The sequence below is a fragment of the Pongo pygmaeus genome, chromosome 14, assembly GCF_028885625.2.
Source record: "Pongo pygmaeus isolate AG05252 chromosome 14, NHGRI_mPonPyg2-v2.0_pri, whole genome shotgun sequence".
Lineage (NCBI taxonomy): Eukaryota > Metazoa > Chordata > Mammalia > Primates > Hominidae > Pongo > Pongo pygmaeus.
This window is the reverse complement of record NC_072387.2, coordinates 100,943,379-101,087,557: the sequence shown is the minus strand read 5'-3', so window position 1 is coordinate 101,087,557 and position 144,179 is coordinate 100,943,379. Positions and strand designations below refer to the sequence as shown.

The following is a 144,179-nucleotide window of genomic DNA, read 5'->3' as shown; positions in this document are numbered from 1 at the left end:
GATGCAGCCATGACCTGCCCCCTGGAAGATGACTGTTTACACCCAAGAACAATTCCTGGAATGTAACAGGAAACTGCACATGACCATATATCTAAGCTGGGTATTTCTCTGGCTTCCTGTTAGAGAAATGACGGATTTTCACTCCCCTCCAGGCACAGAAGAAAATCACTCTGAAAACCATACAGAAGAAAATATGTATTTAAAACAAATGTGACTTCCCAATATCTGATTCTTAATAGAATAATCTCCAGATAGCTACTGAAACAGTAGGAGTTGGAAATCTAAACAAAAGCTTCAGAAAAATCAAGAGAAGTCTAGAGTTTCAGTATAATGCAAAATTATTCTGAAATTCAGTAGTAGTACTAAACAATCTCTCAATCTTTAGGCCCACAGAAATTTACAGAAGTTTGCAAATTTGAGTCAAGACATTTTTCTTTGTTACTTCTTCTCTATTTGCATAATATGCCTATGTTTTAGTCTACTGTTTTCATGCTGATGATTGAAAAATCACAATTATTCTATTAGTACCCTGTATGCATATGTAATGTTAAGTATTGGGTTAAAACTAAAATGGTTAGGCAAACGTCAACATATTTTCATTTTAGTTAATTGTGTCCTTGAGGCAAGTGGGTGATGAGGCATTTTTTTCAATTTTCTCTTAGAATGAACCCTAGTGCTGGGTGCACACAAATTCAGTTTGCTTATAAAAAGGAATGCTTATAAAAACCCAGCGTAATAAAAGATTTTTTAGAGGCTCCATTTTCTTTATATTTTGATATTTAGGTTCTCAGCCTGTAAGCATTTGCTAATTTTTTGAGCAGGGTTCACAGTTTATGTAGAGATATAATTACTTTCTAAAACTTACGTGTCCATATAAGAAAAATCCTGACTTAGTGTTTATTTAATGGATTTAAAGGTTTAAAAACATTGGGACCCCTTTCCAATATAATAAAATAATAATAAATTTTGAAAGAAGAAATGAATATTTGTCAAGCTGAGGAAGATAAAGCCACCTAGGATTACAATGTACACTTTAGCAGTGGAGTCATAGTTTTACATAAGGCTGAGAGTTAATTCATGGACCATGAAAAAGTAAGGTTGGAAAAAAAACAGAGAAAACACTATGAGAAAACCTCAAGAATGAGAGGGTTTATAACGTTCTTTTATGTGATATTTCAAAGTTATTAAAAAAGTTATAAGGAAATATTATGAACAACTTTAAGCCAATGGACTCAACAAAACAGATAAAGTGAGTAAGTTCCTAGAAAGGTAAAAATTACCAAAGTTCACTCAAAAATAAATTGATACACAAGTAGCCCTGCCTTCACTATAGAATTGAACTTTTAGTTACCAGCCTTTCTGTAAATATAGTTCCAGGACCATAGAGCTTCACTGGTAAATCCTTCAAAACATTTAGAGAGGAAATGCCATCTACACACAGGCTCTTTCAGAACATTGAAGATAACTGAAGAGAAGAAACACTATCTTTAGCTTTTTAGGCAGTTATGCAAACATCTTGTAGCACCCTTTCTTCAGACGGCCTGGACCATAAAAATATTCATGGAGAATTGTCTCCCAAAATATATTAGTAATGGAGACTTGGAAATTAAAATTAAAAAAATTATATTTATAATCGCAATACAAGTTGTTTATGTTTAAAGATAAATCTGAAAAAGGTGTGCAAGATCTGTACACTGAAAACTACAAAACATTATTGAGATTATTTTAAAATATTTAATAAATGAAGACATATGCCATATTAATGGATTGGAAAACTCAAGTATTATTAATATATCAGTTCTCCCTAAATTGTTCTATAGATTCAACATTTTCCCAGTTGAAGTCCTGGAGGCTTTTTTGTAGAAGTTGTCAACCTGATTCTTAAATTTATAGGAAAATGTAGGAACCAAACTCTTCGAAAAAGAACCAAGTTGGATGGCTGAAATTACCTGTCTTCAAGACTTAAAAATGATAGTAATCAAGACAGTGTAGTATTGGAGTAAAGATAGACAAATTGAATCATAATACAGAATAGCATCCAGAAATACACTCACACATATTATCAACTGATTCTTGAAAAAGTTTAGAAAGGATAGTCTTTTCAAAAATTAATACTGAAACAAATGGATATTCCATAGGTAAAAAATAAGAAAGTTAAGTTTAATCTTACCTCATACAATTTCAAAATTTGACTCAAGATTTATCATTTACCTAAATATAAGTTCTAAAACTATAAAACTTTTAGAAGGAAGCACAGGAGGAAATTATCGTACTCTTGATGGAGAGAGTTTTTAGCTGTGATATCAAAGCACGATTCATAAAACAAAAATGTGATAAATTGGACTTCACCAAGATTAAGATCTTCTCCACTTCAAAAAACATGGTAAAAGAATGAAAAGATAAGCCTCAAACTGGAAGAAAATATTTGCAAATCGTATATCTAATAAAGATATGGATCCAGAATATTTAATGAACTCTCAAAATTCAGTTGGAAAACAAACAAAAAAGCCCCGATTTTATGGGCAAGAGATTTGAACAGACACTTCACTAAAGAAGGCATATGGCTCTGTACAATATGAGGAAACAGCTAGAAGACATCTTTTATGAGCCAGGAAGACGGCCCTCACCAGACACTGAATCTGCTTGGAAATTGGACTTTCCGGTCTCCTAAACTGTGACTTACTAGAGACATTGTATACCAGTTGTCAGAAAGAAGGTCCAAAGTTACGGGAGAATGATCATGGCCTGAGTGGAGTGCTGAGGGAAGAGGGTTGGAACCCGTCAGGGAACTCGCAGGAGGAAGCTGAGGTGCAGAAAAACAAAGCAGCAAGAGTCTGGCAAAGATTAATCCCTGAGGAAATTGGAGTCCCATGGAAAGGGTAGATGGGGGTGTATGTTTATTCCCACATCCCAGCGGTAAACTGCTGACTGCTGAATTGTCAGAGAACCCCTCTGTCCCTGTGAGACCAGGCACTGCTGTGAGTGTCAGTTTGTGAACTTCTGGAAAGCAGAGCACAGGGAAGCCATCTTGCACAAGTTTGCTGGCTCTTCCTTCAAATACAAGGTGAGGTGACGAGTGCCATATTGCTGTGTAAACATTGTGGACCACTATCCTGCCAAGGAAATCTCAGCTCGGGTTTCTCTGCATCACTAGATCCCCCACAAACATTTCTCAGAACCCACTCTGACAGTGGCAGCCACAAGGGGCTGGCAGAACCCTGGGGAGCTGTGGAATCCCCGGAGATCTAGCTTTCAGCATGGGCTTCTCCTAGGGGAAGGGGAATTGCAGTCCACTGAAAGACCTCCTGAAACAAAGGAAACCAGATTGTTTGCTCTTCCCTGCATGAGAGCCCTCCTGCTTGTGACCAAACAGTGACTGGACCCCTCCCAGTGGAGACATGGGTGTGGTGCTAATCTCTAAAGCGGGGAAGGATTGTTCTGCCTCAGCAGCAAGCAGCACCATTGGCCAGGAATTAACATGGAGAGGAAGTCTTCTCCTGCTTCCCCTGTCCACTGTTATGGACACAACTGTGACCTCTCCTACTGGGAGCTGGCATGGATGGACTTGGAATAAGTCCTTCCAGTGCCATGCAGGGTGATGTATCCCCACTGAAAGTGAGCCCACTGGCCCAGGTTTGCACAAAGGGAAGGATTCATCTCTCCCTTTCTATGCAGAATGGCAGTGTTCCTGCAGTGGCATGCAGACCAGCTGAGGGCTGTCTGTTCGGGGCTGAGGAAAGAGGTTCCACCCTGAAGCCATTTTGGTGGTAGTTGTGGGACGGGCATTTTTCACAGACCTCAGTTGCACTGTGGCCTGGAAGTAAAAGACAGTACTTATGTGAACTGAAGATTGCAAGTCCTGGGATGGGGTCTGATAGGGAAGTGGATCATGTTTCTGCCTGGCAGGATGAGAAACTGATGCAGCCCCCCTTGCACACCCCCTACAAAGATGTCAGAGCATCCCACCAGGAGGTATCCCCACAACCCCTGTCAAGACAAGTGATTTCATTCATTATTGGGGTATCTGAGGAAGAGTCAGCGCTTACTTGTAAGTGCCACGTACTGGGCTGGAAACTGAAATGCACAACCAAATGAAAAACCTGCTGACACAAGGGCATAGTGCTAAGGAACTAGATAAGCTTGCTGGGACATCCGCAGCCCTGTAGAAGACAGTTAGTTGGCTTATACACTCCATACATTGTTACAACAACCAGAATTTGAGAAAACCACTTATACAAAATCATCTGCAACCAAGGAACTCATAGGGAGCCTTGGTCCCCTGAAAGTGCCCAGTCTTGAAGCCAAATGATGACACACAACATACATTACAGTTATACCCTCAAGGGAGAGGATAATACAAATTTAAAAATCCAACCCAAATGAAAGCAAATTCAAATATAAGAAGTGACAGCTTCTTCAAATAAGAAGGAATCATTGTAAAAACTCTAGCAGTACAAAAAGACAGTGTGTCCTGTGAACTTTGAAAGGAGAGAGGGTGAGAGAGGAGTCAGGGTTGAAAAATTACCTCTGGGGTACATGTTTAATATTTGGGTGATGGGTGCACTAGAAGCTCAATCTCCACTATTAAGCATGTACTATCCATGTAACAAACAAGCACATGTATCCCTGAATCTAAAATTTAAAAAAATAAGACAGAGTGTTTAGACACCCCAAAGAATCACACTAGATCTCTAGCAATGGATCTTAAGCAAAATGAAAACTCTGAAATGACAGATAAATAATTCAAAATATGGATTATAAGGAAGCTCAGTGGTATCCAAGACAAAGTTGAAAATCAAAACAAAGAAATTATGAAAACAGGATAGGAATGAAAAATTTACTAAAGAGATAGATATATAAAAAACAGGACTTCTGGAAATGAAAAATTTATTGAAGGAATTATAAAATATAGTAGAAAATTTAACAACAGAGTAGACCAAGTGTAGGAAAGAATTTTAGAGTTTGAAGACCCATTATTTGAATTAACCCAGTCAGACAAAAATAAAAAGAAATGAATTTTAAAAATGAACAAAGCCTTCAAGAAATATGGGATTATGTAAAGTGACCAAAACTATAACATAAGCATTCCTAGAGAGAAGAAGTAAAACAGAGAAAATTTGGAAGATGTATTTGACAGAATGATTCAAGAAAACTTCCCAGTTCTAGATAGATAATTAGATATCCAGATACAGGAACTTCAAAGAGCATTTGGAATAACCTCTGCAAGACAAGGCTCATCAAAGCATATATTCATGAGGCTATCCAAAATTGACATGAAGGAATACATCCTAAAAGCAGCTGGAGAGAAGCATCAAATCACCTATAAAGGAAATCCCATTAGACTGACAGTTGACTTCTCAGCAGAAACCTTACAAGCCAGAAAGGACTGGGGTCCTATTGTCAGCCTCCTTGAAGAAAACAATGCCAGCCAAGAATTTCATATCCTGCTAAACTAAGCTTCATCAATGAGGGAGAAATGAACTCTTTCTCAGATAAGCAAATGCTAAGGGAATTTATTACCAATACACTGGCTCTCCAAGAAATGCTCAAATGAATTCTAAACATAAAAATGAAGGGAAAGGATGTACTCAGAATTATAAAAGCACACATAAGTACAAAGGTCACATCCTACAAAGAAATTACACAATCAAGATTACAAAGCAACTAGGTAACCACATTATGACAGGAACAAAACCTCACATATCAATATTAGCCTTGAACATAAATGGCCGAAATACCCCAGTTAATAGGTATAGACTGGAAAACTGGATAAAACAAAACAAAACAAGATTCAACCATTTGCTGCCGACAAGAGACCCACCTAACAGGTAAATACATACACAGACTCAAAATAAAGGGGTGAAAAAGATATACCAGACAAACATAAAACAAAAACAAGCAGGAGTAGCTATACTTATATCACATTGAACAGACCTTAAATCAACAAAAGTTAAAAAGATAAGATTATTATATAATGATAAAAGGTTCAATTCAACATGAAGATATAACTATTATAAATTTATATGTACCCAACAGCAGTCCACCCAGATTCATAAAACAAATCCTCCTAGACCTAAGTAAAGAGATAGAGAGCAGTACAATAATACTGAAGCCTTCAAAACACCACTGAGAGCACTAGGCAGATCGCTGAGGCAGAAAATCAACAAAGAAACTCTGGACTAAAACTGGTTGCCAGACCAAAAGGACCTAATAGACATTTACAGAATATTCCACCCAACAATTGCAGAGTATACATTTTTCTCATCTGGGCATGGAACATTCTTGAAAATAAACCATATGTTTGGCCATAAAGCAAATCTCAATAAGTTTTTAAAAAACCTGAAATCATGTTGCATATCTTTTTAGACTACAGTGGAATAAAATTAGAAATCAATACCACCAGAAACTCTGAAAGCTATAGAAACACTTGGAGACCAAACAACTTGCTCCCGAATGATCTTCAGGTAAATGATGAAATTAAAGCAGAAATCAAAAAAATTTTTGAAATGAATAAAAATAGAGACACAACATAGCAAAATCTCTAAGATATAGCAAAAACAGTGCTAAGAGGAAAGTTTATAGCAAAATACCTATATAAAAAAGATAGAAAAAATTTAAGTTAACAACCTAATGTCATACTTCAAGGAGTTAGACAAAGAAGAAAAGAAATAAAAAAGATCAGAGCAGGACTGATATTGAGACAAAAAAATACAAAGGATCAATGAAATAAAAAGTTGTTTCTTTGAAAAGATAACAAAATCAATAGACTGCTAGCTAGACTAACCAAGAAAAAGACAGAAGATTCAAATAATATTCAACATTGTACTGGAAATCCTAACCAGAGCAACCGGGCAAGGGAAAGAAATAAAAAAACAAAAACAAAAACAAAAACAAAACAAAAAACATTCACATTGGAAAAGAGGAAGTCAAATTATCTCTGTTCACTGATGTCATGATCTTATACCTGGAAAACACTAAAGACCCCTCCAAATGACTCCTAGACTTGATAAATGACTTCGGTCAAGTTTCAGGTTACAAACTTAATGTACAAAAATCAGTAGCATTTCTATACACCAATAACGTTCAATCTCAGCAGCAAATCAAGAACTCAGTCTCATTTATAGTAGCCACAAAAAATTAAATAAAATACTTTGGAGTACAGCTAACCAAAGAGGTAAAAGATCTCTACAAGGAGAATTGCAGAACACCAATAAAAAAATAGTAGATAACACAAATGGAAAAACATCTCATGCTCATGGATTGAAAGAATCAATGTCATTAAAATGGTCACATATTCTAAAGCAATGTAAGACTCAGTGCAATTCCTATCAAATTACCAATATCACTTTCCACAGAATTAGAAAAAAAAATCCTAAAATTCATATGGAGCCAAAAAAGAGCCCAGATAGTCAAAACAATCCTAAGCAAAAATAACAAAGGTGGAGGCATCACATTACCTGATTTCAAATTATGCTACAAGACTATTGTAACCAAAACAGCACAGCACTGACACAAAAGTAGACATATAGGTAAGTGGAACAAAATAGAGAACCTACAATAAAATGGTCTTTGACAAAGCCAAAAAAAAAAAAAACAACACAATGGGGAAAGGACACCCTGTGAAAATTGGCATATGCAGAAGAATAAAACTGGATCCATATTTCTCACCATATACAAAAATTAACTCAAAATGGATTAAAGACTTAAGTGTAAGACATGAAACTATAAAAACCCTGAAAGAAATCCTAAGAAAAGTTCTTAAGACGTTGGACTAAGCAAAAAATTTAAGACTAAGACCTCAAAAGCAAATGCAACAAAACCAAAAATAGAAAAGTGGGAGTGAACTAAACTAAAAGGCTTCTGCAGAGCAAAAGAGGTAATCAACAGAGTAAACAGACAACCTACAGAATGGGAGAAAATATTTTCAAACTGTGCATTGAACAAAGGACTTATATCCAAGGTTGACAAGAAACTCAAACAACTCAACAAGAAAAAACGTGATCCCATGAAAAAGTGGGCAAAGGACATGAACAGATAAGCACATTACTAGATGCTCAACATCATTATTCGTTAGGAAAATAAAATATAAATATACAATGTACTACTTCTGCAAACCCATTATAATACCTAAAATTAAAAGGAATGACCTTATCAAGTGTTGGTAAAAAGATGGAGAAACTGCAAATGTTCCACATTGCTTATGGGATGTAAAATGGTGAAACCACTTTGGAAAACCATTTTGGCAGTTTCTTAAACAGTTATAGATATATCTGTATATAACCAAGCCATTTAAATTCTAGATATTTCTGTAAGAAAAATGCAAGCCTCAATGACTTGTACATTAATGTTCATAGTAGTCTTATTTGTAACAGTCAAAGCCAGGAAACAACTCCAATGTCCATCAACCAGTGAATGTATAAACAACTGTGGTTTACACTATAAAATACTACTCAGCACTAAAAAGGAATACATGCCTCAATGCAGACAAATCTCAAATAATTATGCTGTCCAGCAAATACTGGATAAATACAAAAGGTATCTCAAAGAAGCAAATGTTCAATTTTGAAAAGTGTGATAATAAAAACCAGGAGTTGTTGGGGGAGCAAATCAGATGTTACTTTGCTGTCTCTGCGAATGGCATCAGTCTTTATTCATTTGCTGAAGTAAAATACGTGGACATCCTCTTACGTTTATTTTATCCCTTGCTCTTTCATCCAATTAGTTATAGTTGCTTTTCTCTCCTATATTAGATATTTTCGAAATGTATCTTATTTCTGTCTTGTTTTCTCTGATTCATCATCCACTACTTTGGTCAGCTCCTAATTATTTCCTACCTGCAAGTACTTTGTAACCATTCACTCTACTTCCAGTCTTCTACAATCAATCTTCATGCAACAAAGGGAAGCAGTTACCTGAGGACAGGGTACCAAGCACCTACAACAAGCAGGAAAGAGAAAGTTCTAGCTATAGGGGGCCAGGTGACAAGAGCTGTAGTCTTTGATAGAGACCATGGTTCAGCACAGCCATTGCTGAACCATGGCCTGGAGGGAAATGGGGACAAAAACACTGACTTCACCTTCCTCTCTCTCTTCAGTCTCCTGTGGTTGTCTTTTATTGGACAAACCAAAACTGGAAGCCAGGGAGACCGGTTGATGCAGTCTACAAAGGTCAGCCTTCCAGGGCACAAAGCAGGGTGGAAAAGAAAATGGATTTGGAGAGGCAAATAGAGACTATATCAGTTCATCCTTCTAAAATATAACCCTGACCATATCATTCCCCTTATGAAAATAGCCTTGTGCATGTTTTGGGGCAGGAGCAGATCTTTGACCCTTCCTTCAAACTTGAAGGGTAATACTTTGTTGTTATCATTAATATTTATTTGTAAGAAAAATTATGTGCTGAGTTAAATTAATGATAACTATAATTTATTAAGTGACTACTATGTGACAGGCACACTCTTAAATATTTTATATATATTGTCTCATTTAATCCTCTCAATATCTCTGTGAAAGAGTTGTTATTTTCATTATTTTACTGTTAAGGAAGCTTGTCTGGCTTTACCATGGTGTTGGATTACATACGCATAGTCAGTAATCTTACATGAATTCAGTAATACTTGTAAGGAGGAAGATGTGATAAGCAAAATGACAAATTAAATAATACAGATGATTCCACTCGCCTTTCCACTATCAACACTGAGTGAAAAACTAGAGTTTATTTATTTTTTAAACATACACTAACTAGCTTATCTGGTACTCAATGGAAGAAACAAAGCAGGAAAAAAATTGGCAATTATGATTTATTAAGAGATAGTGAGTTGTTTTCCAATGTGGCTCAATTTGTGTACCTTATTTTCATCTTATTCACTGACTTTGAAACCTAACCCTTTGATAAGCTGGCTCCACTGTTAAGAATTAGAGCCTAGATTAAAACCCAGGCTGATTAGCAAAGTCTGTCTGATGATCAACCCTGTGCTCCTCAGCACTGTTGTATATAGCCTGGATAAATAAAAGGATAAAAGCAGTCAACTTTTTTTTTGTTTCTCCTTGCAGAATTGGGAGCTCATTATTATTTCCCTTTCCCTCAGTTTGATGTTACTTAATATTTCCGAATGCCTGCAACTTGAAAGGCAATGGAAATTTTATATATCCTGCCATTGTCTTTTATTAGCATGATTTTTATGAAAGGGTACACTTATAAAATAGTATTCATATTTTAGAGTATAGGATATGTCAAATTTCTATTGGATATAAAAAGTTTATTTCTATAACATACAATATGTCAGAAAAATGCTAGTGTTTTCAAGACTGGTAGCAGTTGTTTTTTTCTTTCTGTTGGTTTTCTTTGTCTAAATACTGTGCAGAAATATTTAGTACTCATAATCTAACACTGTTAGAGATTCAAATACGTCAATTTTTTAAAGCAGAAGATACTTTTTTTAAAAAGAAACTATTAATGAATACTACACTCTAGTTGGAATAATCATATATTTCTCTTTGAGTCCATATTCCTCCTTTCAAAATACCTTTCTAATTCATAAGGCACATCAACTTTATTGCTATTTATTTTTAAACTTTATCTTCTGTATTAAAGATTCATGTATTTTTTAATTTGAATTTTGAAGGTGCCTAGTATGTCCCTGCAAATAAGATACTCAGCAATGACTGCTGAATGAATGAATTTTCTAGATGACAGCTACCAAGATTTATTCTGAATTTTCATTAATTTCATTTATAGTTGACCTCAAACATCTGCAATATTTATATATAAGAAATGATATAAAATTCTGATAGAGTTATCATTATATTTTTATACTTTGAAATAAAATGTGTTTATTTTAAGCAAAAAGCAACAATAAGAGCAACAACAAGAAAACTATCAATGGCAGAAAGCAAAAAGTAGCAGTAAGTGTTCTGTTGCGTGCACATAGAATTTTTTTCAAAGTTTTTGAGTCAACAGTTTAAAGTTAGCTTATTTGAAATAAAAATTGGGATTTCTAGATTTTCTTAAAATCTGAAGATAAGCCAACACTTTCTCTATTCCCAATGCAGCCTTTTAGACCTGGCCCTTGGCACCCTCGGGTTCACCACTGGCCCCACCCCTCATGCAGTGCATGCATCTTCACTTGTAACTGGCTCCAGTCATCATTTTTACCAGTTGCCTTGAGACTGAGAGCACATGAGAAGAATAGTCAGATTGAATGGTTTTAAGGAAATCGGTTTTTGGATTATCAAGTTCTGGTATTCTTTCCTAAATTAGTCTGATGGAGAACCTGCCTTAGTTCATGACAACCCTTCTTCCACTATAGAAAACAAGGTGTGTCGTCTCCCATCCCAAATCTATTTGTGGAGTAGGGCTTTGGGGCATACAATTTATTTTATACAAGCCTCTTGTAATGATTAATCAGAGCACCACAGAACTCGGGAGCTGCTTGTCCTTCCTGTATTCCATTTTTGGGTTCTTGGAGAAGCCAGGCATAAGAAAGGAGGTCCCTATTTGATGCTTTAAATTCAGATAAATTCTTTAATAAGGTTATGAGAACAATGTTTATTTTACTCATTTGCTAACTAATTAAACTTATTTTGAACAAACATATGATTCTATTGAGGGAAAGTCTCTCTATTCATACAACTAAAGAGTATAAGAGACATTGAACCAATAAAAACCTACTTATTTATTTAGTTTTTAAAATTTAATTGTAAAGAGTTATCTTTTGTCAATCTTAATTTTCTTCTTATTTCAGATTGCTATCCAGGTATGATTTAGCAATATACACCTTTCTCTTTTATAAATAAACAGGAAAAAAAATTATTATAACGTCCAATGAAATTAATGGCTTTTGCTATAACTTTGATACTCAATTATTATTTTTAATTGTTCCTCAAATCTGCACACCAGAGGACCACTACACTGTGTATTATCCTTCTCAGTCTATATATAACTTAAAATTTTAGCTACACACCTTGGATTGCATTATTACAAACTAAGTATCCGTCTTGGTCAGTGTTTTTTATTTATATAATTCCCTGAAACTCCTATTATATATATTTGAATTGAAAATGGTGTTGTGACTTTTTGTTTTTGTAAGAATATAAGTCTAATTTTGTTGATTCATTTGACAGTGAGGATGGTTCTATCAATTAGATATGATAGGTATTTTCTGTAAATCATGTGAGCTAAATCTGCAGGTCTAAGTTATGATGAAAATATATTTTAAAAGTATAATAATATAAAACTTTTACTTAAAACATTGTATGTTCAATTAACATTATATTTGCAAAATTAACAATATTTTTATTTTCTCAACTCTTCTGAGTCTTTTGGGCTAAACTAAATATTTCCAGGTGAAAGAACAACAGAACTATTTAATAATCATTTGATAAGTGTTGGCAAAGACTTTTTTATTTCGTTCCTAGAAATTGAGTAAGGGAATGATAGGACACAAATAAAATTCTATTTTTTTTTTGAGACAGTCTTGCTCTGTCGCCCACGCTGGAGTGCCGCACGGCAAGATCTCGGCTCTCTACAATCTCCGCCTCCTGGATTCAATCGATTCTCCTTCTGCAGCCTCTCTAATAGCTGGAATTACAGGCGCCCGCTACCACACCCAGCTAATTTTTGTATTTTTAGTGGAGACGGGGTTTCGCCATGTTGGCCAGGCTGGTCTCCACCGTGTGATCCGCCCGCCTCGGCCTCCCAAAATGCTGGGATTACAGGCTTGAGCCACCGCGCCCGGCTCACAAAATTCTTTTACGCTTTAGGTGGTTTCCAATTCTTTGCTTTCAACAAGTTTGGAAGAGAACTTAATAAAGTAGACAGCTGATAGCATATAAAAAAGTAACTTTTAAAGATAGATGGTTATGTGATTTTGACAGATAGCTCATAAAAGTTTTAAAAATTTAGTGACACTACAATAACAAAACTTGTTTATATAAGGTTTCTCAGAGCTTACATTAATTAAAATGAAAAATTGCAACAGAATTGATACTGACCCCTTTATCAGTCTGGCCAGATGAAATATGGAATAATTGAAAAAAGGAAACCTAATCCCATCTATGTCATGCAAGAGATGCATTCACAGTAAAATTTTGTTTTATGTTCATTACGATTTGTATGGTATTTATGTTGTTTTAATCAATTGTTTATAAAATATAGAATATATTAAAATTTATATACATGTATTAGTTATAGAAAAGCCTGATGCATAATCATTAAAATACTTTGTGATTTTTAATTTTCAAGCAAAATACACTACATACAAATAAAGTTCAACGGAGAAAAGGCATGGAAATACAACTTAAAGGAAAAGAAGAAAATGTTTAAAATTTCTAAATGTTAAAGATGAGCTTTTCTTTATAATGGTGATGGTAAATAACATCATTAAAGTGTTTAGCTTCCACTTGATAAATTTAAAACCATGATTTAACTGCTTTGTTAAAAATGTTTTATTTATGGCCAGGCGCGATGGCTCACGCCTGTAATCCCAGCACTTTGGGAGGCCGAGGCCGGCAGATCACGGGGTCAGGAGATCGAGACCATCCTGGCTAAAACGGTGAAACCCCGTCTCTACTAAAAATACAAAAAATTAGGTGGGCGTGGTGGTGGGCGCCTGTAGTCTCAGCTACTCGGGAGGCTGAGGCAGAAGAATGGCGTGAACCTCGGAGGCGGAGCTTGCAGTGAGCCGAGATCTAGCCACTGCACTCAGCCTGGGAGGCAGAGCAAGACTCGGGACTCAAAAAAGAAAAAAAAGTTTTATTTACAATATGCTGAAAAACAAATGCATTGCAATTATTTAAACGCATAATGAAAAATTTTAGATGACTTAAAAATATGTGAGGGACGCATAGTTTTTCCGAAATTACTTTAGGGGCTATATGAGCAAAACGTTTGTTCCTGTAGCGTTTGAATTTGTAACTTCTGCTCTAAGGTAGGTTTTTGTGCATAATAGAAAACGTCTTCGCTTGAGGGAAACGGTTCCAGAATATTTAAATTAATCTTAAGTAACTGGGACTAAATATTTAAAAGAGCCTCTGTAGTCAGAATGCACACTGCTTAGTGAGAAAGAGAAAAACTCTCTAAGAGAGGGGTGTCCAATCTTTGGGCTTCCCTGGGCGACTTTGGAAAAATAATTGTCTTGGGCCACACATAAAATACACCAACACTAACGATAGCTGATGAGCTTTAAAAAATCTCAAAAAAAAACCCTCATAACTTTTTGAGAAAGTTTATGAATTTGTTTTGAGCTACATGCAAAGACATCTTGGGCCACATGTGGCCAATGGGCCGGAGGTTGGACAGGCTTGCTATAAGAGATGAAGTGGATTTCAACACACAAGGTGCACGTGTTTCACAGCTAAATGAACATTAAATTCATACCAAAGAATGGAAAGAAATTAAAAGTTCTCATTGTGTACATTGAAGTTTAAGATGCTACAAACCTTAGAGAGCTATCAACAGGTTTACTGTTGTGTAGGATAAATAACCTTGTCTTACATAAATGAATTTCTTATCATTGTCTTCTGTTGAGTGAATTTTAGTACTTAAAAAAGATTTTGGATGAGAGAGTTAGCTGATTTAACTTTTTGTGTTTATATTTATAGGTTAGTGTAACTATTTAGTTCTATAAGGATAAAAAATGATAAATGTCATAAATAGAAAATAATTTTTGAATATTCAATTGACACAAACAATTTTAATGGATTAAATAACAGACCTTTAATGGTATTGGTGTCTTCCTTGATTTTAATTTTTGCTTTTGACACCAGAAAGGAAAAACAAAGAATAGTCTTTGCTTTCTCGCTTTCAACTAAACGTGATTTTAGCAAAAGGTATGGAGGGAAAATAAGTCATCCCAAAATGAAGAGGATATTAAAGAAGTAAGGAAGTGATATAAGTTTTTCTCTTTTTTGATAATGCTGTCTTCACATACACCAACTCCAGTACAACAATAGTAACAAACTGAAAAAATGATGATGAAATGTACAATGTTCGTGCATTAAGTTAAACCCACAATGAATAAAGGGACTATGCATCACAGCAATATTATCCCTAGTGATTAGCAAATTTTCTCAAAAAATCCAGTGCACTCCACAATGCAGCTCCTTCTTTCTCCTTACATTCATGACAAAAGGACACGTCAGTGGCACTGAAAATCACAGGGCACCTTTGCTAGCTGAGATGGAGGAAAGTCAGAGCTGTAGAAAGTTGTCCACAGCAATAATAATCTCCAGTCCATAAAATGACACAAATTTTGCCCCTTTGGCATATTTTGTGAATGGGGCCTGGCTTCCTGTGAGCTGGCAACATGCTCCAGACTGGGGTTCTACCAGTGGTATAGAAGCTTACCTGTCTCTGTTGCTCAACTATAGTCACTTTACAGATAAATAAATGGAGGCTTAAAAATGTAAGTAAATTACCCAGAGTACATGATTTGTAGGTGGTTGAAACTGGAATTTTACATGTCTGACTCTCTGTTCTTTATAAAAATTTTAAAAATAGATTTATAGATTTGGAGAGAGTACAAGTGCAGATTTCTTTTTCTTTTTATTTTTTGAGATGGAGTCTTGCTCTGTCACCCAGGCTGGAGTGCAGTGGTGCACTCTCAGCTCACTGCAGCCTCTGCCTCCTGGGTTCAAGTGATTCTCCTGCCTCAGCCTCCTTAGTAGCTGGGATTACAGACTCCCACCACCACACCTGGCTAATTTTGTTGTTGTTGTTGTTGTTGTTTTAGTAGAGACGGGATTTCACCATGTTGGTCAGGCTAGTCTCAAACTCCTGATCTCAGGTAATCCACCTGCCTGGGCCTCCCAAAGTGCTGGGATTACAGATGTGAGCCACCGTGCCCGCCCCAGTGCAGATTTCTTATTTCTTATATGCATGTATTGCATAGTGGTGAAGTCTGGGCTTTTAGGGTAACTGCCACCGGAATACCGAACATCGTACCCAATAGGTAATTTTTCCACCCTCACCCTGCTCCCACCCTCCCACCCTCCTCCCCTTGGTAGTCTCCAGTGTCTAGTGTTCCACTCTGCCTGTCCATATGTACTCATTGTTTAGCTCCCACTTATAAGTCAGAACATGTATTTGACTTTTTGTTTCTGTGTTATTTTGCTTTGGGTAACGGCCTCCAATTTCTTCCATGTTGCTGCAGAAGAGGTGATTTCTTTCTTTTTTATGACTAAGTAGTATTCCATGGTATAATTAGACCACATTTTCTTTATCTAACCCTCTGTTGATGGACTCTTAGGTTGATTCCATATCTTTGTTATTGTGAATAGTGCTGTGGTAAACATACAAGTGCAGATATCTTTTGATATAATGATATTTTTTTCCTTTGGGTAGCTATCCTATAGTGGGATTGCTGGGTGGAATAGTAGTTCTATTTTCAGCTCTTTGAGAAATCCCATGCTGTTTTCAATAAAGGTTGTACCAAGGTTCCTTCCCACCAACAGTGTAAAAGCATTCCCTTCTAAGTTTGTATTCTGAACTGCTCTATTATACTATCTTTTATTAAATTTCAACCTCTCAGAAATGCACAGATCTTATTTATAAGTTTTATCCAGTTCCACCTTCTGGCTCACCTGTGTCTTGCTTGTTTTGAGAGTTATCCTCCAGCCTGAGGCTCTGCAATTCCTCCTGTCCATCTGGGTACTTAGAGGTATCCTTCAACAATGTCTACCTAAGGCCAAAATAATAAAAACAAAAGAAAACAAAGACCACAAAGACCAAAAATGAAAACCCAAAACAAACAAAAAATGTTTTAAGGCATACATAAAATTGCGATTGATCATTTTATATTTTTATTACATGTGAGAATCTTAAAATCACTTAAAAGATATATCTGTGTTAATATTCAACATACATTAAGTGTAAATTACCTTGGGCTCAGTTCTGTGATCCACACTTAGGAAATACTAGTTCATGTAGCCAAGGGAATACAATTCTCCTTGGGACTATATGATGTGGGGGAATTAATTCTGATTTCTTCTGCCACAAGCAAAGTAAGTTTCCGGAAACTTGCTTTACTCCTGAAATCCATGACATATTCAGAAGTATTTAGGGGCCTTGCAAATTCCCTGCACAATTTTCTAAAACAGAGAAAATCATAAAATCTCTAAGTAACCACAATATCTGTTTATTGTTGTGGCTGTTTCACACTGACCTTAAGGAGTCAGGCTCCCTTATGGTGCTTACTTTAATTAAAATTATTATATTAAGAAAGGAAAAGAAAATCAGTCTCTTAGATATTATCACACAAAAGGCAAAATTGTTAGAACTCAATAATTTGGTTGAAAATTTTAATAACTAATGAAAAATTTTAAAGAAAATTAAAAGTTAAATACACAGTGATACACGTTGTGTTTTTAGATACACCCGTGTCTGCATTATGTGTCTGAGATTTTAAGTCTATACTAGACAAAGATTTTTTAAACTTGTTCCATATAATGCTCTCAATTTTTGAAGATAATAAGATTGAAAGTTCATGCTTCTATATCATATTGTACTTTGACAATTAGAAAGACTAATAATCAGAATCCAATTTTTGTGTGTTTCTTAATTGATACCTTTCCACATAAACTCTACTAATTTCTTTAGAATTTCCCTTCTTGTCTAGATATTAATCATATTTGATTACATAGAAAATCCCCATTATATTATGGTTTATAAATGCATGGACTCAGAAAATGCCACATTTTCTAAAATGTATTTTTTTTAAAAGCATGATCTAATATATTAGCATGTTAGTCAGGGTTCTTCAGAGAAACAGAATCAATGTGTTGTTTATTAATTTATTTATTATTAGGTACTGGTCCATGCAATTGTGGAGGCTGATTTGTCCCAAGATCTGCAATCCAAAGGCCTGACAACTAGGAGAGTTGACGGTGAAAGTTCCAGTCTGAGTCCAAAGTCAAGTGATCTCTGATGTCCCAGCTCGAAGACTGTCAGGCAGGGAGAGTGAATTCTTTCCTGCTCAGCCTTTTCTTCCATCCAGGCCTTCGGCGGATTGGAGGAGCCCATCCACACTGGAGAGGACAATCTGTCTTACCGAGTCTACTGATTCAAATGTTAACCTTAACCCTGAAACATGGGGGTTTTTAAATCAAATATCTGGGCACCCTGTAGCCCAGTTGAATCGGTACATAACATTAACCATCACAATTACTTCTGTGTGAATTTCAGCAATGTGCCTATGGTCACTGCATACAATTTGTGCAGGCTGTGTACTTCACAAATTTAGGAAACATTATTCATCAAATTATTCATCCAAAGGTCTTAAAGGTGCAGGCATTCTCCCCACTAATTTATGTAAAATTAATGTTTAGGCTAGATAGAGGATTGCCTTTACCTATCAAACTGTTATAAAAGGATCTCTAAGTTATGATTTAAAAACGGCTCGGTGGCTCACGTTTGTAATCCTAGCACTTTGGGAGGCCAAGGCAGGCAGATCACTTGAGGTCAGGACTTTAAGACCAGCTTGGACAATATGGTGAAACCCCCATCTCTACTAAAAATACAAAAATCAGCCGGGCGTGGTGGCACGTACCTGTAGTCCCAGCTACTTGGGAGGCTAAGGTGGAAGAATCTCTTGAACCTGGGAGAGCAAGGTTGCAGTGAGACATGATTATGCCATTGCACTCCAGCCTGGGTGACAGAGAAAGACTCCATCTCAAAAAACAAACAAACAAAAAACCCTGCTCCTACACAGTTAATAAGATAATTAGGTAATTATCTTTACAATAAAATAAAATTCCCTTTTCCTTTAAGGCATATTGGAGATTGAGTTGCCTCTGTTCTTCATTTACTCATTCCTAGCTTAGTGATGAGTTTTTGAAATGAAATTGTATTCTTAATTAAGTATACAATGTTGCAATCTCAAAAAATATATGGTAACTTGTAACTTACAATATTAAAATGCTTCTAAAGGGCAACAACTTAAATATTTCCAAATAGAAAATGAAGAGAAAGAAGGCAAAATTAACTAAAATAATTTTACAGTTATTTTTTCAAGTCATGAAAAAATCAGTTATGCAACTGATTATTATCAGTTTGCATAAACTATGGCAACAATGAGAAAAATCTAGTTTAATCAGTTTTGAAAATTAGAGTCTCTCTCGTTTTTTTGTTTTGTTTTGTTTTTACAATAAACTTTTTTCTCAAACTTGTTTGCCATGTTAAAATAACTGTTGATTTGGAGTTCATTTTGTCGTGAAAATCATTGCACCGAGAGGAAACAGTGTCTGGCTTGTCAGAGTATAAATAATGCAGTAATCTGGAACTGCCCCCCACCCCTTTCTGTCTAAGATGAAAGTTGTTGAATAGAAATAAAATCAACGACTTTGAATTTAGACTAATGGCTTCAGAAATCTTTGCAAAATGACCTCTTTTAGTGATCCAAAGGGTCTTATGAATTTTCATGGGAATAATATCTAGCAAGTAATTCCTAAATTTGATAACAAATTATCTTACGATTTAGTTCCATTCTCAACTACTATCACTTTTGTTGAAAGATGACCCTAAAATTAACCTAAAAATAATCTGTCCTTCATCTCAGTGATGTGTATGTGTACCCTCACCTCATGCTCAAGATTTTTATTTCTCTCTGGACTTCCTTATTTTCTCAAACTAACAAACTATCCTTGTTGTCATTCTGACTTAAGAGGTTTGCTTTATGCCTTTTTCTCATCTTCTCCAAATCCAGTAAGGAGAAACTCACAGTTATTTTTGCCTGTCATTGATACCTCATTTTAATTCCCACTGTTATCATCTTGGTACTAGAACTCATTACTTCACAGCAAGACGATTTTAATAATTTCTCGGCTGATCTTTCTTGATCGTGTTTCTGGCCTCTCCAATATTTTCTGTATGCCACTGCTTGCTTTATTCAGTTCATCTTTCTACTCAAAATCCATCCAGAATTCCTCATAATTAATAGAATAGCTTTCAGATTCCTTTCGATTTTCTTTAAGATTTTCCACACTCAGACTCCAATCTACTAATCTAACATATGATTTGGCTCTGTGTCCCCACCCAAATCGCATCTTGAATTGTAATTCCCGCAGGTCAAGGGAGGGAGGTGGTTGGATTTGGGGGACAATTTCTCCCAAGCTGTTCTAGTGATAGTGAGCAAGTCTCAGGAGATCTGGTTGCTTGATAAGTGTGGGGCTCTTCCCTCTTCATGCTCTCTCTTCTTTCTCACCTGCTGCCATGTAACATGTGCCTGCTTCCCCTTCTGCCATGACTGTAAGTTTCCTAAGACCTCCCCAGAAATGTGGAACTGTGAGTCAATTAAACCACTTTTCTTTATAAATTACCCAGTCTTGGGTATTTCTGTATAGTAGTGTGAAAACGGGTTAATACAGTAACATCATTGATTGGCTCACTTAGAAGACATTTTTAAGAGTTACTCTGTGCCAGGGGCTGTGCTGGGAACTTGATGCATGAAGTTAAGGCGTATGATTATTGGTCTTGACAAGCTCACAATGCTTCTCAGCAAGAGGACCTTAGAGGCTGGTAATGCTTTCCACTACCCCCTCCCCAATTTCAAGTGCTATTTTTTCATTTAATAACTAGTTCATTTCTCATTTTTTTTCCATGAAACCTTCTTTAACTATCCCAGTCCATTTTGATTGCTTTCTCCTCTGAACTTTTATCTTATTACATTTACTTATAATAATCTAGATCACTTGTTCTTAACTGGGGTGGACTTTGCTCCCCAGGAGATGTTTAGCAATTTCTGGAGACATTTTTAATAGTCAGAACTGAGAAGGGGTGTGCTATTGGCATATAACAAATAGAGGCCAAGGATACTGCAAAACGTTAGGAAATATGGGGACAGCACCCCATAACAAAGAATTATCTGGCCCCAAGTGTCAATCAATAGTGCCAGTTAAGAAACCCTGATCTAGGTAGTTGTTATCTATATATAAGCCTTATTTCCAGTTATGCTGTAAACTTATTGAAGTAGAAACCATTTATTTTTCCAAATATTTTTCTTTCTTTTTAAAAACATAGTGTAGGCTGGGTGCAGTGGTTCACGCCTATAATCCCAGCACTTTGGGAGACCAAAGCGGGAAGATTGGTTGAGCCCTAGAGTTCGAGACCTGCCTGGGCAACATAAGGAGACCGCATCTCTACAAAAACTTAAAACATTAGCTAGACATGGTGGCATGTAGTCCCAGCTACTCGGGAGGCTGAGGTCGGGGGATTGATTGATTGAGCCTGGGAGGTCAAGGCTGCAGTGAGCCGTGTTTCTACCACTGCACTCCATCCAGCCTGGGTGACAGAGTGAGACCCTGTCTCAAAAAACATGGTGTAGTGGGTTGAATGGTGGCCCCCCTCCACAAAAGATATGTCCACATCAAATCCCTGGAACATGTGAATGTTACTATATTTTGAGAAAGGGTCTTTGTAGATGTAATTAAGTTAAGGGTCTTAAAAATGAAGATATCCTGGATTATTTAGACAGGCACCAAATTGAATGATAGACAATAAATAGAAGCACAATAAATGATCCTTATAAGACATACAAAGAGGAGATGCATAGACAGGAGAGACACACAGAGAGAGGAGGAAATGTGAAGATAGAAGCAGAGATTGCAGCCATGCAGCCACAGCCCAACACAGAGGTGAGGAGAAAAGAGAGACAGAGATGGAAATGATGTGGCTACAAGCCAAGGAAGACAAGGATTGCCAGAAGCCACCAGAAGCTGCAAGAAACAAGGAAGAAGTATTCTCCCCCAGAGCCTCCAGAGAGACTGCAGTGTGCCAAAACTTTGCTTTTGAACTTCTGGCCTTCAGAACTGTGAGAGAGTAAATTTCTGCTATTTTAAGCCACCAGGTTTTCAGTAATTTGTTATGACAGCCTCAGGAAACAAATACACCTAGTAGGTACAATGCATTATTTACCCATAGTGGGTGGTTAATGAATATTTCATATTTATAATGAAAACCATCTTTCTTCTTTGTAGAAGTTCAATTATGCCTTCTTACAAAAATTAATCTAATTAATATTCTTGTACTTCAATATAACTTTCCTCAGTTAAACTTCTAGATATATCAGCACAGGCATACCACCTACCCACATGAGAAGCCACACAATACAAATATCAGATGCCAATGCAAATCCGTTTGTGTAAGTAGTCATTAATTTATTGAAAATATACTCTATGTAGATGTACTCTAATGAAAACTTAACCTACCCTGCTAAACCTATTAGCTATAAAATATAATGTTATACTTTAGAAGCTGGTTGTGTTTAATGTAGCTTGTAGCAACATCAGCTTTAATCTCTAGATGGCACTATGTTATAAGGAATCAACCCAAAATCTGATATTACAATTTTCATATAACTCTTCTTGGAAATGAAGAAAATTGTCCTGCTAAGAATCTTCTGAGGAATTATATACCATACACTGAAAGTCCCATTTTACTAAATATGGATAGGCTTCTAATTTATACATTACTGTGGGATAAGGAAAGATAATAGGGGAATTGAGTTCTTAAAACATGCTAGTCAACAGTAAAAAATATATCATAAAAGTTGTTCACTTACACTTTTGGATTATTTTGTGTACATTTTGGTGGAAAATTATATATAAACAACAGAGCCAGCGCTAGGGTTCTTACATGAGAATGTCCATATAACCTAACACTTTATCTTTGATAGTTATAGGTGAAGATTAATGAACTACTTTTCACTTTAGCTTAAAATATAAACAAGATAACACATTTGCTTTTTTAACTCGTTATTGAAATTCCAACTTTGATCTCAGTAGAAAGAGAAAAAGCTACTTGTATCATCTTTTTCCTAATTCTCTTTTTTACATTCCTGACCTCTCCTCTGAAGAATATATTTTGCCTTGAGTCTCCAGTGACTTCTAGGGATTTAAAAAATTCTTTTAACTTCCTGAAGCCTTTAGTAATGAGATTTTTCTCTATTTGCATATGTGGTAAACTCAACGAGGCAATCAATAATCTCTTATCTTGGGCTTCTTCACTTTCATAGCATTTTGAACCACTCCTAAAGTACACCTTTTCATTTATTGTTTTGTATTTTAATTATCTGCTAATAGGTCTCACCATCTCTACAAAATTATACATTCCTGGGGAGATGGCATCCTGACTACCTTTATCCACATGCTATGTGCTTAGTAACTTCCTATTGAATTAAATGGATTTAGTAGCATACAACATTATCCTATTCAAAGTGAAAAAAAAAAAAGCTTATTTGTAAGTTGACCTTCAAAAACCCCCAAAACATCACAGCATCTTTTATTGAAGTATAAAATGAAGGTTTCAAGTAAAATTACATATACTTTTCTTGGTCAGATCAATGATTTATGGATTAATTTTTAGGTAAAATTTGAGTACCTTCAAAACCAGTGTGTTTGAATTTTTGTACTCTCTATGTACAAATAGAAAAATAATCTCTATCATCACCCCTACCAATCCCATTCCCTTAACCTTTGCTCTTCCTTCAGATCTCAACTTACCTGCCAATTCTTGCAGGAACAATTCTTTCATCTTCAGAGAGATGCCACATTTCTGTGTTCCTAAGTCACACCACCCTTCCCCTATTATAGCACAATATTAGACTTACATTGCTTATTTCTTTGTCTATGTCTTTTACTAGTTCAAAAGAACAGGAACCATGTGTATTTTATTTATTCTTATAAGCCCAGGAGCTAGCACAAAGCCTGCTGCATCTTAATCCACACCTGTGGATGAGGGTAGATGGAATGATTTCAGGATGAAAGGAAAACATTTACATTTTTACTTTACAAATATGTTGGGATATTTATGAAGTGTCAAGCACTTGTGTATTCTAGACTCAAACAATAGAGCAGTGAGCAAGGCAGAAACTTCCCCTGCCTCCATGGAGCTTCCATTTTAGTGGGGCAAAGACAGGCAAGTCAACAAATAAATACATAAGTAAGCAAGTGAATACAAAATAAAGAATTGGTAAAAAAAAAGCTACAAATATTAATAAACAAATAAGTATGTAACATATATAACTTAGGTAAGTACATGTGATAAAGAATGATGGAGGCCAGGCGTGGCAGCTCATGCCTGTTGTTCCAGCACTTTGGGAGGCTGAGGCGGGAGGATTGCCTGAACCCAAGAGTTTGAGACCAGCTCATGATAATTTGAAATAAAAGATGATGGTACTTAATTATAGCACATTGAATTAAAAATATGCAGGGACGCTAGTAATACTTAGTAATAAGAAAGAAGGAAAAAAGAAAGAGGGGGCCAGGCAGGGTGGCTCATGCCTGTAATATCAGCACTTTGGGAGGCTGAGGCAAAAGGATCTTCTCAGCTCAGGAGTTTGAAACCAGGCTGGGCAACATAGCAAGACCTCATCTCTACAAAACATTAAAAAAAGAAAAAAAAAAGCCAGGTCTGGTAGTGCATTCCTATAATCCCAGCTACTCTGGAGGCTGAAGTGGAAGGATCACTTGAGCCCAGGAGTTGGAGGGTGCTTTGAGCTAGGATTGTGCTATTGCACTCCAGCCTGGGTAACAGCATGAGATCCTACCAAAAATAAATAAATAAATAAATAAATAAATAAATAAATAAATAAAAGTGACGAAGGCCTTTCCAAGGAGATACAATTGAGGCAGAATCTGAATGAAGTGGATGAGGGGAAGGGTATCTGTGTGTGTGTTTGTGGAAAGGCAGTTAATGTGAGGGGCATGGAAGCAGAAGATTGCTTGGTGTTTTCCAGGAACAGGCGTGAGGCTGGAGTGCATGAACAAGAGCAGCAGAGTGTGGTTGGAGATATGGCTGGAGAGGAACCTGGTGTCAGATAATGAAGAACCTTGTAAAACCTGACAATAACTTTGGATTTCACTGGCTATGGGAGGTCCTTGTACTGAGGTGGTGGTGATGGCGGTAGCGGGCATAGTCAGATTTGGTTTATATTTGAGTTGGAGCTGTCAGAATTTGCTGATAAATGTGGAGTATGAGGGAAAGGGAGGCATTAAAGATAACTCCAGGTTTTTGGTAAAGGCAACTGGAAAAATGGAGCTGCTGTTTATTGAGACAGATAAGAAGTAGAAGTTTTAAATTTCTGAAGCAGACATAGGGACAGGGAGGCTTTTGCTTTTAAGGTAGGAGCTATATCAGTGTGTGTGTATGCTAAAGGAAGTGATCCTCAAGTGTGGGAATGATTAAAGGTGCAGAAAAGAGAGGATAATTCCAGGAGTGCTCCTTTATTTGGTGAGAAGAGCTGTGAACCTATACAGGTGAAGTGGTTGCCCCAGGTAGTTCACCCCATGTGTAAGGAGGAACTGTAAGGGTATAAAAGTCAGATGCAGAAAAACTGATAGATTTGAAGCTGGGAGTACATCAAAGCTCTTTTTGACGCCTTCTATGTTAATTGATGAATCAATAAATATGTAATGTTTCTGAATTATTGCAGGAGGCTATGAAGAAACCTCGAGTAGCCTGGCAGCCTAAGGGTAGGTTCTGAAGTCAGAGAGATTTAGGAATTGATCCACAGGTCCTCCACTTAGTGGCTGTGCAGTTTTGGAAAAAGTAATATCTCCGAGTCTCATTTAGAAAAAGAAAAAAAAAAAAAGGCCACCATTTATGAGCCAGTTGACCATCTGAGAACCAGGAATTTGTGTTAAAGCTTTACATTAATTATTTCATTTCATCTTTATGACATATATATAAACCAAGTATTATTTATCTCCATATCTTGATGATGTGAGAAACCAAATTTGAGAAGGCTATAAGGATCTTGATTAGGACCACATATCAGATGAGTGGCAGAGGCAGAATGCCTCTGTGGAGGCAGACCCCAGATCTCATGCTCTTAAATACTAAATTAAATTACTCATTAATAAACATCATGGAAATACCAGCCTTTGAATGAAATATCTGAAAATGTCTAAGACAGCTTTGGGTCTCATCCATCATATGCCAGTGCTAGGCAAAATTCTGAGATGGCCCTCAATGTTCTCTGCCCTCTGGTGCATATAGCCTGTATAGCCCCTGGATTTGTGAATATGAAGATTTCAGTCTCTAATTATATTATGTTCTATGGCACAGTGGACCCTTAAAAAGGAAGATTGGCCAGGTGTGGTGGCTCATGCCTATAATCCTAGTACTTCAGGAGGCTGAGTAGGCGGATTCCTTGAGCCCAGGAGTTTGAGACCAGCCTGGACAACATGGGAAGATCCTGTCTCTACAAAAAAAATTAAAAATTAGCTGGGTGCAGTGGCACATGCCTGTGGCCCCAGCTACTTGTGAGGCTGAGGCAGGAGGATCACTTGAGCCCAGGAATTTAAGGCGGTGGTGAACTATGATCCCATCACTGCATACCAGCCCGATTGACAAAAATGTGTGTGGCCTCAAGGACCACACAATGGCCCTGGGTGGCCTCTAAGAGCTAGAAAACCCTCGGCTGACAACCATCAAGGAAACGTGGACATCAATCTCACCGCCACAAGTAGCTGAATTCTTCCATTACCCTGAATAGCTTAGAAGTGGAATTTTCCCCAAAGCTTCCAGATAACAACTCCATTTGGCCAACATCTCAATTTCAGTCTTGTAAGAACCTGAATAGAGAACTCAGTCACAGACTTCTGACCCACAGAACTGTGAGCTAATAAATGGCCATGGCTTCAAGTCACTACAATTGTGGTAATTTACCATGCAGCAAGAGAAGCATAATACAATATCTCAAAGATTATTGTGATGATCAAGTACCCAGTATTCCTACTTACTTATCAAAAGGAGGTAGGAGACCAGCAGCACTTGTTTTACGGTCAGAATTCTGCTGACCAAAACAGGATCTGGTCTAGACAGGATGAAATGAAGAAACTGTCAGGAACCAGCAGATGATGAAAAAAGAGATCCCAAGGTGCTCATTGCTCATTAGCATAAGACACTCCCATCAGCACCATGACAGTTTACAAGTGTCATGGCAATGACCTGGAGTTACCGCCCCTTTTCATGGCAACAACCTTGGCGTTACCACCCCTTTTCTAGAAAGTTCTAAATAATCCACTCCTCAATTTGTATTGACCTACCCCTTAATTTGCATGCAATTGAAAGTGGATTTACCTGACTATAAATGCGGTTACCAAGAGCCCATATGTGGCCAACTCTGGGCACACTGCCTCTGAGTTAGCCCTGCTCTACAAGGGGCAGTACCATTCAGTGAAACAGTGCTCTCTAACACCACTGGCTTGCCCTTGAATTAGTTCCAGGGTAAAGCCAAAAACCCTCCCTGGCTAAGCCCCAATTTGGGCTTACCCATCCTGCAACAAAACCATAGTAATTTTCTTGAGAAAGCATTCATTTTCAGTCAGATTTCATTCACTTGAGAATGGAGATCTAAAATAGCAGAAAAGCCTCAAAAGAGCAACTGGTTATGGGAAGCTGAACAGATCTGGAAGAAAGCCCAGATGTGAAAAACACAGGAGGAGGTGGTGTGTTGGAAACCCACACATGAGCCATGGGGAAATAGGAGTGGCTATTAAGGATCCTCAGAAAGTTCACACTCCAGAGGTTCTTGCTGTGGAACCTAAGGCTGAAACTAAAGGGTGGTTCTTACAGTGGAGGAAAGGTATTTAGGGTGGATAGAGCCAAAGCAAACTTGTGTGGTTTGCTTTGTGAGCAAACCATTTCACACTGGCTTTGCCCTTAATATATGTTTTTTCTAATTAGACTCTAATATTTAGTCTCCTAGGTTCAAAGCAATGCCATTATTTGTGTTGTTGTTGTTGTTGTTGTTTTTGAGATGGAGTCTTGCTCTGTTGCCCAGGCTGGAGTGCAGTGGCGCGATCTTGGCTCACTGCAAGCTTGCCCTCCCGGGTTCATGCCATTCTAGTGCCTCAGCTTCCTGAGTAGCTGGGACTACAGACACCCGCCACCACGCCCGGCTATTTTTTTTTTTTTTTAATTTTTAGTAGAGACGGGGTTTCACCGTGTTAGCCAGGATGGTCTCAATCTCCTAACCTCGTAATCCACCCTCCTCAGCCTCCCAGAGTGCTGGGATTACAGGTGTGAGCCACTGCGCCAGAGCAATGCCATTATTTTTAAGTCAGTCCTTCTACAAGTCATTGAGTCTGATGAATGATGCCTTCAAATATTTCTTACATTGCCATTTCTTCTGCTTGCTCCTTACATTAAAACTTCGTCTTCTGGTAACTGGTTTGCTGTTGCAAACACTTCCTTGGCCATTACCCAGGCCATTTCTGTGCATCAGAATGGTCTTACCCAAACCTTTCACTCCTCATGGCATTTCCTTGCTCGTACCTTCTCTGCTCAGGACTCTATCTTGCCTAGAACTTTGAGTCCTTGGGTCTGTCTCGATTCATGTATGAGGAAACTGAAGTCAATGCAGTGCACTTGTTAGAGCAGCAAACAGGGCCAAAGGAAGGCCTAGAACAAGATCTCCTGATTTAGCTCAGTGTTTTTCTCCATTACACTATTCATAGTTCTCACAATGGCTTCAAGGATTTTCTCATTTATTTCCAGCCTTACCCCTCCACCTTTGCTGTCTTTACTCCTCATTGTGAATCATCCACTCCAGACAGCTCCATTTCCCATCTGTCCTGTGAATGTGTCAGACTTACCTTATTCCACCCAGTGGATGCCCTCTTTTCTCCTTTGCCTTTCTAATGATGGTGTTTATGCTTGCCTGTCACTCTACCAACACAGATTTCTTCTTTCTCTGAATTCTGCCAGCATTCACTGTTAGTATCACTCATTAAAACATGAAGTTTACAAACCACCTTATTTGGTTGTAAATGTTTCATGGGTGCCTGTCTTATTTTCCAAGAAGATTATACATTCCCAGACGATATCCATGGTTTCCCTTTTATTTGTAGCCAGCTCTATGCCTTGTACAGCATAAATAAATAACATATTGAACTAAATTAGTCTTAGTGTTCTGCACTGTTTACAGATTAAATCATGAACATTTACTGAGGGCCTATTAGGTATTAGTCAGGGGATAAATCTCTCCTCAAAAGGAGCCCACACTCTAATGGGGAATTTAGGCAAGTGAATTGCTCCAAAGTTGTATGATAAATACATTGTGTGGAGAGTTTTGAGGTTATGCTACTCCAAATACCAATCCAATTATTACAGAAAAGCGAGATGTCATGGCTGGTCTTGCTCTTGGCATGGCTTTTCTCCAGATGAGACTGATGATTCATGCAGGGATTTTATCCATGCTACATGTTACATTAGTTCCATGCTCTAGACAGTTGAACACACTCAGAGAACTAAAATATATTGCAGCAAAGCCACATTTTAAGGACTTTGCTGTAGCATGGATTCAATTATTCTGGGTAAATAACCTATCTGATTAGATGCCATATTGTATTTTCATTTGAAAAGTTCTCTGATCCAGATCCAGTTAATTAAAAATTGATTTTCAACCTGATCTTTTTCATTTTAAACAAATATACCCTTACCACATTGTGAACAATTTACAGTTTGGAATGTTGGCCCTTCAGAAACATGTTGAACTTAATTATAATAAATTATGTTGCTTTGACACTGGCTACAAATGACAACAAATCTTTTTCACATAATACTGTCTAAAAAAGCAAAATAAATAAATAAATGAGAAAGACTGAAAAGTCCAGTTGACAAACTGCAACCGGTCTGCACTAGGATGCTTTAGTACATCATTCAGTATCACTGAAATGTAAAGGAGTTTTGTTAGGATTTAAAAAACTGAGGACTTGGATTCCTACCCGGTTGCAGTAACACAGGGTAGCATTGTTAGTTCTGATTCAAGTGCAACTGATCAAAAGGTTATTGAATATTCCTTGTCTCTCTGCCAACTCTGAATGTCTTCTCCCTGACTAGAATATTTGGATCCTGTTGTTCATTAATGCTTATCTTACATTCCACTCACTATCATGATCTACCTTTCTCAGTAATTAGCTAATTATATTTTGAGATAATTAGTTTAATGAAAGTGTGGGAAGTATGCAGTAAGAATCTAAGTGATACTGTCATGACCTCTGCAAGTAGATTAAGCAAAAAGTAAGGGACACAAAATATACAAAAATAAGGAACACTTACAATATTATGCATGTTCAAACGATGGTATGTACTTTAGTGAAATATCTCAGATAAGCTCTAGTCTCCTTTTTGTTTCTACTCTACGACTCCTTGAGAGTATATAATGGTCCATTGCATGTTAGAGATATGAGATTACTGTTTCAAGCCATTAGGGCAGCTTTTTGGCTCTATAGTGGTAATTTGTGTGTTTTGTTTATGGATTTCTCAAATACAAATAAAGAAATGCAGGAATTTAGGAAAATGAAGTGAAATAAGATGAGTAAAGTAGCTTTCTTAGTAGAGGCAACATAGCCACAATTGTATAATTTCTCTATTTTTTAAAAAAGAGCATATTAAAAAAAGAGCAAGTTGAAAGTAAAACTAAATGCTTATTTATTACCTTGTGATCTATTTATTTGTAGCTATGTATGTGTGCATTTATGTATGTATGTCCTTGAATATGGCACTTTGCAGTTTGCTATGGAAGAAAAAAAGAATATTAGACACGATTTCCATCTGTAAGGAGGTTATTCCTCCTTAATGGCAGTTATGAGAATGTGCCGCTCAGTTCTCCAACTCTGGGGGTATTGAGTATGACTGACTGTGTTAGTCCATTCTCCTACTGCTATGAAGAAATACCCGAGACTAGGTAATATATAAAGGAAAGATGTTTAATTGACTCACAGTTCCACATTCCTGGGGAGGCCTCAGGAAACTTACAATCATGGTGGAAAGCAAAGGAAAAGCAGGCATCTTCTTCGCAGGGCAGCAGGACAGAGTGAATGCAAACAGGGGAAATGCCAGATGCTTATAAAACCATCTCACTATCACGAGAACAGCATGGAGGATACTGCCTCCATGATCCTATTATCTCCATCTAGTCCCACCCTTGACACATGGGGATTATGGGGATTACAACTTGAGGTAAGATTTGGGTGGGGACACAAAGCCAAACCAAATTACTGACCAAGGACCTCTGCTGTTGTGCTTTGAAGGCCATCACTGCCACATTTGCACTGTGCATAAGGAAAATGATACACTTATCACAGCCTTCCAAGCTACAGTTAAATTCTCTACATTTCCTAGTGACTGTTCTCAGCCGATAACTGAGTACAGCTGAGATACTAAAACAGCTTATTCCCAGAAGACATGAGACTCCTAAGATAGCCCAATTTGGATTAAGGACTCTCCATGTATATTACCAGACCTTCCTCTGACTGCATCGCAGTCTAGGATGATTCCACCCAAGCTTCCTTCCCACTCTTCTTCCTTCGGGATCAGACTTGCACTGTATGTGAATAGTTCTTCCAGCCTCCCCTGGCTTGCTCCTTATTTTCCTGAGCAGGCACATTTTCCCCAACAAAAATCCTCACATGCTTAATCTTGTCTTGACATTTTATCTTGGAGGACACAGACTAACATGCTAGATGAAGAAATCAAATATTACTCAGGAAAAAATTAAAAACAACATTATCAGTAAGTATAAAACAAGAGGAAATGGACAACACAGTGGAAGAGGTCACAAAATGACATAAAGTACTTGATTCAGATAGGTAAAAAGGGGCTGATATAGAAATTATAATGCATAACATATTTTGGGCATGGTAGGCATCCTAACTGAATGGAATACCGAAGAACTGAGGATATGTTGGAAAGGTTTATTGAAATCAGATTATGGAGGAACTTGAATATCATGCTGAAGAATTTGGTCTTTTTTCTCTACATTTCTTTTGAAAATGTGGCAGCAGTGGAGCTCCAAGGATTTGAGAATGCTGGACACCAGCTGGCATTTTCTTTCTCAGACTATCAGTATAGAGGCAGAACTAATGTCTAGTGGAGTTCAGCAGCCCAGGAAGAAAGCTGTGAAAAGGAATTTTAACACTGGACTGGGATTTGCGATCCTAACCCCTTTGTAGTTTCCCAGTGAGCTAAAAACATAACTACACATGCGTGCAACAGATTGCTTTTGAGAATCAGATTTCATTTCTGCACAAGAACAAGCAAAGGAGCTTCTTTTACTTCTTTCTTCTAGAAATGGGGTAACAATGAGCAGTTATGGGCTAGAGTTGAAAGGTTTTGTTTGGCAATCCAAAATAGGGTTTGTTTGGCAACGAATGTACTTAAAAAATCCAGAAATTTAACATTAAAATATAATTTTATGACCATTCTTGAATAATGAGTTTATGCAAACAGATTTTTATTCTTGCATGGTCACAAAACTAGATTTGAGTAGCAATCCCTCTGTTTAGATAGGGTAAGCGTTCTTCGGTGCACCAGAATCCCCACTCAACCCTATCATCTAACATCTCTTTCATGTTGTAAATCTATAGTCCTGTCCAGTGTTTGTAATTTTTGAGTGTATGACCCCAATCTAAACCTACACTTAAACTTTAGCTTTTTAGATCCTCCCACATTAGTGTTGAAACCTCATACCAGCTCAGTCACATGGGCAGGGTGTTTTTCTTTTGGGCAATTACTTTGTGTCTGTGAGTTAAAACAGCTGAAATGCATTGGATGCCAGGGAAATTTGCTGTGAGATTTTCTTGTTGACCAAGACACAGAAGGCTAACATTTTCTACCAAGCTCCAAGAGGAATGAATTGATGATCATGGCAACTGAGCTTCCATGCAATGATTGTTGAGAACAATGGTTGGGGAGTCTCGCTCCAAGGAATAACCTGAGTATTTTCTTCCTCTACAGGTGCTGAGGAACATCAAGCATTACTTGAAAACAAGTGCTCTCAAACTATTTAATATGTGATCACGTTATATGTCTATGTTATGTGAGAGCGTGCATAATCATCCTCTAAAGGTTCAAAAACTTTTATTTAAAGACCACAGGAGCCACCTACTCTGTGTCTCAAACCACGAGGTTCATATTTGATTTCTCTAATCATGGCACCTACCTTACAGATCCATAGATTGGAAATCAGCAAACTTTTTCTATGAAGTAGCAGATAATAAACACTTCCAGTTTTGTGGGCCATACAATCTTTGTCACAACTATTCAACTTGGCCCTTGTAGTGTGAAAGCAGTCATAGACATTATGTAAATGAAGGAGCGTGGTTGTATTCCAATAAAACTTTATTTACAAAAACAGGCCGTGGATAGGATTTGGCCTGCAAATATAGTTTGCCAACACTGCCACAGAGCATAAGGAAAATGATACACTTATCACAGCCTTCCAAGCTACAGTTAAATTCTCCAAGAATTTAGGAAGTGTAAAAACTCCAACCACCACTCCATGTATTCCAGGTCCCTTCCCACTCTGGTCAAAATGTAAGCTTCTCCATATTTCTACAATCTGCTTTCCAGAAAACTCTCATTTTTTTCTTCCTAACTTGCTCCTGAACTCTCCAAGAATTTTGTCCTTCCTAAGCCTCTGTAGTTTCTTGGCCTTACCAAAAGCCTGGTTCTCCCCCTGAGCACACCACCTCCATAGCCTGTGTAAGTGAATGGATAATCCGGAACCTGGACTTTCAGGTCATTGACACTCTCATGCTGAAATAATTGAGCTCTGGCGACTCCTGACAACCTCCTCTAACATTTCCATTGCCTATATTATTTCCACATTTCTATCTGCAGTCCTGACAAGAATTTCAACTTGTTTATCCTACTGCATGACTGATATCCTTTTAGAGACCTAACAAAGAACCCAAACTTAGTATTTCCAGAACAGAATTTATTATCGCTGCCCCTAAATCTGCTCCATCTTTGTCTTCTCACCTCTGAAAATGACTTCACTTGACCCTCATTGCCTTAGTCCCAAGCTTATCTTGTTCTCTTTTTCTTATTCCCCACCTCCAAGTCATGAAAACATATTCCAGCTCTCACCTTGTCATTGTCGCTCTTTAGACTACTCTAGCTTCGTCTCTTCCCTGGATCACTGGAATGATTACCAGCAACCTGATATCCCTGAGGCCTACTGTTCACAGTCTACACAAAGCAGCCAGAATTGACTTTGAAAGCACGAAGTAGATCACTCCTCCATTTTAATCTTCTGACATGAAAAAAAAAAAGGAGCAAACTCCATGTATTTTTCTATTAGGCTGTACACAATATGGCCTGTGTCACTTGGATGTCATTCTTGTTTATTTTATTTTATTTATTTATTTATTTTTTTGAGACGGAGTCTTGCTGGTCTCCCAGGCTGGAGTGCAATGGTGCAATCTCGGCTCACTGCAACCTCTGCTTCCTGGGTTCAAGCGATTCTTCTGCCTCAGCGTCCCGAGTAGCTGGGATTACAGGCACCCGCCACCACGTTCGGCCAATTTTTGTATTTTTAGTAGTGATGGGGTTTCACCATGTCAGCTAGGCTGTTCTCGATCTCTTGACCTCAAGTGATCCCCTGCCTCGCCTCCCAAAGTGCTGGGATTACAGGCGTGAGCCACCGAGCCTGGCCGCATGTTATTCTTAATCACTCTTCTCCGTGTTTGCTCCCCCTCGTGCCGTGGGCCTTCTCTCCATTCTAAGCTCATTCCCATCTTAGTGCATATGCACTTTTGCTCTGTCATCTTTCCAAATTGTTTTTCCCTTCATGTTTCAAAGAAGAATATTTCTTGTCATTCAGATTTTAACTTAAATGGAGTCTCCCAGAGATCCTGACCTCTCAATAGAAAGTAGGCACCCTGTCCTTCTGTATCCCTTCACCATGGTTTAATTTTCTCTGTGGTATTCATCACGCTCTTCACCATTTTATCTATGTTTCTTTTATGGCTCCTCCGGTAGAATGTGAGCTTCAAAGGAACAATAATTGTCTGCTTATTCAATTACGTTGGGTCCTTAGTCATCACCCCTTCTAGTTTTCTCTCCTTGGTTTTGGTTGTAAATTATCTTGATGATCATTTCAGCAACTTTCCTGCCAATTGTTCCGGCCTCTTTTCTTTTCATCACATCATTCTGCCAAGTCGTCATCCCTGGATAATCTAACTTCTACCCACTCTGTGCCACTAGTCTGCCTGATAAGACTTGCTGTAGAAAATTACATAACCAAGATTGGTACCATTATAAATTTACAGTCATTACTTCCCCTGGGCTCTCATTGTTTCCTTGCATTCTTAATATATTTCCCAATTGGCTCATGCTGGTGTGCATCACAACAGTTATTTTAAATCTCCACCCTTTCACTCTCACCAAATGACTTCACCCCGATTCCATATAAACAAAGTCCCAAGAGAGGTGCTTTTACACCTTCCACTACCAAACCTACAAATCTTCCTTTCTTCCTTCCCTCCTGTCATACTGGCAGAGGTGGTTCTTTCTTGGATGTAGCTGCACTCTTATTTTTGCTTTGGACACTATCCTTTCCCCTCTTTCAGGATCTTGCCCTATTAGTTATTTTCTGCTCTGTATCGGACACTTCCCCCTCTTACTGGCCCTTCCTCACTCATTGTTCTTGATAGGTTGAATTCATTTTCAGTTCCTGGCCTCCATCAACCTTACTCTCTTTCTCGCTCTTTCCTTTTTCTCTCTCTTTTGGGATTTCTAGCAGCTTCCTCTGCTTGCATCATTCCATCTTCTGTTCCTCAGCGCCCCTTCCCCTCATATCATATGGCTGATTCCCTTTCCTGCAGATTTTAGCTTAGATGTCAATTCTTCAAAGTGGTCTTTTCTTTCTGCAGACTATATCAGGGCCCTTATTATTTCTTCTATCACATTTTTATTTTCCTTTTTAAACCCCCATCATAGTTGTAATTATTTGTTTAATATCTGTTTTCCTTGAGCAGGGAATGAATGCTCCATGAGAGAAAGGACCGTGAGTATCTTGTTTGCCACCTGATATTTGTACCTGACACAGCACTGGTATTCACGCAGTGGCTATTTGTTAGATGAATGAATGAAAGAATAGAAGAAAAAGGAAGGGGAGGAGAAAGAATGACAAAAGAAAAGGAAGAACAACCAAAAGAAAAGCACACCCAAAAGCCTGAAGCTGATAAGACTATCTATTTCATACTTACTTTCACTAGAGTCACCCTGTGGCTCCCAATAGATGGGAGGCCCTGGCCCTTCCTATCAGGTAGGTGGTCCAGTCTCACTTCATTACCCATATGGGTGATAAGCATTCTAAGCTAGCTCCAAGCTCCTCCAGCCTGATGTGCTTAATACTCCATCTCCTAGTATTGTTGCCCAATGAGTCTGATGTGTACTCAGACCTCCTTGAGGGTGGATTTGGTGTGGGGACAGGGAGGAGAATGTTGTGCTCCTCTTAGTGGTCATGACCCCTAACAAGGAAGTTTTGGGTGGAGGGGAGAGATAAGAGTTTGTAGGGGTAGACTGGGCTAATAGGAGGATATTGCAATGATGAAAAATGAGGTGATAAGGATCTATGTTGGAGCAATGAGAACTCTGGCTTTATACTGCTAATCATGTGTATACTACTGAATATTAACACACAGCTTAAAAATCACTAAAAACAGAAGACTAATTCAAACAGTTGTGTTCTTGTGTGCTTCCGCCTAGGGAGATTAGGCTAAGAAATTAACAAAATAAAAATAAAAAGCTAATTTGAACATGTCAAATTGGGTTAGTGAATAACAAGAACCTTGTTTTAAACAAAGGAGGACATATTCAAAATATCAGATTACTGTTTTAATTAGTAAGTAGGGTTAAAAGAAAAAAAGAGAGAGAAGAAACAAAAAAATCCCTTTAGAATTCAATTATAGAATCCTCTTAGATAAATGCTATGTGAATTTGATTTTCCTTTTATAATCTTTACCGTGTCACATAAAGAGTAGCAGATGACATAAGCAGATGGACTTGTGTTATCTGCTACTGCTTAAAACCTTCTCTAACATTTTTTTGGCCATATTCATAAACATAGGGTATGGTAGAACTAACTTACATCTGTTTAAAATCCTTGGTAACTTCTGTTAAAATTTATTTTAGTAAGTTATAACATGGCAAGGCTTTTCTTTTTTTATTATGGACAATATTCTATCCATTTTAGAAGTAAAGTCTGAGGTATATTTCAATACTTCTAGATAAGTATAAGTTTGAAAAAAAGGACATGTGCCTTTACTTGAGCTTTCATATGGGTGAGCATTCCTAAGGAAACCATTGATTTTGGATGGCAGTTTCAATTCATGGAGGAAAGGGGAGAAGGCTTGTTTTAATTCATAATTTCTATAGCTTTTCACAATTTTCAAAGCATTTTAGTACCATCAATTTCATTCTTTACCTAGGCGTGGCGTTTTGATAAGTAGTATGTTTTCCAAATGAGCAGAAAATGAACCACTCTCTGTTTACATTACCTTCATTAACTTTATCTGAGAAAAGAATGCAACAATCACCACTCCTTACTTGGTAATAATTTGCCTGATTATAGTTAAAGCAACCACAGGGAATTCCTTGAGCATTGTACCCAGGAAATGTCACACAGAGTCTTAAGGAATCTTAAATAATTAACCTTAATGAAAGGAATAGGTTAATACTTATGTAGTTATTGTTCAGGTTATGACCAAATTCAAATCTAATGAAATTTGTGTTTACTCCAGTTAATTTTTAAAGAAAATTATTTCTTAAAACAGGACCTCTAATAAATGTAGTTAGCTGTAGAACTAAACAGCAGTAAGAAATATACTTTCTGAAATAATAGTCATAACTTTCAAGTTCTGATTATATGACTAGTTTTTTTTTATTTTAGAACAAATCTGATGACTTTCTAAAATTGTCTTAAAAAGCAAGATTTAAAAACTAGAAGCTGAAAGCCTCAAAGAAGCTCCAGGTCAGATGTAGTTAAACACAGAAAATGTGTTAGTGAAGTATACATTCATTTGCAGGCAAATACTCTTAAAAGAGTTTCTTTAACAGGAATCATTGAGGAAGGACAATTCCTTCAGTTATGTCTGGATTGTTGCAGCAGGTCACTGATTTCAGACGAACTTTATGGAGTCCTAGAGTCCCATAGAATTCCCTGAGAGACTCTCAGTGGGTAGCAGGGAGATGAGAGGGGGTGGGCTACTTGGAAGATATCCTAAAGCATGTAGTTGAAACACAAATCCAAGAAAGTAACCACGTAAACCACAATGACTCCGTACTTTTTTTTTTTTCTGGCAGATACCTAGTCAGAACAGAAAGAAATAAAATAATGATAATAAGAATAACATCATGAATAATTTTTGTGGAGAGCTTACTAGGTCCCAGGTACTAGAATAAATATCTTACATATATTAATACATGTAATTTTCACCTCATCCTCACTAGGTGGCTAATATTATTATTATCCTCATTTATGTTTGAGGAAACTGAGGCAGAAAGTAATGAAATATCTTGTTCAAAATTTATCCAGGCAGCAGGTGGTAGAGTCCAGATTGAGGCTGACTCTAAGCTTCCCCAAACTTCCCCCTTCTAAAGAGCAGCTCTGCCTTTATATTTGATTTATTGAGGTTTCATCTAAGATGTTTTATTTATTTATTTATTTTTTACTTTTATTATACTTTAAGTTTTAGGGTACATGTGCACAACGTGCAGGTTTGTTACATATGTATTCATGTGCCATGTTGGTGTGCTGCACCCATTAACTCATCATTTACATTAGGTATATCTCCTACTGCTATCCCTCCCCCCTCCCCCCACCCCACAACAGGCCCCAGGGGTGTGATGTTCCCCTTCCTGTGTCCCCTCATTGTTCAGTTCCCACCTATGAGTGAGAACATGCGGTGTCTGGTTTTTTGTCTTTGCGATAGTTTGCTGAGAATGATGGTTTCCAGCTTCATCCATGTCCCTACAAAGGGCATGAATTCATCATATTTTATGGCTGCATAGTATTCCATAGTGTATATGTGCCACATTTTCTTACTTCAGTCTATCATTGTTGGACATTTGGGTTGGTTCCAAGTCTTTGCTATTGTGAATAGTGCCACAATAAACATACATGTGCATGTGTCTTTATAGCAGCATGATTTATACTCCTTTGGGTATATACCCAGTAATGGGATGGCTGGGTCAAATGGTATTTCTAGTTCTAGATCTCTGAGAAATCGCCACACTGACTTCAAGCTACCAATGACTTTCTTCACAGAATTGGAAAAAACTACTTTAAAGTTCATATGGAACCAAAAAAGAGCCCACATGGCCAAGCCAATCCTAAGCCAAAAGAACAAAGCTGGAGGCATCACCCTACCTGACTTCAAACTATACTACAAGCCTACAGTAACCAAAACAGCTGGTACTGGTACCAAAACAGAGATATAGACCAGTGGAACAGAACAGAGCCCTCAGAAATAATGCCACACATCTACAACTATCTGATCTTTGGCAAACCTGACAAAAACAAGAAATAGGGAATGGATTCCCTATTTAATAAATGGTACTGGGAAAACTGGCCAGCCATATGTAGAAAGCTGAAACTGGACCCCTTCCTTAAACCTTATACAAAAATCAAATTCACGATGGATTAAAGATTTAAATGTTAGACCTAAAACCATAAAAACCCTGGAAGAAAACCTAGGCAATACCATTCAGGATATAGGCATGGGCAAGGACTTCATGTCTAAAACACCAAAAGCAATGGCAACAAAAGCCAAAATTGACAAATGGGATCTAATTAAACTAAAGAGCTTCTGCACAGCAAAAGAAACTACCATCAGAGTGAACAGGCAACCTACACAATGGGAGAAAATTTTTGCAATCTACTCATCTGACAAAGGGCTAATATCCAGAATCTACAAAGAACTCAAACAAATTTACAAGAAAAAAACAAACAACCCCATCAAAAAGTGGGTGAAGGATATGAACAGACACTTCTCAAAAGAAGACATTTATGTAGCCAAAAGACACATGAAAAAATGCTCATTATCACTGGCCATCAGAGAGATGCAAATCAAAACCACAATGAGATACCATCTCACACCAGTTAGAATGGCGATCATTAAAAAGTCAGGAAACAACAGGTGCCGGAGAGGATGTGGAGAAATAGGAACACTTTTACACTGTTGGTGGGACTGTAAATTAGATGTTTTATTTGTTAATTTGCTATTAAACACAACTAATAACCACCATACAAGATAAACAAAATAATTATTTCTAATTAAGGATGTTAAAATGATGAGCTACATCAAATAGCAATCAGATAGATCAGCTACTATTTTCTGAGCATTTGGGCAGTTATTTCTATTTGAATTCCACCCAAGAATCCCAGTATAGTCTCAATGTGTTTTTGAGGTTATTTTGGTGTAACATATTGGCATTAGAATATTTATAACATGCTTTTCTCCTTGATTCTTAATCGTCCTAAAAATCCTCCTTGTACAATTCAACAATTTGCTAACAAAATTTGCTAATCTGTTCATTTTCAAGACAATGCAAAATAATTATTCAATTTATAAATGCATTAAAATGATGTGAAGTCAGTTTTATATGACTAGGAACTAACAGCAGGGGAGTCTTAGCTAGTAGCAAACATAGATCCTGAAGTTTATACCTGTTTTGCCATTACTGTACTCAACAGCTACAGATGCTTAGAATCAGGTCGTAGAGAAAAGTCCAAGTTGATAGGTCAAATGAAAAATGATACTTTAAAAGATTAAAAGTCAAGAATTCCCAACCAAGAACAGAAAAAATTGGTTGAGATATGAATAGCAGTTCTTTTGTGTGTATCAGATACTTTTGGTTTCTAGTACCTGAGGATAGAAGAGTGTGATACCCACAGACATACCTACTTATATTCCACACCAATGTGTTTACTTCCAGCTCTTAATGATGGGGCTGAAGGCCTACAATTCAACAGGGCCATTCGATTCATAATGTCACCCAGGGAATACATTAATGCCAACCACTATTTCTCAGAAAAGAAACCTTCTCATTCTGAATTCCTGTGAAGCACTTTCCTTCTTTGTTGGCCACACAGTCTGAAATATTTAGCTCACAATGGAAAAAGATAAAAACTTCAACTCTATCCATTTTTTTTCGGGCTAAAGAGAAATAAACCTTAATGCCTCTCAAGCTTGTGATAGGTGACCTGTGTTGTCTGACAGGAAAATGAAAAGCCCCCTATTTTTATATTTGGCTTAGTAAGGTACTTGAGGTAGTATGCTCAGTAGCCAAAACTGACTGGTGATTTCCTTTCTAGATGACCCATTAAAATTGGCTGAAGATAATGAATTCATCCATCACTTATGACTAAGTGTACTGTCCCCTGCATGCACTCAGCATAATAGCATTTCAAAATGAAGGGTATTAAAATCATCAGATAAATCTAACATTACTGAGGAAAGTCATTTCAAAATTATCACCCTGAGGTCATCATTATGCACATTGATGCCGGTTTCCAACTGGTTGAGGCCCAAAATTGGAGACGGGAACAGGGCAAGGAGCAGTTTCTTGTGAGTGACATCACTATTTTTTAGCTACTAGGTTTCTCAGCCTTTTTCAGGAAGAAAGTGACTGAGATAGAGAGAGATAAGAATGTTTTTCAGTTCCAGGTTTGTAGAAAATTTTTCTGCATTTTACATAACTGAACCTTTATTTATTTTATTAATATGAAGCCATATGAAGTCGTAATATTTCCAGAGAATAGGATGAAAATGTGATGAAAGGCACACAGCTTTGACACAGCTCCAGGAGAAGCTGTCTCCAGCATAAGAGTGAGGGCTAACTCAGCTTCAATCTGGACTCTACCACTTGCTGCCTGGATAAACTTTGAACAAGGTATTTAATTACTTTCTGCCTCAGTTTCCTCAAACATAAATGGGGATAATAATAATATTAGCCACCTAACGAGGATGAGGTGAAAATCACATGTATTAATATATGTAAGATATTTATCATAGTAACTTGGACCTAGTAAGCCCTCCACAAAGGTTATCATGATATTATTCTTATCATTGTTTTATTTCTTTCTGTTCTGACTAGGTATCTGAAAAAAAGTACTGAGTAACTGTGGTTTTTGTGGTAACTTTCTTGGATTTGTGTTTCAACTAAATTCTTTACAATATCTTCCAAGCCAGCTTGCATTTTCTCTTATTAATTGGATTTCATAACACTCATGATCAGAAACTACTCTTGTTTAATCCAACTTACCTATTACTTTGGGAAACATGGGATACTGAGAGCATAATATTGCACTTAGTTTGTTGGTGGGGGGTGGTAGAGCAAGGAGTCTGGAATGATAAGAACCCTCTGGAATATGAATGGTCTGATGTTCTTTCATTGTGGAAGGTGTTAAAAAGACAGGATAGGAGTGTCAATCTATCTCAACCAAAACCTTCTATCGTTCATTATGGGTGACTGTTGTTATGGTAAAGGAACATAGTGGAGCAGAATGGATGTTGGAGAAGATATTACAACCAATTTACCTATAAAGCAAAATATGCCAAATTCCCCTAATCTACTTTCTCCTTATTACCCTGGGACCCTATAGGAGCTAAAGTAGGAGCCTCCTTCCCACTAAACCTGTAGGGAACATTCTCATTTTTTTCTTTTTATCAGATTAAGAGACTATAACCAACTACTGTGTACAGGGCAAACTTGCTGATGAAAAGTTTCACATATTTGTGGCCCATCTTTATTAAGAAATATCTATTTAGCTAATTAACTCTTTGTTTAGATCCTAGGACTACAAATATAAGTAAGATATAATCCTTGCCTTCAGGGATCTCACAGTCCAACAGAGGAAAACCCTAAGATAGAATGACTCTAACAAGTAATAAATCATTTAAGCATAAAAATTGTTCTAGAAACTGAGAGGAGGAAGAAGCTGGTTGACCAAGTAATCAGTTGCTGCTGACCAATTTTTATAGCATCAGTGAAAATTCATTCATTTAAATGAAGCTCATTCAAAGAGACAGATGGTCTCAGAAATTAAAATATCCCTAGATGCTTTCCTGAGTTAAGATATTTTGATAGAACTGAATAAAAAGAAGACTTCTTTAGACTTTAATGTTTTCTGTGTTACAGCACTGAAAGAGGTGATTCTTATTCAGCAAGGACTTCTTCTAGGCATTCTTGGTCTCTATGTTTGCATTTTGATTCTATTAATATTTATAGAACAGCCACAGGGTGCTCAGCGCAGTCACCAGTTATATAATTTCATTGAGTTTCACTCTTAAAAAGCAATGTTGGAGCATCCAACAGGGATAAATATTTAGTGGTGAAACTATGTATCAGAAGAAATCATTTAAATTCATTACTCACCATGCCCCTGAGCTATAACTCTATAGTATTGGAGGCAAAACTAAGAATAAACCCCCGAATGCCATAACGTGGGTTTAGAATTCAAGACAATGAATGTAGCTATGTAAATTCTATATTTCACAAATAAGATTATTATTCCTTACCACTGTAAACTGAAATGTAAAAGATAAGGGAAGAGTGAGATTACATGTCTTAACCTGATGGTTAATTGAATTATAAGCTGCGAGTTTTGTGGGCCATTTCTACTAAACTACATACATTGGAATATTTTTAAATATAGTAAACTTTTGGTTGCAAGGTAATACATAAAGGTCAAACAGAAATTAGATTGTATTTAATATATGTATCTATTCATCTTTTCTTGTAGATACTTTTAGATTTATACCTCCTCACTTTACCATTTATCACTCTTCCCGCCAGCATTATTACTTGGATGGGTTCAGAGTTCCCAACTTAAAAATTCATTCTCAATTGTATGACTAATCTTTTTAACAATTCTTATTATTTTGGTAAAATATATATATAACATAAAAATTACTATTTTAACCACTTTTAAGTATACAATTTGGTGGCATTAAGTACATTTACAATGTTGTGCAAACATCATCATTATCTAGTTCCAGGAAACTCCGTGTCCATTCAGCAGTCACTCCTTCCCTCCCTCCTTCCCCTAGATCGTGGAAACCACTAATATGCTTTCTGTATCTACGTATTTGTCTATTCTGGATTGTGTGGCTAATTGAGATGACTAGTGCTGATCTGGGAACAAACATTTTAGTACCTGGGATGCTGACCTCATTCTTATTCTGAGAAATGCTTTCAAAATTTTACTTCTTTTCAACTTTGGAATGCACATTCCAACACTTACCATTACTTGCCCCGCTGTAGGATACTGACTTTTAACTCTGTTTTGCCTTTGGGCTCACATTCTGTTTATATTAGACACCCAAGTTGTTAAGAATGCCATCTGTGAATGGCATGTAAATGTAAATGGCATGAGTGTAAATGACATAGGTGAATGAATGTAAATGGCAATAGGATAGTAGAATGAGTAATTAATTCAGAGCTACTACTTGGGGTTTACTCTCCAAAATGATCTTAAAATTCAACACATGTTTATTGAGTCCTTCCTAAGTGCAAAGTGCTGTGAGTGTGTGAAGGTAAAATTTCTGGGGACTATGGATGGATGCACAACACTCAATCCCTCCAACGATAGAAAAGAAAAAAAGGACCATCTCTCAGGCCTCACCACCAAAGGAGGCCCAGCACCTTACTGAACTTTGGGATATTAGGACAGTATGTCTCAGTTGGCCATTCTACTTGATCCTTTATATCAGCTATTCTGCAAATCCATATCCTTTGAATAGCTTGAATCAATGGGCATCTCTGAAAGTTGTCCAAAATGCTTTGACTCATGACAGTCCACATAAGTGGCAATTTTGCCTATTATAGTCTCTGGGAAAGGGAGGCCATCTGAATCACTTATGCAGATGCTTATGGTCTGTTTTATGATGAAATTGACTGCTGTGAAGCTGCTGATCCAGCCTGCACTGCCCTGGGTGACAACACTAATAGCTGGATCCTTCAGTGTATCAGAACTCATAACACATTGACCATCATAGACTGGGCACAAATTAAAAGACTTTATACTTTGAATGCAGAGCTACCACTGCGTGAAAGATTTGTGACTTTCCCCAAAAGTTGAAGGGGAGGTCACTTTGCATGGGCTATGACCTCTGCTTACTCCTGGGAGTCTATCAGGCATATGGCTCCTTTGGGGGCCATAAAGGTGGCCTGATTGCTGTTGATACTTGCCAGGGTATGGAGTTGTTGCCGTCTGATCAGCTGACTCTGGTCACAACATTGTGGCCCTTGAACTAATCGAACGAGTCATGTTTTGGCTTTTCAGACAATTTTTAGTCTGACAGTTGTGAGCCTTCTAACACAAAAGCCACAGGCAGTGGACTGATAGTCAAAATATTCGATAGCCTTTCATACTCTGTGCTTTTCACAGGCATCTGGTATTTGGCGCACTGCAATGACCCCCTCAAAAGTTGACTCAGAAACATTTTGACTCTACCTCTCTCACTTTCTTCTGATCCATACACCTTTGTGAAGCAGTTTGCTCATTGAATGCACTATTCTCAGAAAGAGATTATTGCCTTTAGGCTACTTCTTGGGTTATGATCAAGGCAAAAAGCACTGGATTGGGAAGTTATACAGACCTAATTTGAAAAATTTGGGATTCTGTTCCAACCGTGCCTGGGCACGATTCTTCTTTCTTTTTCCTTAATGACATCCACATTTTAGTGTGGTTTATGCCTTCATGGGATGGCAGCCTGACCTAGGAGATTCAAACTTTATTTAGTTCAGCCACATGGATTCTATTCTTTCATTGACGTGATCCGAGATCATATGGCTAATGACCACTTGGCTAAGTACATTAGTCATGAATTCCCACAAAATGGCCCACATAAGACAAAACGGAGAATATAATGGGTCTTTGAAAGATTTAGTAAAATGCCTTTATCATTCCTGTGGCTGGCTCTTCATGATGAGTCGTCTGGATGCAACTAGGAGGAGATAAGAAAAAAATGTAAAGCTATAGCTACTGGACTAGGACATGCTTTTTTGCAGGGAGGTGAAATGTGAGCAATGACCTGGAGGGAAACACTGTAGACCCTGAGAAGTACAAGAGAATGAGGGACATTAGTGATCACTGACTTTCAGAATCAACACTGGAACTTTTTTCACAACGGAAAATACTCTGATAAGGCTCTCTGAAAGTTTTGTAAACACCTCGAAATAGTTAACTAACTGTTGGTCTGTCATCTTCTGCCACATGATTTTGACTATGATTTGATTTCTACTCCCTAAAACTTTACCTGGGAGTCTGTTGGAAACATCAGGGAGGGCCAAGCTCCTGCACTTCTCATGCAAAATACCCCGTCAGTACCTCAGAATATTGTTTCTAATCCCATTCCTGCAGCCATTGTAGTGACATGGAAAAACAGGCAGGTTGGACTGATACTCCGAGGCAGTCTCTTCAGAAACAAGGAGTAGATTTAATTATTTGAACTGAACTGGAAATCTAAGCCCTGCCAGTTACCTAAGAAATTGTGTTGGAAGAACTGCCTCCTGTTTCCTTAATTGATACAGGTCCCAGTTAGGAGGCACTGACATTTAATTTGGTCCCAGCCTGTGTTCAGATTAAGTACTGTGGCTGATGAAGTGGTGTACTCAAGAGAAAATTTACCAAAAGACAAGACAGTATAGAAATGAAGAGGAAATATCATTGGGAGACAGTTCTCCATGGATTTCTTCCTTTTCTGCACATCTTGTGAGCAGAGGGACTAACTCACCTTTGTTCAGGGCTCTCTTTTAAGGGATTTTTGTGTGGCAAACAGCCTCAGAAGTCGGAGCTATGTTCACCAAGGACGTGTTACTGTATGTTATAAAACACTGGGATTTCCTAAGCTCAGGGTATCTCTGCTGTAATGCCATTGACTCCACATGCAGGTGTCACCAGACCTTTTTTACATTGTCTTATGGGAATTGGAATGTAGGGGTCAGCACAAGAAAATTGGCACTCTGACCAATGCTCTTTCTGCAAGTAATAAACTGTGCTTTGTTTCTGACCCAGGAGTCTCTTATCTTCTGCCAGCATCCATGGAACTGGCAGAAGCTTGCTCAACTTGCTAGCTTAAAAGCAGATTAAAAATTTTAGACTCTTTACTGTTTCTTAAGAAGCCTGCCCTGATATAGGGTCTAAGCTGTGATGTGGATGATGCTGTTTGTGAAAATAAAATTTCCAAAGGTTGAAGCCATGGGCCACTAGCCAGAATTGCTAATGAAAATATAGATCATTCTAATATGCTTTGGAAAATCAGAGAAATGAACTTGAGGTTTGATGATTGGTTTTACTTAGAAAGTATGAATTTTTGGTGGGCTAATCAACTGCCTTTCTATTTTAGCTAAATTGACTAAATAATATGATCCCATATTAACCATATTCCTTAACCAAAGAGCCAAAACACTAAATGCTTCTTGGTTATAGCAACTAAGCATAAATAACTGCTAATTCCTGCGTACTTGAATGAGTAACTAGAACACAACTCTCATAATATAAACCAAGATAGAAAGAAACCTAGTTTTGCAAACTGGGTTATAGTTTTGAAGTTAAAGGAAGGCAGGGATCAGGTCCCCCATTTTCAGAAAGAGGCACCCTTGTGACAGTGTAAACTGATTTGAGAAACAATGCTGAACGCCCATGGTGAGTACTGAAGGACACTGGGTTAAAGTCACAAAGACGATTCACAGCACAAATGGGGAGTTTCAGGTTGGCAGAAAGAAAACCCTTTGAGATGCATAATGGAGAGAGTGACAAAACTAAGCCCCACAGAATGTGGAAAGTTGGATGGCTTAAACGTATCTTTTCAAACTCATCTTAGCAAGGAATGGATTACTATATTGCTAAACCTGAAGGTGTGGTATATTGGAGCTAGGAGGTGGTGTGCATTCTGCAATCAGTGGGTTGAAAATGTTGGGAAAATCAGGGAACGGGAAAGGAGTCAAGGAGCTGCTGCCTTCTGGAAACTTAGTATCTATGAGAATAGTACACACTGAAGGAGCTGAGGGAGTGGAGAATGGAAAACAGAAGACTGTGCTCCAGGAACTGGGAAAGATTGCCTGAAGAGGAACTAGGATAGTGCCAAAGCATACTTTCTTTGACCTCATAATTATTTTCTTGGAGCTTCTAGCATGCTTAGTTAGGAGACTCCTCTCCGCATGCAAAGACAGAATGTTTATTGTTATTATTGGTGCCATTATTATTACATGAATATGTATGATTATGTCACACTAAAATATGTCTTTGGACCAAAAAGTAATGAAATTTTGTCATTTTATTACTTTATCAAGTTGAAAGTCACATGAATTCATTTTATTTCTATTTAGCTCTGAAGAATAAATTTGAATTCTTTCCTTCAGTGGCAATATTGCTTTTAGTAATTTCTATCAAAAGATGACAGATGAAATAATTTTGGAAAGATGGGTAGGACTAAATATATGGTTTTATTAATGGGGTCTACAGTATACATTTGCATCATGAAAATATGAATATGTATAAAACATACTTGTAAATTCTGATTTCCTAAATTACACCAGCCTTGGGGAGGGATAGGAAGATAAAACTTGGGTAACCTTCAGAGTGGCATTACTCAAGTCTCAAGTCAGATCTTGAAGTTTGTAACTATATTTATTTTAGATTGCAAACTTTATTATGTTTCCTATTTTATAGGTAGGAAAAAAAGCAGATTACTTAGGGAAATATAACAGATACTGAACCAAGCTCCGACTGAGTGTTGGTTAGAGAAAAGCAGGGATCAGGAATCCTATTAGCAGATGAGGGCTTTCACGGATCTTGGTTCCCTTTCACCTCTATTTCTCCATTATTTGCATCTTATACATACTTTGTGTGTCCAATAAAAATACATCTCAAATGCAATGTGACATTCCCCAAGTGAGGATCATCCCTTTCCATTTTGAAGTAGAATGGCTTTGTTATTGCAAGAATGACCTCCTTCCTTTCGTTGTGTTCCTCCTGTGATAATAATGCCAAGACACAATTATGGTTATTCAGCAAACAGATTTAGTTCTGGTTTCTGCTACAAACTAACACAGAAAAAAAAAACCCAGAAAACTGGCTCAGTCATTCAAGGTCAAGGTTAAAGAATTCTTTTTTCTAGTTTTGATTTAATTTGGATGCCACTGCCATGTGGTCACAAAGATCCTTTGCTTGGCCAAACTTCAGTCAGGCTTCTGAAATTTCTCCTCAGCCCATCTCTTACTTCCTTATAACATCCTGGTTTAGCAAGGCAGTTTAGCTCAATATCTGCTCACACCAGATATCTGATCGGATTCTTCATCCTTCACCATCCCCCAGGTGGCATCTCGTTACCGTGGCCGGCATTCAGCAAGAATCCTGTTAGGTTGGTTTAGCCAGAATCCCCCTTACCTCTGATGTTTCCTCTTAGTAATTTTCCATCCTTTGACCCCCTACTTTGCTCCTTGGATGTAAATTGCCACCTGTCCATGCTGTATTTGGAGTTGAGCCTGATCTCCCACTACGAGACTATTGCAGTGGTCTCTATACCTATTGCAATTGTCCTGAATAAAGTCTTTCATACTGTGCTTTAACAAACATCATTAAACAATTGTTTCTTGGAGACAGAGTCTCGCTTTGTCGCCCAGGCTATAGTGCAGTGGCACGATCTCGGTTCACTGCAAGCTCTGTCTCCCGGGTTCACGCCATTCTCCTGCCTCAGCCTCCCGAGTAGCTGGGACTACAAGCGCCCACCACCACGCCTGGCTAATTTTTTGTATTTTTAGTAGAGACGGGGTTTCACTGAGTTAGCCAGGAAGGTCTCGATCTCCTGACCTCATGATCCGCCCGCCTCAGTCTCCCAAAGTGCTGGGATTACAGGCGTGAGCCACTGCGCCCGGCCTAAATAACTGTTTCTTTAACAATGGTGTCACTTTTTTTTTTTTTTTTTTTGAGACAGGGTCTCACTCTGTTACCCAGGCTGGAGTTTGGTGGCTTGATCATGGCTTACTGAAGCCTCAACCTCCCCAGGCCCAGGTGATCCTCCCACCTCATCCTCCCAAGTAGCTGGGACCACAGGTGCACACGACCACACCCAGCTAATTTATGTATTTTTTTGTAGAGATGGGGTTTTGCCGTATTGCCCAGGTTGGTCTCGAACTGCTAGGCTCAAGTGATCCTCCCCTCTTGGCCTCCCAAAGCATTAGGATTACAGGTGTAAGCCATCGTGCCCTGCCTACGTTTAATAAACAATCTTGCCATGCCACTCACGTGGCAGTGCAGGGAAAACATCTTGGGTGTCTGGAACAGGGTAAGTAAACACCACAGTGAGGCAGAATCGGTGGCCACCACCTGGTGTGAACCTGGATAGTGAGAGTTAAGGCCTCTCTGTACAGTAGCATCTTCCCAAGTCAGAAAGGGCCACAGATTTGACATCACAGCTTTCTCTCCCTGAATTCGGAACACTGTTTTCTCCTTAAGAACCTCACAGGAAGGCATAAATACACTTCTAGGGTAATATCTAACAAGAGAGAATAAAATAACAATCTCAAGGCTGCCTTTAAGGGGCAATAGTGAAGTTATTCCCATACTGAGGGGAAACATTTTTATCCCCAGCTCACTTATTGCCTTATTTGCTGGGGTTGATTCCTTTGTATTCCTTAAGAATTATTAGCGAATATTTTAATGAGGGTCACTGGGAGATGGGATGTGATCATTAAACAGGGAAAAGACGAGCTTCACACACAAGCTTTAGTCTACTTTTCAGTTTTGCCCAAAGTTGGATAGGGTCTTGGTTCCTCCCCACCTTCATGTTTCCACTATTCACATCTCATGCACACTTTGTACATCCAACAATAATACACCTCAAATGCAATGCTGTTTCCTGAGCCTCTTAAGGAGCTTATTTTTATCATGCCATGAACTTTCTGCTTTCCATGAAAGTAGTTCTTTTAGTTAGCACCTTGAATATTCCTTTTTCTAAGTTCTTGCTCTCAAATGAAGAACCGCTTTGAACACTACAAAAAATCTAAGTAGAGAAGAGGACTGGGAGAAAAACAGACAGTGGCCATCTGTTGCTCTGGCTATCCTTATGCAAATTGGGAAAGCTGTTTCTTTTCTTTTTTTAAAAGACATGTTTAATTTTGAAATTATATAAATGTTTAAAGTAGCTAAAAAGCCCAATATTAAACTAATAATTTATCTCAAGGTTTATGAAACATGATTGACTTTACTCACCTTCTAGGACATAAACATACCTTCTAGCACATAAACATCTGAATAAATATTATCAACATCAGATTACAAAATGGGAAGCTTTATTCTTGCTCAATTGGTAGTATCATTTTCTAAAACTTTTTAGAAATAAACTTTGGCAATTGGCTTCAAAACTAAATTAAAATTAGACCAAACATTATTTTTACCATATAATCGTATTTTTTCTTTTCCCCAACTTTTCATCAGACTTGAAGCCATGTATATCCTAGCTGTTTTCAAAATTCAAATCTGTTATCAACACAATTTGTTATATTTTATTTTTCAAGACATTTTCTTTTAGTTTCAGAAAAGATCCCTGATTCTATAGAAGTAACAATGAAAAATGTCTAAAGTCACCAATGAAAACCAATACTATAAAAAGTATTATAAAGGGTCAACAATTTTTGGGTGTATGGCATATGGCAGGTTTGTTTGAAAAAGTCACTTTTCTAAATGTTATACCCCATATTTTGTCTGTTTTCAAAACCAATGTGATTGAGGAAATCAGCTTTGAGTGTCATAATAACTTCCTGAGTTTTCGTTCGTTCGTTTCCTTATGGTCGCGAGATCGCTTATTGCTTACATTTAACCATTTATTTATTCTTCTATAAAGATGCCAATGCCAGAATTTCAGCAGAGAAGCAGTCAGTAGATGTAAGAGGTTCTTTTCTGAAAGAAATAGATTCATGCTTCTTGTCTAGCATTTATGCAGTTATTCTGATAATGAATTTCTAGGTCAATTTTGTAAGTGGAAGGTATACAACTCTCACAACCATAATAGGCATTTGGAATCTGTAGTAAGAAGCACTAGACAATTTGAAAGAAGCACTAGACAATTTGAAACCAAAGTCAGAAACAGGAACTCTTAATGAAATTCATAACGAATATTCAATATATAATATGAAAGATAGCTAACTGCGGAAATCATACACTAAAGAAAAAATAATAAAATTCACCCATACTAAGAAGGCATTTGTAAACACTTTAATAACACCAAGTTGTTGTTTTAATATTTAAACCTCATCAAGATAATTACAGCAATTGAATTCAGTGGGTCCAAATGCCAGTCCATGGATAAACTGCATCAGAATTACCTGGGGAGTTTTAAAATTGTTTCCACTTTAGAAACTTTTGATATAGTCCCTAGGGCCTTAATTTAAAACTATTGAAACAAAATTGCAAAGATCAAGGTATCTTTAATTTAAAAAATATCTCAGGTGATTCCGATACAGTTTAGCTATGGACAGGACTACATTCGAGAACTCCAGGTGCAAAGGAGAGTATCCTTAGCAGTTGTCTCAGAGAAACTGCAGAGTAGAATAACCTTTATCGATCAGAGATGAACAACCCATGATTCCTGCTTTAAAAAAGCTCTGTTAGGGGAGAGGAGTTGGAGGTTGCCAAGAATGGGTTCTTTGCAGACGCTGAAGAGAGAGAAACCTGAAGAATTCTGAAGAATCTAGATGGACTTGGAAAAATGTGGAGGCTTTTACTGAGTAATATAGGATGTTAAGTTCAGCAGGTGATGGAAGATACAGGCAAGACACTATGTGTACGAAGGGATAGGTCTATAAGAGAACATGTAATGATCTCTTAAAATGTTTGCTGGGCCTCTCTCCCTAGAGTTAAATTTCCCTGCAGGGGATCTTTGGCAGATGTCCTTTGAGCTGAGAGCAGAAGGGCAAAGGGCATGACCCTTGCCCTCTAGCTGGTCCCTGTATTCTCTTATGCAGCTGTTAGAGATGCTTATCAGCCTTCAAAGGTTGCCCGCAGGGAATCCCTGCTGGTGCCTACTGGCACGTAGAAGTCCTTTTCTTTAGGGAGTCTCTCTCAAGCTAGAGGCAAATCTAACCAACACATGTTTAACCTAGGACAGTATATAAAACCCTTTTGTATGCACCATTTCATCTAATCTTCACAAAGATCCTGCAAGACAAGCGTTATTTCTCAACATTTTTTTTTCTTAGGGGATTAAGTCACTTGCTTAAGAACATAAACAGCTAATAAGCTGTGCAGCAGGAACTCAAACCTATGTCTTGGACTCAGAATCCTGTGATCTTTGCTCTACATTTATAAAGCCTCTCTGCTTCTGGGTAAACTGATGAAATTGAGATTCTGGGTTTATAAGGCTGAAAGCCACACCTGCACTAGTCATACTTCCACCCTGAGATGTTAAGTTTCCTTGGAGTGTTCTTCAAAACGACTATGTGGATCTCAGTGAAATCACAACAAATATTTGTTAAAAAATAAACGGATATATTTTATACTTTGAGAGTCTTTGCAAAGTGTATCGAAGTTAATATTCCTTAAAAGTTTAATTCAGAGGAATTTTATTTCTTCTAGGTCTGAAAATTATGCTCCCATGCCTTTAATTAACAGAGGACAATGCCTTAAAAAGAAGGCTTTCCCAACGCAGAGAGCAACATACTAACAGATTGAAATAAGGTAAGCTACTGGTATAAGGGTGTAATGTTGACATGAGAAGGGAAAATACAAAATAGTGGGTATCAAGACCTGTGTGAATAGAAGGGGAACTAGAAGACAGGCTTACAAAAGTGATGATGAGGATATTTCTTTTTTATAATGATGTCTAGGCTTTCCCCAGTCTACACCTGCTATTTTTGTAGTTTCTTTATGAAATACTTTGAGCTATTTAGCAAATTATAGATCATTCATACTCTTTCACTTAGTCCCCTGACTTCTATTGCCAACCTAGCAACTGTTGTTTTCCTCAGTAGAAATAGATATAAAAATAAAGCATCAGACCAAATGTGCTTAAATGCAGTGATCAAATTCTCTTAGAGAGTGGTTTTAAAATCTGGATGCCGCTGAGCCCATTCCTTAAGCAAAAACATGGAAGCCCAATGAGTAAAACAAAAGCAGAGCTGATGTCATAGAAATGGGGTCAGGGGGACAAACCTCTATTTCATCACACCCTTTGGGGCAACCTTTCAACTCCTCTGGCAAGGGAGATCCACTTCTGGGATTTGAAACGAGGTGAATTATCCTGTTTTGTTTTTGTTTTACAATGGGACCTAGAATCTATTCTTTGCATGTCTTTTCTGGCTCCACTAAAAAGTAGAGTTCAGGACAGTCAGGAATCTGGGTGGCACATAAGCTAAGTCCCATGAAAATGGGAAGTGGGGAAACTGACATATATCTAGTAATATTTCAATGGCAACAAAGTACTATTTTTCTTTGAAAATTTTCACAGTGAATATAATCTCATGAAAGAATAAATGTTCTGTCATTTTCGGAATTTAAAGAGTGGGATGAATAACTTTTAAAAATACTGAAAAGTGCATTATATCTCTTTGACTTGTGGTTTAGCTCCACCATCCATCATAATTGTAGGCGATAGGAAGAGAATCTTGATCATCAATCTACCCTCCTGCTCTTGTCAGCGTTGCTGTCCTCAGATAAACATAATTTGTTTCTACTATTTTTATTTTCTGAAAAGATTTGAATAAATGGAAACATACAAGCTTTTATTTTAGGCATTGTCTTTTGTAGAACTGAGTGGCTTTGGAGCTTGTTTAAAGCTTGGACAACCAAAAATAGAGAAAGGAAATTGTATGTACATTTAATGTTATATAGTAAACTTTAGGTCAGCTTGCTTTCTGCTGGGCTAGAGGATATTAGATCTTTCGTGTTTTTGTAAATCACAGGATGAGATATTTATGAAGCTCTTATGAAAATTACATAATTTTCAAAGTGCTGTTTCTATTAAGGATATGTGTCGTTTTTTCACTGAGTAATGTTTCACAGGCAGCATTCTTCTGCCTATGTGCAATAGCTAGAAATCTTGAAGAAAGGAGATTCGGCTGAACTTGGACCTGCCATTGTTGAGTACTTCTCACTTATAAATTAGATTTACCGTCATATGAGATACAAATTCTTTTTGTGTTCAATCAAATTCTTCATTCACTTTATGGCATTTCTCTAGTCTTGGCCTTTTAGGCATCCAAGTTTTTCAGAACTTTAGTCCAATTAAACATCTCTGAAAATATTCATAGGTATACACCGACTATCTCTGAATCCCAGAGAAAATTAGGAGATGCTCGGCTTATTCTCTTTCTGTAATTATCTCTTTAGAAATAAGAAGTCTTCTAAATTTATCTCCATTCTATATTGACTTGAAAGTCCATTACATACACAAGAAAACTTAGAGGTATAAATATACAATGTGAAATATCTGTTTTCTGAGTTTTTTCTTTTCTTTAAAGTAACTTATTTAGAGATTTTGGGGTACAGAAGACTAAGGAAGACAGCACAGATTCAGTAGCAAAAAATTCCTGTGTATCAGAGCATTTCTTTGAGGAAATATCGTGGAGAGGATGTATGGAAATTTTAGTTGACTACCTAAGAAAGAGCTACCATGTTTTTATACACATGGACTCAAAATAAGTTTGGCCACCAATTTTAATTCTCCACATAATCCTTTGGCATTAGGTGGCCAGTCAGATGATCTTGTTGCTAACACTCTCCTTTTTGGTCCTTACAATAGAGACGGTAATTCCTAAAATGGCTACGTAAAGAGGGTGTCATGAAAATAACCTTAAAAATGGGTGCAAAAGTTGAAAAAAAAAAAACTGAATCCAGATTATGAGCTCATTCCACAAGAATGAATCAAACAGGGATGATATTCTTTTCTAAATGCAGATGAGTGTTGGAACAGCATGCACATTCTTACAGGCTCAGACAACCTGAAATTCCATTTCTTTGAGCCCCTCAAAGTTTTGGCTTTTCAGAAAAAGACTAAAGAGAGGAAACGACTCAGCATCATTGAAAAAAGGAATAGATCAAACTTGAACTCAAAAGTTCTATTTTCAGTTGAGGAAGTCTTGTCGCTAAAGCATGGATCTGTTCGCAACTTGAACACACTGAACAAGCCCCACTTCTTTTGCAACCTCTAGTCTTACAACAGAATATGTGTAGATGTGTACCCCTTTATAATGATTTTGTTTTGCATGCAATCAAATGGTTATGAAGTTTTTGTACAAGAATTTCCGTTTGAGGCTAAACTTTATTCCTGAAGTGTCATATATAGTTCCTCTTAAAATATTTATTGCTATTACTTTTGATTCCTTAATGTGAGGTTTGGTAGAGCAGTAACTGCCATCTCTTACCGTGTTGTTATCTCAGTTGCCAACTATACTTTTCTATTTTTTAGAGCACTTTTAGATTCCCAGCAAAATTGAGCAGAAAGTGCAGAGTTCACATTTACTCCCTGCCCCTGCCAATGCACAGCCTCCCCCACCATCAAGGACCCTCACCAGATGGTACATTTGTTACAATCGATGAACATACATTTATATTTCTTTATCACCCAAAGTCTATAATCTCCATTAGGGTTCACTCTTGGTGTTGTACGTTCTATGGGTTTTGACAAATGCATAATGCCATATAGTAACCATTAAAGTATCATACAGTATCACCTTAAATATTCTCTGTGCTTCACCTATGGACATATGTGTCTCTCCTTCTCCCTCCTCCCAGCCCCTGCCAACTACTGCTCATCTTACTGTCTTCATACTTTTGCCTTTTCCAGAATGCCATGTAGCTGAAATTATACAGTAGCTAGCCTTTTCAGAACAATTATACTTTTGGAAAACCGAAAGTATTTAGTTGCAAATCATAGGATTCATTTCTAAATCCATGGCTATTTTTAAGATGAAAAAATTAGTAACAATTGTAAATATAGTTATTTTAATATAAGATATAAATATATGTGTGTTTCATATAAAATAAAAATATATATGTATTCTTTGCATGATCACTGCATCCAATGTCAGGGGCCATTTTCAGATCCTGAAAGAGGCAAACTATTGTCTTGACTGTATTCATATGTAGTTTCCAAGTCTCCTTCTTTTGTATTCTTAGATAAGATACCTGCTGAGAAAAAAAGACAACTAAGGCTAAAATACTTGAAAAAGAGAGATTCGCTTTTTTCACTTTAAGATTCAGTTTTTCTATTTTCATCTACTTTTCCATCAAGAAAGGAAATCCTGATTTCTACCAGGGTCATAACTTCTTAACATATTTCCTGCCTGACTAGAATTTAGAAGACCTGAAATTTTCAAAATGGATTGCTGGAGGCTTAATTTTTAATTACTATTTTAGGTTAGCCGTCTTGTTCCTCTAAACTAAACCCCGAGTAGTTTGTGTTTATGATTACCCTGGCAGCTGTGAAACAAGGTGACAAGGAGGTCTTGTTTTTGTTTTGTCAGAAGTAACTGTTATGGACCTTGTTAGGCTATAGCGATTTCGTCCCTCTACATGGATGGTGTTAAAGTCTCCTCATAAAGTGAAGTTTTAAAATCTCATAGTAAAAAAATCAATTTTCCTTTGAACTGCCAACCAAGTTTCCATGTCACAATTTGTAAACGTCATTATGGTGTAGTGAAAACTGCTTGAGAAGTCCTAGAGAACTGTGGAAAGAAACACTTATGTGTGAGTTTTGCTAGCTGTCAATTCTTAAATATGGAAACCTAAGACAAGAAAGTGATAATATTTAGAGAAGAAGAGGGATACTGAAGGAACAAAAGAGTGTGTTAAGCTTTGTTCCATGTGTTAATAATGTTAATGCTTTTTAATTGTTATTAAAAATTTGGTAGTTGGCTCTTCTTTTTATCAATGAAATGTCAATTAATTTTGAGAATAATTTTCAACCCCACGTGAGATAAAAAAAGTCACAAAACCGAGAAACATTATTACCTGAAGAAGAAGTGGTTTAGGAAACTTGTCAATCACAGTCATGACTAGGGAACCACTTTGGTCACCGCTTCCGATCCTAACTAGCTGTTATTTGGAGAAGAACAGTTGGTGGCACCCAAGCTAGATGTCATATTCATGATAATTGCTTGCGGTGGGGATGAAGGAGATGGATTTAAGATATATCTCCATGGAGTACGTTTTATTTTAAGAAATCAACTTTAAAAATTACTTGTAAAATATTCTAGTAATCAGCTGAACCTAAAATGTAGATGTTCTTTAATAGAAATAATATTATTGATAAAATTTGCATAAAACAAAGAGTGTTAAACTCTGTTGAAAAGTAAAGCAGATTTCTAATCTAAAATAAACCACCTTTGTTATATGATATGCTGATAGGCGGATTGGTTGATTGAAAGTTATAGAAGAATTAGATAGGACATTAAACACATTAAAAACGTATGTCTGGACAAATGATAATTTGTCAGATTATGGTCAAAAGTTAAGCATGCAGACGTGCAGTCTAATAAAACTTAATTTTCAAATCAATTTTCAACAGATGTGAGTGCTCTCAAAATTCTCAATGTATGAGATACCTTTACAAGAATCATTACTTACTACAAATCCTGGCATAGTTCTGTTTCTTTAAAATGCAGCAGGGTGAAAACATGTTATCTTAACAGCTGCCTCCTGAACTCCTTTCTGGGCAGTACTGTTTTGTTTATGCAACATTCACTAGGACAGGGAGACCCTGAGGGAATGGGTATTGGCAGGAATGAAAGTAAAGAAGGAACAGTTCTGCTTCTGTGAGTCAGGTGGAGAAGAGAGGGTAGGACCAGAGAAGTAGTGTTGGAAGTGAGGTGGGTGTCAGAGATGCCAGAAAGGTTAAAGGCTGGAGTGCTACATGGCATAAATCTGTCAGTGAAAATTTCTTGGGGGAATATGCTGGAACCTCCTTGGGACCCCCAAATCTCCAGTAGAAGTTTTGTTATAGTTAATAGGCTTGATTTCGTTGTAGCTTTTGGGAGATGGGTTAGAAGAGGGACCTTTGCTCCATATTTGGGATGACCCCAGGATGAACATATAAAAATAGGCATGAGACACAGGGCAGGGGTAAAAAATTCAACCTGAGGAAGAAAATCATATCATCAGAGATTATGAGAATTTAAGGCATACCTCCACCTTCTCCATTCCCAGGAATTTGAATATAATTAGGGAACATTTTGAATTTCCACAATCCATGCAATTGGGTGTTTGAATTAATCTTATTTAGATTTTAAGTAGTGAGGAGACCAGGTGTCATGATTACACAATAAAATGTGATTCCTTCCATGGTGTTTGAAACTTCAGAAGAGGTCTTTTGTCCATGTTTTTAGTGGATTTTATTTTTCATATTAACATGTAGAAGTTCTTTATATATATGAACACTAATCCTTGGGCAGTTATGCATGTAGCTAATATTTTTCTACTCTATGGCTCTTACTTTATTGCTTTTATAGTATCTTTTGATGAGCAAAAGTTTGAAGTTTTAATGAACTGTTTATTAATATTTTTCTTTATAGTTGGAACTTTCAGGGTCTTAAGAAATCTTTCCCAATTCTGAAGTCATGAAGATAAACGGTCTTTAACAACTAAGTTTTAGTGAATACATTTAAAGTTAATGTCTATGTATGATACAAAGTATGGAGACAATTTTACTTTGTTTTACTTTTTTGCCATAGAAGCGATAATAATGAATATCTTTGTCATTAAGCTGCTTTATCTTAAAGCAAATAGTCTTAATGTTTTGCCATTAAGTGTGGCATTTGTTTTAATGCTATTTTTATACATGTTCTTTTTCAGGTTAGGAAATTTCTTTCTTGTCATTTTCTTGCTAGTCTCCTTGCTTGGATTTTTTATGAGTGATGCTGAATTTCACCACCCCCCTTTTTTTGTATCCATTGAGGTAATAACATAATTTTCCTTTTTTATTCTTTTAGAGTAGTAACTAATTTTAATACTTTATTATTATTAATTCAATCCTACGTTTCTGAAATAATTCCAGCTGGGTCATGACATATATACACTTTTAAACAATGCTGTGCTCAACTTGTTGAATTTATGCTCATAAGTAAGATTGATAAGTAATGTTTTCCTTGTTTTTCCTTGGTATCACAGCTTGAGTGTTCCATCTCAAGCTTGAGAACTACATTCAAAATGTATTGAGGAGACTATCGCTTTCTTCTATTCTCTGAAAACTTGTGTAGGATTGGAATTACCTGCTACAAAGCCATTTGGACCTGGTGTTCTCTTTTGGAGAAGATTTTAAACTGCTGATTTAATTTCTTTAATGGCTCTAAGACTATTAAACTTTTACTTGCTCTTTGAGTAAAGTTAGGAATTTGTGTTTTTAAAGGACTTATCTATTTTGTCGACATTTTCAAGATATTTGACATTACTGTTGAGCCTAAAAACTTGTCACCTTTTTAAATCTCTGTAGCATGTGTTGTAATGTCTCTTTTTTATTACAAATATTTTTTATTTTGTGTCTTCTATTTGTCTTTCAGTTGATCTAGCCAGAAGTCTTTCTGTATTATTAATCTGTCCAAAGGCTTAATTTTTGGCTTTGTCGATTCTCTCTATTATATGTTTTTGCTTCTCATTGTTATGATTTTATTTTAAATATTTCTTTCCTCTTATTTCCTTTGTTTTTGATTTTCTGTTCTTTTTCTAAATTTCTGGGTTGCACACTAAACTTATTAATGTTGAGCATTTCTACTTCTCTAATGTAGGTATTTCATGATATATATTTTACTCTATGTATCAATATAGCTATGTCAAGTATTTTTTGTTGTGTTGTGTGTGTGTATATTTCTTTCATTTTTTGTGTCTTTTTTTTCCTTTTACTTTTTTCTCCTCAACTTGTTTAGCAGCTATGTGTTCCACGTCTATTCTTCTAGAAGTATCAAAACATTTACCTTCATCCTGAAAATTACAAGAACCTTAAAATGCTTTAACTTTGATCATACTTCCTTTCTAATTTACATACAGTGGTACCTGATATTTTAATTCTGCTAATCTTTAAAGACAGAAATTAAATGCTACTACTTTATTCAATCATTGCTGAGATTTAATAAAAAAATTAATGATATCTCTGCTTATGATCCCTTCTCATACTCAGACCTTCTCCCTGGTATTATCTTTATTCTGCCTAAAATACATCCTCAGACTTTCCATTACTAAGGATTTGGTATGACAAAATGATTTTTAGTTTGTTTCTTTCTCAGTTTTTGTTACAGAAATTCAGTTTTACTTCATTTACTCAAAAGAAGAAAGTAGTAGTTTAAAAGACAGGCTGTGGGACTGAGGGAGGGAGAAAAGAGAATTCATCTTAAAAGGTAGTGAGTTTCTGTTTGGGATGATGAAAAAGTTGTGGAAATTGATAGGGGTCGTGGTTGTACAATGTTGTGAATGCACTTAATGTCACTGAATTGTGTACTTGAAAATAATTAGAATGGTTTTATGTTATTGTGTTTACACACAGACTCGCACACACACACATACACGCACACACACACGTGTGCACACACAGGTTCTGTGTGTGCATGTATAAATGTACCTGTATTCAAGTCGCCCATCTCTTGCTAACAGTGATTTTCAGGCAAGTAAATTAACCCTGCTCTGCCTTTCTTATCTGTCAAATGGAACTGTACATGAGGTAGAGTGCCTACCTCAGGGTTTTTATGAGCACTAAATGAGGTGGTATATGTAAAATGATTAAAACAAGGCTGGTTTATATTCACTATTTAGTAAGCATTAGCTATTATTATTGTTCCTTGTTCCTTATATGCAGAGATCGCTATGCAGTGATAACAAAGACAACACAGGCCTAGGGAGGCCATGGAATTCACTCCAAGCTTAAACACAAGCTGAAAAACGTCTATGCTGCTTCCCCTGAAATCACGGCTGCATACCCAATGATCTTACACAATTCAGACTTATTTCCACTCACCTTTTTCTGGAATATGAACATGTGACTTTAATTTCATCATTTAAAAACCAAGTTTCGCCAGGCGCGGCGCCTGTAGTCCCAGCTACTCAGGAGGCTGAGGCAGGAGAATGGCGTGAACCCGGGAGGCGGAGCTTGCAGTGAGCCGAGATCGCGCCACTGCACTCCAGCCCGGGCTACAGAGCGAGACTCCGTCTCAAAAAAAAAAACAAAAACAAAAACAAACAAACAAAAAACAACAAAAAAAAACAAGTTTCAGTTTAATAATTCAGTGTTTAAGATGGTTTATGAAGCAAAAGTCATCATCCTGTGAGGGTAACTGTCATACCATTTCATGTTAGTATTAGAGTACTTGAGTACTTGTCAGAGAACAAATCTTTGGCTGCCTTTCAATTCTTGTAATAGCCTGAAGGTGCTTGTGAGTAGGATGATTTTTGGCTGTTTTATGTATTTGTTTGTAGTTCTGAACAAAGATATGTGTTTAACCTGGATGTGAAGGCCCGGTCTATTTTCATTCTTTAAATTTTTTTTTCTTTCTTGTTTTGATGTCTTGAAAAAAATAAAATTAAAGATATCATTGTAGTTTATGAAGAAAAATAATAGGAAGTTACGCAATATAAACGTATCTTATTTCTTAATCTGCAGATTTTATTGGGCATAGAGTATATATTTTTGAATACAGTTAGGAAATTGCTAAAGATTTAATCAATATGAAAGAATTAATGTTATCTCTATTCTTGTAAGAGACATATTCAACTGCAGTCATTAAAATTGCTAACCTTATTTATCAGGCAGTCCAAGTATCTTTTAAAGGTATGTAGAATGTTTAAAATACTCACACATGCATAGACTGGAAAGAGTTTATATTGAAATTTACCCAGTTGTTTGGTTTGGAAAAAAATGTAAACCTCTGTAATGACATTTGTAATATGAAAATTATTAGTGAAGACAGAAAGTATCTAACTGATTGAAAACTCATAAACAGAGAAAAAGCTTCTTTCAGGCACCCATGGGATATCAGAGCTCTGTAGCCCCTTGACGCTGAGAGTCCCTCCCAGGCACAGCCACTTCAAAGCCTCCATTTTTCCCAGCTGGCTCTCCACTTCATATTAATTCCGCTAGGAATATTTCACCAAGCTGGAAGATAAAAATACCTTTCAGTGTCAAAACCTCACAATTTTTAATAATAAGGTGTATTAATTGGCTTTTCTGCTTTTGTTTTTTAAATAGGGCAGCACAGACTAATAACTCAGAGCTGGCATATCTTTTGGTGGTCAAATGTAAGAAATCCACGAATTCCAACTTTTTAATGTTGTAAATAGAGCAAGATCTGGTGGCCGCTGATTTTCAAACCAATTAAAATTATGCGACAAAAAACTTAGTGATGACTACTGTATACTGCTGGTTTTATGTCATATTTTAAGGGCAAATTAAATTAAATGTCTCTAGGAGAGACTTCATATTCGTTGTTTGTTCGTAGTTTTTGTTTGTTTTGAGGGACACGGAACCTGGAAGAATAACACTCACTTTCGAAATTAGCATCTTCAAAGATGAAGTATTGGATTTTAAATCCCCAAACTGCTGAATCATAGGGTTGCAAGGGATCTTGTTTTGTATTTTTATTCAGTTATTTTGCCTTTTAGAAGGATGTATGTAATGTAGTCAGATAAGATTATAGTCCGTATTGAAAGTTTCTCCAAAGAAATAAATGTAATATACAGTTCACTTTTTCCAATAGTAGACAGAGATATTTGCCTTACAGAAATAGAGAAATCTAAGTTAACAGTTTACTTTCTCCTCACTTTTGAATGTAATGTCTTCTGTCTTTTATTGTTCAGAAGTTTGTTGTCAGTCTATTGTTGATCCCTTGTAAATAATCTGTCCTTTTTTTTTCTGGTTGCTTTAAACACCTTCTCTATGACTGTAACTATACAGTTTCAATATTATTTGTCTATCTATCTATCTATCTATCTATCTATCTAGATACATGTCTACCTATGTATCTATTTATCTATCATCCATCTATTATCTACCCACCCATCTATTAATCTTGAGAGGATCTTTTGCTTTTTGACTCATGAATGACAGCCTGAATACATTATCAATTAGTAACATTCACAGCCATTATATTTTTGAGTAATATTTCTACATTCCCTCTGTTATCACTATCCAGAACTCCAAATAGCTGTATATTTGAACATCTCATCTTGTTTTCTTTGATGCTTAAATTGTCTTTTATTTTCCTAATTCCTTATCCCTCTTTGATACATTTTAGGTGTTTTCCTTATCTTTCAATTTGTCAATTGTGCCTTATATTTTGTTTTATCTCCTCTGTCATCTGCCTATTAAGATTTAATTTCTATGATTATATTTTTTACTTTTACAAGTTTGAATTGTTCTTTCTCAAAGCTAGCCAGTCTTTTTCCATTGTGTCTTGTTCTTTTTAGATGTTGATTTCTCGTTCAATAATTTTAAACATGCTCATTTCCAAAGAGTTTATCAGATTCTTTTATAATATAAAGTTTGTGGGATTCTAATCCTTTTGGCTGTCCCTGCTAATCATTGCTCATAGTGGAATATTTAAAAGTAACTTTAAACATATCTTTAGCATTGCAATTTTAGTGTACTTGTAGGTATGTAGTGAGCTTAGGTGGAAGTCGTGGCCCTTCAATGCAGATTTGCTTTTGCTTCTACCAGATACCCTACAAGCTATCAACGCTCAGAATCATTTTGCTATTGTTGCTAATGTCTTGGCTTGGGAGTTCCTAAACAAGCTAGTAGGAGAATTCTGAACTGCAAATCCATGCAAGGTGCTGGTCAATGGTTTTTGATACTCAGGGGAGATTCTCTTTTTTTTCCTACCTAAGCCCATGGCAGAGACATAGCTTCCTTGTTATTTTGTATGGAGTATATTTTTGCCTTAGTCTACTTGTCATTGATAGTGAAATATTTTGAGGTCCCAGATTTCGGTAGAGGTTTTAGTTCTAACTTCCTCCTTCTGTTTGGGCCCAAGGCCTCATTTCTTGTCACTCATGGTATTTAAACCCAGGCTGTAAGTTTATGGAAGCTGTCCACATCTATCATCCACGGCAAGGATAGCTGCCAGTATATTCGCATACTGCTTTAGTTTTTCAACTCTCTTTTGTTTCTGACTCCTGAGTACTTTCTGTTCTTGGACTTTCAACTACGGATTTAGGTGGATTTTATCCAGCGTTTCTAGGTGTTTGCATCTGGATAATTTTTAGTTTATTATTTTCCACCATCTTGTTAGAATATGTCATATAGCCACTAAATGCTGCTCCCTCAAAAAGCCAGCTGATGCTTTAAAATGACCTCTTCCTAAGCAAAATGCCGTCTTTCTCCATGGCTTCTCTTTGAAGTGAGTATAGTTGTAGTTATAATTTGTTGAATTATTACCATATATTTATGCTTCAATTATATTATTTAATGCTCACATAAAAACCTGAAAAGTTGGGTTTATATGCATTTTATAAGTGAGGATATTGAGACTCAGAGAGGTTAAATGACGTGCCCAAGGTCACATAGTAGAAAAATATCACAGGCATGATGTCAGTGGAGGTCTATTCAATGCAAAAACATTGCTTATAAACATTTACAGGTTGAGTATCCCTTATGCCAAATGCTTGGGACCAGAAGTGTTTGAGATTTCAGGTTTTTGGGGGTATTTTAGAATATGCACATATACATAATGAGAAATCTTGGGGATGGGACCCAAGTCTAAACACAAAATTTATTTGTGTTTCATACACATTTATACACATAGCCTGAAGATAAGTTTACACAAGATTTGTAATAATTTTGTGCATGAAACAAAATTTTGACTGCAATCCATCACATAACGTCAGGTATGAAATTTTCCACTTGTGATACTGTGTTTTACCGAAAATAGCTTTGGATTTTGGAACATTTTGGATTTCAGATTTTCAGACGAGGGATGTTTAACTTGTGTCTATGTGGCCCACAGAGAAAATTAGTTTCAAGAGATACTATTTGATACGAATTATCTGGTATGCTCCTTGTAAAAAGTTTTGTAGCCATTAATATTTGGCTTTAGAATATGCTATTTATATGTATATATTCACATGCATACATGGAATTTTTAAATTTAAATAAAGATCCCTTCCCATTAATGTTTGACTTGAGAATGCATTTTATGATTTAACAAATTTTCTCCCTGTTTCCTAGCCAGACATTAAAATTAATCAGAGCCTACTTATCACTAATGAAAATTCACAGAGTGCCTTATAAATATATTCTTTCATTTAGCTATATGACAAGGCAATGCTAGCAGTGACTGAATGGCACAATTGTCTATAGGATAATGCCTACAGTTTTCAGCTTGTCACATGAAACCTTTGTAAACTATTCCCATCTTGTTATTACTCACCCTCCCAAACATTGTCCTATGCTTTCGAAGTGAGAGGTGAAGTAGGAAGGGACCCACGGAATGCTCCTTCTCATTCTAATTTAGTAACTGAATGGGTTGGGGCAGTTGCTAAGACAGAGAATGTTGGAGGTGAGGATCTGGTCTGGGGACTGGAGGAGAAAACAAATGAGCATTGAGCCTAATAAGTTTTAGCTCTGGTGGGACATCCAAGTGAAGATGTCTAGGAGGAAGTTTGGTTGCGGAAAAAAGGGGAGAAAGCTTTGGCCTCTATCTTCCCAATTACAGTGAATTTTCTGGGCAGCAGGGGTTGAATTTATATTTTACAATGTCCCAACACAGTGCCTTGCTCAATAGGCCCTCTTGGTCTAGCATCTGAGTCCTTGAAGTTATTTAGCTACATTATCTCCATGCATTTCTGGAACACTCTATTTACCTAAGCCTTAGCCCTTTTTACACTACGTGCCTTAGATACTATCACACTGTTTTGAAAACTTCTGCTTAATTTGTGTTCTCCCCACTGGACTATAAGCTTTTGGAGAAAAGGGAAAGCTGCCTTGTTTATTATCACAAATAGTACCTGGTGCTAAATACTTACTCGTGGACTAAATGAGTAGATGCTGACTAATTATAGTTCTAATTCAATACAGCATTACAAAAGCACAGCAGGTAAGGAAGGAAGCCAGGGAATTGTTATGGGGGAATGAGTAGTAAAAAATGAGGGCATTCTCTTTGGGCTAGGTCAGAAGAAAAGTGCCATGAAAGATAAGCTTCATGAAATGCACTTGTTTGGAATTATTTCTTAGTATGTAACTCGGGAATAAACTGGAGTAAGCTCACTTATTTCTGCTCTTATTATACTTTAGTGTTCTATGCACTCCAGTTCCTTATTCATTTTTCACAAGTTAAAAGGGTTATTGGGAATTATAGAGAGGTCTTCCATTGCTACGAAAGGAATGTGTGTTGGTAACTTCCATTAACATTTATCAAAGTTTATATATCCTTAACTCAATGTAAACAAAATGCTTCAAATTTATGTCTCTTACAAACTTTGTTTATCATTAATAATTTTCCTATTTAAATGACACAAAAAGGTACATGCTTTAAAACTGTATTAGTTGTTTAAAAATGTCAAGAAAGTTAAAGTTTATGTAGTCTGCCACCTGCTTAATGCCTGTAAAATCATTCCTGCTGGAGATACTGAATTGTTTTCCATTATATTAACATTGCATGAATAAAAATCCAAGCCTTTTAAATCACAAGTTTCATAAGGAGTTGATTGGCCTGGAGCAGGATAAATTCAGACAAATATTTATGGTGCCAAGAGTTGTGTATATAAATATTCTTCCTTGAAAATGTTCCTAGTGTACTGTTAAACTGCCGAGGTGATGTAATTTAACAGTTAAAGCAGTGAATGGACAGCCAGGGGTCACTGAGTTTGAATTCTTTCTTCATTCCTACTTTAATATTTGATCCTGAACCATTTGGACCTTACCAAAGTCAAATTTCTACTTTGTGAAATGAGGAAAAATTAACCGTTCAGTTGCTGGGGCATGAGGATAGGGTCCGTGGTTAAAGAGACTTTGAAAATATACAATTACTATTAGAATGTAGATAGTCACAACATTGCTTTAATAGTTCATTCAGGCTGGTATAACAAGGGCAGTAAACCAAATCATGACTTAATCACCTCCCAAAGGCTCCGCTTCTTCTTAATACCATCACCTTGGCAGTGAGGATTTCAACATATGAGTTTTGAGAAGACACAAACGTCAGACCATAACAATTGTCATGTATGAGGGAATTGGTTTGTATTTATTATTAATCTTCATAAAGCATCATCAAATTAATTTGCAGTGACACTTGTTACTATTTACTGACTTCTTGCTGTTACTCAGACACTGCCCTAAGTGCTCTATGTACCCCGTCTACACCTTGTAACAAGGAGTTAATAATACCTTTGAGGCAGGTATTATTCCAATATTAGTGAGAGTAATATTAAAGGAGGTGAATGAGCTCAACATCGCCCAGCTTGAAGATGGCAGAATCACATTCAAACCCATGTGATTCTGAAGCCAGAAGTCTGCATTTTTATATTCCACGCTATGATGTCTCCATGCTTTGCAAATGAGGTATCTGAGGCTTAGAAAGTTCAAGCAGTTTGGTGAAGATCACAAGCTAACATACTGGACTGGAATGAAAGCCCTGATGTGTCTGACAAGGGAGCTCTAGCTATTTCTATTATTGCTTCTCTAACATTATTAATGTGCTTCGTATCTTTTGCACCACTTTTCTCTCTTGGATTACGAAGATAATTAGAGTGAGTGTTCTGCTGAATGCCTTGACCTCCCTAATCTCAGAAGCCCAATCTTGCTAATGAATTTTACTTTGGGGGATATGAAGGTGGATTATGCATCAAAGGTGGAATGAGTTGCATTTAAATCTTTTGGAATTCAGTTCCTTATTGCTTCAATGAGGGGTTAAGATGGTAGAATCTATGGGTTTTTACCTCCATTATAGTTTAGCGTCTTTGAGTGCAATGAACAAATGTGGTCCATCTACTGAGGCCCTGGTGCCTAACTTCGTAGATGTACCAAAAATATTCATCGGCTTTAATGAAGTTGCATTAAATTCCTTGATTTTAAAACTAGGTAAAACAAAATTTCTACTCTATTTCATTGCTTTTTAAAATGGCAAATATGTTATTTTCTTTACAAGATGAAAGGAATTAAATATAGTGGCCAAATGATTTACTTAAATTGTTTATTACATCTTTGTTCATTAGACAGAACATATGAGGTAGTGGCAGGATCAAACTACTTAGGTAGATCCATTTAGAATAATTCATTTGCTTGATCCAGATGAAGCTGCCTAACCAGTCATGCTGTCTTGCTAAGACTGTTGAGAAGAACATACACTGTGGAGAAGAATATTCACAGAGAGTGTAAAATAGTTAAACAGTAAAGCCCCAGGTGGTTGCAGCCATGGGTTATATTGATTAGGGACATGAAAGTAGTGTCAGAGAGCCCAAGGATTTCAGCATAAATGGGCTTATTTTTAATTCTGACTTCACACTGCTCTCTTAAGACAGTCATAGAGCGTGATGATTGCTTCTAACTTAATAGCATTTACACTAACACGATTTCACGTGGGTAGAGGAAGAATGGAAAGTTTCTTCAGCATTAAGTTACATGTTTCTAGGGAAGTCCAATGCCAGCAGCAGCAATAGCTACATCTGAGATCCTGCCACTTGTTGCCACAATACAGGACCCTTCCAGTTGATCCCATGGTGCCTTTAGTAGGTAGAATAGAGCTGTCTAAATATGTGCATGCTCTAATCTTTGAAACCTGTGAATGTGTTACCATGCAGGGCAAAAGGGACTTAGCAGATGTGATTGTTTCCAGACCTGGAGATGGGGGAGATTATCCTAAGTTATCTTTGTGGGCCCAATGCAATCACATGAGTCTTTAAAAGCAAAAAAACCCTTTTCTTGTTTTCTGGCGGCCAGAGAGATGTGATGAGAGGACTCAACCCATTGTCGCTGGCTTTGAAAATAGATTAAAGAGGCCACAAACCAAGAAATGTGGGTGGCCCCTAGAATATGGAAAAGGTAAGAAAACAGGTTTTTTTCCTTCCTAGAGTCTGCAGAAAGAAGTGCAGTTCGTTTGATTTTAGTCTGGTGAAACTTGTGTTGTACTAATGATCTATAAAACCATAAAATAATAATAAACTTCTGTTAAAGTGGCTATATTTGTGATAATTTGTTAGTGAAGCAATAGAAAACTAATACAATGTCATTGTATATGATATTTCCCGAATCACAGCAATGAGATTCAATAAGAACTACCTTTGGAAGGGTGCGTTAGGTATGGTGTTAAGCTATATGTGTGTGTGTGTATGATTATCATGCAACAACCACCCCCTAAAAATCTATATTATTGTCTCCATTTCATAGATGAAAGAACTTATGTAAGTTCTTTTTTGAAAGAACTTAAAGTAACTTACATAAATCACATAAGTAACTTACATAAATCACATATCTAGTAAGTGATTCAACAGTTATTTGAAACCAGGTCATTCTGGAGTCAAAACCCATAGTTGGTCTACAATACCCTTCATATACAAAATGTTAGGATTATTTTTCTTTACCAGAGGGTGTTTAAAAGCAACCATGTTCATGTAAAATAGACTTTGTTATGTCAGATCTTTACTTTAACCTTAGATGTCAAGTCATTTTCTCCAGTAGAGTGCCAGGTATATTATAGGCATTCAACATGTGGTAATAGAATGAATGATCATTGCTGTTTAATAGACACGTGTGATATAGGTATATGTTATTACTTTTATTGTATTCTGTGTACATATCATATTACACTATACCTATATATGTATAGGTATCAGCTTTTTTTTTCTTTGTAAAAATAGGAGAGAGATGTTACTTTTGCCACTGAAAAATCAGGGATTCTAATAGGTTTCTTCTACATTTATAACATTTGAAGTTATAATTACATATTATTTTTAAGAAGTTATTTAGGCCAGGGGTGTTGGCTCATGCCTGTAATCGCAGCACTTTGGGAGGCCGAGGCAGGCAGATCACTTGAGGTCAGGAGTTCGAGATCAGCTTGGCCAACACAGAGAAACCCCGTCTCTACTAAAATTGCAAAAAAATTAGCCAGGCGTGGTGGTGCATGCCTGTAACCCAGCTATTTGGGTGGCTGAGGTACCAGAAACGCTTGAACCTGGGAGGCGGAGGTTGCAGTGAGCTGAGATTGTAACAATGCACTCCAGCCTGTGTGACAGAGCAAGGCTCTGTCTCAGAAAAAAAGAAAAAAGAAAAAGGAAAAATGTGACTTGGAGGTCATGTGTGGTTTATTTTCATAATTAGCATCAGTAATGAGAGTATATTCAATAAGGTAAAGAGACTAAAGTGGAGGGAATCTTTATGAACTTATATATTAATGTTATTTTTCATTAGAATTTTTTAAAAGATTACAAACAATGCAAGGAAAGTTAAATGACCTTTGCTTTTTCAGGCCAAGGATTTCATTTTCTTTTTAAAATTGCTAGTAAAATTAGAAAGATAATAGCATCTTATTAAACTATATTCATTTTATTTTAAAGTGTACACTAGCAGCACATACTTACCAATAATAGTGCAAACCAATTTATTGGTTAAACTTCATTGTATATTAGTCCACCTTTAAATGGTTACTAGATGCCTTAAGGAAGAATCTAGATGCTACAGAAACTTCACTTTCATAAGGGCATCAATTACAACTAAATTAGTAAAGAGCATTGTTAATTAAGAAGCAATTATTCTTATAACCTTTCTTAAAATAACCTTTCATTGTACATTTCCTTCCAACTATTTTGTAACAAATTTCAATGAAGACTCCCAAATGAAAATAGGGATTCATTTTATTAATTAGAAAAGTAATTCCTATCCTTTTATTAAAATGACAAGTGTTAATATTTGACAACAAAATAATCATGGGAGATTGGGAATGCTATTTTGCATTTAGCAGAAGTTTATTGAGTAGCTAGGAGCAGGATACTTAACCAGGCACTAGAGTAATTTTTAAAATACTTAGTTTTGTATCCTCTAACGTACATCTCCTCATTTCCTCCCTCTCTCCCTCCCACCCCCGGTAACCACTGTTTTGTTCTTTCTATTTGAATTTTTGTTTTAGATTCTACATATAAGTGAGATCACGAAATATTTGTCATCTGTCTGCATAATGTCCTTCAGCCTCATGCATGTGGCAAATGGCAAGATCTTGTTCTTTTTTAGGGCTGAATAATATTCCATTGTATGTCTGTACCACAGTTTCTTTATCCATTCATTTGTTGACAGATACAGAGATCATTTACATATCTTGGCTATTGTGGCTACTGCTGCAATGAACATGAGTATGCAGATATGTTCATGTGCTAGTGACTTTATTGCCTTGGGGTATACACCCAGAAGATGGATTGCTGGGTCATATAGTAGTTCTATTTCTAATTTCTTTAGAAATCTCCATACTGTTTTCCATAATGGCTGTAGCAACCTAAATTCTCATCAACAGTGGACAGGAGTTCCCTTTTCTTCACATCCTTGCTGACATTTGATATCTTTTGTCTTTTTGTTATCAGCCATCCTAATGGGAGGTGAGGTGGTATCTCACAGTGGTTTTGATTTGTGTTTCCCTTTTATTAATGTGAAGCACATTTTCTCATACCTGTTGGCCATTTTTATGTATTCTTTGTAGAAATATCTAGTCAGGTCTTTTTCCCATTTTTTAACTGGCTTATTTGTTTTTTCACGATTGAGTTCTCTGTAGTCTAGAGATCCAATGTTGTAACACGAAGACCATGGGCAGTAAATTTGTACTGTATGTGAGATTCATGCTAAATTAGTAGATTTTAGCTGCTATTGCCACCAACACACACATACACACAATATGTAACTGTGTGAGGTTATAGATATGTTAATTTGTTTCACTGCAGTAACCTTTTCAGTGTCTCTGTATCCCATAATATAATGTTGTAGACTTTAAATATAAACAATGAAACAGAAACTATGACCATTCAGAATTGAAGGCAGAAACTTTAACAAATATTTGTACATCCACATTCATAGCAGCATTGTTCATAATAGTCAAGAAACAACTCACGTGTTTATCAATGGTTAAAAGAATAAACAAAATGTGGTGTGTGTGTATATGTAATTTTTATACACACACACACACACTCACACACAATGGAATGCTATTCAGCCTTAAAAGGGAAGGGAATTCTGACACATGGGAATTCTGACACTTACTAAAACATGAATGAACTTTGAAGACATTATGCTAGCTGTCATAAATGAGTCATAAATGGACGAATATTGTATGAGCCAACTTATATGAGGTAACTAGAGTAGTCAAATTCATAGAGATAGAAAAGAGAATGGTAGTTTTCAATAGCTGGGAGGAGGGAGAATGAAAAGTTATTGTTTAGTGGTTTCAGTTTGGGAAGATGAAAACGTTCTGGAGATGAATGGTTGCTATGTTGCAGAACAATGTGAATATGCTAATGCCACAAAACTGTACACTTTAAAATAGTTCAGATGGTATTTTGTATTATGTATACTTGACCAGAATAAAATACTTTTCAGTTATTAACAAAACCTTAGTTGTGATATTAACATGATGATTTATTAAAAGTCTGTAACACTGTTATTAATATACATAAGTTATATTTGTATATTTTAATAATATAGCATTACACATAATTTTAAAAATTATATATTCTGTAATGTATTGGTGCCTAAATAATAAGCAATGTGAAATTCTTCACATTGAAGACCAAAGGTATGAAACGTGTGTTTTATATGACAACAATCTAGATTGTGGCATATATCAAATATCTTGATTAGCCAATCCAAATATTTTGTAACGACTGAATGGTTACAGCCATGGAGGTAGGGGTGGATTTTGTCAGAAGAGTAAAAAATAGGGAACATTTCAGATGGTAATATTCATGGTAATTTAGAGAATTCAAATCAGAAGTCAATCATGGAACCCAATCAGATCCATGGAGTACCAGTACCCGGAGGGCGGTCATCAAAATTGAAATGAGACTTGGGGCACAGGGAGAGAGATTTGAACCACGAGAGTTCAGGAAGCACTTCCTCATACCAGTGGCCCAGAAGGAGTGGTTTAGAAGGAGACAAGAACGAATTGAAGCCCATGAAAAAGCAGCAAATATCTTGGCAACTAGTAGTTAATTACATTTGCTTTTGCCTCTTCCCCTTCTGAGGAAAAATTGCTTCTGTGCATTTTCAGGGGAATCCCTTTCCATGTGAGAGAAGAATTCTCATGGATTTCACCTGCTTTGGGATGTTGCTTCCTAATTATCCTTTGCCATCTTTCTCCCCACTCTCTCTTTTACACCCTTCTCTTGATTATGACGAAGTCAAGTTTATCCACAAAAATGCTTCCCTAAGCCTTCCTGCTAATTTTTATTTTAAAGTTATCTAGTTGATTCCTTTTTCAATCTTATAAATTTTTTAATTCCCTGAAAATAACCACATGCATTGAACTCAAAATGTCTTATAGTTTCTGTAACTCTTGGTTTGCATAAACCCTAAAATGAAGTAATGTGTACATTAATTATATGCTTTGCCATTTACTTGTGGTTTCTGTGAAAGCAAATGCCACTATTTTTAGTTCCTGATCTTAAAATTACTCTTTCTCAAATGCTGTTAAACCTTAATGAATATCCAAATTCATATAAATTATTTAAGCTATAATTTCCTATACTAAACAGTCATTAGATTAACATACATCCTTAGAGCTCTTCCCAGCTGTACCAAATTAGCTTTTTTTTTGAATACTTTTAGATTTGAAGCAATGCAGAAAGTATTGCTCTTCTAAGTTATATTCTAAGGTTACAAACAGCAATTTGACTTAAAAATGCCATTTAGAATGTTTCCTCCAGTTAGTATTCATGCAATAAAGCCTCATGTTTTTCCCTAAGAATTATTGAATTTTAAACATATCCTGATCTTTTTATTTACATACAAGTGAGGAAACTAAGATATAGAAAGTCTGGATGAAGTGCTCAGCATTTCAAAGAAGTCTGTATATTGAAACGTTCTCTTCCTCCTTTCTTTCCTCTTCTTTTTTTTTTTTCTATTAAGAAAGCAAGTACGACAGAACCATCTTAGTTTGGATAGTAATTCTCACTTAGAAAAAAATATAAACTAATTGAAATGATGGAAATCAAAAATGAAAACATTCGTTTAAATTTTTATGTTTTAAAACTAACACATATTTAAGAATGTATAAATTCCGGTGTGTATCCGTCAAGGTATTCCTGATTTTATTTTTCGCTACACTCTTTTCCTGAGTGTTTTCATCCCTAGAAGACATACTCACATGGAGGAAGCATGTTCATGTTATTCCAACAAATGCATTTTCTTTTTCTTAAATTTCCCTTCTAGCCTCTAGATATAGGCTGTCTTTCTGTTTCTATCTCACATCTTTTAGAGATTCTTTTCACGTACTTTGCTGTGTAGTTATTAATGTTTCCTCTCTGACAATTCTTTATTTCTCTTACCTTGAAGGAGAACCCTGCTGCTGTCATTACTTTTTCTTCGGATTTCCTTCAGATCTCTCCTTTTTCCAGCTACCCAATTCCCAGTTTACAGGGAACTCGCTGATGGCAATATTTCTTTCCTTTTTTTTGATTCAGAATACTCAGAATGCTGTTTGAATAATAATGATGATAGGTATATTGTATTTACAAATTACTGGTGATTTGGTGATTTCAATGTAATTTATGTGCATGAATTCATTAGTAGTCTCAATTTTCGCACGATGTGTTGGAACAACTTGTGTTTTTTCTCAGTGAGGAAATAAAGGACAAAAGGAAGACAAGATTAGGAACTAACATTATCTATTAGTGTGATGTAGGCACAGTGTCCAATAGAATAGGATTTGTCTTAGTCCATTTTGTGTTGCTATAAAGGAATACCCGAGGCTGGGTAATTAATAAAGAAAAGATATTTACTGAGCTCATGGTTCTGCAGGCTGTACAAGAAGCATGACACCCACATCAGCTTTTGGGGGAGGGCCTCAGGAAGGTTCCATTCACGGAGGAGCAGAAGTAGGCATTACATGGTGAAACAGAAGCAAGAGAAAGGAGAGAATGGTGATAGACTCTTTTTAAGAGCCAGCTCTTGTCGGAACTTCTAGTGAGAACTCACTTAATCCTTTAAGAATGGCACCAAGTCACACATAAGGGATCCATCCACACACCTCCCACCAGGCCTCACCTCCAACACCGTGCATCAAATTTCAACATGAGATTTGGAGGGGACAAATTCACCAACTATAACAGGGACGTTTTTCGGACAATATAATAAACATGTATTTCAAAAATTTGATAATTTTGGTAATTTTAAGAAAATGATATTAAGTGAAGACAGATTACCAGGATTTTAATTTTATTCCACGAAATTCTACTTTCAATTTTCCTTCCCCTACTAGCATTTCTAGGTGCAGACAAGGCATTTGGGGCATAGAAGATCACACTCTTCTTCTGCTGTGTCTTAAGGTGGGTTTAATTTTATTTTTTTGGTTTATTACGTTGCCCTTCACATTTGCATCTCAGTCTTTTGTCCCAAGTTGTGGCCTGATTATAATTATGATGGATACCAAAGAAATTTTAGGAGCTATCCAGAACTTGGCTTAGTGATTTTTGTGCAAATGGTCTGTTGGAAGAGTACATGCAGGAGGAAGGAAGACAGGGAAGCAAGGCAGGGCAGGGAAAAAGCTCCCGAACAAAGCAAGATTTCAGAGGGAAACTCAGAAACTCACTCCGGCTCCCCAGAAAGAACCCACAACACCTGAATTGCACCCATTTTGCAGTAGGGGTTTGACCTGTTGTACCTCCCTGTCAGGCATTTATTGTTGACTGCCTTGGGGGCAGAGTGTAATCTCTAAGGTAAGGCAGTTCTATGAAGTAGGAGCGGCTCTGGGCCCTCAGTAACCTTACAGCAGCTGGAGAACAGGTATTTTAGACTGGAAAAGAAGATTGGAATGTGTGTATGAAGTTTGGCAGTGTAGCAAACCACCTAGAGGCTTAAAACTGCAGTGACTGAGTTCATTTCAGATTTCTTCAGGTTGTTCATGTGATGGGGCAACTGGACCATCCTGTAGGTCTCTGGTGGTTTCGGCTGATCAAGCTGGGCTTGCCCGCATGTCTGCGGCCTTAGCTGGGATGACTGGGGCAGTTGGCACGGCTGAGGCCTCTCTTCACATAGTTTCTTATCTTCTATCATATGGATCTGAAACTGTGACCCATGGACCAAATCCAGTTTTTTTGCTTGTTTTTGTAAATAAATCTTTATTGTAGTACATTCTTTTATATATTGCCTGTATCTGCTTTATCAGTAAAATGAAAGAGTTAGGCAGAGACTGTACAGACACCAAAGCTAATATATTTACCATCTGACTCTTTACAGAAAAAGTTTGCTGACCCCTGATTCAGAAAGCTAGTTCAGGCTTGCTTGTGTGGTGGGAGGGTTCTCAGTATAAGAGTGCAAGCTGCAAGGCTTCTTGAGGTCCAGGCTTGGGGCATGCACAAGGTTACTTCCGCCACATTCTGTTGGTCAAAGGAAGTCACAAGGCCAGTTCAGTGCCAAGGAATGGAGAAATAGATTCCACCTGATGGGAAGAACTAAAAAACTAAAAATGTGTGGCCATTGTTTGTTGTCTACCATGGTGAGGCACCAACAACATCCCTTACAGAACTAAGCCTTGTCCCTGTCCACTGCAGGTGAGGAGACTGAGATGAGGACAGGAGATATACGTCAAATATCATACAACTTGTTAGGGGAAGAACTCAAACTAGAATCTAGGTCTCCTGATCAATATTCTGCTACTATTTGAACTCTGTCATGGTGACTTTCCTATATCATTACCTGCCAGAAGCATCTATTTTTGGCTATTGAATGTTACTCCACAGAACTTTGACAGAATTCTACAACACACCAAAGAAAAATGAAATCAAACTCATGCCGAAACCTGCTTCCCCACATCCTGGATTGATGTACAGTTACTCTTTGTCTCGTATTGTTTTCAAAGTCAGCCACCTTCATTGATCTGTTTATGAAATGTATCTCCATAGATTTCAACTCAAATTTATTGGCAAATTCTATTTATCTTCATTTTTTTTCTTTAACAAGTATCTGTTAAATAGTTAGAATAAACCAAACCCTATGCTAGGTCATGGGAAATAAAAATACATCAAAATGCAGTCTGAGACCTCAAAGAGCTTTATAATGAAAAGTAGTGGTTTCCAACCTGTGTATATTACAGACCTCCAAGGATGATAGAAATGAGAGTTGCATTTTCTGTAGATTGACTCATGCTTCACAAATTACCTATATAATTACTTTTCAAAAAGGTGTGTACTTTTATGACTAATAAAATACAAGTGTATGAATGTCTACTTGTTTGTCATGATGTTTGTCACTCAATGTTGTTAAGAGTGGCAAACTGTTAATATTTTTAAGCATGAGCCCTGAATGTCCCCACACACTGCAAGGCGTATCCCACTACTGGTGAACCCATTTCTGTAGCTAGTAATACAGGCAACTAGTAGGTAAAGGGATCATAGTCTGACTTCCCTGTAAATGTGTGCTACTTGGAGAGAAGAGGACTGACTATTATTTGCTACAATGTTTGCTGCTTGCTCAAAAATAATGCTGAAGGCTAGGTACGGTGGCACAGGCTTATAATCCCAGGACTTTGGGAGGCCAAAGTGGGCAAATCACTTGAGCCCGGAAGTTCAGGACTAACCTGGGCAACATGGTAAAACCCCACCTCTACAAAAAACACGCACAAATTAGCCAGGCATGGTGGCCTGCACCTATAGTCCCAGCTACTCAGGAGGCTAAGGTGGGAGGACTGCTTGAGCCCGAGAGGTTGAGGCTGCAGTGAGCCATGATTGTGCCACTGTACTCCAGCCTGGGCAACAGAGCAATGCTTTCTCAAAAAAAAAAAATTAAAAAATAATGCTGAGATGATGTGCCATATGATCCAGCAATCCCACCACTGGGTCTTTATCCAAAGGAAAATAAATCAGCATATCAAAGAAATACCTATGCTCTCATGTTTATTGCGCCACTATACATAGTAGCAAAGACATAGAATCGGCTGGGCGCAGTGGCTCACACCTGTAATCCCAACACTTTAGGAGGCTGAGGAGGGTGGATCATGAGGTCAGGAGTTTGAGACCAGCCTGGCCAACATGGTGAAACCCCATCTCTACTAAAAATACAAAAATTAGCCAGGTGTGGTGGCACACGCCTGTAATCCCATCTACTCAGGAGGCTAAAGCAGGAGAATTGCTTGAACCTGGGAGGCGGAGGTTGCAGTGAGCCGAGATCGTGCCACTGCACTCCAGCCTGGGTGACGAAACAAACAAAACAAAACAAAACAAAAACAACAACAACAAAAAAAGATAAGAAAAGATATGGCTGATTCCATTAACAACAATGTATTTTATATTTGAAAGTAGTTAGAAGAGACGACTTGAATTGTTCCCAACATATAGAAATAAATACTTGAGGTGATGGATACCTCAAATACCATGACTTGTCCATTACATATTCTATCATATAACAAAATATCACGTGAACCATATAAATGTCTGAAATATTATGTATCAATTAATAATTAAATTTAGAAAAAAAAAATAATGTTGAGACCTAGGCCCTGGGTTTCTGATATGTGAGCAAACTCAGTGGATGTGAAAGACCTATCTGGGCCTGTAATATTGCTCTGGTAGTATGGGGTACAAGGGCTATAGGCCTCAATATCCTGATGTGCTTGCTGCTTATTTCATTACCAGGATGCAAAAGTCCTTTGTCTTTGGTCTAGGATTCTCCTGCCTCTGCCAGCATTAATGAAACAGTAACAGGCTAACTTATTAGCTTGCAAGTAGTTAAAATCTCAGCCCCTTCACAGTTCATGACAGACCTGGAAATCTTCAACATTTAATTTTTTTAGCACTAAAATGATCTCTAGTACTCCATGGGCTGAAAGTCATTGGTCTGAGGTCTTAGATAAATAAAACACTATTAATTAAAGATTTACATGAGCTAAAAAGAAAAAAGGAAGGGCATTGGAGAAGAAGAGAGTAACCATGAGCAAAGGTATGGTGTAGAGGAAGAGATCTAAAGTATGGAGTAAGAGAAATGTGCCTACTTCATTGGATAAAGGAGAAGGGATTGAGTGAGAGAATTCTGAAAAGGTTGGCTGGCACCAGACTTTGGAGCACACTGAGTGTCAGGCAACAGGGAACTCTTAAAGGTATTCTAGCAAGAAATGACATAATTAGTTTTTCTCGGGGAAAATTAATTTTTAGTAGGGGGAGACTGGACATGAGAGAGCAGTAAGGAAGGTTTTAAAAATGCTTTAGGCACAAGTTCTAAACTATTAGTATAAGAGGAATAAGAGGTTGACAGATCAAGATATTCCATGAAGAAAGATAAAATGGTTAGCCAGGTGCAGTGGCTCATGCCTGTAATACTAGCACTTTAGGAGGCTGAGGTGGGAGGATCACTTGAGGTCAGGAGTTCAAGACTAGCCTGGCCAACATGGCAAAATCTCTTCTCTACTAAAAATACAAAAATTAGCCAGGTGTGTTAGCGCATGCCTGCAATCCCAGCTACTCAGGAGGCTAAGGCAGGAGAATTGTTTGAACCTGGGAGGTGGAGGTTGCAGTGAGCCGAGATCGCACTATTGTACTCCAGCCTGGGCAACAGAGCAGACTCTGTCTCAAAAAAAGAAAGATAAGATGGCGTTCTAATGGATTGCCTTTCAAGGGATTGAGCAAAAAAGTCAGATAGGACTATGGGTTTAAAGTGGGAGATAGTGAAAGCACTGAAAAAAAAAAAAAAAAAACAACAAACCAGAAAAACCCTCACATAAACCTAGAGAGAGAGAACTCCAGGGAGTTTCAATTGTGGGGGAAAAAAATGGGTTCACTTTTATTCCATTTCGATGGAGATTGGCAATACAACCAGCCTTCCTTCTTTCCTTTCTCCCTCTGTTACTCCATCCTTCTCTTTCTTCTTTCTTTCATTCCACCCATCTATTATTAAATATTTAGCTTTTTGCCAGTCATGTGCTAAGACTTCGGAATAGAAGTAAAAATGTTACAATCTAAGAGTGTAAAAAGGTGGATTTAAAACTTCAGTATAAGGTGGTGAGTTAAATAATACAGATAATACATGCTATGAGTATAGAAAAGGAACAGCAAGCTCTGTCCAAGGGAATTGAGGAAACCATCCCAGTGGAGGTGATAATTGAGTTGGGAATGAAATGCTGGGTAGGAGCTTATCAGTGTGAAAAGGGTAAGAAGAGGACATTCCAAAGCATGGGAATAGAGAATATGTTCATGGTACAACCAGGTAGAAAACATATTCAAGGAGTCGATGATGAAGGATTAGAATAATAACTTGCATGTCATTCTATGATATTATACTAGCTCCAACTTGGACACAATGATAGCAACTTATCTTTCTATGTGTTTACTATGTGCCATGCCTCTTATTTAAAAACGTTTTACAGGCATTACTTTTTCTAATACTCAAAATGGTGATACAGGGTTACAGGTGAAGAAACCGAGACTAAGAACTTGACCAAGTTCATGGAGTTTATGAATGGTGGGGGTGGATTTGAACCCCATCAGAGCTAGGATACCATTCTCTTTATCCTCCCTCTGTGTGGAGCTGTGCACAATGACCCTGAACCATCCAAACCTGGTTCTAGAATTGCTCTTCATCATCATGTTATACATTATCACATTCCTTTTTTATCCTGCTTATCTTATTCCTACCTACATTATCACCTTCTTAAATTGAATAAAACTTCTGTGCATCTTCTGAAACATGCAGAACTGAAGGGAACGTACGTGGATTTTTCTGGAGAGATCTTCAAATTCTCAAAGGGATATGTAACAACAACAATTACTACTACTATTACAAAGATTGAAAATCATTATACAAAATGGTCAACTTTAATTATTGGATGGATATTTCTGGTTTTTTTTTTTTGACAGAAAATCAGGAAAACAAAATAAGAGGCAGTTTTCTCAAAACATGGTCAATCATTACTCAACATAAAACCCCAATGTATATTTCAATTTGTGGTAAATGATTCAGGGTAGCAGAACTTTTCAAGTTATCTCTGCTAACTTTTCAAGTTAGTTTCTGTCTTTCGTGAAATCTAAAGAGTGATGAGGCTTCACAGTCCCTTATGACCGATGACATTTACTATCCTGAACAGGCAGACAATCGGTAAGTGGTTCCCCCCACCCCCCCGCCATTTTATTCTTTTTTTTCAATATTTCCACATTATTTTTGAGGCTGAATTAGAAATGCAATGCTGACTTTTTTCCTGAGTATTTTAGATATTCTTATCAAGAAATGGAGAGAGCTTTAGATGCTAAAAACATTAGCTGGCAAATTTTTTCTTGCACTCTTCACATTAAACTTGTGATAAAAGGCCCACTTGAGGGCTGTGTTCAGTGCCTAAAGTGAATGCTTTAAATTTAATGATACAATCAAAATCATTTTTCCCTAGTAACTACTGTTGTGTTCATTTAAATGGATTCCAGAACATTATGCTTTGTGTATAAATATAATTGAGATGGTTTAGTTCATGTATAACAAGTATCCAGCTAATAATTTACTTTGCCCATTATTTATCTGTGTCAGGATGAATGTCTGCCTCTTTTCTGTCCCTAGTTCATAGCCATTATTATAATAATGTTACTTCTGCATTTTAAGAATTCCACATGGAGTTGCTGAAAATTGCTTAGAAGTACTTCATACCAGAAGGTTAAATCTTAAAGAATTTTGGTTTTGCATCTAGCAAGCTAAATTGCTCCTAACAACATTATATTAATTAATGTCAGGTCAAGCTATTTCTTTTTCTTTGTATTCAATTCCAAATACCCCAGCAAATGGTTTCAGCTGTGCCAGCAACAAACTGATTTGAACAGTAGAGGCTGAATGGACTCAAATCACTTGCTATTCTGAAAATAGCTATTCATTTCAAATTTGACAGTATTTTATCAGTTTTCAGAATCACTTTTAATAATAATTCAACTCTTTCTTAGAAACTGGCTTGAAATTGCATAAATACTATCTTTTCCTATTTTGTCTAAATACATGCATAAATGTCATAAGATGGAATTGGTCAATATGTAGGGACAGATCTATCCCTGGATGGTTTTCTGCCCTTTATAAACAGTCATCCTACTTTTTAATTTAATTTTGTCAGCCTTAGAAGAGCGACAAAGCAAGCAGATCTAAGGGCAATGGGGAAGGGAGGATGCTCGGTGGATAAATCATGGCAAGTTCATCTCTTACTTAGGGATCCTCTTTTCTGGCCCTGAAATTTTGTTTTGCACACTGCTCAAGTTGTCTTTCCGTATGCCATATGGGATGGAGCCATGTCTCAGGCCCACTCATGATGTGAGAACTATCCTTGTGAAACTGATTAACCAATGGGGTCTACTCATGGTTTAGTTATACTAATCAAAGCATTCTTACTTTGGGGAAGTTGGGGAAGTTGAAGGATCAAATGAGCTTTACGCCATGAATTGGATTCTTCTAGGTGTAATATGTATGTGGTTATTATAGCACTAGTTATCTAAAACTTGCTCAATCATATTGACAAGAATGAATATATCAGTTTTGTTTTGTTTTTTCTTCTTTTTTTTTTTTTTTGGAGACAGAGTCTCGCTGTATACCCCAGGCTGGAGTGCAGTGGTGCCATCTTGGCTCGTTGCAACATCCACCTCCTAGGTTCAAATGATTCTCATGCCTCAGCCTCCCGAGTAGCTGGGATTACAGGTGCCTGCCACCATGCCTGGATAGTTTTTGTATTTTTAGTAGAGTCAGGGTTTCATCATGTTGACCAGGCTGGTCTCGAGCTCCTGACCCCAGGTGATCCACCTGCCTTGGCTTCCCAAAGTGCTGGGATTATAAGCGTGAGCCACCACACACAGCTGAATACGTAATTTTTGGAAGTCACGTTAAGAGGAGACTATTAGTTAACATGTAGATTATAAAAATGTAATAATTTATAGAATGTTTTAAATTTAAGTAAAGATTAAATAAACATGTAAAACCTATGGGAACTTTTCAGGAAGAGTAAAGGTTCTTTAACTTAACAATATGTAAATTACCATGAATAAGTTTTCTTTTCATCTTTTATGTCCAAGCTAAAAGGATCCCAGGGTCATCCAATCTTCTTGTTACCAGCAAATAATTATCAATCAACTATCGAGAAATAATCCAAGAGAGATAAAAGTAGAACAATGTACACATTTACATTGATATATGTAAGTAAAAGTGAAAATAAACCATACTCTTTTTTTTCTTTTCTTTCTTTTTTTTTTTTTTTAAAGATGGAGTCTCACTCTATTGCCCAGGCTGGAGTGCAATGGTGTTGTCATAGCTAACTGCAGCCTCAAACTCCTGGGCTCAAGTGATCCTCACTCCTTAGCCTTCTAAGCAGCTGGGATTACAGACATGAGTGAATCGTGCCTAGCATAGATTATACTTTTCTTTATGCATACAGTACCTGGTCTTATTGTCACACTTTAGACTTTGTTTAGCTTCTGCATTTTTATTTGGTATATTTCTCCAGGCCAAGGAAAAACATGTTTTATCAATACACTTCTCAAGAAGAAGCAAGAGAGGAAAAAATATCTAAAGAGATTTAAATAGAAAGCAAAATAAATATTGATTATTTCAGTAGGGTTTTACTGACAGTATTTTGTGATGTTGGTCTTATACCTTGTGGGGGGTTATAATGAAATCAGTTTTTGTAATGACTATGCCACCATACCGTGAAACTAAGGTGCCTAAAGCTGGACTGTAATGCTAAAGAGCCACAGTCTCTTGTTACTTTCTAAAGTTTATCTCACAATGATTGATACAGTTATAGGATCCTAGCTGATAATACAATTTGTGCTGCCATTTCTGTTAGTAATGTTGGAGGACAGCACCAGGACACATTCAGTCTAAAATAAATTTGGATTTCTCCATTGGGCATTAGATGGCAGTATTACTCAAGACATTCAGAGCTGACTTATGTTGCAGCTATTTCTAAAGATACTCATAATTCTCCTAAGAGCATTTCATGAAATAGGTATTTATCCTGCATTTTCTACTCATGCAAAGAAAAAGCATAAAATGGACTGCAGGTCTGGTTTTGTAATCTTTTGCATCTTATATTTATTTTTGCTTTAGGGAGGTTCCGAGAGGACAAGTGACTTTATTTCCAGTTAGTTATCACTAATGTGTCCAAAATGTTTCTTGTACAATTTTTAGTTCTTCTTTTCTTGTGGATATAAATGTATATATGTCAATGATTACAATTTCAGAGTCAGAGAATGCTCAATATTAAGAAGTATTTATAATGGTTACATAAACATGGGTTTATCATGCCATTTGAAAGAGAGCAGAGCACTAGAAGCCGTGCTCAGCATCTTATTAGCCATGTCTATGGGCAATCTATTCAACCCCTCTGTGCCTAACATTCCTAACCTGTAAAATGGAGATAATACTGGTTTCCATCTCATGGTGTTGCTGTTGAGGACTGAGTGAATTATTACATGTAAAGTGCTTAGAACAATAGCTGGTATTATATAAATATAATATAGTAGCTTGCATTATATAACACTTAGAGCAAAAGTGTTATATAAATATTTGCTGTTTTTAAGGGGAAAGTGGGATGGAGGTGCCACTGTATGTGTAATAAAAACCCTTCTAGAGTGTGTTTCTGTTCTGCAGTACACAACATGTGAGGAATGCAGTTCATACAAAGTGAGGTCTTGTGGCTGCTGTAACCAGGTGGGTTGATGTTCAATGGGGCTAAGCAGGTGGCATCATATCTTACTTGCCAAACAATGGGGGATTCTTTATGGTGATGACCAAACTCAGAGGTGACTCCTCCGACCAGAAGTGTTATGGAGTCAGGTTCCCTCCATCCCTACCACAACACAGAGCAAACGACACAGATCTGGCAGCGCTGAGGGGTGTCAGGCTCAGAGCCCTCCCAGAGGAACAAGAAGCTACGGCATGCACACACTGAGAGAGAAGTCACTTTCTGGGACATGAGTAATCCTTGGCAGGCATTCAGAAGAGCACTTTGGAGGAGAGTTTGAAGATCATTTACCATGGTATACAAAGACTCGGATATTGAAATGTGAACTTTTGAGATATTGCAGATAACATCTGAGACTTCTCAGCCCTGATGCTGGGAGGCACTTGACCCCCACCCCCACCCTGAAGGGCAGAATAAGAACATTGTGAGGGACTTAGAAGATGGTATGTAAACCCCAGAGACCCAAAGAGAACTATAGCTCAGATTCTTAGCATTGTACATGGCTAAGGGTTTTCACCAATCCTCTGTGAGGAGAAAGTATATTTTCTATAATGTGCATGATAAAAAATAATAGCTAACGCTTTAAAAAGCTAGGTGCATGCCAAGCACTCTGCTTGCATTATTTCATTAAATTCACATTAACATTAAGGTATGTGTTTTTCCATTACACTCCTCAGGAGAAACTGAAGCTAAGAGATGTTAAGTAACTGCAGGTTGTATAACTGAATTAACTAATTCAGTGTCAGTACATACATTAACTGATTAGTAAAACAGAATATAAGTCTTTTATCATATTAGTTCAGTCCTCCTCCATGAAGCCTTTTATAGGTTCAGAAAACTCTAAGTGGAAGGACCCCTCTAGGTAATTTTATAGATACCTTTGGATTGCAACAGATGCAATAGGCCTGAAAGGATTTTCCCTGGAGATCTCAGTAAAGGCACTGGGTCCCAGAACAGACAAAGGAAGCAGCTTTCTTTATAGAATATTAGGTAGTGCTACATGTATGTATCTCTGTATACAAAGACACATACACACATATATTTATATGTATATGTGAATGATTGTATTCATTGCATATGGAACTTGCCTTCTTTGTGCCTGATATGTCATCCAATCAAAATTAAATGTAGGATAATTTTCACCATTCAAATGCTGGGATTTTAAGAGCTCTAGACTTGACTTAAAGTCTTATGTCTTTTAATTTTCCAAGATATAGCGTTCACTTTAATGTATAAATTTGACCTTGTCTGCCCTCATTACTCCCATCCGTCTATATTATCAAATGGAACAACTTCAGATTCCATCGTTAATGTCTATTAATGGAATTCTGGTTTTTCATCTAAATGCTCCCAAGTTAACCTTTCTAATAAGGAGTTAAGCACCTCATTTAAGCAAGAATTTTTTAACTTCAAGTGATCTGAATGAAAATATCATTTTAACTCTCCCTGACATCCCCTTTCCTTTTATATTCCATAAAATTTATTATTAGCTTTCAATTAAGCCTCCAGTAATGTTTTTTTTCTTGTGCTTGCATCTGACACTAAATACAAAAAAAAAAAAAAAAAAAAGTGACTCCTCTGCCACAGTGGTTGGATATAATGTCTGAAACCACTGTTGACAAGGTCCATCAGTGTTTACAGCCCTGCCACTTTCCTTCATGGTCTGCAAAGCATTTTAGTTCAAACTGAGTTATTCTTTCATAGCAACAAATTTTCTATATCTCTTGGATATCTCTTCAGTGTAGAAAACTCCAAAGCAAGTTCTGCTGTCTTCTGTGTGAAGGCCAGGTAATACATGAATGTTGCAGTTCAGCACAGCCCAGTACACTATGATTTGTTTGTGATGCAAGGTGAGCTGTGCATCCAGAACTCCAAAGTCAAAATGGTATCAGAGATGATGCTGTCCAATTTCTACTAAACTGTCCAAAAGCTTGGTGTATTTTTCCTATCAGACAATTCTGTTTTTCTTTAATAATCTCTGGTGCCATCACCACTTCAGGTCCTCCATACCTGTGAATACGCTATGCATGAACATGTACACACGGTAAAATGTGATTTGGATGGAGACAGATCTTGGACTAAAACTTTGTCTACAATATTCATCTATAAAATGAGTAATATAATACTTAGTACCCAAGGAGTCAAGAAAGGCCAGGACTAGAGGGAGGGAAGAGAAGAGCCCATAGAGAAGGCCCTTGCAGGATCTTGAGTGAATTCCTCCTTACATTGTGCACCCAAGGTGCCTCTTGCTTTGCCCTGGTGCCATGATGCTAGTGTCAAGAAACGTGAAGGGTCTGAGATTTTATCTTATTTGCAAGCTAACAAGTTAGCCTACTTCAGTTTCATGGATGCTGGCAAAAACCAGAAGATCCCTGGCCCAAAGACTGAGGACTCATGGCATATGGAGCAGCCCGAGCTTCACATTCATGCTAGTTCCCTTGCCACCCAAGTCTGCTCTGTAACGGTGAGCAGCCTAGGTGGATGCTGTGTCCTAAGTGGGTTTGTCACATAGCTCAGGAATTCCAGGCTTAAAGAATCCACATCTTTTATTATGGTGTGCAAGCAAAGCTGCCTGACCTTTGTCCCAGACTAAGATATTATCTTCATTATATTGGGCCGTAGAAAAGAAGAAAAAAAAAAAAGCAGCAACAACAAAAACCAACCAAACACAACCCCTGCCCTCTGCTCTGGAAGGAGACACCATTTTATCTTTCAAGGCTGTTTGCTATACGAAGATACTCTGGAACTAAAGCTGTGAGTGACTTTGCTCATAACATGTTTACAATTATCAGAGACTCATGGAGAATTGTCTACTAACACAAGGTTTTATATGACTAAATGAAGCAGTGTTGATAAAGCCCTCAGTACCCATACTCAGTATGGGTAAATAGATGGCCCACCGACATGGCTAGCCTAGGGAATATAATAGGAGCTCAATAAACGTTAGCTCACTTTTTATTCCTTCCTCTCCACTCTGAAGCACGGTGTCACTTACATCATTTTGCTACAACCAGAGGGTTAATTGAAGGTGGGAACCATATTTTGTTTCTTCTACTATGGAAAAACATTTTCAGTTGGTTTCTGATTACTTTATGTCTGCATATGAATCCAGTCGAGTCAACCACTACTGAGTTCATGTGCATCACTGATATTCTCTACTTCAGGACCAATCAATTGAATCATTGATTATGAATCAATCCTCACTAAAGCAGACCATGTTTGAGTAGTCTTGACCTACCAGGCTTACTGATGCAGATCTAGTAACCAGTATCAGAGACTGGTGGATTACTGGGCAACTTATTTGCTCTCTGATCCATTTCCCTCCTTTTGCCCTGTATGGTATAATATTGACTCCTGCCACCTGCATTTCTCTAGCTTCTTATCCAATCAGCTTCCGGCTGGGTTTGGCCAGTGGGAAAAAGAGGCAGGAGATAGAAGGAGAGCAAGAGAGTAGAAGCCAGGGAATTTTTCTCACCCCTAACCTTCCTGTTTTGGATGGATTTCTAATTATAGTTTTATCAACTGTGCTTTTAGCTTTGCTAGGCAGCATCACCCTCTATAATCCCACATCCTCATGGGCAGCCCTAACTCTTGTGTTCTATTAGCCCTATCTTCTCCTTCTGTTTCTCCAAACGCATAGGTGGTAGTATCTCCCTGCTACTGCGTGGGTTGCCGCTCTAATTCCACACTTGACCACTTTTTTTGCCCTGTGTAATTATCTCATAAAGGTTCTATTTCTTGACTGGTTTCTGTTCTGATAAACTTAGATATCTATACATTTTCTTATAATACTTTCTTCTAGACTTTTCTGAGGTAGTCCAGCCTGTTGACCATGATTCCATCTTGAATCGTTTATTGCCTTGGGAGTTATTTGGTTGTAGAAAAGAGAAAGGAATTTAAGCTAGCTCCATTGAAGGGGAATATATTGTAAGGATGTTGGATATTTTTCCAGAAACACAAAGTCGGACATGCAATCAATCTGCCTTGTCTGCTTTAATAGCTGATTTTCTTGAATAGGGATAGATTTAATCTGGTCCTTTGGGGTTGATTTTGAGAAGGAGGGCCAAAGCAAGGAAATCTTTCAACCTAAAATTTTGTTACTGTTCAGCTAAACTATATGTACTAAGGAGCCAGTCCAGTATGGGAACTGGGTAGGTGTTGACAGGACCATCAAGAGGCAACCAGGGAAGGCCCAACATGCTAAGTAGACCTGATTATGGGAGTAGTTGGCTATGTGTCCCAGCTATGAAGACCCTTATCTTAGTAATATGCACCCGCAGGGGGCAACCATGGCCTTTAAAAACATTCATCAAACTAATATCTATAGGAATGTTAATGTGATACTAGTGGCTACAGATACCTAGGAGTAGATGGTGACTGATAAGAGAGTTTGAAATAGAGGCCTGGATCTGTATTGACCTCGAGGCATATTCTATATTTTTTTAAAGGTACGTCTTGCTTTCTGCCATATTTTTAATTTTATTTTTTTGTAATTTGCCTCTTCCTTGGGAAAATGGGGTGCAAACATGCAGCAAAACACCATGATTAGCATAGGTAAAAGCATTTGATCAAAAGAATCCGATCAGACAGAGTGTGGTGGCTCACATTTGTAGTCCCAACACTTTGGGAGGCTGAGGCAGGTGGATCACCTGAGGCCAGGAGTTTGAGATCAGCCTGGCCAACATGGTGACACTCTGTCTCTACTAAATATACAAAAAATTAGCCAGGCATGGGGGTGCATGCCTATGATTCCAGCTACTCAGGAGGCTGAGGCAGGAGAATCGCTTGAACCCTGGAGGCGGAGGTTGCCGTGAGCCGAGATCACACCACTGCACTCCAGCCTGGGCAACAGAGCAAGACTCTGTCAAAGAAAAAGAAAAGTATTTAATCAAAAGCATTTGATCAAATTATTTAGAGCAATAATTTTATATTATATTTGTTTTGTGGGACTTCAATAAAATTGTGGTCTTTGCTATCTTTGTTGGTGAACTTTTACACTTTAGTGGCATTTTAAACATGCTATGTTTTAGCATTTGCAAGCATCTCAACCTCCTAGGTAGCCTCAACTATACTTTCATACATTCATATTATTTTCATAAAGGGATACCGGTATTTGGTAATTTTTTTTATTACTGTGCTAAAGACTCAAATCAACTTTGTGTTTTTACAATCATGTGTGTAAATGAGACTTCATAGTCTAGTTGCTTTCCGCTGGATTTAACTAGGTACTCTATACTTGAACGAGGTTGAATTTTTACATCTTTAAAAACCAAGGTGCTGTGGACTGAATTGTGCCCACCCCGCCATACTTGTATGTTGAAGCTCTGGCCCCACAGTGTGACTATATTTGGAGGTAGAGCCTTCACAAAAATAATGAAGGTTGAATGAGGTCATAAGGGTGGAGCCCTGATTAGATTGGATTAGTATTCTTATAAGAAGAGACCTAGGGGCACAGTGGCTCATGCCTGTAATTCCAGCACTTTGGAAGGCTGAGGCGGGTGGATCATCTGAGGTCAGGATTGTGAGACCAGCCTGGCCAACATGGTGAAACCCCATCTCCACTAAAAATGCAAAAAATTAGCTTGGCCTGGTGGTGGGCACCTGTAATCCCAGCTGCTTGGAAGGCTAAGGCGTGAGAATCACTTGAACCTGGAAGGCGGAGGTTGCAGTGAGCCAAGATGGCGCCACTGCACTCCAGCCTGGGTAACAATAACAAAACTCCGTCTCAAAAAAAAAAAAAAAAAAAAAAAGACCTAGACTTTCTCTCTGTCCCTCTCATCTGTGAGGACACAGTGAGGAGGTCACCCTCCACAAACCAGGAAGGTGGACCTCCCCAGCACCAGCCCATGCCAGTACCCTGATCTTGGACATTCAGCCCGCAGACCTGTGAGACAATAACTTCTATTGTTTAAACCACCCAGTCTATGGTATTTAGTTATGGCAGCTCAAGTTGACTAGTACACAAGGTTTCACTCTAGTAGATTACGCTGGTGTTGCTACATCTGTTCTTAATTTAATGGCAAGTGAGGTGTCTGAATGACTTGAAGTAGCCTTGAAACATGAGGTAGGAATAAGTTTGAGGAAACAAATATTTGTTTGTGAATCAATAACATTTTTTTTTCATTGTCAGAGAGAGACTACCCAAGCCCCAAATGATTGCCTTTTCCAAAAATTACAATATGAGGTTTTTGGCAAAAATTTTTGTTTATTAAAGCACACAATACAGTACTGAAATGCTGTAATTTTGCATTAATTCTGGATTAAAAGAATCACATATTTTTAAACAGGTTGAGTGCTAAATGGAGAGCAACTTGTGAACATATCTGTTACTTAGGATTTTCTCTTTTAATAGAATTCATTTTAGCCCCACCACAGCCAAGTAGTATTAGTAATGGCTGGGATCCAGGCCTGGAAATAGTATCATTCAATCAAAATGGATGCTATAAGTCTAGTTTTTAAAATGGAAATCCACATGTATGCATTTAGTTTACATACCTTACTAAGAATGATGAGCAGGGAGGTGACCCATTATTAGGTGAACAAATAACACTGACATTAACCAGCAATAAGCTTTTCCAACTTTATTTTGAGTGGATAAAGATTTATCCCAGTTTATGAATGGTTGCCCTGTTGTATCAAAGATGGGCATTATTTCTTTTAACAATTAGTAAAATATAATGTTCGCTATTTTGGATGCCTCATAGCCTTTATTACATAATTTTTAGCCTCCTCCTTATCTGACAGTTGGTGTAGTTTCCCCAAATATCTAACCTAGCACATACGTGAAGAGTTGGCACTATTTCCTACAGAGAACCATGCATGGGAATTTTTAAACAAACATTGATTGAAATGTACATATGTAAGCACCTACTCTGTGCCTATCACTCCGCTTCAGGCTCAACGTACCACAAAAATAAAGCTTCTATTTTCTGTCTTCGAGGCACTGAAGGGCTCCTAGGGAAAGCAAACCTACACACAAACAGCTTTGGGTAGAGGTAGGGCTGAGGGAAGTGGACTAAAAATGGAACTAGCCTACTTCAGCTTCTACCTGGAAGACTGCTGTGGCTTATACATGCCATATTAAAGACAGATCCTCCATACTTGTTTGCTTGATGCTTATAAATAATGCACATCTACAAAAAAGAGGGCAATCTTGCTTTGACCTCCAGTGATTTTAGCAAATCCCTTAAGCAAGTGCCTGGTTTAATATGAATAAGAAAAAATATCTTTCCCTCTCTCTACTCTTGACACCTTCCTATTCTCTTTCCCTACATTCTCCTGTCTCTTACTAATTCACAAAACTTCTCAGTACTCTCATACTGCCATTGTCTGGTAGGATAACAGGGTCCCCCACCATATGACCCTCTAGTCTAGAATGGAATCTTTTTTTCTGTAAGGGGCCATCTAGTAAATATTTTAGGCTCTGTGGGCATAGCCTTATCTGTTTGCTGCTTATATATAGTTCTTTTAAAATATGCATATTATTTTAGTTCTGTGGATGATATAGCATGGTGTAGACCAGACAACCCTCATTGGTTTGTCAGACTTCGGTGTGCATCAGAATCATCTGGAGGGCTTATTGAAACACAGATTACTGGGCCTCACCTCCAGAGTTCCTCATTCAGTCTGTCTGCGGTGTGACCTGAGGATCTGCGTTTCTCACCAGCTTCCAGGTTATGATGATACTGCTGGTCTTGGAACTGTGTTTTGAGAAGGCTTTTAGCAGCACTTCTTAATCATAACGGTATCTTAGAATCACCCAAGGAATAAAAAAAAAGCAAAACAAAACTCCCCAAATTATGTCCAGGCTTCATCCCAGAGCATAAGAATGGTTTTTATATTTTTCAATGATTAATATATATCCAGGTCCTATCCCTGGTGCTGTGTGTACACTTGCATGCACGCTCACGTACACACACAAACACACACACATACACACACACACATACCTACATGGCTCCCTGGTGAATATTATGTGCAGTCAGGACGGAATACCATTGCTCTCTACCTTGCTCTAGAACCCCTCCTTCCTACAAAAGATATCTGCTAAGTACCCTTTCAGGGGTACCATATGCTGTGTGCTGGGCAATACCTGATAAGCTGAGACATGTTTTTAAGTTACCGATATAGAAGTTTAACTTCTATTACTCCAGGGTCTAGTCTGATCCCTTTCAACACACAGGTGCCCCCTGCCAGCAAGATCTCAAAGTCAAAGGGTCCTCGGGAGAAATAGTGGGATCATAGAGTGTATCTGGAGGCTCTATGGTTATTAGCACACTCAGACCTAAAGAGAAGAGAATTTTTAGTATGAAATAACTACCTTGGGTGAGAAGTTTGTGGACTCCTTTTACTTGGTTTTAATGAACATATCCACTGAGGGACAGGGTAAGGGGGGAGATTTGGTGGGAGAAGAGGGAGAGACAAGTGCAGGCTTAGGCTAAGTGGAGGTGGAGCGGATATATCCCAGTCACCTGGCAGGCCCTGGAGAAAATGAGACAGGAGAGTATCCATTTGATGCAGAAAGACATAGCACATATGTTCTCATTGTTTATTTCTCGGGGGAGGGATAGCATTAGGAGATATACGTAATGTAAACGACGAGTTAATGGGTGCAACACACCAACATAGCACGTGTATACATATGTAACAAACCTGCACGTTGTGCACATGTACCCTAGAACTTAAAGTATAATAAATATATATGTATATTAAAAAAAAAAAGAAAGACATAGCATATAAAATGCCATCTGTGGGGAGCGGCTGGGTCCCGCAGAGGGTGAACACATGGATGTGCGCATGCCTGCTTGGCGGTGTGTGTGCGCGATCACAGAAGGGCAATGATGTAATCACTTGATAATTTCGCCCAGGGTTGATGTTTCTCTTGGACTACTGTTTCCAGGTGTGCATGTGTGGGAGTGAATGGGATATGACTCTTTCTAGAAGCCCGATCCTTTACTTTTTCTTTTCCAACCCAGCTTGGAAGGGACCATCAGGAATGTGCAAAGTCAAAAGGGCAGCAGGGCGGTGGCTCCTCCTCCCACTGTTTCAGTGAGTATCTGGGAGGAGAGCTACAGGAAGATCGAGAATAGTGGGAAGGATGGAAGGATCGAAGCGGAGAAGGAAGAGGAGAGGGAATGGGATAAGAAATAAAGGGGAAAGGAAGCCGAGAGGTGCCTGCACCCCTGCGCCCCGCCCTCCTTCCTGGGCAGCGAGTCCCTTTCACTTGGGCCCGCGGCTCCCGGCGCACAAGATTGCGCTGACCTGGGTGGGATCCGGCCAGCGGGGACCACCAGTGCCGGGCTCGCCGTTTCCCCGCGGGAGTCTGGGAGGCCCCAGACTCAGTTGTGAACGCAGATTGTCCGTTCCTGGGCGGAGGGCGGTCCCCGCGTCCCCTCGGGGCTGGGCACTGCGCGCTCGCGGAGGACGCGCCCGGCTGCGGCCATAGAGGCGCGCCCAGGCCCGCGGGCACCGGGGCAAACGCCCAGGGAGAGGCGCCGTCCACCGGACGTGGAAAACAACAGAAGATCGGCCCTTTCGCTTCTTCTCCCTTCTTGCTGGCCCTTTACCCTTCCTTCCGGGTTGTGCCGGAGGAGCTGGGCTCCCCTGTCAAGGCGCCCGGGGCTGGCGAGGGACAGCGCACACCGGGGATTCCCGGGAGGGGGCTATGAGTGGGTGGGGTGACTGGGCGGCTCCGTTGGACTCTAGCTTAGGTTTGGCCCTGGCCGCCAGCTCAATGCTGTGCTTCAGGGAGTGAAGCCAGAGCCTTTAATTTCGGCAAAACTTGACTGAGCCACTTTGGAAAGACGCTGGGGATGGGGTGGGGTGAAGTTGATCAGTGGCTTCGGAACAGAAGGCAATGCCGCTTGCCATAACACCTCCTGTTCTTGGGCTCACGCTGTGTAACTCTCATCAGAGCCTTGTCATCAGAAGATGGAAAGTAAACGGGACATTTGGGGTTTAAGATCGCCAGTCTATAGTCTGTAAAAGCCCACCTGACGTTGCCTTGTCCATGGTCACCGTCAAATCCTAAAGCCGCGTAATAATTTGAGAGGCTGCTGAAAGGGCTGTGTGGAAAGCCTTCCCACAGTAAGACTTAATCCTTTCTTCTTCCGGACTATTATAGTACGTTGTTATTCTTTCCCGATGATACCATACCAAATTAGAAGCTCACTTCCAATTTTTCTTTATAGACAGAGTGCCTGGGCACAGGAAAGACTCACAAAATATCGTGGAATGACTGTCCTCTTGCAGTGGTTCTCAAACTTGAGCATTCGGTCAGAATATCCTGGAGGCATTGCTAAAGCAGTCCTGGGCCTCACCCTTGGAATCCTGATTCAGTAGGCTTGGGGTGGACCCTGAGAATCTGCATTTCTAACAAGTTCCCAGGTGATCCCGATGCTGCTGACTTGGAGACCACATTTTGAGAGCCACTGCCCTAGGGATTGATTTGCCAACTTTGCTGCACATTAACATTAGAATCACCTTCGAAGCATTTAAACCAAACCAAACGAACAACAAAGAGTGCCCAAGCCCCAGTGCCAGGTATTCTGAATTAATAGGTTTTGCTGGTTAGGAATTGGATTTGGTGGCCGGGCGCGGTGGCTCACGCCTGTAACCTCAGCACTTTGGGAGGCTGAGGCGGGCGGATCATGAGGTCAGGAGATTGAGACCATCCTGGCTAACACGGTGAAACCCCGTCTCTACTAAAAATAATAATAAAAAAAATTAGCCAGGCGTGGTGGTGGGCTCCTGTAGTCCCAGCTACTCAGGAGGCTGAGGCAGGAGAATGGTGTGAACCCGGGAGGCGGAGCTTGCAGTGAGCAGAGATCGCGCCACTGCACTCCAGCCTGGGCGACAGAGCAAGACTCTGTCTCCAAAAAAAAAAAAAAAGAAAAGAAAAGAAAAAAGAAAGAAAGAAAGAAATTGGCTTTGGTGTCATCCTCAGGTGATTGAATCTGCTTCCAGGGCCGAGCACCCATGCGGTGGGGCCAGCAAGTGCCACCATTAGAACCACCTGTTTAGAGTAAGAATAGAGTTAATAGATACACCCACTGCCTCATTAATAGGGATGAGTTTGATTGATTTGCTTATCCTGAGAAAATGGCAAATGGTACAAATGCAGTCTTATGTGAAAGGCGTTGTGAAAAGAAGGAAGGTCTGTCTTGCAGGCAGATGATCCGAAGAGGGGATAAAGTAAGGAGAAGGATACTTAAGCAGAGGTGACCTAATTACCAATGATATTCTCCTGTGGGCCTGCAATTCATCCCAACTGCATCCCGACTCCTTAAGCCTTCTTTTCCCAATTAGCCAAGAAACCTGGTTTATGGAGTTGTGATTTAATTCTAGCAGAAAGGAAGTCATTATTTGACAGTGGGCAATATTTCTCTAACATCTTATGTGCCTAATCATATTTGAAGTTATGAGCAACAGGAAGGACCTAGAATCCCAGGTAGGAATAGCAAAAATAATAGGTAACTATAGGTGTGAACTAAAGGTACATCTAAGCCCCAAGGTTTAGAACACAGGGGAGACTTAGAGATTCTGTAGGTCTGTAGAAGACATGCTGCTGTCGTGGCATAGGTGGTCCCAGTGGGAAGGGAGTTCCATAAGCCTTAATTTGCATTCACTTTTCCAATCTGCAAGTTGCCCTTCTAGTGCAATGTGTTTTCTTACCAATCTGATAGTTGACATATAACCTCTCATTTTCGTTTTGAGTTGAAATTTTGAATTGCTGCTGAAGCTGAAATCTTTATATGCCCACTGTCGATTTTAACTGATTATGCTGTGATGTGATTATTCTAATCCTTTGTTCATGTTTCTATTGGTACCTCTTTTTCTAAATAACTTGTAAGAACTTTAGGTGTCTTAAAGACATGGATATCTTGTATATATGTTTGTATACATTTATTGCTATGTATGTCAATGTGTGCATTGACTTTTAGGTGTCTTAAAGACATGAATATCTTTTGTATACATTTTCCAAATTTTCATCACTTTCCTGTGATAACTGCTCTGATATTTATTTCATATATTTTTTCATGTATTTCTTTCATGTATTTTTTTCATGTATTTATTTCATGTAAGCCATTTTTTGGTCTGGAAATAATTTTGCTATATAAAATGAGGTAGAGATTGGTTTTTGCTGCTTTTTCCAAATGGAGAACTAGTTATTCCAGCATCATTAACCCCTAATCTTTTTTCTTGATCTGAGATGCTGCCTTAACCTATAAATATATACATACATGTATGTGTGTATATATATAATTTGTGTGTGTATATATGTGCATATATATGTGTGTGTATATATGTGTATGTGTGCTTATGTGTGCATATATGTGCATGTGTGTGTATATGTGTATGTGTATCTGTGTATATATGTGTGTGTATGTGTGTGTATATATATGTGTGTGTATATGTGTGTGTGTGTGTATATGTGTGTGTATTCTGTCTCATCTTGTCATCTGTCTGTTCTCTGGCCAGTATCTCCCTTTAAAAAACGATTGTAGTTTTTGAAAGCATTTTAATATTTCAAAGGGCAAGGACCTCCTTATTATTATTTTTAAAATTCTGTTCTATTCTAGCTCACTTATAATTCCAACTGAAATAAGAAATTGCTTTGTCATATACTCTCTCTTCTCAAAACTTATAATTATGATAACTTGGAACAACTGCAGATGTTCAAGGATGTCATTCAGATGAAGGGAACAGCCTCAAGGAAAATATATCACTGGGAAAGCACAGTTCACGTAAGTTTGTTTAACAGGTACAAATGAAATTTGCTTATTTTTGGTCCAGAATGGCAAGGTATTGAATATTCAAAGCTGTTTTTAATTAATAAATTAGTATAAAGTTAATTAACTAACTGACAAATGTGAATATCTAGGCTGTATACGGCATATTATTTGGGATAAAACTAAACTTCAAGAGACAGTCTTAAAGAATATAGAAGATGGTTCCTTGCTCAGAGGATAGTTGAAGGTCAGTAGGTTGACTCTATTCCTTGAAGTTAATTTGGTGTCTAGATTTCTGCTAATTTCATGTTCCAGCATTGATATTGTTTGGCTCTGTGTCCCCATCCAAATCTCATCTTGAATTGTAAGCCCCACATTTTCAGGGAGGGAGGTGATTGGATCATGGGGGGCGGTTCCCCTCCTGCTATTCTCGTGATAGTGAGCTCTCATAAGATCTGATGGTTTTATAAGTGTCTGACAGTTCCTCCTTCATGCTTTCTCTCCTGCCGCCTTGTGAATAGGTTGGTGCCTACTTCCCCTTCTGCTATGATTGTAAGTTTCCTGAGGCCTCCTCAGCTATGTGAAACTGAGTCAATGAAACCTCTTTCCTTTACCCAGTCTTGGATATTACTTTATAGCAGAGTAAAAATGGACTAATACAGGCATCCTCTGGGGCAATCACAATGCTGAACTGCTGCCTTGTCTGGGTTGCAGCAAGAAGAAAAAAGAAAGAGAGCATGGAACAGATATGTTCATGGTTTTAAGGCACAGTCTTATTTCATTATAAAACTAAAAAGACATCCATCACTTCTGCCTACATTGTTTTGCCAAAAGCATAGTGATATGGCCACACCTAAGTGTAAATAAACCTAAAACCTGGAACCATGGGAGGGGACATGCTCAGCACTGTCTATACTGTGTAAGAGAAAGATCAGATTTTGTGATCAGCTTGCAGTCACCATTCAGAGAGCAAAGAGACAGCCAGTGTATCAGCACTAGAAAAAGCATGTGGTATGCTAATGTCTGATCATCTAAATTCCTTTCTACCCACAATTGCTATCAACGTCGCAAAGGGCAAAAGCCAGTTCTTTAGTTTGTCAACCCATAGTTGCCTTCGATGTCACCTTCTTACAAGAGCAATTGTAGGAGCAGCTGTATAACAAGCTAGGGATGGCTAGTGAAAGTTGGCTAGGGGTTATTCAGAGTCATAATTTGTATTTCTCCAGACATTGTGGAACCAAACTACTGAAATCACTGTAGTTGTTAGATTGGCTACAATGAATTTTTCTGTCTAGAGTTTCTGAACTTTTTTTTCCTAATTACACTCTCATGTCTGGCACTGTCCCTATCGATATCTACGGAGCATCAGGAAAGAACAATATGGTCTTAGATGCTACAGCCACATTCTGAAGTCTCAGCCAACCCGCCTCTACTAGGCTGAAACATCTAGTGTGCCAATAGGCAGCGTTTTGGTTAAGAGTAAGACATCTCCTTTGCTTTATTTTTTCTTTTGTAGATACAGGATCTTGCTATGTTGCCCAGGCTGGTCTTGAACTCCTGCCCTCAGCCTCCCCCGTCGCTGGGTTACAGGCATGAGCCACTGCACCCTGCTAAAACATCTCCATTTCTTTAAGTGATTGATGGTTGGGAAGGTTGCTTTCATATTTGATGCACTCATAATGGGAAAAACAAATCCACAGGCTCTGGAGTTGAGCAATAAGGCCATAAACTAAGATTTAGACCTACTCTGTTAGCAGCCAAGCTAATACTGGTACTGGATATAGATTTAAACTTCATTTTTATTCATTAGAACTACAGCATTTACTGTTATTTTGCAAGAAAAGATTTATAGTTGTTTAGGTAGATAGTATTTTCATGCAGCTTTAGTGGAATTATGTTTGCTGCTGTGTGAAATTCTTCCTGATAATCTAAAATTAAAGCCATTCTTTGGCAATTTTCACATTTTCCCCCAGAGAGTTTTTCTGATTTTTTTTTTTCTTTTTTTGATCATGTAATGAAACCAATTGCAATTTAGGACAGATTTATTCTAATTAGCTTGAGTGTCATAGACTGCTTAAAGACTGAGACCTTTGGTCTGACAGTAGGAAAATAAGATTTGATCTCTCCTTTTTTTTTTTCTTTTTTTTTTTTTTTCTTAGCAGTGAAGCACAACAAGCTGTTTGACTTTTCTTTGTTTCATTGAAAGGATTTTCCTTTCTTGGCCTGTTGCCTTATGTCTCCAAGAGAAAAAAAAATCCCCTCTTTAACCACAGGGATTTCTGGGTGCAGATGAAAAACTTCTTGGTATTTTCTTTTTAATGGTAATGGAAAACCCAACCTATGTTATGTTTGATGATGGGATTACAAAAAATTTCATAGAAAGGGGCTAGACTGGGGCTATCTGATATCAACTGAAAACCAGAGTCAGGGATTATGGACCGTTTTTCCCTGTGAGTGTATTCATTGCCATGTTTAAATACTGGTTTTCTTGAAGATTTAGCATGGCCAAACCAGTTTTTCAAGTAAGCAGATTATATATGTGTGTGCGTGTGTGTACTGACCTGCCACCAATGATCCTGAGTACACTTCTGGATTAATTTGTCTCTAATACCACTTTTCTTGTATCTTTCTCTTCTTCAAAACTTTAGAACAGTTTCTCATGAGCCACTGACTTCTGTCTCTCAGGGTGTCCAGACATTTGCTCTCTGTGTCTGTTTCCTAACAACTCCTATCAGACTCTCTGTTCTACCAAGTAAGCTTCTTTGTTGTCATTGTACACATCATGCTTATTTCTCTCCCTACCAGAAATCTAACACCTATTATATTTGCTTGGTTAATGAATGAATAAACGAATTCTTGGCTTAAGTGCTTTGTTCAGGCTGATACCTAAGATACCCAGAATGAAGAAAATGAAATTCACACCCTTTTCTCCATTTTGCTTCAAATCCCTCAATGCCTGTCTCTAGTCAACTCTTCCTTCATGAAAGCTTCCTTGATAACTGTCCAGCTCTTTCTATTCCCTTCAGGTCGTTCATCCTGAAATCATGTAGTATATACTTGGGTATTTAATTTTATGTTTAATTTAGCATTTTATTGTACAGTTTCTTATATTCTTTGGCTCTTTGTTTCACAGTAAGTATTTACTATACCATACCAAAGATTTCTAAGTGCTGGTACTTTGCCATATATTTTTTCAGTCCTCTAAGGAACATGCACACACTATCAAACACATAATACAGCCTTAAAAAAATACTTTGAGAATTGAAATGAATGATATTGATATTCAAAGAGAATGTGATCAATTTGTGCTATGGCTACAATTCAGTTCAATTCAGTTCAGCACCTGCCCCTCTATACTATTACCATTAAGCCAGTGAATCACATTTCATATGTATTTCTTACACACACACACACCCAAAACCAATAGTCTACTGCAGGATTAATTTTAAGCGACTTTGATCCTATGCAAAAGAAAAGGAAGTCATTCACTGATCTCTCCATTCATTCTCCTTCCCAGTCGTGGGAAACTACCACAAATGGTTGCAACTGCACTTATTCTCTAAATCCTGGGCAAGGCTGCGTTGTTAAAACGTTGCCCCGAGTTTAATGGCTGCTCTGCCATTTACAAAGTGTATGACCTTGGGCAAGTTATGGAAGCTGTCTGAACCTTGATTTCCTCCTTGTAAAATGAAGATAATCATGGCACCCTTTCAAGGCCACTTTTGGGATTAGCAATAACGCTTATAGTAGTCACTATTTATAGAGATTACTATGTGCTTGGCAGTAGGCTGTGTACATACATTTTCTCCTTGAATTGTTATGACATTTTTGGCATATATTAGATGCTCAGTAACAGTGGCTATTATATTTCATGCTTTGGCTTAAACGCACACTGAGTCAGACTGGAGATTGCCAAAGACTCATTTCTCATTTCACAGGCTTGGCAGAAAAGTTTAATAAAGTCAGGCTACCATCAGGAGCATGTGGTTAGTGTAATGGTTACTCTGAGTGGAAACCAAAATGTGGGGTCCTGCCATCCCATCCACCTGACGGCCCTTGGAACAGAGATGCTTGCTCTCACGACAGCATCTGGCTTAGGAGAGAAGATGGATGCTGCTTTGAGTGGCTTGTGAGCTGATTCGTAGGACAGCCTGGCAGAAATGGTGACTCGATTTCATTAAGCATGAAAGGAACTCACCTTATGTAAACTTGGGTGACACTTCAAGAGAGGGGCAACATCTGAGTGTTGTTGGCAAGTCTTATTTCTTCTGAGCTAAACAGGCTCTGAGCTGGAATAATGGGACTTATCTTTCAATAGAAGGGATTTAGATTAAACTCTAGTAAGAGTTTCTTAACTGTGAAGCTTTTGAGCTATTGGAAACACATCAACAATAGAACCCATAAGAACTTGTTTAGGGTTTTTATCTTTCTGCATGGATTACAGAGTATTTCTAGGAAGTGGGCAAATGATCTAGATGATCTCGATCAGTAACTTCCCTGGATAATGTTTCCTTCTCTCTCTTCCTTTCTAATATAAAATTATATTTTAAATTATATTTATTTTCCCTGTTAATGCAGTTCCACATTAGACTTCTGATGATGGGGCTTGGAGATTGATGTTTTTGAAAAAGTCTTCAAATGATTCCATTGTCTAGCCAGGTTTGAGACCATCTCTTTGGAGAGGACACATCCCAAAGCCTGGGAGAGCCTTGGCTTCAATCCTGTGTGGGTTTGACTGTGATGTTGTCCTTTTTCCTGTCATCATGCTGTTATATCTCTCATTATGATCCACTTGGTGCTGGCTGAGGTTGGAAGAGGGCTTTCTCTCCATTGGTCTTACAATAATTTTGTAAAGTGCCTGAATGGAGTGATCTTAATCTTAGTTTCTTACAGAGTCACTAACTGTTATATCTTCCATTAGCTTATTGTAACCTCTGATCAGAGCATGCCATAGAGCCTTTTCCATTACAGTACCCTGACAGAAGCTTCGGACTACTCATAGTTAAGTGCACTTATTGAGATAACAATCAAAGGCATTTTTAACGTGCCAGATTCATTAGCATCCTTATTATACAGATGATGCCAATGATTCCTGGAGAGGTTAACTAACTTGTCTAAGGTCACACAACTTATGAGTAGTAGAGGTTGACTCAAAGCCAAGTCCATCTGGCTTCTGAGCTGATGTCATCGTAGCAGGATCCAGTCACTAGGATGCTAGAGATTGGTGGCAAAATGGCTTACAAGATAAAACAAAGCACTAGTCTTAGAAAGGGCTGTTGGGGTGTGTTTCTTTTAAACCAAATATGGAACTCAAGAATACAGGTGAAGGCAGAATTTCTTTTATTCACAAGATAATATGTTGAGGAGATGGAGTCTTAAGATAAAGAAGGGTAACTAGACAAACTCCAAAAAGCAGTCAAGATCACTGGACACAGAAGCCTGGTGTCAAGATTCTCCTCAGCTCTGGAAGAAAGAGGAATATAAAAATTTAGGCATTTATTCCAAGTAGCTGTCCTGGTAATGCATGTTTTGGTACCATGGTGGGAGGAAAATGGGGCTGCATAGTCTAAGTGGTAATAGTTGCTGACACTTTACGAGCACTTGCCCATATTCCAGGCAACACATTAAGGGAGTGATATGCATTTTTTCATTTCATCCTCAGAATGAATCTATGAGGTGAACAGCATTTTTATTTTTGTTTTTGACATCACCAATATGAAGCTGTAATAGATTTACCCAAGTTCAAAGATAGTAAATGTTGTAACTGAGATTTAAATCTTGGACTATAGTGCCTTTACCATTAGCCCTCTCCACCTCAATGTTCTCCTCCCCCAGCCATCACCCTACATCTTCGTTTTGTGATGGAAGATCAAACAGGAAAACTGAATTCTAGCTATTTCCATTCATCAATCCAACTAAATTAAATTGAATGCACTGTCAAATATTCCGTTTTCATGGAAGCTATTTGATGAGTCTTACTTGGTGGTGGGAGCAAGGAGAAGGGGCTTCTGTATTTGAGGAATGCGCCCCAGGCCCCCAACACACACACGCACAGTCTATGAGCTGTGGTAAGAGACGTGGTTGTTTCTCTCTTTAGAACCAGTCATGTGACATAGGCTCATCCCATGAAATGTTCTTGTCTGAGACTTTGAACTTTAAATCTCAAGAAGAAAAGTGACTGGTGAGAAATTTTCCAGAGTGGTGGTGGAAGCATCGGAGGAGACTTGAGTGCCCATTGGGAGTGCTCCTAAGAGAGCATCTGAATCACACTTTTCAGTGGTAAGTCTTTAGCCACCTCCTCTCCCTGGGTAGTACCCATTTCTGAAACTCATTCTGCAGCTCCCTCCTCTCAAATCAAGTCTTTGAGATATTGGATATCTTTTAGTAAATTTTATTTTTTTTTTGCTTAAAGTTGAGTTGATTTCTGTTGCTTGCCACCTTGAATCCATACTGATTGACTGCTACACTTTAAGACAACTTATAAATACACGAATTAATTATACATAGGAAATACATAGACTCTTGATACAAATGGGTATTTTAAAAAAAACTATTGCCATCTTACATAGCTGGCTCCCTCAAAATCTTGGTCATGTTATATAAAAGGTTTTTTTCTTGTCTTTTAATTTAATTACATTGATCTTACTCTCAAAGTTTCTTTTTGATCTACTTTTCTGATTTATTCATTTGACTGTTTCTCCAGATTTTTTTTCCCCAGCCAGGTGGGCCACATATGGAGTCTTTAATACTTCCGTCAGCGCTCTCTCTGGGTGTTCTGCACCTAAGCTTCTCTAATCATAACCATGATTGCCTTGTACTTTTACAAGCCATTTGCTTATTTAATTTATTTAGTGTACTGTTCCATTAATGACTTAGTCACAGTCCGCTTAAAGCTTCTGCACCTCTCCACCTTGGAAATGGAAAAAGAGAAGTGTTGCCTTTTTAAAATCCCTGAATTACATTGCAACAGAAAATGAGTATTTTAATTCTTTTATCACTGTTGTATCTCCTATAACCCCGAGTTAGGTTGTTATAAATCTCTTCTCTTGCAAAAGCACTTCTAAAGCTTAAGGGTATTCATTGAGTCTTTGGTTATGATGACCCTGATGTAAAGGACTACATTAGTTGTTGAATAACATAAAGTAACAGAGAGAAAAAAAATGCTAGTTAAAACTACAAATAACATAACTGCTTTTGCCCCTAAGGAGGTGGCATAATTTTTCTCTGGAGTCTTTTGTTTAAGAAAATACGTTAACAGTCTAACCTTGGGAGTTAATGCGTATAGGATTTGGAAGGAGACAGCAAAACAGAAGATTGGTAAATTGGCTTTAAACAAAATAAAAAGAAAGTAGACAGCGGGGAGCTGCCTGGAAGTGAGAAGGACAGATGAGGCCTTGCAATAAGGCAGGAGTTTGCCCAAGTAGAGGGGACACTCAGGAAACAGCCTCTCGAGATGGGGAGGATGAAAAGAATTTTGAGGATAGAATGTTCAGTAGTTTAAGTGTTTTTTTCAGTTCTCCAGTAAAAAATATTATACACAACCTTGATTTAATTATTTTTGGGGGTGTGAATGGGTGGAGGTGATTGCCAGCCAAGGGGTAGAAGTCTCTGATGGGGTTACCAAAGAGGTGCAGAATAGAAATGACTCAGTAGGAAACAGAACTATCTTCTCTTTCCCCCAAATAGAGCAGAGCTGGAAGAACCCTGCAGGAAGATGACGATGGGCTGACAGCTTTTGGGCTGTAATTGTTATTGCATAGACAAAATTTTGGGGAAAGAATTGACCAAATGGGGAGGCAAAAAAGGAGCTACAAGAACAGTTATCACAAAGAAAGAATCAGCCTGATGAATAAAAGCAGGAAGAATTGAACCTTCCCTTATTTTCCTCCCTACCTTTTGTAATGCTGAAATGTGACGAAGTCTATTGTTGTTCTTTGTAAGTATCGCTCTTAAGTCTATAGCCAAGTCGCATGAACTCTATTTAGCACTGTCTAAAATGAAACGAGAAGAATAAGGTTATTTCCCCACCAACAGCTTTAGTCAAAAGCAGAAAATATTAAAAGAATATCCAAACAACTAACAGAAATGTAACTAAGTAATTATTTAGAATGTAAGTTTTTTTTTAGTGAGAATGTTTGTGTAATGGAAGTGATTTCCTTACAGATGATGGGTAGAGAAGTCACTGTCTGCTATTTTACATTTATGTTTTTGATTCCAAACATGTAAAATTTGATCATAGCCATGAATTCTTAATATGGCAGGCCTTATTAATCATTTTATGACTGAGAACAACTTTCAAATCTAAAAAAAAATGTGATTACACTCCATGGGAATGAACAATTCCCCAGCTAGGATTTCCAATATCTATAAGAGAGAGGTATAATGATTGAGAGGGAGGAAGTAAGGGTCTTTTACAGAATTAAGACAGAAAGAGAATGAAGAAGAGGATAGGCTAGGGAAAGCAAAGGTATTGAGAAAAACAAAGTTGGTGAGAGTTACTTTTCAAACCATCAGAAATATATTTTCTTCAATTTTTATCGTGGTTGGGGTAAGTTCTCACCTTTAGGAGGTACATACAAAAAATAAAATTTCTACTCAAAAAGTAAAAATGGCTGCTTATTTCTAAGTTAACCCATTATAGCAGCTGGTCAATAATCTTAAAAATCTATGCTACGGTGATGATTTGTAGCCACCACCACGGTCAACATAGAACTTACAGTAGTTTTGAAATAAATACTTTAGTTTAATGTTTCTATACTTGAAAACATCGTAAAGAAATTCATAATTCTTAAAACATTCCCCACTCAATTCAGTTTTAGAACTTAGAATTCAAGTTGTATCATATTTTTAAGAATGTGTAGGTTCTCGTAGGCTATTGGTGGCCACCTGAATCTGAATCTTCCTACACCTTCTCTGAAAAGCCATACATATCAAAATAATAGCAGACAAATCATCCATAACCCATATGTAGAGCGTAACTAGGATATGGTGATTTCCACCAACTTATTTTATATGTTAAGTAGGGAAGGAAATATATAGTTAAAACTAGAAAATCCAATTTCATAGCCCACAGTGAAATGGAGAGTTCATTGGAAACTGACTGGAAAAGTTATCAGAGACTTGGCATAAAGTCTTCCCTAGAAATAAAGAGTTATTTGAGTCTTTTACTAAAAGAAGCCATTTAGAAATTTTTCAAAATAACATTTTTTTTTCTAATAGGATTACTATACTGTGTGGGGACTTGGTGGAGAAAAAAACAACCTTTAGGCAGAAAATGATTAATTTGTGTGAACTGAAAGCTGTTCATCATATTCAACATCATTCTGCTTCCTATTCCTCATTTAAAAGTAAAACATAAGAGGAAAAAATAAATATGCAAAAATATTATTCATTAATATAAACATTAAAAACAATCCAATATAGTGAAAAGATAGAAACCAAATTAGATAGAACCATTGAAAGGAACCTTATAAAAATCCTTATGTAATTAGAACTAAAGAGTTTGGGATGTGAATGTGAGTCAAGTGTAAATCAGGAGGAGTTTTTATGGGACAGTTACAGGTGAGGGCTCCCCAGCATCAGGCACCCAGTCTAGTTACCTTTGATGACAGCCCAAGTCCAGGCAGCTATAAGGCCCCCAAATGGCATACTGTCATTTCTAGCTGACATAAATATAAGTTCTGCCACCTGCAGGATAAAACCTGCCTGCCAGTTTTTTAGGTAAAGACACTTGCTTCTTTCTCCATTGGTAGCAGGCTCCTGCTACAGAAACACTTTTCTTGCTAACTCAGGTACCTGAACAGAAATCACGGAGGTTCCTCTGCTCCCAACCCTGCCCTACTCTGTTTAATAGGCCTTGTCCTCTAGGTCTCAGCTGTGACTTCCTCTGCAGAAGACTTCCCAGAGCCCAAACCCATTTCCCACTCCCGTTCCCCTGCCTACCACCTGCCTCTGCTCATATCCCAGATGGTTCAGCTGTCTTTTCCCATATCTGGTGTTTACTGAACTTACCCTCATCCTTCCCCTTCAATTACATTATTATTTCCTGTTGACTTATCTTCCACTAGACTGTAAGCCCAACTTTTCCCCCTCTTTGAGCTGTGTCTATCATTGTGCCTCTTTGAACTGTGTCTATCATTGTGCACATTGTGTATATTCAACAAATATTTGCTCAGAGAATACCTTTGTTCTTCACCATGAGTATAATGATGGAAACTTTCAGAGGTGCATAGTAAAATATGATTACAATTGTGATTGCTCTATCATATGCCTCATGCACATGAATGAATGGAATAACCCTCTACACAGCTTTCCAGTGAGAGCCATTCCACTTGCATTTTTCTGTCAATTTAGGCAATATTATTCAACTATATGAAAAAATAATGCGTCATTCTCTGCAAATTATACCCCCACTGTAGATAGATAAGTTGGATTGGTTTGAGTATGTCACATGACTTTCTTAACTTCCGACATTCAGTCTAGCCTTTCCATGCCTGTTGCAGCCACCAGCAGTTTGGACCTTTATAGACCTCTGCAGAACTAGTTTTTAAATTGTGAAAAGGTAGCTTTGCTCCCTGTCACTTCATCCAGTCTCTGCCACACATTGCAGCTGCTTCAAACCTCCCCCAGCACAGAGGTGATCATGTCACTCTTTTAACCAACAACCTATAGTGAGTGACTCTCCCTTTCATGTTCGTTTTATTGGCAGTGAATAAAAAGTTATCCAACTTACCTTCGATTTAAAATTTTTCCTTCTTCTTTAGTTTTTTAATCAAGGTGCAATTCACATAACATAAAACTTACCAGTTCAAAGTTAACAATTCAGTGGCCTTTGGTACAGTCACATGTTGTTCAACCACCTCTCTCTAGTTGCAAAACATTTTCATCACCTCGAAAGGAAAACCATACTTACTGAGCAGTTACTCCCTGTGTTAGCCTGTTTTTGCTTTGCTATGAAGAAATACCTGAGGCTGGGTAATTTATAAAGAAAAGAGGTTTAATTGGCTCATGGTTCCGCAGGCTGTGTAAGAAGCATGGTGCCGGCATCTCCTTCTGGTGAGGCCTCAGGAAGCTTTCACTCATGGTGGAAGGTGAAGGGGGATCAGGCACATCACAAGTTGAGAGCAGGAGCAAGAGAGAGAAGCAGGAGGGCCCAGACTCTTCTAAATAACCAGATGTCGCATGAACTCAGAGCGAGAACTCACTCATCACCAGCGGGATGTTGCTAAGGCATTCATGAGGGATAAGCCCCCATGACCCAAACACCTCCCGCCAGGCCCCATCTCCAACACTGTGGATTACACTTCCACATGAGATTTGGAAGGGACAGACATCCAAACTTTATCACTCCCCATTTACTCCTCCCCAGCCACTGACAATCACCAATATCCTTTCTCTCTCTATGGATTTATCTATTCTAAATATTTCATATAGATGAAATTATACAGTTTTGACTGTATAATTCATTATGCAGGTCAAATTATTGACCTTAGTCTGACTTTTTGATGCAGGGCATAATGTTTCCAGTTTTATTGATGTATCAGTAACTTCATTTCTTTTTATGGCCAAACAATATTCCACTACATAGATATGCCACATTTTGTTTAAACATTCATCCATTAATCGACATTTAGGTCATTTCCACTTTTTGGCTATTGTGAATAGAGCTGGTATGCACATGCATGTACATGTGTTTGAGTACTTGTTTTGTATCTTTTGCATATATAAGTCGGTATGGGATTGCTGGGTCATAGGGCAATTTTATGTTTACTTTTTTGAGAAACCACCAAGCTACTTTTTTAACAACAACTCAAAGGTTTTACATTCCCTCCAGCAATGTACAAGGGTGCCAGTTTCTCCACATTCTTGCCAACATATATTTATTTTTATAGCCATTTTTGTGGGTATGAAGTGGCATGTCATTTTGGCTTTAATTTGCATTTCTTTAATGGCTAATGATCTTGAGCATCTTTTCATGTACCTTGGAGAGATATTTATTTAACTCCTTTCCCCTTTTAACATTTGGGCTTTTTTTTTTTTTTTTTTTTTTTTTTTTGTTATCGAGCTCCAAGCGATTTGTATATTCTAGATACCAGACTTTTGTCAGATATATTATTTACAAATATTTCCCTGCCTTCTGTAGGTTCTTTTCACTTTCTTATTAATGTCCTTTGATGCACAAAAGTCTTTAATTTTGCTGTAGTCCAATTTATCTATTTGTTGTTTATGCTTATGTTGTCATATCTAAGAATCCATTGCCAAATCCAATGTTTTGAAGATTTGCTCCTACATTTTCTTCTATGTGTTTTATAGCTGTCAGCTTTTGTATTTAGGTCATTGATCTATTTTAATTTTTGTAAATGGTGTGTAGTTGTGGTTTTCCTCTTTTAAAAATATCATCTGTCGCTCAGGCAAACAGAAATAAAATTATTTCAAATAAATTCCTGTCTCTAAGCCTTTCTTATTTCTTCTGTCTACACTAACCTTCCTTACTCTCATCCTCATCTGAGCTAGTATTACCAATTATTCAATGTTGCACAAACACTAACTCTACCTTATATTTTATCTTAATCTCCTGTATCCGTTTTCCACTTCCCATCTCACCAAAATTAGAAGTAATTTGTCTTTTCTCTGAACCCCCATGACCTCTTTTATGGCACTGCATCATATATTCATGTATTCATTTATCCAAACAATTATCTACACATTCAAATATTCAAAAAATAATTATGGACATGTGTTCTGCTAAGCTCCGTACCCTTCTCAAATTCTGTTATATGTGTTGTGTTTGTGAAGATATCTTCTTTCTCCTACAGCTGTGAAAGTTTTGAAACATAGAAACACCATCTCATTGATCTCTGCATCTCTCACAGGTCTCAGCTCAGCAAACTGAATGAATTAATGAATGCAGAAATACAAGCATTTTCTGAACATTCTACCACTGTCGATGTAGACAACTGCCTCTAAATCCTTGACCTTCATGTATCTTCAGCTAACATGAAGTATTGATCTCAGCCAAAGCTGGGGAAGTTTGTAGCAGTACTCTTTCTCCAAACTTATCACGTTTACTGCACCATCTCTCCTTTGACCCACTATGCATCCTTTCTTCATAAATAGAATTTTCAGTTTCTCCGGGGTGGGAATTGTTGCATCAAGATAACCATCAGCTATTTCCTGGCAGTGAAACCAAAAGAATACAGGACTACTTCAGCTTGCTTATAGATTTTATATAAATGTTTGTGCCAGACTCATTTGAAGTTTTAGTAAAGCCATCTAACAAAATCCCAATATAAGAAGTGTTTCATACATTTTTAACTATTTCTTTCCCAAATATTCCTTATATGAAGACTAGAGGAAGTTATGATAGTCTTGTTATTATGTATGTGTGTCTGCGTGTTTGTATGTGTGAGATATGCTTCTTCTACCTCATTGATTATAAACAGGTTTTCAAAATTTTTCTAGTCTTGAAGCAATGAAAATGGCCATGGTGAATACAGGACTGATAGCTTCTAACAGAACATCTACCATTTTAATCACACCCAATGTTAAGTAAAGTTAAATTGTTGGATATTTTCTAGGTCTAGACTTTGATTACTTATTTTCTCCAAGCTACAAAATAATCCTAAATTAGCAAATTTCTGAATTTAAATACTATTTCCTACACAGTACTGGTTAAAAAAAATCTATTATTTAAAAATGAGAAAAGATAGTGTGGCAGGTATTCTGTAAATAAATTCAGTTGTGCTAAAAAATAATAAGACACAAGAACCATGATTCATTTAAATACTTCATTCAATTTAATTTGAAGTAAAATCTTGATGATGGCATTTCTAACTAGGTGGTTATTTTCAGTTTCTCTTGTTTCCCAATGTTAAGTTCCCAAAATACTTGCTGATTTTAAGTAATGCATTAGATGGCACTATTCACATAGTTTAGAACGGCAGCCACTGCAGCTGTTTTCAATGCACAGACCCAAATATGCACCTTCTTTTTGGATTTTACACCTTTCCATCTCTGTCTCTAACTGTTAGTTTCCTGGCCTCTTTTTATGCCTTTGGTGCAACTAGGGAAAAAAAAATTTAAAAAAAACTTACACAGGAAAGTTAGTAATTATGGATATCCCATGACAGACATAAAAGCAGGTTCTGTGTCTTTTGAATCTTTATAGCTTACTTAAGCAATAAGGAAATATGGAAGATCATAGCTGTTTCTCATTCATGGCTATTTATGGTTCACAGAAATACACATCGCTATCTTTTGCTAATACAGTGCCAGCCATGCTCGCTTAAAAGTAATGGGATGACTTTTTTATTAAGAAAATGTTCAGATTTGAGTAACATTCTTCATTAAAAATTGTTACTAATTTAAAAATCTTATTGGATTTTACTATTTTTTCCTTATTATTTCCTCTTTTGCCTTTTCATAGATTTTGACCATTTGGCTTTTTAAAAGAAAACCTCTATTCTAACCTCCTTATGTTTCTATTTATTTTTATCCTCAAATCCAATAAGGATAATTTGGCAGGTCGAAGCCTGACTTAACTCCATTGGAGCAGAATCCCCATGGACCAGATGCCAAATAATTTAATATATCTTAGAGCCATCAGGGAAATATCTCAAAAGCCTAAATCAAGATGTCTTTTAGCATCAGGGCATAGCTTTCTTTTCGAAATTTAGCTTGGAAAAATAAATCCTCAAGTCACTGTTTTTCTTCAAGTAGCTGAATGGTCTACCCTCTCCAATTTCCACCACCCAGTAAAATCTGTTTTCCAGTTTTCCAGAAACCCTGGGACCTCTTGACCCAGGAAGGTATGATGCCATATGTTAAATCCACTTAGACTAAATTTAGAAGCATCTTTTCCCCTTCCCCAAGTGAGATCAAGCAGTCTTTGAGGAGAGGCTAGGCATTGCTTCCGGAACTAAGGGTTGCAAGGTCAGAGGAATAAAGGGGGCTTTGTAATACCTGAGATTTAACCCTTCTTATTCCTTCCAAAAACACCACAGATTTTGGATATATATAATGATAAACTTTCAAATGAATAAAATCTTTTTTGGGGGAATGAGCACTGAAAATATATTTGTTAAATGAATGCCATCTGATAGAATAATAATGTAGATCCAATTAGAGTTACAAAATTCTTTCTCACATAAAAACAGAAGCTCATAATTTCTATTATCCTATGTTATCGATGAGAAAATTGAAAAACAGAAAGACACACTTCAAGTTCACAGATCTAAGACTCATTCATACTCATCTTCTGATTCCTGATTTAGTATACTTTTAAACAAACTTGGAAATCTCAACTAAATTCTTTGTTATTTTTCTGTTTAGCAGTCTACATTATGGATGTCTCACTTAAACATTGGCTTAGATTTGTCTTAATTTATTAACTCAGGGCAAAGCTATAGGTTATTCCCTTTTCTGGTCAGGAAACAATTATTGGAATAGCTAGAAAGTCTCCACTTATTTCTTGGCTAGCTAAATTGCCCTATTACTCGTAAGTTAATCTGAATACTTTTAGGAGCCATGTTCTTCTGGGTTTAAGGATTTTTGAAAGGGTGAAGAGTATTTTAGAGAATTTATCTCTTAAAGGAAAACTGAAAGACAGAAATGACCTTTAAGTGAGAGTTTTCATGAAAAGACAAACAAAAATTTAGGAAATCGTGATAGACTACATTTGCTTTTTAATACCCACCATATGTCTGATTTTATTCAGGGACTAGAGGAGTGGGTTAGTGCTTATTTTCACAGATTGTATAAATAACAGGCCTGCTATTGCTTCTTTCTTCTAGGTGATAACATTTTGGGTTGTACTAAAGTGCTAGTAAAAAACTTAAAACCATCACTAATTGTTAATAGAGACAGTCCACTTATAGGTCTTCGGTTTTTCTGTAATGCTGTGGGCTGTGAGCTTTTAGAGTGGAGGTTGTTTTACCAACCAGAGATAAAGGTGATTGCCCTCAGGCATTTCAATATTAATATTTCATTTCTTGTTGTTTATTTTTCTCTCTGATTTTTTCAGGTTTTGCTTAATGATCTATACAGCTAAAAGTAAGTTTTAAAATAAGGGTCCGGTAACATCTTTTTTTAGTATGTATTTTTACTTTTGTATCTATTCCCTTTTAGGACACCAAACACCAACTTTCCTACTTTCCTTTTCCTGTGTGTCAGTGGTAGGAGGGTAAGTAGATCTTGCTTACTCCTGTGCCCACAGGAAAGGAAGCACTGACATTTGCAGAGTGCTCTCTGGGTCCAGGCACTGTGCTAACCTGTTACATATGTGGTGGTATAATATTTCAAAGTGCTAATTGTCCGGTAGAACTGCCAATTCTCCCAGCTTGGCAGCTAAAAGCAACATGGCCGTGGGGACGATTTACAGTGGGGAACAAAGTTCTTTAGCTTTTAAGTTCAAAGGGCACCATCTGGGTATGAGACAGGGAAATTTCTGAAAAGGAATGCAGTCAGGGAGAACAGGTTTTTCTTCCTAGTTTGAGACTAAAGAGACAAAGGAGCCTGGAGTTTGCAACCGAGTTATCCCCAAAGTCATCCAGTTCTAAAAACACTGGACTTGATGTTACTTTCTGCTTCCCTTCCTTGAAATATGTCTGTGGCTTCTTCATTTCAGAGGTCACCAAGAATCAGCAGTTTCTCAAAGGATAGCAGATTGAGGTTACTTCTTTGGGATTTGTAACAAAAAGGGAACAATTGAGTACAATGGACTGTTACAGAAGAATTCATTAAACATTTTAGTGGACGAGTTTGCAGATACTGCTCTTTGGTAGTAGACATAAATCTCCCTATTCTTCCTCATTTCCAAGTTAATAACAAACAGGTCTTGTCTCAGCCTTACCCTTCTTGCTGCTGCTTCTGTTGGGTTTCAGAGGGCTTGCAGACTTCTGCAATGACTTCATCTCTAAGTATTTTCTAGCCTTTGTGGCAAATCTTTGTAAGTTCCCCATTTTCTTTAAGCCCATCCCTGGGGCCTCCTCATTGGCCACTGGCTTTCTGTCTCTCACTTGCGTTTCTCTTCTCTGTATCTTTGTCCTAATGTATCCAGCATCTGAAGCACACTAACACTACCCTGAGTTATCTTTTTTCCCCCATGAGTTTTTGTCAATATGCAGAATGAAAAGAGTTATTCATTTCCTTTAGAAAATTGTCATTTTGTAATAAAAAGTTTGACTTCCGGTAGTGAAAAATTTAGCATACCAATAGGAGGAATCCTCTCCATTTCCTCCTTCTCCAGAAAATGAATAAGCCACACCCCTTTCTAGTTACTTCCTCTGTTTCTAATTGTAAAGCATCCCCGAAGCAACCATGCTCAGAACAGCAGTGACCAGCAGCTGTGGAATTACAGAAGGGAGACAAAAGCTTTCAACTCTTTACTGCACGTGGTATGTTGGCTACTTCAGCAGTGTGGCCACTGTGAGAGAGCTGGGCTAGATGTTTGGGTTTTAGGTTCGTGCATAGCTCCTTGTACAGATGTCACTTCAGACAAAATCATTTGTCTTAATTCTTCATCTGCAAGACAGATTTCCACTACCACTGAGTTAGGATAAAATGAGATGAAATATATGTACAAACATTCAAGATAAACATGATTTTATAATGCAGAGTAGTAGTGTTGTTCTTTGGAGATAAGCTGATAAAAAATTCACTGTCTTTTGTTAAAGACGAATAGACTCAAAATATATGTACTGTTTAGATAGGATTTTTTTTTAAGATTAGATTTCAATGCAAATCTGTTTTGAAGATAAGTACAGTTTGAACTGTTTTGGACATCTTTGTTTTGTAAATTATTTAAATGAAACAATTTTTGTAAAGCTGAGCAAATTATGCCACTTATAAGTCAGATTTTTTTCTTTTGTTTTAACATAACAGAGAGGCAAATTAAAAGTCATTGTGCAGAGTGAATACAAAGAACAATGACTGTGAGATTCTTGCTACTTAATAAGAGTTGTTTAGTTCCAGACCTTAGAAAAAGTTATCACTTTTTATATTTGCTGGTGGCAATCAAATGCAAGGAAAAAACAGTTTTGAAGAAAAAAAACTAAATAAATATTTCAAAGACTATGCAGATCTATTTTCATTTTCACAGATGGAAATACTGCAAAGTTGGTTATAGTATATTTATTTTATTCAGAACAATCTCAGTTGTATCTTTCCTTCTGTACAAAAAAATGTAATTTAAATGAAAAAGCGTGCTTTCATGTCACATTGATGTCCTATGTGGCCTGAATTTCAAAATTGATAGATGATGTACATAATCTTTTCGACTTTGTTAAAAACAATACTCAAATTGTAAGTTTGTTTCTCTTCAGTTGCTGTGATATGGCAGGGAAAGAGTAGAAGATTTGGTCAGGATTTAAGGCTGAAAGATTGATGTAGTTCAGATAGTTGCAACATGAGAAAGCAAGAGGGAAATAGGTGACTGCAAAAATACCATCTTGCATTTCTGAAGGAAAATGATGGAAAGTGGAAGAAAACCTCATTTGCATCAGAAATGCAAAGCCATCTCAGGACTCCATTAACTACATTCTTGGGATGAGATTCAGAAGTATCACATCTCTCATTTCACCATCCCCTTCCAACATTTGCTCAACTCTGATGGAATTTTAAAGCTATACGCATCGTCAGGTCAATATTTCAACCTGGAATTTTACATCTGGTTAAAGACACAGTACTCTCTTCCTTTCACTTTGTACCATGCACTGGTGTCCTTTTGTAAGCATTTCTGTCTCCTGCACAGGATTAAGAATAACTTTGAGGTCAGGGAAATCTCCCTCTCTCTACTGCTAAGTGTATCTCTAGCAGGACTTACCACAGTACCATGCTTTTAATTAAATTTAAGAAATAAAATATATCCAGTTTACATAGTGTTTGTTTACTGATCAAAAACTACAAATACATCTTTACAACAAATAGAATAATACTGACCATAGGACCAATCAGGCAGAAGCCTACACAGACAACTGAAAAAAATGTGAAAATTTCAGAAAAATAAATACTACTATTAAAAGAAAAATTTTGCTCTGAGAAATGGAAGAACAAAGTATTTGCATATGGCAGAAATGGACAGGTTTCTCCATTTGCCCCTGACTCTCTGTTCCCATGTCTATTCTCCACCTTGGTCTGTTTTCTAGGAATGCAGCTTCTGTGAACATTCTCTTACAGGGTTCTTCATGATTGCATGTTTCTATTTTTCTGGGATAAATGCTCAAGAGTATATGATTGCGGGGTTGTATGGTAAGAGCGTTTTTGGTTTCATACATTAGTTCCACTTTTAGCTACCAGATAGCTTTGTAAATACTATGTTTACAACTCTTCAAATTGGCCATCACTTTCCTGTTGAGATGGAAAGACTGAAATTAGAGAAAAACAAAATGTTGGAAATATAAGAAATTTCTAAATTATGTAGAATATGTTTAGTCATGCACTCTTTGCATATAAATATATATACCTTCTTTGTCTTACATTCAACTGCAAACACGGGACAAGACAGATGGACAAAGAATAATAATTGTCTTCTACCTATCAGAGGAAATCCAAGGTAACATTATTTTCTGAAATAGATCAACAGAAGTTTAATTTGGCTCTGGTTATATCTACTAGCTGTTGTCTTCCATAAGGCTGTGTGTACTCTTCATAATAAAAAATAAACTGGAAACATCAAAAAGTTACAAAGCTCAAATTAACACTAAAAATGAGAATCACCCGCATGTATCTGAATGTGTAGTAGCAGGACTGTATCTCACATTGCCTAACACAACAATTGCATAAGTTGCCACAAAGGGCAGAGAAAATATCTTCTGTCTGAGGTATAATTGTGAGTTACAGGATGCTCTAAGCCTCTCCCCAAATCAGAGTGCCTCACGTCACTAATGATTCAGTTATTAATGCATTCTAAATATATCTCTTGGCCACTTACTCTATAAAATGCATGTACAGGAAGACAAGCTATAATTCTATGCTCCAAGATAATTCTCTGAGGACAGAGCAGTTCCTCAGGAGTTGCTTGGGATAGCATTCAAACACTAGTAAACATAATAGCAAACTTGAACAGAGGAACTCTGAGTTTTAATAGCTGCATAATATGCATTAACAAAACAATGGAATCAGATAAATTCACCCCAAAACAAAAATCTTGATTTTATAAAATATTGGAAGTGATCATAAAGATGTGTTGTTTTATTGATTTTGTTTTTTTCTCATTGTCCTTATTGTGCAAATGACACAAACCTAGATACAAAATTGTTAGATTTTGTAACACTGAAATTTCTGCTCTACAAGTACAAAAATCATGTATTTTTCAAATAAAATCAGAAGCTCGACATGCTTTGTTGTATAAAAGGGTAGTGCAGATAAGGAAACAGCTCGAAGAAGAAAAATAGATACAGATTCTCTTGTTACTCTCCAGGATGCACAGGAATGGAAAGTGGGCAGGAATTGAAAGACCTTGGACAAATTCTGCCTCTAGCATATTCCCACTGTGTGTAACCTTGGTAGATAAATCACCGTCTAGATTCTCCTATCCTCTATCTTTCTCTTTCAAAAAATTAAATAAAAATGGCAGGATAATAATGCCTGCCTTCACAAAGTAATTATAATGCTTACTTCACCAGAGTGCTGAGGTAGTAAAAATATAGTAGGAAAGCACTATTTAATAAATGCTTACACACCTATGCGAACAAATAGTATGATTTCATACAAACAAGTGCTGAAATTCAAATAGTCATTCTTATTCCTCCCAGTTTTCCATTGTTTAAAATTTTTGGAAATCCTCCTATGACATGTTATTATTAAGATCATTTTCTCAGTCTCATAACAGCATCATTCCCATTATGTTACAGCCGTGTGTCCTGTTTGGTCAGACAATCCCTCCTTCTTCCCTGGCTTAATAACCTACTTTATTCATCACATGGCCTCAAAATTACCTTTGATTTTTCTTTTCAAAATGGTGAATCAAGTCATCAAAGAAGGGACCATTCACCATGAGTGAAGGTATCTCAAAGAATTTGTCTCAAGCTTTTAAGTCGATTCTGTAGTTTAACTAATAAATACGTACAGAAAGCTGCATAAATTAGGTGTAAAGCTTGATCAGTTTTCACAAAATGAACACATTGGCTAACTATAACCTAGGGTTAGGAAATAGAACATCACTGGCAGCTTAGTACCTTCCTTTTTGCCCTCTTATAGTCATTAACAATTTCCTATCTGCCCAAAGGTAATTACTATCCTGATATCCATCTATACAATTTATGGAGATAAAGTTGTTATATACAGGATGACAAAATATGTACATTGTGTCATATTCACTCAAAATTAATAATTACCCACCTCATTACATATGTCTGTAGTCAATTTTCATGTGTTAATACATTGAATAAATATTATGAATATGTCATTATTATTCATTCTGATGTCTTGATGATGATTTGAGAGAAATATTAACCAGTTTCAGGCTATTTCAAATAGTGTGGCCATAAACATCTTCGTATATGTGTTTTGGTGAACATAAATATTTCTGTTGGGTGTATTCTTACGAGCGGAATTACTACATCCATAGACATATATGATTTCCATTTAATTAGATACTGCCAGTTTTCAAAAGTAATGATACCAATTTAGACTCCCACCACTCTTATATAAAATTCTAATTTCATTTTTTTGGGAATATTACTTAATTTCTAGACATAAGGTGATTTTATTGTGATTTTGCTGTTATTAATTTCTAGTTTTTTATAGTCAGTGAAGATATTCTCTCTGATTAAAATCCTTTGACATTTGTTGCAGCTTACTTTATAGACTTGTATATGGTCAGTTTTTGATAAATACTCAACATTTCCTTGATATATTAGTCAATTTTCACACTGCTATAAAGAACTACCTGAGACCGGGTAATTTGTTTAAAAAAAGAGGTTTAATTGACTCAGTTCTGCATGGCTGGGGAAGCCTCAGGAAACTTAAAATCATGGCGGAAGGTGAAGGGGAAGCAAGGCACATCTTACCATGGTGGCAGGAGAGAGAGAGAGACAGGGAGAGAGAGAGAGAGAGAATGGGAAGGTGCTGCACTTTTAAACCATCAGATCTCATGAGAACCCACTCACTATCATGAGAAAGCAAGGGGGAAATCCACCCCATGATCCAATCACCTCCCACCAGGCCCCTCCCCTGATGAGACTTGCATGGGGACACATGGCCAAACCATATCACTTGATAAAGAATGTACATTCTGCAGTTGTTGGTGCATTGTTTTATATTTGGTCAATTAGGTCAGATTAGTTACAAGCATCCAAATCTTTTATAATCTTATAGACTTTTTTGGTCTGATTTTTCTTTCTGTTACTAAGATGGGAATGCTAATACCTCCTATTATGGGCCTGGTGCGGTGGGAGGCCAAGGCGGGCGGGGAGGCTAAGGTGGGAGGCCAAGGCGGGTGAATCACGAGGTCAAGAGTTCAACATCAGCCTGGCCAATATGGTAAAACCCAATCTCTATGAAAAATACAAAAATTAGCTGGGCATGGTGGTGCATGCCTGTAATCCCAGCTACTCAGAAGGCTGAGGCAGGAGAATTGCTTGAACCCAGGAGGCGGAGGTTGCAGTGAGCCAAGATCATGCCACTGCATTCCAGCCTGGGAGACAGAGTGACTCCATCTCAAAAAAAAAAAAAAAAAAAAAAAAAAAAAAATATATATATATATATATATATGTACACACACACACGTATATATACATATATATGTGTGTAGAGAGATATATATATATGTAAAAGGAGATATATATATATCTCCCATTGTGATAATTCAACTTCTGTGTATAGTCTTGCATTTTTTGCTGTATATATTTTGAAGGTATGTTATTAGATGCGTAGAGTTTTTTTTTTATTTTTTTTGAGGCAGAGTCTCGCTCTGTCGCCCAGGCTGGCGTGATCTCGACTCACTGCAACCTCTGCCTCCCGGCTTCAAGCGATTCTCCTGCCTCAGTCTCCAGAGTAGCTGAGATTACAGGTATGTGCCACTGCGCTCAGCTAATTTTTGTGTTTTTAGTAGAGACAAGGTTTCTCCATGTTGACCAGGCTGGTCTTGAACTCCAGACCTCAGGTGATCTGCCCACCTAGGCCTCCCAAAGTGCTAGGATTACAGGTGTGAGTCACTGCACCCGGCCTAGAGTTTTGTTTTAATCTTCTTTGTGGAGGAATGTGAAAGACTATTCCTAGCAATGCTTCTTTCCTTACACTGTATATTGTCTGGTATTAATTTATACACATTAGTTTTCATTGGATTAGTATTTGCATGGAATATCTTTTTTCCATTCTTTTACTTTCAACCTTATTTTGTTCCTTTATGTATCTTTATAATTGTGTCTTATAAGCAGCATTTATTTTGGATTGTTTCATACAGTTTGATAATTTTCAAAAATTAGAATATTGAGTCCATTTATCTTTGTGGGTATACTTTCGTTTTTTGCTTGCTTTTAATTTTTTTTACTAAAGTGAAATTTTCATACAGTGAGACCTATACATATATCTTATCTATAATATGATAACTTTTAAAAAGTATATACTTGTACAAACCACTCAATCAAAATATAGAATATTCCCATCTTTCCAGAAAGTTCCCTGGGTCATATTCCAGGCAATCTCTACTCCCATAGACAACCATTTTTCTGAGCTCTAACTCCATAGACTGGATATGTACTTCATATAAATGAATCATACAGCATGTAAATTTTTGTGTGTATGGTTTCCTTTATTTTACATGATACATGCTTACCATTTATAAGTAATTTTTTTATTGCTGAGTAGTGTTATATTGTATGACTGGTTCTTTTTTTTTTTTTTGGTGATATACAGTTGAGTTGTTTCCAGTCTTCATATATAATGAATAAAGATTCCATAATCATTTATATGTACATACATTCTTATTTTTCTTAGGAAAAATTCAGTGGGGTGGAATTTCAGGGTCAGAGAATGGATGTATATTTAATTTCACATAAGAAACTGTGAAAAAATTTTCCCAAGACATTGCACTACTTTACAATTCTACTAAGCCATGTGTATGTGATATAATCACTGATATATGTGACATTAAGTCTATCGTCTTACTCTTTTCTACTTGTTCTGCCTGTGATATGTCTTTTTTATGCAAGCTTTTTTGTATTTATTGTATTTCATAAAATATGTTATCACTCTACTTTCCTTTCTTTAACTTTGTAGGTAGACATTAGTTACATAACCGTATTAGAAGTCACTGTATGTGTCCTTAACCTATAAGACTCTAATATAAATTGTATCTTTATCACCTCTTATACCTTATGGAGATCTTAGAACCTTTAACACCAGTTACTGTCATTCTCACTTTTTGGATTATTATAATCATGCATTTTACTTCTATAAATATTTCTACCACATAAGGCGAAATTATATTTCTTTTCAGTCAATATTTATTTAGATTTACCCACATATTTAAAATTTCTTTTTTCATTCTTTCTTGCATTTCTGTGCTTTGTTACAATTTTCCTTTTGCTTGGAATAACATTTTAATATTTCTTTTATGCAGATATGTTGGCAAAAATTTGTTATAGTTTCAGTTTGCATAGAAAAGTATTTATCTCATTTTAGAAGACTATTATATCTTGGCATAGATTTCTAAATTGGCTGTTTCTCTTTTCTTGAAAGACACAATTTCGTTGTTTTCTGGATTTATTTATTTCTATTGAGAAATTTACTATGAAAAGTATTTTGCCCCTTGAAAGTAAAAGCTTGTAATTTTTCTGTAGCAGCTTTGAAGGTTACCTCTTTTCTTTTGTTTTCAGTAGATTTTACTAATTTACCTAGGCATGGTTTTCATTGTATTTACTCTACTTTGGGTTCATATTGCTTTTTGAATCTGTGGGTTCATAACTTTTATTAGTTTTGAAGAGATCCTGGCTATTATCTTCATAAATGTTGTTCGTTTCACTTTTGTTCTTTCTCTCCTTTGGGACTCTAATCACACATATATTAGACCTTGGCATCTTGTCCCACGTTCTCTGAAGTCTTTTTTCTCTATATTCTAGCTTTGTTCTCCCTCTGTTTTAATCTGGATATTTTTTGTAGTGACTTGTTTTCCAGATCATTGTCTTTTCTTCAGTTGTGTCTAACCTGTCATTATGGCGGTCTATTGTATGTTTATTTTAGTTTATTTTAATTTTTAGATCTAGAGATTTCTTCTTCTTTGAATAGATTTCAATTTTCAAATGCAATTCCTCATTTTGCCAAGTATGTTCTCGAGTTATTGGAAAGTCTGCCTCATAACTTCATTATATCTATTACATCACCATCTGTCTCAGTCATCCACTTTCTCACTGGGTCTCCTTTCAAATTGCTCAGTTCACTTCTCTGTGCTTATCTTCTCTCCAATATTATGGTTCCTTGGGGGTTGGACTCCAAGTTTTAGCTCTCCAGTTTGGTGAGACTGCAGGAAACTCTGGGATTGCTTAGGGAGAAAAGTGGCATAAAATAGGAGACTCATCTCAATGAATTTCTCTGATCTTTGGGATCTTGACTCCTTTAGGTCGGGGCTGCTCTGCTAGCTCTCTAAAACTTTCAGGCAAGTTCTATTTTTTTTTTTTTTAGACATGGTCTTGCTCTGTTGCCAAAGATAGAGTCACTGGTGTGCTCGCGGCTCACTGTTAGCCTCAACCTCCCAGGCACGGGCTATCTTCTCACCTCAGTCTCCTGAGTAGCTGGGACCATGCCTGGCTTATTAATTTTTTTTTTTTTTTTTGTAAAAACAAGGTCTCCTTGTGTTGCCCAGGCTGGTCTCAAACTTCTGGCCTCAAGTGATCCTTCTGCCTCGGCCTCCCAAAGTGTTGGGATTACAGGCATAAGCCACACGCCTAGCCTCAAGCAGATTCTTGAAAAGTATTTTGTTAAGCTTTTCTAGTTGTTCTGGGTATGAAGACCAGTCAACACTAGTCTGTCATAGCCAATGGTATGTACCTTATGCTTTCATAGCGAAGCTAAATGATTTAATAGCCATAGTACCACTGTGGTTGCACTTTAATCCAAAGGCCCTTGGGATTTTTAGCTTCAGGACAGAGGCAAGCTGCCATCAGGAAAAAACTGATCAGCTGTTCTTCCAAATCAGCCACAAGCAAAGCTTAGAAAAACTGAAGTAGTATGTCCTTGGCCATACTACCTCCCAGACATATTTCTGGAAAGAACAGACGCAGGATAAAGTCTGGTCCGAGCAGCTCTGATCTATTCATGAAAATTTCACACCTGAATTTTCACATTTTTTGCATGATGATTATATTATGGAAATAGTAAAAAAATGAGGAAATCTCCTTACACTTACAAGCAGAAGTGGAGACTGATACAATTATGACATCAACTTGTGCAATGACTATGCAATTAGTTGAAATATTTTAATAATCAAGTCCATTGCCCTCCTCCAAAGCACACCAGACACATCTCCCCTCACCAAACCCCAAACCAGTATGCGTTAATTTAAATTTAGGATAAATCAAGAGAAATATTGTCAGCTTCTGTTTCAACTTAAATTGAACTAAAATACCACAAGGATTACTTTTTATTTTCTAAATTTTCAGATTAAAAAAATTTAGCAAAAATGGAACTAGTATGACTAAAAGACAAAATGTAAAATTAACAAAATAAGTACTATAATAAATCAGAGTAATGAAATTAGAAAATAAGTTTATAAAGACAAATATAGTTCACTCATTTCCTTTCAGTTGTAATGAATTTCATCCTTTACTACTGCAACTGTATTATTGCTGTTTACATTATAACTGCATTATAATGCATTTCTGTACAGGTAATTTGATTTTCTTTCTTTTTAAAAATCAAGTCCTATTTTAATTGTGGTAGGGGAGTTCATTATTTAAATGATACTATAAGGAATGCATAAGGAAAAATAATTTATTTGGTAAAGTCAACTCTTCCTTCTCATTTATGTTTTCCAAATTTGAAGTATCCATTATTAATTTTTTAAAAAATGAAACATAGGTGTTTTAGAGTGGGTATAAATTATAAGTAATTCTGATTCCCTAGTCAAGAAAATGGAATTGTATTTGAAGTAATATGACAGATTTTGAAAACACAATTAGAGCCTTTGATATTAATAAACACATATTTATCTAAATTAATGTTTGATACCTGAAATCTTTCACGGGTACATTGTCAAGAGACTTACTCCATAGGAGGAACACCTGTATTCCTATGGTTCTGAGGCCGTATTTAATACTCAGCATGCCCTTAAATGTTACAATAATATGAATTTATGTTTTAATCAGAACAATAAATGTAGCCTTATATGTTCTTTAAGTTCTCATTCTCTTTATTCACTTTCCTTTGGTAGTTGTCTAAATGCCAGAACCCTGCATGTTAGTTTGCTTAGAAATGTTTAAACCAGACTGCCAAAAACCTTTTCCTACAGCTTTAAAAAACCACTTCTCAGACGTATAGGAATTCTTATTTGTTGAAAATCTGCATGAATCTAAAATTAAACACAACAACAGCAATTCATGTTGAAAAGAATTTATAAAGAGGGAAGCCATGGCAACAGAATCATTTATTTTTAACTGTACCAACCCTTATCTCTACTTTCACCCCCAAACTAAGCACACTAAAGCCATAGCCTTTTCTAGACTGCCTTATCCCCACTGTAATTTTGCACCAGTCAAAAATAGCAACAGAAATTGTCGTATTTCCATTACTAAGTACTGTGCATGCCATGCTTCTCTTCCTCTTTACTTGCTCACATTATCCTGCAGACAGCCTTTGAGGAACTTTTGTGGTTGTCAAGGGGAAGCTCAGCTATTGCATACTGCAGGGCCAATGTCACTGCTAATGCCGACAGGCTCTCTAGTGGTTAGATTGAGGTCCTGACTTAATTCCTCAGAGATCCCACATCTTATCAGAAGCTAGCTGACCACACAGGACAAGAGAAGATGTAACTGCAGCATATCACAACACAGCATCCCTTGGCTCTCGGGGATCCTGTCTGTACACATATCTGAATAGCCCTGTTTTGCTACACCACTGCCTTTTATCTTCCTGGTCATACTTACACCACAATGCCAGGAGAACTTACACTTACAACATGCTTGCTTTCCTTAACCAAAGGCTTACATACTACAGGAAAAGGTTATTTTTGTTAAAATGTCTTAAAAGTGCTCATCAAAACTTTTCACGGGATTGATAAACTTGGAAAATGTCAACGTATTTTCCCGTTAGTAATTTCAAAAACAAATTACTTGTAAGACCAGTCTAAGTCTGAAAATCTAGTCGCCCATTTTATTAAAATATCAACTGATAGGATATGGTATTTAAAATGTGTCTTTTGCAATTCCTTTGTCTGTTTTGATTTCTGTTAGCTCACTTGCATGAGGAACTTAGGGTGTTCAGAGATAAGGGTTCATTCCTCCTTGATTTGGTTGAGCTAGTCATCCCAGAAGGACCCTAAGAGAAACACAGGCTTTATTATGGAAGATCAAAGACTTGGGTAATACAAATAGGTACAAGAATATGTTTGAAGGCATGAAGGGCACTAACCCAGTAACCCAATTGAATCGCATGGAAAATTGATCTTATATTTTCTGAAATAAATGGAAAATCTGATGGTTAAAAGGACACTGGCCTATTTATCTATGAACCATATTCAGGGTTAAATAAGAGACCCAGAGAAGGCTATGTCTAGTAATGTGCTGGTTACAGCAATAGGAGAGCAGAGGCACTGACTCCTTTTTGGTTCATTTACACATCTTTTTTTTTTTATCTGTTCCTGTCATTTGTTCCCATCGCCCATTTCTCCGAATTGCTCCCATTAGACTAGTCTGTAGGTCCATTTGCCTGACTTTTCTTCACCAAAGGCTTTCTGGAGTATGATCCAAGGTTACCAGGGCTATCTGCATAAAAACATTGACAAGTTCTCACATAGATACTTAACAAAAAGAATGAATATCTACCAACGGCAAAGTGTCACGTTTTCTCTGAAGTAAAGGAAAACAACAAAAACATTGTTTGGAATTCTTTGAAATCAGACGAAGACAAAGCTACGTTGTTTTTCAGCTTCAGTACAGAGAAACAAAATCTGCCTCTCTTTGGAGGAATTATGAAGAGAAAAGCAAGAATATCATATAGTTTCTCTGTTTCCACAGCTGCAGTTACTTTATTTTCTGTGATTGCTTTTTTGTTTCCAAGATTTCCCATTTTTGGTAGCAGCTCTGAGGATTTATTCAGCAAATATTTATTTTGCCCCTACAAGGTATGAGTCACTGCCCATGATAAATGATAGCTGTGGAAGTCTGGCCATGGAAGCACAGAAACATGAGGGAGTCTAGGTGTAAATAAGGTTTTGAATAGTCATCTCTCACCATCCTAGAGACACAAGAAAGAAAGCTGCTTATTCAGCAAAGAAAAAACAATAAGAGCACAAAAATAAGAGAAAGGACACAAATTTTTTTCCCCCACAATTTGTGAAGTATTGCTAAATGACTGTCTTTGAAAGAAACCACATTTTGACACTATAATTTGATAAAGAAATAATAAAAAATAGAAGTTTATTCTTTCTGAGCCTGTGGCCAGCCTTGTAATAGTCAAACGTGATCAATTTGGATATCTTTGCATTGAAAAAATACTAAAAAGTTGATAAAGCCCAGGCTAACAATTTTTGTGATTTGGATATGAAATTGGACATTTATTAAACATATTAATTAGGTAAGCAAGAGGTAAAGGAAATTTTGAAATATCTGAACAAATTGCTCTTGGATCTCTGAGGTGCACTTATTCTCAGGAAGATATAAGTATTTGAATTCTTGCTGTAAGGAAACAGTAATAAAAAGAACAATGATGTTAGCTTGAGGAGAATAGATTTGTACTTTGATATTTTGTTTATAGCCAACTCACTCTTAAATGGATGTTTTAAAGTGTCTGATGTATATAATAGGATAACCATAATAAATACATGAGGCAATCAAGGCAAGGGAAAAAGCAGGGTGGAAAACAACTGAGGTTAAGCCAGAGGAGCAGGAATGTAAAGCGTCATTGCTGTGGGGCACTGCCTGCTTACCAGGTGACAGCCACGGTTTTGCTCTTGACCTTTCTGGCCACTGTTCTAAATAGGAACCAAGCAGTTACATGTTTCACAGTGTCCATGAGCTAAATCCCAAAGAGTCATTCAGAAGAAGCGTGACTATTCCCAGTTCTCAGGCTTGAGAGAAATTTCTTTCTCCCATGGGTCCTCATAAAAACGTCAGTGCATCATCTGGTGCAGCTCCTGGAGAGGGTCCTCAGCAGCAGCCAGGGGAATCTCAAGGAGAAGCTGCCTCCCAGCATGTCCCACACAGCCACTCCATAAACAAAGCCACTTCACCTCTGGGTGACCAGGATGGTTCAACTGGAAAGGCTGGTGGCCTCTTGGGCTCCATCCAGCAGTAAAAATCTATTCCTTGGAGTCTGATGATTACATTAGGTCTTTAAGAAGCTCTGCTTGCTAACATTTTTTTTAGCCTAGTGAAGCAGAATATCCTTGAATTAAGACTGAGTAAATGTCCTATGTATTCAGACTTCTTACTCATTGATTTACTGTACGAGACAGAGTCCAAAAAGGAAACAGAATCAACACCAGTAATTTATCAGGGAATATTTAATAGAAAGAATTACTTACTGGTAGCAGGTGAGTACCACTCAGAGGGTATAAAAGAGAATTCAGGGAATTCCCTTGAATTCTCTGAAAGTCCCAAATGAAGAAATACACTTGGAGAAGGAGGTTCCTCTCCAGCACTAAGATTCAGACTTCATTGGAGACTAAATTCATTGTGGCTGGACCTACTGGATGGCAGAGAAGTTGGATTGCTTCAGGTCAAATCTGGTCCATGGCCAGCTAGCTGGGACTGGTGAGCTGGGAAATCTGGGTAGGAACTGGCATTCAGAAAGCTCTCCACTGGGGTCCAAGCAAAACTGGCTGGAGGGCACGTGCCACGTCACCTCTCGGACACACACCTCCAACTGCTACACTCTAGAACAAGAAGACAGGAAGCAACCAAATCAAGAGAAGTCTCTTCCTCTGGCACTGTCCCTCCTCTGATGTCTTTCACCAACAAAGATTAACATGATGCTGATTAGCAAAAATAAATCTTTTAGGGTTCCATCTCCAGTGTTCCAAAGCAGGGCAATGAAGGGTGAATTTGGAGCACAGGGGCAATAAATGGGTAACTGGCATACCTACTGTGAACCCCCAAAATCTGAGATTGGTCTTAGTAATTAAGAAGTTTATTTTGCCAAAGTTAAGGACATATGCCCATGACCTGCCTCAGGAGGTCCCGACGACACATGCCCAAGGTGGTCAGAAACAGCTTAGTTTTATACATTTTAGGGAGACATGAGACATCAATCAACTTGTATAAAATGAACATTGGCTCTGTTCAGAAAGGCTGCGACAACTCAAAGCAAAGGTAGGACAACTTGAAGTGCGGAGGGGGCTTCCAGGTCATAGGTAGATAAGAGACAAATGGTTGCATTCTGAGTTTCTGATTAGCCTCTCCAAAGGAGGCAACCAAATACGCATTTACCTCAGTGAGCAGAGGGGTGACTTTGCATAGAATGGGAGGCAGGTTTACCCTAAGCAGTTCCCAGCTTGACTTTTCCCTTTAGCTTAGTGATTTTAGGGCCCCAAGATGTATTTTCCTTTCACACGACTTTTCCCCAAATCATTAAATTCCAAGATATGTAATGCACATTTATGAATGCTCATTACACATTTTATGCTACAATAAATAAAGTGATGCATTTTATAGTTTTCAAGGAGTTGCAATAAGAAACAGTGGCAGTGGAGTCTAAGGCATCTGTAGTTTTTCTAATAGCCCATAGGCAGCTGACAATGAATGTTTGTCAAATAAGCATGCTGTATTGCTATATTGACTTTCTGTTTTTTTTTTTTTTTTTTTTATTATCTTTATTTTTTTTTTTATTATTATTATTATTATACTTTAGGTTTTATGACTTTCTGATATTCATGCATAGAAGCTTGTGATTCAGACCATTACAACATCATTCAGTAAGCCAGTAATTGTCAGAAAAAGGATACCATATTTTGAGTGAATGCGAATCCGTTTATTTGGTCAGTCAACAAATATTTGATGAATACCTACTGTATGTTAGGTATTGGGGATATAGAGCAAGGCAAACGTTTAAAACCCTCAAAGACTTTAATGTGATAAATGTCTTGAGGAAGATGCATAAGTGCTACGACAGCAAATAATGGGGAGACTTCATCTACTCAGGAAGGTTGGGAAGAATTTATAATTGCAAGAGGTGCAATTGAGGTTGAACTGAAAGAGGGAGTTAGTTGCCTAATGGCAGGGTGTAGTGGGAAGAGGTATTCCAGGACTGGGGAATATCATGTGCAAAGATCCTCTGATGAGAAAGAGCATATGTTCAAGGAAATTAAATAAAGTCTGTGTGGCTGAAGCGTGGGGATAATGGAAAGGGATCATTGAGGGATATGAATTCTCCAGCAGATTTCATTTGCACCATTGATTCTCCTGGGTCTCCAGTTTACCTGTCTACACTGCAGATTTGGACTTGCTAGCCTTCATAATCATGGAAGCCAACTCCTTATAACAAATCTCTTTCTCTCTATATATGCAAATCCTATTGGTTCAGTTTCTCCGGAGAACCCTGACTATTACAGGCTTTAATAGGTAGGAAAACACCTTAAATCCTTCTTCAGGATTTCATTCCATCTCACTGGTTTATCACTGAGGGCAATTTCCCCCTCCTGGAAACATTTAGCAATATCTCAAGGTGTTTTTGGTTGTCATCACTTGGGGATAATATTCCTGGCATCTAGAGGGTAGAGATTAGGCTAAGTCTCCTAAAATAAAAAAAGACAGTCCTCTCCCCACCCCCACAAAGAATTATCCCATAGTTGAGAAACCCTGCTCCATCTAAATGGATAGCCACTGAACTATTTTATGCAGGACTCTGGGTGGAGAGTTAGGGTGGGTTGAGGAAGGGAGGACAGTGAGAGTGATCTTTTGCATTTCAAAAGTATCTTGCTCTGGAGAAAGCTAATAGTAGATACAGGTTGACATCAAAGGGGTCATAAAGAAATTACTGTCACTATTAGCCATGTGAAGCCTAAAGTAAAATTTGTTTACTGTCTTATATAGTAGTATTAATTTTTTTTTATCATGACTATAAAAACTGCATCCATCCCTCAGGAGGATGGAGAAAGTCAGTGACATTATTCATTCAAATGGCTTAACATAGGGGAGAAAATTAAAACATGGATAATATTCGTTGTTTAGTTATTTCATTCCGATGACGTGTGTTACAGATTTTCATGAAATTAAGGAATCTATTTTCTATCAACTCAACTTTCAGACCTGTAAACATTTTCAGGTAAGAAAGCAAGGCAACAAATTCCCCCAAATTTCCATATGGTTAAAAGCTATTGAAGCCTAGCTCTACAGGAAGTCATAAATATTCTAGTGGAAAGGTAATGAAAACTAAATCCTGAGAGTTTTAATTGGAAACCATAGGACCCTTAGCTGAGATCTGAGGGGAAAGAATTTTGACTGCTCTAGGAAGTATTTGGTATTGTGGTGATAGATCTGAAAATGAGGAAAAAGTACATTCAGGCAGCATAGGATGTCACAGGCTGGCCACTGTTAAGTATTTTTTTCAACAGTTATCAGCCCATTCAAATGACCCTACCTCTAACTCAGGAAGGGTAATATTTTAATCCTCTGGGCATCTTTTTGTCTAATCTTTTTCTGTGTAGCCCCCATAAAAACTATAGGCTGCAGATACACTGCTTTAAACAGATCTATGTAAGAATTTTAGAAGAGATTTTGTTTTCAACTCTCTTTAAAATGAATTACAAATATTGAAAGCCTTTGTTGCAAAGGCTTTAACTAAATGAGCATTTATTTGGCAAGCTCTTAATTTTCCTTTTAAATTCTGATTGAACCAGGTGTATTGGCTCACCTAAACTGACTTCATTAAGGTGCCAATTTTCACTGTTTTCGAAGAATCAAACACGTGTTTTGAGCCTCAGAGAAAGAGAAACTGCCAGGAAAAAACAAAACAGTGGATTGTGAATGAATGCAAAAAGTAAGTGGAAATAGCTAAAAATAAAACTATTCCCAAAGCAAATATTAAAATACTTCTGTCTTGGTGCAAAAAGAAAAAAATAAGAATCTCCATGCTGGCTGGGCAGTAAAAATAACCACAAAACATCCCATAAGTAGACAAATCCTAAAGTATTATGATCCAAGAGATTTCATTCATTCTCGTCTTGGTGAAAATGTATACATCATTCTTTGTTGTGTCGAAACTTCTAGACACTTTAATTAATGTATATCTTCAAGCTTTTTTCTCCTTATTACTTGCTTAAAACAAGCAAGCAAACAAACTTCAGTATTAGAAAGGAAAACTTGTGAAAACTCGAATCATGTGTTACCAATCAGAAGTGTGTATTAAATAGATTCTGAATAGTTGCTATTATCATAAAGACTAAATAAAGTTTGGGACTTAGAATTGTATGTGTTAAGTGGTTGAATATTCTACCCGGAGAGCTTCTATGTATGCTTTTGCAAGCCTGGTTTCCTCTTCTGTACTTGAGTTGGCTCCAACACTACATTTTATTCCCAAAGTTTGCACATATTCACCTTTCACTGACAATCTTGATAAAAGGAATTGCATTTCTTTGGAAATGGAAACAATCTAGAAAGTGAGTAAAAGGAGGTATTGATAACACACAGCTGTGAGATGATGTCTGCAATTTTTAGTGACTAGAGTGCAAAGTACAAGAAGTATAATTTATTAAATCACCAATCTTTCCACCTCTTACTACATTATATTTTAAATCAAAGAAAGTAAAGGTTTTTAAGAGGGAACATGAATCCAGGTGTTTACACTGTAGTCATTGAAATCAATCTACACCACTGGAGGAAACTTTATATGTTAGAGCATTTTCCTCCATGCTTTGTAATTTTTTTTTTATACTTATTCTCTCTTTGCCTGATGGTTGGCGGACAAACTATTTGCAAACATTTATATGACTTCTGCTTATGTGTTCCAGAGGGGAAAAGGCCTTTTGTTGTAGGCAGTAAAAATCAAGCGAAACAGATAGGGTCATGATTTGCCAAAGGTCAAAGGTCATGACAAGTGAGTGACTCAAGAAGCCTCGAGGTCAAAGGTGCAGCTGGAATCCCATAACCTCCACTCCACTTTTTACATGACAAAGGAAAGCTGTGCTTCCTAACTTCTGTGAAGGAATCTAGCTACATGTTCACATTTTTCCTTGAAAAATTATTTTCAAATGATTCTGCCCATGATTATTTTCTCCCTTGAAACCAAGTGGCATGAAATAGGCTTTTATATAAATTGAATGTCTCCTTAGCCTTTTATTAGTATTCTATATTGGGAACCTAGAAGAGGAAGAACTAACAGAGATTAATATGTGTTTTTTAAATGGAAAATAAGCACATTTTTTAGATCAACACAGACTAAAGAAGTACATTTATCCTCTTTGTTATTTTCTTTTTCAATCCCTTGTGTATTTACTGACTGTACCTAAAAATGTTTTTCTTGCAAAAGTAACTAAGAGTAATAGTGATCTCTTATGCTTTCCATGTGGAACATGTTCTTCTGGTAAATCCTTAATACAGCTCCAAAAATAAGGTTTTGTAACAAGAACCATTCTGGTGTTAATGTGTTTTTTTGTTTTTGTTTTTTGTTTTTTATTTTTCTTCCTGATTTAAAGCAATTAAAACTTTAGTGATGCCAGGAGGGCCACTGTTTAGGTCAGAATGTCTGTGGCAGATCTCAGGATATCTTAGTAGCTGCCTATATCTCTACCATGTGAACTGGAGGAAAAATGCAGAACCTTGCTTTTCAACTCCATTGGTTTCTAACCTCTCATGAGCACTTAATTCCTCATAGAGAAGGAAATAGTCACGCTGTAGAATCCTGTGGCCCATGAAGGGTAATTGGATAACATCTTTTGAAAGATTTACAAGGCTGCCAAGGATTTTGCCAGCTTTAAACCTGATTGATTCAGTGTGAAAAGAGCTGAACAATTCTGACCTAAAAGTTTAAAGACAGACCTTTCCTGTGGAAGTATAATTTAGAGCCTGTAATAAAATTGTATTGGAAAACACCACGTTGAAGAACACAGCCATAAATTGCATTATGTTAAAGGACCCTTTCCCCTTAAATCCTCTGAAAGAAGCCTAATTGTTCACCAGATACTTTAATAATGAAGTGTGTTTGTTTTTGCTCTCCTACCCCCTAAATAAGTCCCTAAAGAAAGACAAACTTGCCAACTACTTTGCCTCTCTAACCAAAAAGTTTGACTTCTTGGTTATATGTACAGATAGAATTTATGTACCTTTTTTTTTCTTATTAGGTACAATAAAGGAAAGCAAAATTTCATTTATCTTTAACAAAGAGTAGACCAAACAGACTTGTCCCATATTTTAATTTTTCAAAGTGCTAATTCTCATCTCATATTAATTTCCATCTTGACAAAATATACACACTCATGATTAGTGGAATATTTTATGGGTAAGCTCAAATGCTTCTGATGACCCAGACAAATTAATGATTAAACATCTTCCAGCTAATTACTCCAGGCCATTAATTATTTATCCAAGTCCATCAGTCTATCATCTATATTAGCCTCTCTTTTCTTCTGCCCATTTTAGAAGAGACAGGTTTGGAAAAACTAAAACATAAGAATTTCAAGTAAACAAAATTAAATAGAATACTTAGAATACTTACTTTTTTTTTTTCTTTTTCTCTAGAATCTGGGAAATTGAGACCATGGTATTTAGACAAAAGCCTCTTTATCTTTAAACAATACCCGCTTTGTCACACGCTCACTAACTTTGTGTTTCCTCCTCAAATTTCAGTTTGAAGGATTTAGGGAAAAATGCCATGTGCCCACTTACCTGTGATTTGGGTGCTAGGCCATTTTGCCTTTTGAAATTTCAAATCATACAAACTAGTCTTAGATGTTTAAAATAGGAAGCCTGATACGCGTACTAGGCATATTTACAAGTGACCAAGAATGATTGCTTTTTATAGAGGTTGGTGAGAACAGAAACTTTCCAACAAATTGAAAGCCTACTTCCCTCTCATGATTTAAAAAAAAAAAAAAAAAAAAAGACAAAACGAAAACAGAACTGTGACATTAAGAAAAAAAGAAATTTGCTTAAGAAATATGTAAAGGAGCGAGCCCTCAGCAGTGTAAAGTAGTTGATAGCGTGAAAAGCCACTTGGAAAGGAAAGAGGGGACACAGTGCTGTACTCTCACATTTCTTTCCTGAAGAATTAGGTAGTAAGTTGGCTCAGACTTTCATCTCCTTCCACATCCTACCTAGAGTTAAGTGTCAAGAAGGTAATTTAACCAGCCACCTGAAAAACCTCTCCGTCTTGTGAACCAGAACAGCTCCCCACTTCTGGAAGTCATAGAGGGTCGAACAAATTCCACTGTATCAACTTCCAGCTGGTCATTAACATTTTCTGTAGGATGTGTTGTTTATGATTTTGGTCTACAATAGTCTCTAAACTGGCACAGTCCCCAGAAGTTCTTCAGAACGTTGCAGTCGGTTAAGATGAAAATTGTTAACTCCTGGAAAAATACACCAGAGTGAATGAAGAGGCCGATTAGAAATTGGTAATAAAAATATATTTTGACATGTTCACCTCACAAGTATCTTTATAGGAGTCATCCTGCAGTAAAGGCTTGGAACTGTGAGACAACCTTCCAGGAGTTCTGATTTTGAGTTCTGGTGCCACCTTGTGGACAGTGGGAGGAAGAGACGATGCAAAAGAGGCTTGACTGAGTCATTCTGCAGTAGATCAAGAATGTCATCTGATTAATTTCCTTCATACCCTTTGTATCTAAAACAAAACAAAACAAAAAACTCCAAACCAGAAAAAAAAAAAAAAAGGCAAAACTTTATCACTTTCCCAAGGAGAAACTCTTTAGGGCTTCCCATCAGTTAAAGGATTACGAGGATTAAGACCAAAACCCGATTTTGCTGACATTCAGGGCCTCTCGCAATCTGATTTTGGCCGATTTTTGCAGCATTACTGGAAACTACTCTTCTCTATGAATTTCTCATTACAGCCAGACTGGTCTGCTCCTCCCAGATAGTCATTACCTTTGCCCATGTTATCTTCCCATCCAGAATAGACCTTTAGATCCTTTTACAATCTTCCATTTGGAAGGACTTTACAATTGGATTTGATGTCTTCAATGTTGGTGCCTCTCATAAAACTCCCTCCTAAGAAGTCCTTGAACCTCTTCTTGAACATCTCTCGGGCAGTGCATTTAACCTGATTGAGATGACTTATGATTTTTTCAGTGATCTCTAGTAGTAAACGTTTTCTTAAGTTGGACATGTACCTTTTGCTCAAGAGCAGGGTGAGTGCTGGATGTATGAAGACTTCTGTGCACAGACTCTGGACCAAGATGAGTTGGGTTCAAACTTCAGCTTTGTAGCTTTCTAGCTGTGTGGCATTGGGTACATAACTTATCTAGGCCTCAGCTGTTTCTTCACCTGTAAAATAAGAATAAAAACAGTGCCTACTATCAATCATATCAGTGTTGTAAGTCATCTTATATGTATGAAAGTACTTACAACAGTGTGTACCATGTAGTTGATACTTTGTAAGTGCTGGTTTTATTTATAGCTTTGGGAAGTCATCAAGATGTGGGATGATTGCAGTAATGGAAACAGATGAAAAGAGAGTATTGAACAACATATCTCAATGTGTACACTTGGAGCATCCAACCTAAAGATGCCACACTAAAGTTCCACAGGGATACAAGTTTGGGATATGCTGAATGCTGTATACAGATGCATACTGTGTGCATGTATGTACTCTATCTATGCAGATATATGATAATTAACATAATCGAGGCTCCTAATTCTTTACATATAACAACCCACCTTTGTCTAACTTGGCATTTCCTAAACTTATGTGACCCATGAATCCTTTTCAAAGTAACATCTTAACATCTCATTACATATGTATGTTGTAGAAGAAGAATCCTCAACTCAAAACATTTAGGGACAAAGCAAATAATGTAAATGAGGGAAGAAGGCCAGGTAAAATACAGTATGGAGTAGTGTGTGAGTTATGGAAGTCTAGAGGACACATGCTTCTCCTAAATGCATTTCACTTTGGCTTGTGTAAAAACACCGTGTAGGCCAAGGAAAACATATCTGAAATCTGAATCTGGGCCGTGTCCAGCAAATTTGTGATTCCTGTAGAGTGAGAAAAGGGAAGTAACTGCATAATCTAGAGAAGAACCAATTTTTAGAGATAAAGAGAAGCCAGAAAAAGAGACCGTGAAGGAAAAGTAGGAGATGTAGCCAGGAAACAGCAGCATCCTGGAAACAGAAAGAGGCAAAACAGAGGGGTCTCTGGGTCTCGAGAGGTCATGTTGGTTTCCTATTGCTGCTGTTCCGAATTACCACACATTTAGTGGCCTAAAGCAACACAAATTTATTATCTTATAATTCTACAGGCCAGAAGTTTGATGTGGGTCTGACTGGGCTAAAATCAAAGTGTGGTCAGGGCTGTGTTACTTCTGGAGGTTCTAGGACAGGGGTCCTCAACCCCAGGGCCACGGGCTGGTACTGCACAGCAGCAGATAAGTGGCAGGCAGGTGAGAAGCTTCATCTGTACTGAAGGCTGCTCCCCCATCGCTCCACTGGCATTACTGCCTGAGCTCCACCTCCTGTCACATCAGAGCAGCATTAGATTCTCATAAGAGCCCAAACCCTATTGTGAACTGTGTATCTAGGTTGCACACTCCTTATGAGAATCTAATGTCTGATGATCTGTCACTGTCTTCCATCACCCCCAGATGGGACCATCTAGTTGCAGGAAAACAAACTCAGGGCTCCGACTGATTATACTTTATGGTGAGTTGTATAATCATTTCATTATATATTACAACATAATAATAATGGAAATAAAGTGCACAATAAATGTAATGCGCTTGAACTGTCTTGAAACCATCCACCCTCCACAGTCAGTGGAAAAATTGCTTTCCACAAAACTGGTCCCTGGTGCCAAAAAGGCTGGGGATCACTGTTCTAGGAGAAAATCCACTTCCTTACTTTCCTAGCCTCTAGAGGCTGCTTGCAGACTTTGGCTTATGGCCCCTTCCCCCAGCCAGGAGTGTGGAGTCCTTCTCATATCACACCATCTGACCTCCTCTCCTGCTTCCCTCTCCTGCTTTTCACCCCTCCACCAAAGAAATAATGTTCATTTTATTAACTCTAAGCCAAATAAATTAACAAGGCTTTCTAGACACGTATTAGGAATTATCACAGTAATATGTTATTGACACAATTAGTAATGTCTCAAAATGTATTGAACTTACTGAAATATTGTTATGGTTATTTTAATTGTTGTTAGTGCTATTAATCATATGCATTATTGTTTGATAGTTTTTTGAACTTACATGAGGCAAGGTATAACATGGAAACAAATTATAATTGTGTAGTAATTAATTTTAGGTGTTGAAGAAAATATTCAAGAAGTTGTTGAGCATATCACTGAGGGTGTGTGCAGGCCTCTAATGGCAAAATATTTTGTTTTTATATATGCTTATGATATCTGGTTAAATTATTGCCTTATTAATAGGAATTTTTAAAAAAACTGATACCAGCTTGAACTCAAGCTGTTATTTTTTTCAAATTAACACACAAATATAGGCTAATAAAATACATTTGAAATAATAATTGCCAGTTTTCTCTCTGAGAAAGAAAATTGGAAAATTCTTAGTTTATATATATATATAGACTTTTTTTTTTTTTACAGATTTTACTTTATAGTAATTTATCTTAGTCCAGGTGCAGTGCCTCACACCTGTAATCCCAGCACTTTGGAAGGCTGAGCTGGGAGGATTGCTTGAGGCTGGCAGTTTGAGACTTCTTCCATTTTAAGGGACCTTGTGATTACAGCTGGTCCATCTGGATATTCTAAGATACTCTCCCTATTTTAAGGTCAGTCAGTTAACAACATTAATTCCATTTTCAACCTTAATTCTCCTTTGTCATGTAACACAACGTATTGACAAGTTCGGGGGATTAGAACATGAACATCTCTGGGGGACCATTATCCTGCCTGTGACAGAGGGTAAACAGAATACTGAAGAAAGGCCAGGAATCTCTGAGAGCTGGAACTAGGGCTTTCTCATCCTCTCCTCTCTTTACCTAAATGATCCATCCTCTTACCTTCTACTAATGGCATAGAAAGTCGGGAAAGGAGAAGAGAATTGAACCCCATTTGACAAGAAATTATGCACATAATTCACAGTGTGTGGCACTTAATAAGGATGGGATGTCTTTTGGTAGGAAGGAAATAGTTCAGGGAAGCAACTCTATGATGTCTGTGCAAATTAGAATAAAGATGCACCCCCCAGGAAGATGAATAAGAAGAGGGAGCCTCTTCCAGGAAGATAAATGCCGAAAAAGCTACCCTTTCTCCATCTGGGGATGGATGATGCCAAAATGATGCCCCCTTCCAGGCTGATATGGTTTGGCTGTGTCCCCACCCAAATCTCATCTTGAATTCCCACATATTGTGGGAGAGACCCAGTGGGAGGTAATTGAATCATGGGAGCAGGTCTTTCTGTGCTATTCTCGTGATAGTGAAGAAGTCTTATGAGATCTGATGGTTTTATAAGGCGGAGTTTCCCTGCACAAGCTCTCTCTTTGCCTGCTGCCATCTATGTGAGATGTGACTTGCTCCTCCTTGCCTTCTGCCATGATTGTGAGGCCTCCCCAGCCACGTGGAACTATGAGTCAATTAAACCTCTTTTTCTTCCCAGTCTCGGGTATGTCTTTATCAGCAGTGTGAAAACAGACTAATTCACAGGCCAATGCAGTCCTCTGAAGGTCTGCAGAAATGGACAAGTGGCACGCCCACAAAGCCCTCGGCTGGGTTCCATTGCATGGGGCACAGTCTTCACAACTGTAGGGACAGGCAGGAAACAGCCCAGGTTCTGGGCTCCCCTGACCCTCCTACTCCTCCAACTAGTTCTTTCCTATCAAAAGACATATTACCATTATTTTCATGCTCAGAGACACATTTTTTCCATGGTCTTCCCCTAATTTCTAGGATTTTCTCATAGCATTTTGTACAGAGCTCTAGAATAGCCCATAGCACATGTTACTTTGGTTTCTTACATAATTGTCTTTCTTCTTGGCAGTGAATTCCCAGAGAGCAAAGGAAATTTAATTTTTTTTAACCTCAGTAGAGTGTTTGTATTTATATCATTGAATTTACCACTGATGGGGTATATGAAACAATTTTACTTGATATGAAGATAAATTTTAAAACATTGCTAGTTAAGTATTTAAGTGTTTATCAGAATATGTATGTGGCATCTTGATATTCATAATGTGGTTCTCAGACTCATCTGAGAACTTGTGAGAAATGCAGAAATGGCCCCAACCCAGACTGATGGCATCAGAATCATTTTAGCTTTATCCCAGGTGACTTGAGCTCACATCAAAGTATGATAAGCGGCCACGGGGGCTCATGCCTGTAATCCCAGCACTTTGGGAGGCTGAGGCAGTGAATCACCACCTGAGGTCAAGAGTTCGAGACCAGCCTGGCCAATATGGCGAAAATCCGTCTCTACTAAAAATACAAAAAATTAGCCAGGCATGGTGGCAGGCGCCTGTAATCCCAGCTACTTGGGAGGCTGAGGCAGGAGAGTTGTTTGAACCCAGGAGGCCGAGGTGCAGTGAGCCGAGATCGCACCATTGCACTCCAGCCCAGGCAACAAGAGCGAAACACTGCCTAAAAAAAAACACACACAAAAAAACCACAAAAGTATGAGAAGCACTGAGAACACCAAACCCATCATCTAACAGGTGATATTGTGTAGAGTGGGCTGCATTTAAAAAAGATCCATTGATTGAAGTTTCATTTAAAGGAAAATAACACATAGATATTGCTTCAATATGACAAATTGTGAAGGAACTAAACAAATGACTGATGTGTGGGAAACAGTGAACTAACGCATGAAGGTGGCCATGAATGTGTGTAGAATTTGTTGAGTATTTAATTTTCTGTAACTTTTGACAACATATTGATCTACTAACCTAATAGGTACCTAATTCTTTCTTTCCTTCCACCTACACCCAGATTTTTTCTTTTTCCTGCCTAACTCACTCACTTCCAGGCTTTGCCTTATACATTTCTTCACTCAGTCATCAAGCAACAGATAGTTATTGAGCCTTTGTCAATGCCCCATCTTAGGTATCCATAAATGAGTCAAAATCCATGCTTCATCAATATAACATTGCGTTACCATACATAAGGTCTCAGAAATCCTTTTAAGCACTTAAAGTAATTCCTTTATTACTGACAACTTAACTAAGAACAAACTCAACTCTTCTCAGGATTGAGTTAATCACACAGAGCAAGGAACACAGGTACATGTTACAATAGTTACATTGTAACATGAAGTCCATCAGATTACATAAGGAAGTTCTAGCTGCACATGCAAAATCAGCTGAGCCATGTTGGCAATCCGGATTCCACCTAGATGCCACAGGTTTCAGGAATGGAGTCTGCCACTTATTCATTCTAACTTGACGTGTCAGTCATCAGCAGACTTGAGCACTCTCAGGCAAATAGCAGCAAGAGGTTAGAAAGCAGAGAAAGAACCCTAGGCTCAGAACTGCTAATTGCTAACTGCTTTGGGGCTACCACCTGGGGCAATACAGTTTTATTCTTGAGATCCTGGGCATAAATTGTTCAACCCTGCTATACTTAGCCTAGCCCTCACTAAACCAGTAATCGGACAAGCAAAATGCCCCACCTATAATTCTTCTCAAATTGTCAAAATACCCATACTTTATGTACAAAATGGAAGATACTTGTTATGATTCTATGTTGCCTGTTTATGGATAAATCTTTTAAGATGTAACATTAGGAACACTGTTAGATTGTGTTATGCTGATTTGACACTTCCAAATGACTGATTCAAGTGATTCATGAGTGGTTTGGTGTGTGGTTTTAAGATAGAGAGGCAAAGAGCATTTGTGCCCATAGAATATGATTCATTTTTAAAAAACCCTTATTATTTGAAAATTTAGGGAGATTGGCAATCAATACTTTATTCACTGGAGAATTGATTCAACAATCCAATGCAGATCTAGTATGAATTGTTGATAATTGAAGCATCTTTGTTATCTAAGACATTTAAATGCTCACTTCTGCATGTTATTTTGATGTAAGAGCTATAATTTAATGTTTACCAGGTATCTTAAGTGCTTTACTTGTGTCTTATCATTTAATCATTACAACTTTCATTTTACAGGAGAGAAATCTGAAATCTGAGGTGCAGTTGATTTGAATCCAGGAAATCTAAGGAAAAAGTTCAAGCTCTTAATCATTTCATACCCTCCTTTTTGTTAATTTAAACTTTTTTTTAAAAAAAGTTAATCTTGTCTATGAAGCATGAATCTCTAATACTAGGGGAAAAACTGGCTAACTTGAAGAAAAAATAAATTGAAATGGAAAGCAATTAATTCCTCTTAATATGAATAAAGGATGATCTAAATGCCTTTCGAGAAATGATTTCAAGTAATGAAATTTACAGGAAAAAATCCTCTTTTCTGAATAAGCAATCATGGTACTAATCCTAAGTTCTTTAATCTTTATATTTACATTTGTTCTTAAAGCTTGGTGTTTTCTACCAAAACCATCTGTGTATCTCTGTCTATCTTCACGTGCTCTTTCTGTATACATTCATGCATGCGCATACACACAGATTTCATTATTTATTCATAAAATAGTTGAAAATCACTGCTTTGGCCCTTTTAACTATATATAAATCTCTCAGTTCTCTAGTGCTTGGAAAGGAAGTATTTATTTTATTTTATTTTTATTTTATTTATTTTGAGATAGATTCTCACTCTGTTGCCCAGGCTGGAGTGCAGTGGTGCAATCCTGGCTCACTGCAGCTTTGATCTCCAAGGCTCAAGCTGTCCTCCCACCTCAGCTTCCCTCGTAGCTGGGACCACAGGCATGCCACCACACCCAGCTAATTTTTGTGTTTTTTTGTAGAGATGGTGTTTCATCACGTTGCCCACGGTGGTCTGGAACTCCTGGGTTAAACTGACTGGCCCTACCTTGGCCTCTCAAAGTTCTGTGATTAGAGGCGTGAGTCACCCTCCCTCGCCAGGAAGTATGACAAACAGAATGAGCCTGCAACCAGAGTCTTTGATTCAAACCCTTGCCAATCATGCACTGACTGTTTGAGCCTCAGTATCTTTATGTGGAACATGAGGTCTATAACAGAACTTAACAAACAGGAGATTATTATTAATGAGATTAAATGCAATGAGGAATGTCAGTGGTACCCTCTCTGTAGAGGAACTTAAGGAGTTGAGCCTCCAAGCTTCTTTCTTGATATGCTGATGAAAGACGTAGCCTAGTTTATGGTGGGTGCTGCTTAAATTCCAGCCCTCTCTCTTTCAGTCAACACGCTTGGACTCAAAATAAGCCCCATTCAGGCTGATTTGCCTGCCTGTATCAGTCACAAACTGCACCTCTTGCAAAAATAGCTTTCCCTCCAATGTGTACTGGCCTTGAAGAAGACTGAGAAATAGGGAAACAAAGATCCTTTAAAATCAAGTTACTGAAAGTCACTGAAATAATATACAGTGAAAGATGGATGATGCCATCATTGTATAAATAAAGTCAGTACAACCATTAAAGAACTTACAAGTATGGGTTTTTTTTTCTCTATGGTTACGATCATAGATACAATAATTTTGACATGACCATGATTATATTACATATGGA

The 144,179-nt window shown here is 37.4% G+C and overlaps 1 long non-coding RNA gene across 1 annotated transcript; it reads left to right on the top strand.

The window, feature by feature from the left end:
• Window positions 1-58,530: 58,530 nt before the first annotated feature.
• On the top strand, window positions 58,531-142,935 carry LOC129011559 (uncharacterized). The gene is made up of 4 exons (XR_008493357.2): window positions 58,531-58,599; window positions 76,153-76,219; window positions 139,173-139,357; window positions 142,690-142,935. It is a non-coding gene; the product is annotated as an uncharacterized LOC129011559 (long non-coding RNA).
• Window positions 142,936-144,179: the final 1,244 nt, after the last annotated feature.